We start from the raw sequence: 144,179 nt of genomic DNA, 5'->3' as shown, positions 1-144,179 counted from the left end.
AAAGTCAATCAAAATATCTTTATAAATGATAATTTATGTAAATAATATTGCAGTGTAGAATGAACAATGAAAGGTAACCACACCACTAAAGGGATATTCTGGGGATATTTAATCTGATTTTATCAATCAATAAATTCCACTAGAAACAAACCTTGTTGTGTTATTTTAATTTAATACTGTGAAGCTGCTTTGATACAATCTGTATTGTGAAAAGCGCTATACAAATATACTTGACTTGACTTGACTTAAAGTCCAGTGACCCCCAATGTTTACAGGGCACATCCACTGGACATTTCATCTGAGGAATGGTTTTGATAAAGATTGTTATTGATAATTTATATGGCAAGATAATAACTGTGACAAATAAATTACCTTTCTGATTCCCTTGAATTTTACAGAAAACAATGAGCTCGCAACAACAGCACAGAGCCGGCGAACAGGTTTCTGTGAAAAACAATAACATTTTATAATGCAAAATTGGTAACACTTTACAATAAGTTTCATTAGTTAACATTAATTAATAATGAACTGCACTTATACAGCATTTGTTAATCTTTGTTAATGTTAATTTCAACATTTACTAATACTTTATTAAAATCTTGTTAGCATTAGTTAATGCACTGTGAACTAACATAAATAAACAATGAACAGCTGTATTTGTATTAACTAACATTTACAAAAGATTAACAAAACCAGTAACAAATGTATAGTTTATGTTAGTTAATACATTAGATATTTTGCACATGAGTTAAAGTATGAAAAATATCTATAAAGTATGCAATATAACAAAGTATGAAAAATATCTAAAGCTAAATAAATATAATTCCCACTTGCCTGTTGTTTTTTAATGAGAAGGTGCACGTATGCATCAATAACCTGCATTGGAAAAATACATCAGACCAATATTTAGATTTTCTCTTTTGATACATTTTTAACACTGTAGTTTGGTATCTTACGTCATCAGCCAACCACTCAGTCCCATGCAGTGTACGGAGGGATATATCATATAGCTTATACGGTCCAACAACTGCTTCCACCTGGCCACAGTCTTTTGCAGCCCACAGCCTTCTAACTATAAACACAACGTCAATGTTAAATTACTTACATATTTGACTGATATAGACATTACCGTTATATGGCCAGAAGTACATGAACACCTAAAAGGCATACTTATGTGCCTGTTTAACATTTTAAACCCATGGCTATCTATATGGAGTTGATCCAATAAAATTGGATGCACACAATTCTCTAGAATGTCAATTATGTAGCATCAAGATCTCCCATTAATGCAATATCCATCAATTACAAATGGTATCCACATACTTTTGTCAAAATAGTGTATTTGAGAACCAGTGACCAACGGGTCAGAAGAGCCAAAAGGCCAACATGAACAGTTTGAACAGCTGTTTCAAGCAAACAACAAACTTGGTAGACCAAACAAATGACCAACCGGTCAAACTTGCTAATGTAGAAGTCAGAAACTATAACCTCTTTCTTCTGCAGAATGTTCCTTTATATCCAGCGATGAACCTTGTGGACGCTTCAGGATTCAAGATTGTTATTTGTTACAGTTATACAACATAGTAGTTTAAACATAGTAGTTTCAATGTAAACTTGGCCTAGTCTCTAATGATTGTGTAATTAAAAATGTGGCAGAATAAAGACTACATGAATAAACTGGACAAAAGAAGAATGTATGGAGGTAGAGATTTTGATTTTGCTTTTACCTCGCATGTTTTGTCAGGGCTCTGAAGGTTTTGTTTTGTGGCAAAATGAAGAACTGAAGGCCTCTGTGGAATGGAAATGTCTTCAGTCATCCCTTCCAAATCCTCTTCACTGGTCAAAGAAGGTGGGCTACAGGAAAACGTACAGTCCATGTTCTCTTTTGGGACCTTGTGTGATTCCTGCCTGGGGACTGGACCATCATCAGTTTGGCTCCTTCTGTATCGCTTGATGTGGTTCACAGTGTACTTGCTCTTTAAAGTAACACCTTCAGAATTAGACAATGTAAGAAGCTTGCCACATATAGACTGAATGGCATATGGACCGGTAAAATCAGGCTCAATTCTTCCTCCTTTCCTTCCCTGCTTCCTCATGTTGAATAAAAGCACCTCATCTCCAACACCATACACCATATTTTTGTACTTCTTTTGTACTCTTTTTGCATAGGCCTGCTTCTATTTTTCCTGAGACTTGGATATGGTTTCCACTGTTGTTTTTTTAGCAGTCTCCATTGACTTTTTTTTCCCATCCAAAAATGAACTGATAGTTTTCTCCTCAGGAAGAATTATCTTGGAAAGTTGAAATGAAAAGCAATTTTCTTTTCAAAATGTAAACCCACACAAGTTCTGAGTTATTAGAGCTGACGATTTAAAGTGTTCATTTATTTTGTTATGAAAAAATAACAACTTAAATGATTAATTGAATTTAACAGATGAATTTTATGAATTTATTTATTTTATGGAACATGAAATATTTTTAAGAACGTTAATAGCCAAACTGTTTTGGTCTGTAAATATGTCTAAATACCAATTCATATGCAGCCTCTGGGGAAAAAAACATGGCAGTTGTAGCCTAAAAGTTTGTGTAATAAATTCTGTTGAATCAAATAAAATATTTCTTTCTGAAGCTACTTTTCTAATTTAACTATAAATTATAATTTCCAAATTTGATGTGCGATTGATTAATCGCTTGACAACCATATGTACTGTATATATATATATATATATATATATATATATATATATATATATATATATATTTGTAAACTAACTTTGCTAAATACTGTGCTACAGCTCTGACTGCTTAAGAAAATGCAATTATAATTATTTGTAAGAATTTGCAGGAAACTCACCGGCATATCGACAGGAGCCTCAGACGGGAAAACTGCCTCGCTCCCGTACATCAGAAGAAAAGGGGAGTGTTTAGTGATGGTGTGGAACTGAGACCTCAATGAAAATAACGTAGCATCTAAAAATACATCCCAGTTGTTCTGCTTCTCATTGGCCAATTTTGTGAGAGCTCTAAGATGTAATTAAGAAATGCAAAATAGACTAAATTAAGCCTCTCCCAGGAATAATTACAAATTTCTTTCTCCAACCATGCACTGCATAATTACTGATATTGATTATATAAAACATAAGATATAAAGTGAATAAATAGTAATACATTGTATTTGTGAATAATATCAATTATCCATAACAAAACAATCCTGTGTCATTAACGTACTAAACATTAAAAACGTACCTCTTTATGTTGTCATTTGTTTTCTCGTCCAGGCCATTGGTTTGGGGGTGATAGGCAGCTGTGACACTTCTTTCAGTCGACAACAACTTACAGAGGCTGCTGTTGAGCTGAAACATAAAACACTTACAGTAAAATTTAATAAAAAAAATATTAAAAAAACAAATAACAAATAACAATACAACAACAGTATTTGAAATATGCACACACTTCGTTCACAAATTCTCTTCCCTGGTCAGAGAGAACTCTTTTGGGACACCCATGTCTATATATAAAAGAGCAAATATTGCGTCCCACTTCTGCTGCTGACTTGCTCTTTAATGGGAAAGCCTCAACCCAGTTTGAGAAGTAGTCTGTGTCTGTCAGTATATACTGGAAGACATCCACAGTCTTTGGGAGAGCTCCTGTCAAGTCTATTCCAATGAGCTCCCAGACAGCAGACACCTTAAAAGGTCAAATCAATATATTTACTTTTACATTTGAAATTTTGTTTATTAATAGCTGTTGTATAATCTCAAGATACCACTGCAAAACTGTACCTTTATACACTGTAATGGCTGTGGAGCAACTAAAGGTTTTCCAACCCTCTGACATTCACTGCAGTCCAAGACCTTAAATAAACTATAGCTGTTAATATTTATACAGCTACATTACCATTTAAAACACACAAATAACTCAAACACATTCCCAGTTGTCAATGTCAATGGACATGCCAAGCCAGTAAAATCTGGAGCTTATTGCAGTTCTTGTTTTCAGGATGCCTGAATGCCCTCCAATTGGAGAGGAGTGAAACTCTCTGAAGAGCGTTCTTGCATCTTCTTTTGACTTTATTACTCTTCTACATCCAAATAAGAGTTCTCCTTCTGCATTGAATATTGATTAAAGAACTACAATCATTAAAAGGTTGTCTTACTAAGACACATTTGCCTGTACTGTATTTCAGATACTCACCCCTTACTGTGAATTTTGAAGCATACCTCCTTAGATTTAGTTTCTGAGACTTATTATACCCAGATGGGTATTTTCCTAGAGTGACGAAATCAAACACGACTTCCCACCTTGTCTCCATAGCTGTAGAGAAAAGGGTTAACTTTATAATTGTATATAATCAACCTGTAGCATATATCCTATGAAGGATATATAAATAATAAATATGAATATATGAATATATATATATAGTTTGATTATATACAATAATAATTTGTAAAAAAAAAATTACACAAAGAGCAAAACGGTTATTGACGACAGGACGTGCGCGGATTTACAGTCTATAGACGGGTTTCTGTGCAACGTCATCAGAGACGTGCGTGCAACTAAGGGATTATGCTATATCTAGCATTTAACTATATCTAATTTTTGATATCTGAAAATGTATTTCTGATATCAATATTATTTCAGATATCTAAAATGGCTTTCTTACTAGTAACAATCACATTCATGATATCAGAAATTAACATTGTCACTAGTGAAAATGGAATTATTGATATCAAGAATTAGGCTATAGTTTTTACTAGCTGAAATTAAATTGTTGATATCAAGAAGTAGCATTGTTACTAGTTGAAATGTAATTTCTGATATCCAAAATAGCCATTGTTACTAGTAGAAATCTAATTCCTGATATCAATAACTATCGTTTTAACTAGTGAAAATGTAAATGTTGATAGCAAGGATTCATGTCCCGGAAAAGAATATAAGTTAAAACGACTTGCCATACACACATACACACACACACACACGTATGTATATTGACATTCAGTCATCATTTGTAATATTGTAACCTGTCTGTGTAGGTTGTTTAGTGTCTGAGCAAATAAGCTCACTTTGTTTGGCCTTCTTTGTTATTGCATTGTTATCTTTAACTCGTTAACTTACCCATACTCTACTGTTTGTCCTAGATATGAAAGAAAGAGAAGGCGGGATGATGCTAAAGCTGCTGTTACCAGCCCCACAGGCGCAACTGAGGCAGATCCTCTTGAATCCTGGAATTGGCTGGTGTTGGAGCAACATTAAGGTTTCACTAAGGGGAAGTCTCAGTTGCCTTGTGCATGTGTTGACACCAGGGTGGGAATTATACCGCGGCCACGCGGCCATGGCCGCCGTTGCCCTACACTTTGGCCTTCATGCCCCGTGAAAAAAAAAGCATCGTACGGCCACAGTGGCCTGTGTGCCCTGGCCCTGTCCAAGTTCCACCCAAGTAGTCTCTGAACTTCAATTAGTTTGTGGATTCGCGCAGGTGCAGTGTCATAATCACATCGATGATCTCACGCATCAAAACAGCAGTGCAAGAAGCATGTAACGTCAGCACCAACAGAAGAACGACACTCTGTTGTCGAAACTGGGGCATAGATATATACACTAGATTTCGCCTTGGCAACGGCATTCGTTCATGAACTGCCGTAGCCAAGGTGAAATCTATGTCTATCTATGCACCAGTCTGCGCACACGTCACACAGCAGGAAGCGCGGGCGCCCTCAGATCACTTGGACGTCGCTGTGTTACAAGAGGTAAAAACGATATAAATACTGTTCGTTTTCTCACACAAACCGCTCGTTTCGTGTCTTAGGCCATCAATGTGTACTTACGATGGGGAATTTTGAGACCGTGACCATAGACCTGCATTATATGACTGACAGACAAGAACGGTTTGACCTAAAATATCAAAATCTATTTGCTAGTAGATAAGTGCCCTTTTCAGAAAAGGGCCCTATGCAAGGTTCCAGAGGTAACGGCGTCGGCGTACTGAAGCGTTTTTTTTTTTTTTATAGTTCAAAGTTACTATAAGATTTAATGTTATTACTTTGACAAACTATAACTTACATCATTAAAAAGATATAAGACTCACGTTTCAGTATTTGAACACTATTGTATTCTGAGAAATTTATATTGACAGTTATGTCTTAATTTGTGTCAGGAGTTATGAAATGCAAAAATGAGTCGATACCTTTAATATGAATTATGCGCGTCAGACGCTCCCATTCATAAAAAACTCCTGTGCTGTCGTCATGAAAGCGATTCACAAAACAACGTCCCTCACGGCTTTTAGCTCAAAAGTGTGCAGATTTGGAGAAATATTGATATATTCTCAGTTTACATCAGATTTCTATTGACAGGAATAATATTTTATTGAATTTATAGCCAAATGCGTCGATGTAATCATTATGAGTGCTGTATACTGATGTGCTGTGTTTTCGATTCATACCAGCAGCCTGAGGGCGCTCTACTGAACATTATAGTCCATATTTGAAACACATGAAGAAGAGCGTTCGACAATGCAGGAAATTATTAATTTATTGGCATTTGTGTTGTTTCTGAATGCTTTTATTGGCATTTGTGTTGTTTCTGAATGCTTTTATTGGCATTTGTGTTGTTTCTGAATGCTTTTATTAGCATTTATGTTGTTTGTATTGTTGTGTGAGGGTGTATACCTTCTGGATGTAATGGCGCTCTCTCTCTCTCTCATTAAAAAATGTTTTGTTTTTAATTTAAAAAGTCATAATCCATGTCTTATTCCAAATTAGGATGTTATGGTATCAATCTGAATGGGAAAACCATCGAATTGTACGATGGCCTTTGTGCCCTGTCATATGGCCTTGGTGCCCTTAAAAAAAAAAAAAAGGTGGAGGCCAAATGGCCTTGCCCCTAAAATTACATAATTCCCACCCTGGTTGACACCTCACGGCAGTTGTCAAGAGTCCGCATACATGTGGATTGAGTTATAGGTCAGCTTAAAAACTTTCAGATACTGTGCTGTGCTGGTCTCAACAACCTAAGGAGGACTGTGCAAATGTGAATAATTAATACCAAGACTTATAATAATACTATATAATACTACACATATTCTAGTGCATCATTTATTAGGCTACTTGGCTCTTTTTGCATCCACATTTCCATTTTCTGGAGTATCTGGTAATGTTAATACATACATAGTGAAAGTGTTGACAGCAGTCTGTGAACTTGATCATTTTGCCATAGTTAGTTCTTTTGCACTACAGACATTTGATCTCTTCAGCCAGGTGGGGATCTTTGAAGTGACAGATGAGTTCTGGCTAGGTAGGACACCTGCCCTCAAAATGCAAAACTTTAAAACATAAAAGCCTTGTCGTAAACATTTAGCGTAGAAAGAGACCCGGGGGCCTGTACCATGAAGCCGGTTTGGGTGGCTAGCCATTTGTGTTTCAGTTTGGTTTGCGCCAACCCTGGGTTTTAGGCACCATGAAAGTGGTTTGGCTGTTAGCCGTGCTCCACGGCTAACCTGGTCCGGGTCAGGTGATGTTCCAGGTAAGAGGTTGCAAACCGAACTTGGACCAATCAGCTGTGAGCAAAGTGTCACATGTCTGATGTGATAAAGTCACTCCTCCTGTTTCTACTCCAAATTAAAGGTCACTACATAGCAAATGATTTTTAAAGACAAAATTGTCTGGCTTTTAGTAATGCTTATTTAGAATAATAGATTTGTATGATTTAGATATTATTTATGTAATTACCCTTAATCGATCACGTTCATCAGTTATTATTACGCAGAGTTTAAATTAATTAATATATAAAGGTAATATAAATACATGAAGCTATAAAATGACTACATTTGAGCTTAAATGTTCAATTCTCTCTATACTTTTATCAACTGTATAAACTAACTTCACAACTTTTACTTGAACTGATATACAGTAGCGAGACCTTTTCTTTTAATTGTCCTCTTTCATAGACAGCTATTTTCTTCTTGCTGTGTAAATTTGTTTAAATTCTTAATATTTTAATACTTTTATTTAATAAGTGAATTGCTCTGCTTGATTCATCAGAAATGAATCGCAGTTTCACTCTTTCTCAGCATGTGATTGGCAGTTCGCTATTGATGTCACACCTAAACTCAGAATCAAAGCCTGAGCTGACAGAGAGAGTTGATGATCAGCATCATGGTACCAACAAAGCCTGGTTGGATTGGTTTTGTCTATTCGAAACTAACCCTGCAACCCTGGGTTTGTTCAACTACCATCATGGTACAGGCCCCTGATTACTAACTTAACGTTTTAACTTAGCCTACTAGTCAACTTTTGTTAGCTATATACATAATGGTATATTAATATGCAAATGAAACAAACAAACAAACAGATCCAACTCTCAATAAACTCAAGTTTATTATTGAGTCAACAAGAATTGACAAACAATGCAAAATCTACGTTAATTACAATGTTCTTTAACAGAACTCTGCATAACAGATAGTGGTTTTGCTCCCCTGAACGCGTGCATCCAGATGTATTACAAGAAACCCGTCTATGGCGCATGTGCATTTTTTTTCTCAGTTTATGGCCAGCAATATTGTTATGTTTAAGGACATTATGAAATTAAGATAATGCCTGTACTATGTTATGATTGTACTGTACAATTAAATACAATTGTTGCTAAGTCTGCATTCTGAATTCACTTTACCTCAGAGCGTCCGTTAACTGAATGAATTGAGAAGATCACCTGAAAATCCGATAACAGAAGCAATTTTCATTCAAGCAGCTGATTTCTGTTAATGAATGTAAAACTAAATGTATATTGCAGCACAGGGTGAAGTCAGTATATACATTAACGACGATTAATACATACCGGTTAAAAATCAAGAATTTTCCAAACTTTCAGAACTCTGAAATAAGTAGAACACACGATGAACGTAGGCCATTCATAGCTAATTACAATATTATGCTGAAAAGAAGGTGTGCATGCTAATATTTACACGTTCACATGTACAATTTTGTAATAAAAAAGGATTAAAGATATCGCAATGCTCACCGTCCGTCAACCGAAGTCTTGACACATCAAGGATGCCTAGATTTATGGGCGTGGTAACGCATAACACAATTGTGAGTCTGCACATGCGCAGAACCAGTAAGTAGCACATCTCGATGGGTAGCATGAATCAGTAGAACACCGGCAAATGACTAAATGGCCATCAAAATGATAGTCAAATGAATACACGTGGCAGGCCTGTTGTGTAGCTTGAGATCGTTGAGACTTAAAACGCAATGGTCACTTCACGCCTTGGCGCAACAAACAAAATAAAACTCACGCAACAGAACTGATGAGTCGCCGTGTTGTCCTTAAACGCTCCGGAACACGATGCTTCCAACGCTCAACAGCCTGGAAGAATCCCTCCGAACATTCACAGTCTCTTCCTCGAAGATTAGGCTTTTCAGGCGATGCACTCAACACAGCAACCGAGCAGGCTACTCGCTGGCAAAGTCCGTTTAGCTCGCGCGTAGTAATTAGCCGTCCACACTTTCTCCTCGTGGTGCTAACCATAACCGCAAATCCACGACATGAACTATCACACTGCAACTTATTTAAGTGTCTGTAACTCACTCTTCGCGCAGTATACAATGTCACTTATCATAACAAACATTAAACTTGGTGTTTTACCAACTTTTAACTAGGGATGGCTGACGCGAAACTAACGTTCCGAAGCTTTGCGAGATCCCGAAACGCAGATGTTTCGAATCACTGATCCGAAGCGTGATTCAAAACACCCATGTCACGTGACTACGGCTAAACGAAGCTTCGGAGAGTTTCACAAGTGTTTCGACTATGGCGGGTAGATAATGCCTTTTCTAAGTCTACCCTGAAGAAGGCGAAGGAGCAGTCTACCCTTCCGTCGCCGTCAGTCCGTGTCTATTTTTGAATGGGATTGATAGAGACGTCAGACGACAGACCGGCGGCGACGTCACGGCGGCGTCACAGTAGTAACGTATACCTTACGGCGACGTGGCGACGGCGTACGTGAGAAATGTATAAAAAAATCATAACGTCTGAACCAGACATGTCGCCTAATAAGACGCCTGATACACACGTCGTCAGTACGTCGCCTAATAAGACGCCTGATACACACGTCGTCCCAATATAATGTTATTTTTCCCATGTTGATAACGAAAAGTGAATAGCATGAGTAAGATTGGATTTGCAATAGGCTATATCGGGAGACATGATTTTTGTTTTGTTTTGTAGGAAGCTTTTCTTTAAAGTGAATTTTTGTTTAATATTAAAGCCTATCTTAATTTTAAATTTGTCATCACCCAATTGCATGGATTTAATAAAAAAGAAGCGAATATTCCATAAACAGGCTCTAACTTGTTGGTCTTTCTACAGCAGTGTTTCAATAAATGGTCTATCTTTTCTAGACAGAAAAGTTAACAACAAAGTAATAAAAAATCTTTTATTTGCTAAATCTATCCCTGCCTCCAGATACAAATGGTCCCCCTTGTATGAAAATATGAATTGGAATAGAGCATGGAGTAACCCACATACATTTTTAATTACAAACAAAGTAAAAGAAATATCATTTAAAATTATTTACCATTATTACCCCTGTAACAAGATTATCTCTAAATTTATACCGTAGACGAAAAATGCAGCTTTTGCTTTATGGAAACGGAAACGTTAGACCATTTATTCTATAATTGCTCACATAGCTCTTCTCTGTGGAATGATATAGCCTACCATGTTTCATTAATGGACAACTTGGCTCAAACATAGCCTACATTTATCTAATTTTGATATCTTCTTTTAATTTTCTGACTCAAATTTCTCTGTACAATATATAGTCAACTTAATAATTTTGCTTGGAAAATTCTTTATTCATAAATCGAAGTTTATGAAAAACTACGGTGACGCATTGCTGCCACATACATATAATTTTTTCCACTCAATTATGTCGTAATAACGAGATCTTATGTCGTTTTAACGACATATTTTTCTCGTAATAACGAGATCTTATTTCATTAAAACGACATATTTTCTTGGCCTTATAAGGACGTGTGTAGTCATGTAGGCTACAAAATATGCCTTTATCCACATAAAATTGATAGCCAATCATGTCTTTATCATACGTTCAAAAAGCTGAAGAAATAACAGCCCCCAACGGACATGCATGTTAAATGACCAAATTCTGTACACACCTTATTAATAGCAGATGAGCCCAGAATATGAACATTGTGTTTAATTGCATATTAGGCTAAGCATTTTCCTCCCATAGAAAACCCTTATAATAAAGAAAAAGCTTAATGTGGCAATAGGCTACTTCAGTGATAAAGATCAAATGCTGTACACACCTTATTAATAAACCATACTATCCTACAGAAAAGCAGATGAGCCCAGAATATGAACGCAATGCATTTAATTATACGTTAAGCGTTTTCCGATAGAAACCCTTTATTATAAAGAAAATAAAGGTGGCTCTTAACATGGCTTTCTATGGGAGGATGGCATTGCGGTGCACAGCAAATCATTTAAATGGTATTCAATGCAAAACAAAAATGAAAAATAAAAGTAGCCAATAAAATAAACAAATTATTGTGGCATTATTTAGCCCACAAACAATATTTATTTTAAAGACTAAACGAATTTGTTTAAAGAAAAACACCAGCATTGGGCGTTTATCTGTAGCCTATAGGCTAAGTGTTTCAGTCGTCCTTTTCAAACTGGCGCAATAAAATGCAACAGAATTTGATTTGTTAAACATGAAGAGGACTTATCAGTCTGGCATGGCCGCTCGCTCTAACGTTAGATAAATGTTCGCTATTATTAAGCGCATCCGAGTGTTTGTGCGGAATGTGGAGCGCGCACTGCATGACGGCGCCGGTGCCATCACTCGCATTTTCCTATTAACAGTGGAAACAACTTAAATACTCCATCATTTCTGGTCATACAGAAAAGAATAATACATCAGTCGCAACTACTTTTATTTGCGTAAACTCTCAACAACAAGAAAACGTTGTGCTTTTGTAAAATAAAATAAAACGAACAGGGCGCGCTTTCATGATCTCTGTGAATTGGAGCGCGTCTCAAAAATGAACCGAAAAACAGTGCATAGACAAGCCTCACAGACATGAGAAATATAACTATCTATATAAAGTTTATAAATAAATAAAAAAAATTTATCCACCAACGAAAAAAAATCCAATCGAAAGCAAATACGGTATACCATCTGATTATGTGATCCTGTCCGTATGAAAGGCGCATCTCTAGAGGCTAAATTACAGCGGAGATGTAGATATGTTTGCAGGCAGCCTACACTGATTTAGAAAAGACTAGTTCATTAATAAACAATTAAAATGCTTCATTATTTTTTTCAGACACATTTATTATATCATTAGCCTACTTTTGCCGGTGCTTTGCGGCAAGTTTTATGCGCTTGAGCGCGGAATACACCCAGGATTGAATATAAACGTGCGATTAGTCCTAATTGCTTAAATAAATTACTACTAGTCTAGAAAAATCCTTTAGTCTATGGCAACTCTAATCAATAGCCTACATTTAATATTTGACATTATTTAATTAGTAATTAGTATCCAGCTCTTTACATTAAATTAGTTGAGTTAGCATAATTAGTTAATGAACAAATAAAATAATAAAATAAAGTTTAAATTATACTACCGGTAACCATATATTTCTATAGCATTGCTGCCTTATTCCACCACACAAAGGACTGTTTATAAGGTGACAATCCGTTATACATGTGAAGATTGTAGCCTATATGGCTGTATCTTGAAGATTTTTGTATTGTATTTGTTAGAAATGTATTTTCTTTATCTCAGCTTTGTCCATGCAATAGCTTTATCCATAAAATAGTTTTGTCCAGAGCATAAGTTGTGTCCACAGAAAAGGCCCTGTGCTTTACAGTGAAAAGGCCTTGTTTGCAAATTCTTTTGTATGTATGTAATCTCACATCTGTTTCACATTAAGAAGGACCCTCAGAGTTTGAGGGAGAGATGGTCTCGTTTTCTTCCATGTATGATACAGAAAAGCCTTCGGACCACAAGGCTCACAAGGAAAACTTTACCGGATATTTACCATTTATAGGATTGTTATATAAGTATATCTGATATGATATGATGTCATTTATAATCTTATTGGTTGAGATTGTGATACTCCCTATACATTTTCAGTATATATTCTTTGTTCAGAATATTGGGAGCTGAGCTATTTTTCCTAGCTTCCCAGGCTGGTCTTTCTTCTGTTTTATTCATTCACTACCCAAATAAAGGACGGTGTAGCGACAATGGGTAGAAAGCAACCACCAACTAATCTTCTTTTTGAATATTAATTCAAATTCTCTACTTCTCGATGACTGAGGGGGGAAGATTTGTTCAGAACGTCTCATGATCATCACCGGTCTGACTAATTGAAGGAGCCCCCAGCACTAACACATAACTGGTCAATGGCTAGCTTTGTGGCCAACTACGGACTGGTTAAGATAAAGACAGTGTCCGCACATTCCAGAGTCAAATCACCAAGACCAGAGCCATAAGTCACCCATCCCGGTGCCAGAGAGTCTGCAAAAGACCCTTCTAATGACCAAACTAACGGAAAAGCTTGTCAATGTGTGGGGTTGTTAAAAGACAGATTGGTTCAGAAATTGCACCACAACATTCCTGAACCCCTCCTCCTTAAGACCTCCGAACAAACCAATTCTCTTCTTTTCAAACCAGAGAACTGAGATTTTACCTAACTATACATAAAATCATTCAAGAACAATTTTCAACGGACTTATAAATCAAACATCATGCAACTACAATGATTCGATTTTGTGTCTACAATAAATGTGTGTCTAATGTGCTTAGATCCCATATAATTCATGTAATTGTTATAACTGTTAGATGTTGAATGAAAGTGTGTTGTGTTTCATGTCAATATGATCGTATGCTCATGATTCAAAAGATGACGTGATTGAAATCTGTGTAAAATGTTCATATTCTTATAATAGTAATAATGTCTAAACTGTAGCCTCTGTTCTCTCTGCTAGTAAGGAGATCCCAGATAACGCATGATTTATGACATTGCAAACAAAGGCAGTGTCTAATTGGTCCGATCTCTTCAGGAGGGGGGACAAACTTTTAGCTTAAAAACCTTAGACTCAAAACTCTTCTCTCTCTCTCGCTGCTCTCGAAGCTCTCTCTCGGTGCTCTCTCTCGGTTCTCGCTCTGAAGAAGAACTCTCAACAAATGCAGAAAAAGATGAAGATCTAAAGCAAGACTTGTAACCATGTAACTGAAGAGCAGACCAACCCAAATTAACATCAGATGGGTTAGATTCATTTCCAGTCATCTAACTACTCTCCATATCTCATTTAATTTCTTTCTTTGTATTATTTTCCCTTTCCGATTGAAAGTCTCGGTTATAAGTTAAGTTTTGCGGCAAAGCTTCGGACAACGATTCACGGCTGCAAACGAACACTTTCAACTTCAGAGACTTTTCATTCAGCAGCTCCAGCACACCACGTGACTGGAACGCCACAGACATTTATCCAAGCACGAGGAGGCCAGCCGACGGACGAACCAAGGGAAACCCCCTTCTTACGCTACAAAGGGAATTCCAAAAGGAACGCAGAAGACAAGCAAGTACCTCCATGCAGGCTAAAATCTTAACTGGTGTATTTATATAACTTTAATAACCTGCCTAAAACGATAGAAGGGTTAAATTAATGATTGATGGTTCGTTCAGGTCATGTCTAAGTGTATATGGAATCGTGAGATTTCATCCTTTCACTCTTAAACCCACTCTTTCCTCACTCTATTCCTTTCTGCAACGCGTATGAATGTGTATGTGTGTGTGTGCGTGTGTTTGTGTTAGATATTAGCTTATGTGTTAGTAGCCTATGTAATCAATAAAGTATTGTGTGTATTTAAAAGAGATTACTCGTGTGTGCTTATCAGATTTATTGTCTTGAACTTCGATTTAAGTTACCTATGCTTTTACCCTTAATTTACTTCGTAATTTATTGTTAGCTGGGGATTAATTCTTTCTTGGCCAGGAAGATATTAGAGTTAAAGGGGTGGTTCAGGATTTTCAACATCGGACCTCATTTTCAAGTGAGCCTGTTTGTCATTCATCAGTGGAGACAGTTTTCAAAAAAATTCATCCAGTCCTTACTTTTGGATAGTTCGCTGGTGCTAGGCTAGCGCGAGTCAACGGTAGATGCGTTAGCCTGCCATTAAAAACAGTTTTACCCACTCCACAGTACACCAAAAGCAAATAAATTATATAACGCCAGACTATCGATGTAAATGTCTGTTGAGAGAATAATGTTAGAATTCAAACTACACTTGCATCTCAATGATCGCATTACATTTACAGGAACTAGTTTCTCAGCAGTGGCGGAATTTTACTTTGCTCCGGTTAGTACTGCGCCGAAAAGTAAACACAGAAAAGAAGCGCACTACAGTCGGGACGTCTAGCTAGCTAGTAGGAGTCTCGGTTGCCTAGGTAACTTAATATCACTCCGCCGCTGCTGTAGACTGTGCTAATAAACACAGGGAACAAAGTATAACTATTGCAATGCGATGAAAGGGTAGTTTGATTTCTAACATTATTCTCTCAACAGACATTTATATCGGTAGTCTGGCGTTATAATTGATTTGCTTTTGATGTACTGTGGAGTGGGTAAAACTCTTTTTAATGGCAGGCTAACGCATCTACCGTTGACTCGCGCTAGCCTAGCACCAGCGAACTATCCAAAAGTAAGGACTGGATGAATTTTTTTGAAAACGGTCTCCACTGATGAATGACAAACAGGCTCACTTGAAAATGAGGTCCAATGTTGAAAATCCTGAACCACCCCTTTAATACTTGTTTATGCTTTCTGTTCATTGGATGAACTGATAAAATGATCATACTATTGATTCTGCTACAGTAAATTCTGAAAATAATTAAAATATTAATTATTGGTCATATTCCGTTATGAACAATAATTAATAATATTTATACGTGGGCGTATAAACGCTACAACGGAAAGAAAAGAACTTGTATGGAATAACTTTATTTCTTACAAATGGGAGCTCGTCCGATCTACTCCAGATGGTAAAGCAGATTTCTTTTATTAATAAGAACAGTTTCTTACTATCTGCTGAGATAGATGAATTTTGAAACGTGCCGTGAGTTGTACATAATTGGTTATCCTTGCAATAGCAGGAGGGACGACAGAAAAGATCTGATCAGTCTTTCTATCGTCATGGTTTACCTCGTGTTTAATTAAAGCGTGTTTTTAATTAAGACGGGAAGAACGACAAAAGAAAGTGATCTTTTATTGTTACTTTTTGGGTGTTCCTTGTGTTTTAATTAATGCAAGAAGAGCGTGAGAAAAAATTGATCACTTTTTCTACGTTTTTGGTGTTACCTTACTTTTGTAAGAAGGAAATATTGTCGCGAGATATTTCAAAGTGCTCCGTTCCTTTTTTGTGGTTGTGAGTGAATGATACAGCACATTACTTTATTTTGATTTCTTCCTCTTCTATCCTTTTTATCTCTTTGTTTCTTTGGCCAAACGTACTAACAATTGTAACTGCAGGATTGTTCTTTTGTTCTCTATTTGACTGTTTTGAAATTTATTTACTCTGAATTGAGAAGAAATTTTTGTGTGGCTTAAAATGGGCAATAAAATATCTCCTCCGTTAATTGATGAATCTCCAAAAGATTTTATGAATCGAAACGACCAAGCTTTTTATACTGAGCCTTATCTGTCGAACCTGGCCGGCTGGAGTACGGGAAAAACACAATTAGACCCATTTCCTCGCGAGGGCTCATTTAAAGATGCGGACATGCAAAGTGCTAAAAATATGATTTTTAACGGCTGGGGCGACCCGAAATGGGATTTTCCGTATATGGAGAAATCCTTTAAAACTTGGCAAAACATGAAAAAATACTGGGATCAAGGTCCAGTAAGAGTTAAGAATACTGAAAATAATAGTTTTCCATACCCTGACTTGGCTGTGAGGAACAGTGCAGTTTCTGCTGTCTCTGTCTCTCAGCCAGACACGGAAAAAACTTTTCTAGAGGAGGAAAAAAAGTCCGTGCAGCAGGGAGAGACTCCGCAACCCCTCCCTCCCAAATATGAGAGCATTCAAGCTCACGCTGAAGCACCTACTAGAAATAGATTATATCCAGATTTAAAACAAGCACTTGCTTTTCCTTTTGTTGAAACTTCAGATGGATTTAAAGTTCATCCGCTAAATATCTCTGAAGTAATGGCTATCTGTAAAGAACTGCCAGATCCGTCAAAAACCCCGCATCATTATGTTTCTGTTTTGAAGCGTTTGACCGCCTACAGCCAGCTGACTGGTCGTGATTATCGCTTTATACTGACTAAAACTCTTCCTGCTGACATTACGGAGGAAGAATTGATTGAAGCAGTTGATCTTTTGAATCCTGTTAATGACGTACCACCGGCACGCCGTCTTGTGAAAACAGACCCTGAACCGATTGATCTCTCTAAATCCTTTCGTGGTTTGAGATTTAGAGAAGATGATGAGGAAAATGAATCTGAAGAAGGTTGGCTATGGGCCAACCCTGACAAACTTAAACTTTTTTTCAAACAATTGACTGCATTTTTGCTGAAGTTGTCATCTGCTAAACAAGATATCTCGCATGCCGCAAATACGAAGCAAAGATCTGGCGAGACACCAACGGCATTTTTTAATAGATTTAAGAGTGCGTGGATCGAGGAATCAGCACTTCCGATCGATGATGACAATTGTCTGTTGTTTGTGAACACGTTTCTGAACGAGACTGCATAACGAGACTGCACAATTAATTCGACTTACGACAAATAATCTTTTCACGATGTCAGTTGATGACCTTGGCAAGCGTTTACGTGAACTTTCATGTGCCGGTGCTTTCGACTCTAAAGGAAAAATTCCATTAATGTTGCAAGTTAATTCTGAGCAGGTTAAGGCTCCGACTCGTCCGTTTAACAACTCTAAAAAGCCTATCACTTGCTTCTGCTGTGGCCGTCCTGGGCATATTGCCAAGTTTTGCAGAAGGAGAGCTGAACAGTAGCAGACTAATGGAAACCAGATGTTTAGGCGCTCTGATGGCTGCGGGCCCAGAGCCCCCTCCTCGCGCTCTTCCGAACAAGGGAGACCGTATTCAACTGAATGGAGAAAACAATGACTGAGCCTGCACACACACCAATCTAACATTTCAATGATTACGTTGAATTATGGTAACAAGTCAAATGTTTTGCCATTCATTGAATTAAATGTTGATCATAAACCATATGTATTTCTCGTTGATTCAGGTGCCAGTGTATCATCATTGTCATCAAACTTTTATGAGGGCCTGATCACTGGAAAGAAAATCAGTTCTATCGGAATTGACAACGTTCCAGTAAAATGTGAAATGTCGCCACCTTTACCGGTTACTTCTAAGGATGTACCATCATTGTTTAAAATTCATGACTTTGCAATCATACCGAATTCACCATTCTGCCTGTTGGGTAGAGATTTAATGCATAAACTTGGTATGAAATTGGATTTTGATGCTGACTCTCTGACACTTATGTTTCCTGCAGCTTTTTCCATCACAACCGACACAGGAAGTGCTCTTGTCGAAGATTTGCCTGCAACTGTGCTGACACAGGAAATTTCGGGCGTCAACCCTCAATTGTGGGCGGAACACAAGGATGACGTAGGGCTAATTGATGTCCGGCCCTATAGGGCAAATTTGATAACCAATAGGCCGGTGTTTCAGAAACAATACCCGCTTTCAAAGGAAAAAGAGGAGGGAATTGCACCCCTCATAGAACAGCTATTGGCTCAAGGCATCCTGGTTCGCACTCATTCACCTTATAACACACCAATTAATCCTATCAAAAAAGCAAATGGTTCTTGGCGTTTAACACAAGACCTGAGAAAAATTAATGATTTGATAAAACCTCTTGCACCAATTGTGCCAGATGTACAGACTATAATTAATTCTATTCCTTCAGAACATGCATTTTTTTCTGTTATTGATTTAAGCTCTGCCTTTTTCAGCATTCCTGTGGATCCTGAAACTCAGCCACTGTTTGCGTTTTGTTATCGAAATTGTCAATTCCAATGGACAAGGTTACCCCAGGGCCTCCGAGATTCTCCAGCCGTTTTCTCCGCCGTAGTGCACGCTACACTGAAGGATGCCAAACTCCCCCCAGAGACTTGTCTGCTCCAGTATGCGGATGACATCCTAGTTACTGGCGCCTCTGCAGAGATGTGTGCTGCTGCCTCCACAATTGTCTGCAATATTCTAGCTGAGGCTGGATTCAAGGCATCCAAAGATAAACTCCAATGGGTGCAGAGAAAAGTCACCTACTTGGGCCATGAACTGTCACAAGGCCAAGTCCGTCTGTCGGATGACAGGGTCACAGCCATCGCTGCATTCAAGCCTCCATCAACACGGAAGCAAATGCAAAGCTTTCTGGGATTGGTCAATTACTGCAGGCTATGGGTCCCTAACTGCTCCATGTATGACAAAATTCTGCGAGAAGCTACGCTGGGTGATAAAGAGGACATTACATGGACTGCTGAAATGGATCAAGCATTCAAACATTTGAAATCCTCTCTCCTAAGGCCTCCCGCCCTCGGCCTCCCTTGTTACTCTCGCGAATTTCATCTGTATATTCACGAAAGTGGAGGAACTGCTGTGGGAATCCTGGCCCAAGATCATGGCGGTACTTTTCGTCCAATCGCTTATTTGTCTAAAACCCTTGATTCAGTGGCTAGGGGTCTCCCTGCCTGTTTGCGTGCAGTGGCTGCTACAGCGATCATGGTACAGGATGCTGAAAGGGTTGTTTTATCTCATCCATTAACGGTACACACTTCTCATCAGGTCGGAGCTATTATGCATAATATTTCTACACAGCATATGACTGCTCAACGCCGTTCAGGCTATGAGGCTATATTGTTAGCTACTGCTAATTTAACTTTGAAAGTAACCTCTGTTGTTCACGGTCCCACTGTACATTTGCACAGGTTACTGACACAGGGTGAATTTCAGAGTGACGACCACGACTGCCTGACCAGGATCCAGACGTCGACTGCCTGTAGGCCAGATGTGTCTGCATCTGTCCTAGAGGAGGGACGGAATTGGTATATCGATGGATCCTGTTTCAAGCCGAATGACAGTACATACTTGTGTGGTTACGCTATTGTTGAATTGCCCGATAAGGTAATTGAAGCGTATTCGCTGCCATATAAATCAGCACAAGTTGCAGAACTAATTGCTTTAACAAGAGCTTGTCAATTGGCAAAAGGTCAGTGCGTTAACATATACACTGACTCCAAATATGCGTATGGCGTAGTCCATGATTTTGCTAAATTGTGGGAAGAAAGAAATTTTAAAACCTCCGATGGAAAACCAATTTCGCATCATAACATTGTGGCCGAGCTGATTAATGCAGCACAGCAACCATTAAAGCTTGCTGTCATTAAAGTAGCTGGTCATAAGACAGGTGAATCTGATGAAGCAAAAGGAAACAGATTTGCAGATGAAGTAGCGAAATGGGCAGCAAAAGAAGCGATACGTAGTCCACATGTAAATGACCAAAGCACTGAAGTGCCAATGATGAATTCGTCATTGATTAATGATTTGGACATAAAAATACTACAAGCGAATCCTACTCAAGATGATTTGAATCATTGGGCAGCCAATGAAGTAAAACCAGACCAATCTGGCATTCTGAGAGATAAACAAGGTAGAATCGCGCTACCTGCATCCACCATTGTAATGTTGTGCAGGCATTATCATGGTGTATCGCATGTATCAAAAGAGAAAGTGATACAAAATTTGAATCAATCATATTGCATAGCAAACGTTCGAAGGAATACTTTGTTGATATTGGATGCTTGCTTGGTGTGTGCGCGAACAAATCGGCACAAGGCAATCGCCCATGAGGCTTTACCTCATCCTGAACTTCCCTTTCAATATTTACAAATCGACTTCACACACATGCCTCCATGTGGAAATAATAAATATTTGCTAGTGATTATTGATCGATTTTCTAAGTGGCCAGAAGCTTTTCCGTGTGGCAAAGAAAATGCAAAGACGGTAGTAAAGGTTCTTGCAAAAGAAATTGTACCGCGCTTCGGCATTCCAACCGTTATAGCAAGTGACAATGGAACTCAGTTTGCTTCTAAAGTGACACAATTATTAGCCAAAGAGCTTAATATTAATTGGCATTTTCACATTCCTTATCATCCGCAGAGCTCAGCGAACGTGGAACGTTTGAACAAAGCGATAAAAGAACGTCTTAATAAAGCGTGTCTAGATACGGGCAGAAATTGGGTTGATTTGTTGCCCGCCATATTGACAGAAATGAGAATGTCTCCATCAGCCACCACAAAAATGTCTCCATTCGAAATTCTCATGGGTAGACCTTTCCCGACCCCTTGGGTCAGAGGTCGCGCTGGCAATCTTTCCACAGGTGACACGGAGGTGATCATCGCGGATTATGTGGATTCCCTTGTTAGAACTTTGAATGGCATAAATGGTGATGTTTCTCTGTCTCTCCCTCTTCCCTCAGAAAAGCCAACTCATCCTTTCGTTCCAGGACAACAGGTGCTGATAAAGTGTCTGAAGCCCACGAAACTTGGGGAACCAAACTATTTGGGGCCTGCCACGGTGATCGCTGTGACGAGGACCGGTGTTCTGACTGACCTCCAGCCGCAGTGGATCCACGCCAGCAGAGTGAAGGCAGCTCCATCCCAGGGGAACGCATAAGCCTATGCGGAAGTGGACCTCCAGCACTGATCGAAGGAAGAGCGAGGAAGAGAAGTAGACGAAGAACGAGATTGCTGATTGAGATTAGCAATAATTCTCATTGAATCCACTAAGCCATGTCTGCTAAGTTGCTATTACACCTGTTCGTGCTGATAACCATGCTCATTTATACACAAGCCCTTGTTAGCAGTGGTAATGAAACTTGGCTAGCTCACGAAGACGAACCACATGCGTTTGCCTCCAATATGTGGTGGAGGTTAGCCAACTTCACTGCTAAGTCTACAGGAAAAAAGGGTGACTGTTATGTTTGCACGAAAATGCCACAAAGTGCTGCCGGACCTCATGTAAGTGTTAAATCACCAACGACTGAAGAAGACTTGTTCTGTCCTTTATTCATTAGTAATGTTGGAGTGCTAGCACCTCAAAATTCATCGATAAATTGGACTTGTCCTAATGACAGGAAAGTGACAGTTGCAGTATAAGTACATGTTAAAGTGGCAACTGTAGGCCCCATTCCAGACTCATTGTTCTGTATCGAAAGAAAAGTAGGAGCTGCAACATTGGGTACAATTCCTGAGAGTAAATGTAGTCAAATATATTGTCGCTGTGAAGTACGAAACATGCCCTGTTGTCTTAGCTGTTTGTCAGGAAAAGGAAAATTTGACTTAGAACTATGTACTAAAACATCTCAACTCCTGTAGCAACAGTAGCAACTCCTGAGATTCAAGAGTTGTGTGATGAGTATTGTGGACTTTACTCGGGAAAAAATTGTAATAGGTATGTTCCATCTGTAAGAGGAACAAGAGCTTTAAGAGATTGGTTCTGGTTATGCGGGCACATGGTTTACACCTCGTTACCTTTTAATTGGAGTGGACGATGTGCCCTGGTAACTTTAGAGGAATATTCCATGATTATTAGACCACACAAAAATGATGTGATGAACCAAAGAAGCACACGCTCCCTCTCTGACCGCAGTTCAGTTAGTAGTTTGGGAAGAGATAATCCAGTACCAAAAGAACATCGACTATGGACTGGTATGGAAAAATTCTTCGAAAGTATCTTTCCATCAATAGGAATTGGCAATCTTCAACTTGAAGTAGAAGTTACAAGATATGAGTTGATTTCTTTTATTAAAACTACAAGGGACACTTTGGCTGGTGTCCAAGAAGAACTTCGAGCCGTACGCTTGACAGCCCTTCAAAACCGCTTAGTTCTCGACCAAATTACTGCGGCCAGGGGTGGTGTGTGTGTTATTGTTGGTGTTTCTTGTTGCACTTTTATCCCGGCGAATGACGAAGATGGTCATGTTATAGCTGATGGAATAAACAATATGACAAAAATTGCTGACGAATTACAGAGAAGAGAAGTGAGTGACAGAAGCGGCTTCGGTAATTGGCTAACGAGTTGGAGGCAAATGCTTGTCTCGGCATTAATTCCAATAGGAACTATACTGTTAATCCTTGCATTTATTGTTTGCTGTATTATTCCATTTATTAGGATGTTGATTTATCGTGCTATGAATACTTTTGTATCTTCTCAATATGCTTTGATGAACAGGACTGTAAATCCGTAATGTTTGAATGTTCCAATGTATTATCTTACACATAATGGACATGCTGAGAATGATGTGATATGATAATTCTGTTATATGATAATTATCTTATCAAAGGGGCCATTGTTAGAAATGTATTTTCTTTATCTCAGCTTTGTCCATGCAATAGCTTTATCCATAAAATAGTTTTGTCCAGAGCATAAGTTGTGTCCACAGAAAAGGCCCTGTGCTTTACAGTGAAAAGGCCTTGTTTGCAAATTCTTTTGTATGTATGTAATCTCACATCTGTTTCACATTAAGAAGGACCCTCAGAGTTAGAGGGAGAGAGGGTCTCGTTTTCTTCCATGTATTATACAGAAAAGCCTTCGGACCACAAGGCTCAGAAGGAAAACTTTACCGGATATTTACCATTTATAGGATTGTTATATAAGTATATCTGATATGATATGATGTCATTTATAATCTTATTGGTTGAGATTGTGATACTCCCTATACATTTTCAGTATATATTCTTTGTTCAGAATATTGGGAGCTGAGCTATTTTTCCTAGCTTCCCAGGCTGGTCTTTCTTCTGTTTTATTCATTCACTACCCAAATAAAGGATGGAAAGAAAAGAACTTGTATGGAATAACTTTATTTCTTACAGTATTATAAAGATGAAGATTGACATTTCGTTAATTAAACAAAATAAGAACACAATGTTGTAAAAAATAAACAACTTAGGCTATGTTCTGTTAGATGTGTTTTGACTACTTTTTGTTTAATTATATCTCTAGGTAATGAAGATATAGCCTATTAACAAAAATAAATCTTAGGCTATATATAATACATTATATAAAAAAAACTTATAGGCCTATATAAAATATATTTTAAAAAAGGGCCTCATTGATTAAAGGCGCGATAGGCTGTCAATTTTATGTGGATAAAGGCATATTTTGTACATGACTACACATGTCCTTATAAAGGCAAAAAAAATGTCGTTTTTAACGACATCTCATTATTACGAGAAAAATATGTCGTTTTAACGACATAAGATCACGTTATTTCGAGAAAAGTTAATACAACATAATTGAGGGGGGGAAATAATATGTATGTGGCAGCAGCTATGCGTCACCGTAGTACTGCTCTTGATGTAAAGTGTAACAATTATCGTCAGCCCTCTTGCGCCCTCTGTTGGCATTTGTACATAATATACGTGTTCATTGTTTATATATTTCTTCATGTATTTTAATAGTGTTGTTAAATAAAATAAAATAATTAATTACTTTTAATACCCTACTTTATTTGAACCAATTATATTGCCTCATTTGTAATATGTATTTAAGTCATACTAAAGGCTATTGTTCACTTCAGATCTATCTTTATGACCAAAAAATATATAAATAAAAAAGTCGATACTGACAGCCCTAGTTTTGAACATTTGAACATGAACCTACATTGTTTTGCATTTTGTGACTAAAAGACTATTTCCCTGTCTTATATTTTTTCATTGTTGATTTCTTGAAAATAATAGGCTATTAAAATACTTTCTTGTCACCTTCTCCTGTAAACAATATCGTGAATAGTTTCATATTGTGTATTCGCCCATTATGGTCAGCTGTGTAAATTAAAATTATTACCACCTTCAAAAGTAAAAACTCAGAATGACACATTCCAGAATATTATGTTTATAGATTACAATTAATGAATTTATCTGTTCAACTTTAAAGTTGTTGTTAATAATTGTGCAAAAAGTTGTGACTTTGATGGTGTATAATTTGCATAGTCCTCATATCCAGTAGAAAGTGAGTGAATTATAAAAAAAAAAAAAAACTATGTTCGTAAACCATTCAGAGATGACATTAATGACATACACAACTTTGTATACAATACAAAATTTGTATCAATGATATTTTCAATGTCATCAGAATACAAGAAAAGACTGATTGATTAGAAAGATAACAAAGGAAAGATAAGAAAAGCTAGGGGGAAAAATAGATATTATTTTATTGTGATGCGATGTTGGTGTCATGCGTCTGTGGTGCGACGTGCTGTGGTGCGACGTTGGAGTCACACGTTGGTGTCACGTGTCTGTGGTGCGGCGTGCCCCTTCTGTCACGTAAAAGTACACGACTGTCGACTTCGGTAAGTTATCCGTGGCACTATCCACTCGTCATATTTCGACAGGTGGCATGGTCCGCCAAATCAGCGTTTGATCATTGACACGGTCGGGAACAGACCACACAATCGCACATCTATAAAAGTTAAGTCAACGCATCTTGACCTCTTGGGTTTTTGTGAGAGGAGTTTGATTTTGAGATAGCGGATTTTTGGTGATATAGTGACATTTATAGTGCGATTTGTTATATTTAAGCTTACATTTAAATTTACACATTGACTGATAGGCTAGAGACAGACAGAGTATACATATAGTGACATTAATAGATGCATAGACGGAAATAATACAGATAGATTAATAGATAGAAACATATATAGATACATAGATAGATTAATAGATAGATAGATAGATAGATAGATAGATAGATAGATAGATAGATAGATAGATAGATAGATAGATAGATAGATAAAAATGGAAACTCCCCAGAAGAGATGCCGTACATCTGTGGTGTGGGAGCATTTCCGTTTAGAAACCCCAAATAAAGTGAGATGTGTGTATTGTGATCGGCAGCTAGCCTACTGCAACAATACATCATCCATGATGTGCCATTTGAGGAGCACTCATCCTGCCATTTTGCAGGGTGCAGAGGATGGCATTCCCCCTGTACCTAGGCCTGCTACTGACACTGCTGGGCCATCTAAGCAAGGTATGCATTGTTTGAAATATAATTATAATTGAAATATAATAACACATGGCTCTCAAGTTTTGAAGACAGACAAGAGTGACATCTTGCACTTAAGGGGGTTGTACAGGTCGCAGGAATGGGGGTGTTTCATTAATCTTATTATTAGTGTTTTTGTTGTTGTTATTAATAATTGCTCATATACCAAATCCGAAGTATTTATTCAATTTCCGTGTGTGTGTGTTTGTGTGTGAGAGAGAGAGAAAGATAAAGACTATTAGAAAAATGCAATAATAAAAAAACAACACATTTTTTAATGGCTCGTTGTCAAGGTTGTTTCAGATCAACACCTGCAAGTGACCACTAGGTGTCACCGTTGAGACGGGTGTCGGATTGTTTCGAAGCCTCGACACAATATGGCACATTTGCTTCAACTGTATATATATATATATATATATATATATATACACAATGACATTAATAAAGCACTATTGAACCCACAGTTGAGTGATTATTCTGTACATCTCCACAAGAGGGCGCTATCAGCACGTGAATGATAATTGCATGTTAATAATCATCTCTAAATATCACTTATATCCACAATAACATGATGTATGAGATATACACAAGCATCTCACATCAAAATAATGTAGAAACACTCTAGAAAAAGACTACATGGACTCACACATGTATTATACAAGCTATATGTGCTAATTGGCTACTCTTCATAACATAAGAATAAGCAGACGCTCTGTCAACACAGGAAATACAGCAATAATCACTTACTTTACACGCACACACAGTAACCCAATAATAACTTCTTGATTATCTACAGTCTTCTGCAATGCCCTCCAAATCTCGTGAAGCCTGACAGTGCACTTGGAGAACCAAATAAGAGACACAGAGACCAGATTGCTGCTCAGTTGTTTCTCAGTTTAATACAGTTGGACAGAGGATATGTGTGTCAGTACATGCGTTAGCCTGTTTTCTGCTTGTGTCAAAGTTGCAGGCAGGAAAACCACAGAGAGGAAGAGAAAGCGTAGACAGATCACAGAATGCAAACTCATACAGGGTGACAGAAAGCCAAAACATATTTTACACTGGCACAAATATCACATCACGGTAGGTCTTTCATTAATCTTCAGTATTATAATAATATCGAGCTCTAGGGATTCTGCTTTTAGTTTACATTAATTTACAGGCTCTTTACAATCTGAAATATACAGAGGTGGAAAGTAAACATGTAAATGTTCAACACTTCCGCTCTTCTGTCGGCCAGGCGTTGATCCACAGACGATCAGCTTTAGTGAAGATCGATTATGACAAACAGATGTGTTTTTGATGGCTACAGAAAATCTATACTCTCCAATTAAAGTGTCTGGATTGTGATATTTAAAGGAAGAAGCCTGAGTAAATAATATGATTAATTATTTAATGTTTTTATTTCACCTATGTGAAACTACTCAATAATAATAATAATAATTAATTAATTAATAAATAAATAAATAAATAATAAACTAGATTAAAAAGTTTGAGGAGACAAACTTCAAGTTGGCTTGAGAAAGTTTGGACCAGAAATTTTGAAGAACTTTAAAGTAGTTTGAAGTTTAAAAGTAGTTTAAAGTATAGTTTAAAGTAGATAGATAGATAGATAGATAGATAGATAGATAGATAGATAGATAGATAGATAGATAGATAGATAGATAGATAGATAGATAGATAGATAGATGTGTTCTGTGTGGTTGCTATGGTATTACTAGGCGGTTGCTATGGTGTTCTGGGTGGTTGCTAAGGTATTTTGGGTGGTTGCTAGGTTGTTGCTATTGCTTGGGTGTCCCTATTTTCCTGAACTGCTTTACATGCCCTTCACTCAAAGCATTCCTGATTTTGGATCCTCCTCCTTCCTAATGTTATATTCAGCCCACGCATCACACAGTGTTTGTGCCGCACTGGCATTGAGTGTTCAGAAAGATGATGTTGCTTTGCGCCGAATCTGATGTTTTTAATGAGTATTATTATTTTTATTTTTTTAATTAAAGTGACAGAGTAAAAAAACAACAACAGGAAAATCATTAGGAAATGCGGGGCTGCGCCGGTGCTAAGCGAATAAATTTATGCATTGAGATCTCCGAGACGACTTCATGACCGAATCTTTTGAGCCGATTCTTTTACTCCACTCGTCCTCCTTTATGTGGAACGCCAGAGGAAGACTTTCTCTGAAAATATCACTTTCCAAAACATCGTTATTTTTCATTTCCGCTGCTCTTGGTAGGTTGTGTTGGTCATTATGGAAATGTATCTGTGTTCCTTCATTTGCACATTATCATAGACACGGAAAACTAGTGCCTCCGATAAAGATGATTCCTATCAGCTGTAAATCTCCTCATCTTAAACACGTTGTGTCTTTTAGGAGACATGTACACATGATTCTCAAAAAGAGCGATGAAGAATTAAATTTGTTGTTGAAGTTTAAGTTTGATGACTTTGACTACACTGTGCATGTAACATCAGAGATGATGAAATGCTTTAGGTGTGGGACTGTAGGGCATGTTATTTACTCATGCCCAGAGAGAGCAGGTGAGATGTGGGCTGTTAATGCAGCGGACCCACCGCCCATTCGGGCCGAAAGCGGAGCCTCTTTACCTGGCGAACCGCAGAGAACTGGTTAAACCGCGACTAGAGTAGCTGAGTCAGTGTTGTTTAATGAGGAAGAGGTTTTATTGGATGCTGACATTTCCAAATTTAAAAAAATACAGAAAATAAATCAAACACTGAACAAGTTACAAAAGTGTCAAAGACGAGTCCCATGAGCTGTTCTTCTCAGTCAGATGATGGGTTGATGAACACGAAGAGTCTGAAAGTGATGTTAGTGGAGACACACAGATGGATGTGGAGAGTGCTTACTCTTTCACCAAAATTCAGTCCTTTTAACAAAGAACCAAAGGCTTGATATCAGCTAAAGTTGATGAGTTTTTCCCAGATTTTAAGTTGTTCCTTGATTCAGTTAAACTATTCATGAAAATACAGAACACCCCGGCCAACTGACCTTTACAGACCAAGACATTTTTACTCTAAATAATTTATGATAAAAGTTAAATAGCTAATGATGGTTAAGTGTCTTTTTTTTTTTTTTTTTTGTGTTAACCTCTCTGTTTTGTTAAAATGCAAATTAACATTTGCTATTTGTGACATAAAGCGGGGTTCTTTAAACATCAATGGTGCCAGAGAGGATGCAAAGAGAGTTTCCCTTATCAGTTTGTTTAAAGTTAAGAAATTAAATGTCATTTGTTAAAGGCGCAGTCCTTTTATGAGGGTTTCCGAGGAGGATAATGCAGAGTTGGATGCACCGATCTCTGCTGATGAACTACATTCTGCATTGCAGAGTCTAGAAAGCGGTAAAGCTCCAGCCATTGATGGCCTTCCTGTGGACTTTTATAAAGTTTTCTGGCCTGTGATTGGCTAAGATTTGTCGCTTGTTCTCAGAGACAGTTTAAGTAAAGGACATTTACCATTGAGCTGCAGGAGAGCAATCCTCACTCTTCTCCCCCAAAAAAGGGATTTACAAGTGATCAAGAACTGGCGGTTGACTACAAGCTTTTGTCAAAGGTGTTGGCAAAGAGACTGAAAAAAGTTATGGAGCATATTATTCATGTTGACCAGACTGATTGTATATCCAATAGGTTGATATCTGACAATATCATTTTAATTCTCGATGTTTTGGACCTCTCCAATTCATTGGGTTTTGAATTTTGCCTAATTTCATTTGATCAAGAAAAGGCCTTTGACAGAGTCGAACACCTGTATTTGTGGCAAACGTTAGATGTGTTTGGGTTCAGCTCTGGCCTTATAAACATGATTCGAGTCTTGTATAGTGACATTGAGAGTATTTTAAAGTTCAATGGTGGTTTAAGTGCTCCTTTTAAAGTTCATAGGGGGGTCAGACAAGGATGTTCATTATCTGGTATGCTGTACTCCTTGGCCATAGAGCCTCTTCTGCACAAATTAAGACAATCTCTATTCGGTGTAAACCTTCCTGGATGTGAAACAGTTTTTAAATGATCTGCTTATGCCGATGATGTTGTTGTCATTGTCAAAAAACAAGAAGACATTGACACCCTTGTAGAAAATATGAATGTTTTTGGTGTATTGTCCTCTGCTAAAATTAACTGGGGGAAAAGTGAAGCTGTAACAATCAGTGATGAGTTAAGTATAAAACTTGTTTTACCTGCCGGGTTGATTTGGAACAAGGGTGGGTTTAAATATCTTGGTGTTTGTCTTGGAGATGATACTTGTGTGTATTGGGAAAATGTTTTAGAAAAATTGGGACAATGTTTTAGAAAAAGTTGAAGGATGTCTCAAAAAATGGAAATGGATCTTACCACAAACCATTGATGTCACGAACTGCTCAGAGACATGAAGGAGCTTTTATTTAACCCTCTGGGGTCTAAGGTGTTTTTGGGGCCCTTGGGATGTTCTGACATGCCCTGACATTTGTGCTTTTTTCAGTTATTTATAAACATGATAATGGCAAAGGTGTAAATTCACTCTATATAGCACAAACAGGGCAACCATAATATGCGAGCAACATGTATGTAGATGTTTGTATTTTTAAGAGAATAATGTTTATGCGTGGTTATTGGAAAAAATAAAAATGAAAGTTGCTGAAATAAGACCACAAAACTCATACTAAATATGTGTCAAAAAGACTTTTGACTAATGGATGTTGTCGCTTCGAGTTCTGGCTTCAAAATTATGTGAAAATAGTCTTGCTTTATCGTTCACATAAAACAATGCATTGATTTAAATTGTGTAAAACAGGTTTTGCTTGGAAAGCCAATATGCGAGGGGGGCGTGAAGGAGGAGTGGTTTACACCTGAGAATACAATGTCCCACCCACTCTGCATAATGACTCTGTATAATGAGCCATTCATTCAGGTGTGACACGGACTGAGCCAAGAATGAATGCAAGGACAAAAGATATATTTAGAAGAAGACTTATATTGACCATTTAAGATTTTGCTTACATCTATCTTGTAAATATGTTTTGCTATTTTATTAAAAAGGTTACAATTACAACAATAATTACAGTTTCAACAATATTTCAAGTGTACTCTTTCTTTGTAAAAAAATGATTATAGGCCTACATTTTATCATATGTATTCATTAGTTTGAATATAGCCAACATTGGACCATCTAACATCTTAGTTTATGACTTTATTTTTGACAAAAATAGTATTATATATATATATATAGAACATATGAGCAGAAATTGCTAAACAAAAGCTTATTTGATGTGGCAGTATATTCTACAGTAAAAACTGTACCCAAATCTAGTCAACAAAATGTTGTCTTTCATATTTCGCCTGACTGTAACGTAGTTTTTATGAAATATTAGGGCATATAAATGTTAATTTGTAGTTTAATACGTTGCTTATACAAAGACATTTTATTTCAACATATTTCAGTCGATTTTTACTCATCTCAGTACAGCAAAGCATTTATTCCATAACGTTATTCCACATTAACACTTGAGAAAAGATAACTTAGCCTACCTCACTCCTCAGCGGGATCTATTGCTCCTCATATCAGCACTGTTCTGAGGAAACTTTTCTCCAGGATTATTAGGTAGGCTATATTATGCCTCACTCGCGGCGCGCTGTGTTTACAGCTGATGTGGGCGTTTCACAGGTGTGAAATGGTTCTCAGAATTTGCGTTTGAATAGCACACGCTCTCCGGGGCGTGGTCACATTACATTTGAATTAGCTCTAATGAGCTCGACTGGAATCGCTCTCTTTTAATACAGATTTCACAAGATGAGAATATTTGTTTTTTATATAAATTACCTCATTTTAAAGAAGAGAATTCAAGCTTCATGCCTGTGTCTCTGTATGTCTGTTTGACTGAGTATTCGCTGAGTTACAGTTCATTTTCGGACTTGTTTCAGAATGGACTTAACTGACAGAGAGAAGGCAGAACTCTCATCATGTTTATTTTTCTTTATTTGGCAAAAAGCACAACAGTTTGTTTTTATTGTGAGTATACACAAAAATAATACACATTTAACAGAATCGATTGATATTATAAACAAGTTTCATACATCAAAGTCAACAGAGCAAAATAAATTTTTTTTGAACTGATAAGAAAAAAAGCGAGCTGGTATCGCCGGCGATACCGCCGACCCCAGGGGGTTAAGGGGCAATCCAAAGAACAGGCAATAGGTCAAACACAGGCAGGCAGTCCGTAAAAACAAACAATCAAAACAAACAAACAAAACAGGCAGGGGTCAGAGGCAAAAGAGTAATCCAGGGAACAGGGCAAGAAATCCAAAAAACCAAGAAACATGAAACCAGGGAGAATGCTCAGAAATGCAGTGTGACAAACAAAACTTTGCAGTGAGTGAACATGGAATAAATAGGCACAGGTGAATGCAATCAGTGATGAGTCCGGGCAGTGAGTTCTGGGAAATGTAGTTTGTGAGAGTGACAATAGTCTAGTGTGGAGTGCCCTCTGGTGGCTCTCAAGGGCACTCCAGCTGGTGACCGTTACAATTGATGTATCCGTATTTCTTTATACTTAAGTCCAAGTTCAAAATAAAACTCTATGAACCGCTCCATTGTTAACGTACAGAGCTGTCTGAAACACGGATTAAACAGGAAGCAAAAGAAACAGCAAAAGTTTTGAAAAATAAGGTGAGACTCAAGATTTTTAGAAGTAATAATATAGAGTTAAGTGGCTCCTCACTTTTGTTGTGCAAAGTGTCAGGGGAAAATAAAGAGAATTCCCCAGTTGACAAATGCCACCTTAGCATGAAATCTGCCGCTGGTTACAGCAATGCCACCCTGACTGAAGATGCCAATGAGAACAATGACATCTGTCAAGCTGACACTGCTGTAACAGTGGATATCAATCATGAGGATCATCTTTCAGGAAGATCTCCAAGGGCTTTGAAATCAGGCCACAGAACAAAAAAAAAAAAAAAAAAAAACGGAAAAAGCTTAGAAAGAGAAGTTAGAATACAGTTGTGTAACGTGAGTAAGTGTGAGAGCAGTGTCAATAGCGTGAGTCTCGCACTGAATGTCTGAGAGTTGGCAGCGCTGGCACTAGTCTAGACTTGTAAAAGCTTTTTTCCCTGAATCACAGAAGCAAACACCATGAGATGCCATGAGATCTCTTATTTATTATTATATGTCAAGACATAGCAGAGAAAAACAATTTACTGGAGAGATGGTCTTCATTCGTCAATACACAAAGGTTGGGAATTTATATGCTGACCAAAGGAACTTACATTATCTTTACAAGGTAGATAATCATGTTCATGTTTAAAATTGAATGTATATCTCATGCTACACAATCCTCATTCCTTAAAGAGAATACTTCAGTCAACATATGCATCAGTGGAAGCTATGCTAGATTGCATTCACATTCCTCTGTGGTTAAAACTAACTCCTCTCACTCCTCTCCATGTCCTTGGCATGTGATCCTCACACACACTTGCTGTGCGGATATATGAATGTTCATAAAAATGTTATAGCCATGAATAAAGGCTTTTATTTTTCTCCAAATTCTCGAGCGCTGTGGCCTTATATGATTTTTGCAAGTTGAACTATCCCGCATCAAAGAGCACAGAGATACTGACTTTATACTCCAGTTTGGATCTTGTTCAATCAAATATTTGTCTTCACTAGTGATGGCCGCTTTCATATGTGAATTCGGTAAAAAATGGCTTTGTTACGTCACAACTGTTTCCAAATGTTTCGAAGTTTCAATGGTTTGCTGTTGGGGGCCGATCCCAGTAAACAAGTGTTTATGGTTTTTACCTGATCTCAGATCAGTTTTGTAGACATTTTAAGGAGATGTTTGTGTAATTTGGTGATGGACAGCCCTGCCATTCAACAATCTAAACTATGTTTCCTGTACAACAACATTACTCACTGCTTAACTACCGTAGTATGATGATCATTGAAGAAATCAACTAATTCTAGTATCAAAATGATAAACCTGTCAGATAACTCGTTTAGAGTAACAGTACTAGAGCATAGACTGCCTTAATGTTGAGACAACAAATGGCAGAAGTGTAAAAGGGAAAAGTTAAAAACAGAGAATATGAGGTGGTAAAGAAATAGATTTTCACAATGACTTTTGGAAATTACAGGGTGAAACTTGTGCTAAATGCTCAATTTTGAACCATTGACAAAATCAAATGCTTACAGATGTGTCTATAATGTGGCTGATTATTCCTGGCACAACAAACTGCTGTTCACGAGCAGTGTATGTCACTACTGAAATTATTCTCATTAACATTATAGTTCACGACATTTGACTGTATATAACAGTACTGATTATAGATATCAGTTTGTCTTAATGTGAAATCTGGAGGGAATAAGTGAATTCTTCCTGGTGCCTTGAAGGGAAGAATGTAGTGAGCAAGTCTAAGCCAGATGTGTGAATTTTCCAGATGTGACAAAACTCTTCTAACAATGAGAAATCAAAACACTCGTTGTTCTAATGACACACACTTTGTTTGTGGTAACAAAGCTTATCTATTCCTTTGTAAGGGATTTTAAGGATGTTACTTGGCTTCTATTACTGGCAATGTGAGTAATGTCAGAGGAGAGGATTATGTCAAACATCTTTTAATCATGACACAGATCGAGAATTGAATCTCTGAAACTGAAAATATGATCAATGTACAGAATGAAGTACAGGCACTACATGAGGCCACCTTTGGTGTTTGAGGACACAGCAAAACTCACTTAGTTCTGTTGCTGACATTGCAGAAGAAGTGCATGTAATGAGGAAGCTTGTTTTACTAAATCGAATGGCTCTTGATATTCTGTTAGCCTCCCAGGGAGGAACATGCAACTGTTACATGTTCATATATCCCAGACAACACTGAAGAGCAGTGCACAGTTTAGCTAAACTCAATACGGATCATGTCTTTTCTCCTCTGAGTGGGACGCATGGTTCGGATCAATATTGGGGCCACTGTGAATCATTTGAAAGCAGCTTTATTAGTTACAGTTTCAGGAGTGTTTCTCATCAGACTCTTGTACATTGGTTTGTTCTGTGAGACACTCGACTGTCGTAAGGCTTTCATACAACGTCAGACACACACTCTCAACTGACGCTGTATGAAGAGCTGTTCTGTTGAAGAGCATGTAGAAGGAAGAGTACGGCCTGATCACACAAGCTTTTCAGAGTATGTTTTGATCATGATCATGAAAGTTTGCTTACATTTAATCAGTCTATATAAGGCATAAGGACATAATGCATTTTTACACTGTCAGTTTAGGTCGAAACGGGTTACGGTTTGCATTGAAAGTTGCACTCTAAAAACGGCAGGGTTAAAAAATAACCCAACCTTAACCACACCGCTGGGTCACTATTGGACAGAACACGCGCTGGGTTTTACCATTTAACCCATATTTCTGGGTCATTCATTTGACCCAACCAGTGGGTGAAATTAACCATCTTGCTGGGTTAAGTCTTACTCATGTACTGGGTTATTTCCTGTCTAACTTCCATATTAAAATTAGTAACAAATATTTGTTATATTACGAATGTAATACAATAAACCAGAGAGGCCACTGTATATGTGATTTCAATCTCATTTAATTGTTTTTTTTTTTAAATACATTTTTAATACATTTCTTTAAGACTTCTTTTTTGTACACTTATTACAATTATACAATGTATACTCATTCTAAGGTAATAAAAACATAAAGGTTCATTAAGTAAGGTCTTTATACACCACTGAAAACATAGTTATGTATATGATATTGCATTTCTGTCAACAACAGATCCTCCTAAATATTACACAATGCATTTTTAAAAGTCATTAAGCAGCTCATTTGAACTCTTATACGATTATGATTTCATTTATTAAGATGTGATGATTTATTAAGAACAGCAACAAACATTTCAAATGCGACTAAATATCACGTGGGCCTGAAACAACTGTTGTCCTCAAATTTTACAGAAAACTCTTTTCCATCAATGTGATACACGGCATGCTGGAGAAACTCCCAGGCGGGGAAACACTGCGTTGTGTATTTATCATGAAAAACAAAATAAATCTTTGAAACAAAGATGAACAGCTTCTAGCAAAGACTCGGTCTCGATGGTGTGGCCTGGAACAATGGCAAAGGTCTGACATGTCCCCCTCGTCCAGTCATCTCTTTTTGTAAATATTCAACCATGTTTTAGCTATAATAATATGTTTTAATAAATAAATGAATTCATTTTTGTTCAATATATTCATTAAAACGTTCATTTAAAAAAATTACTGAATCATTTTAAAAAGTAAAGATTCTGAAAGCATTGAATGAGATCCCACGATAATTTAAAATAGCTTTACAGTAGTAACAATAAATATGATATTTTAATTATATGATATGATTAATATAATATTTTTAATATTGCTTTTAACGGATACAAAAAATAACGAGTTAATCAAGTTTAAAAACTTTGGAGTTTTTAATATTTTTATATTGCAATAATTTCACAGTTACTCTCCAAATTAATGTAGAAACAACTTTAAGACAGTGTATTTTAAATATTTGTTTAATGGCATCTTTTTATAAATCAAGGCCAGTATCACTGATACTAATGCAGCTACTGATGTCTCTATGATAAATGATTTTTTAAACATTAATTATAGACATTCATCTCTAAAAGCTATCGATTTCAACATTTGTTAGGCTTCAAATAAAATATCAACTTGTAATGTAAGTGAACTTAAAGGAGAACTTGGTAACTTTTTTAACTTAATAAAACTGTCTAGAAATCATTTGGATGGTTAAACAACCTGTTCTGGTGATATTGGTGACTTTCCCCGCTCCCCCCAGCGTTCCCAGGCGGAAAACCAACCTTGCAACTTGGGGACTACCGTCCCGGCAAGATAGAAATTGGAAGTCTCGTGAGAAGCGAGAACGAGAACGAGAACGAGCGCGAAACACGAATTGCTTTACGACAATTCGACATAAACACACACGCATGTATGATGTATTATAATAAATGTCACATTTACCTGTGGCCTTCCTACCTGTCTAACAGGAAGGAAATATACAGAAATTGAAATTAACCCTTATTAAAGCTATTATTTTCTCTGCTACAACAATCTCCGTTACCTTTGTTCTTTGATTAACATCAATGATGTAATGTCTTATGGTAACTCCTAGCTAGCTGTTTAGGCTTAACACTTAGGAAAACACAATTATAATAAAGAGAAGACACACCACGAGTTGTTCACTGTCAATGTCATTCTTGTTCTCTTTACTTGTGATAACAAAGATATATGTACAGGTCTCCACCTAGTGGCAAGTAACAGCATACATCACATCTTCCTTTTTTTTTTTTTTTTTTTTAACACAACTATAAACTTGAACTCTTATTTCTAATTAGAAAGCCAGTATTGCAAACTTGAGATCTTTGAACAGATCTCAACCTCTACTTTACTTTAGGTAACTACTTGCTTACTTTAGCAAGAATAACGCTTCGGAGGTCTAACCACTCTACCAGAACGAGTCACCTTCACAGTTTCTTCAGCAACACCTTCAGACACCGAAGACATCTTTGCAGGAGATGGCACAGGCAGCAATGCCTGCTTTGATTCAACGACATCAGGAACACAGTCATTTATAACTGGATCGAATGAGTCCTGAAAGTGTGAATTCTGGAAACTCAGCTCTTTGGTCTTTAGCAGGTGTTTTCGATTTCTTCTGTAGATTTCTCCACCCTGTGTTTGAACCAAGAATGACCTCGGTTTGTCAAGACTTTTCACCACTACAGCTGGCTGCCAACGATTCTCAGCTCTCAGCCTCACCATTTCTCCTTCACTCAGAGTAGGCAGGTTTCTAGCCCCACGATCATAGTAGAACTTTTGCTTCAGCTGCCTGTCTTTTAGGCTTTGCTGAACACCTTTGTGCAGCTGCGGCTGTAACAGTTTACTCGCTGTTGGTATTCTGGTTTTCAATCTACGGCCCATAAGAAGCTGTGCGGGAGATAACTTCACTCCACCTAGCGGCGTATTCCTGTACTCAAGAAGAGCAATGTACGGATCTCCTTGACTTTCTTGCACCTTCTTGAGTAGGTTTTTGATGGTTTGTACAGCTCTTTCACTTTGACAATTAGACTGAGGATACCAGTCCTTTGGTATTGTTCCTTTTGAAAGTGTTGCACACAGCACACTTTGACACCACACCTTCAATTTATTTTCCCATGCTGTGCCAAAACAATACATCTCTTGTTCTCTCTTTACACTTTACAACTCCCAAATGACCTTCATGAATCCTCTCCAGCATTTCTGCTTGAAGACTTTGTGGAACCACAAGCCTCGTGTTTTTGAACAGCAGTCGTTCTGAAATGGTCAGCTCTTCTCTGAATGTCCAGTACTTTTTCACTGCATTTGGCACATGTCTGATTTGTTTAGGCCATCCTGTCTTGACTACTGCCATTACCATCTGCAGTTCTCCATCTGCTTCTGTAGCTTTCTTGACTGCTTCACGTTTTTCTTCTGAAATTGGTAGACACTCTGACAACTGATGAACTTCCAAGTCACTGTCTAGTAACTGTTCTGCTTCTTCTTCCAGGTAGACTCTGCTAAGTGTATCTGCAATTTTCAACTCCTTTCCTGGTTTGTAGGTTACCTGCAGATCATACGGTTGAAGTTTCATCAACATCCTTTGCAGTCGTGTTGGCGCTTTTTCTAGAGGCTTTTTGAACAGTGTCTCCAGTGGCTTGTGATCTGACTGCACTCTTACTGGTTTACCATAGAGGTATTGGCTGAAAAGTGTACAACCGTACACAATGGCTAAAAGCTCTTTTTCAATCTGAGCATACCTTTTCTGGCAGTCAGTCAGTGATCTTGAACCATATGCTACAGGATGTCCATCCTGCAAAATGACAGCACCTAAACCCTCTGAACTTGCATCCACAGAAAGAGTCACGTCCTTGTTGACATCAAAGAATTTGAGAACTGGGGCGTTGCTCAGTTGTGTCTTCAGCATCTCAAAACTCTTTTGCTGTGAAGTTTCCCAGTGCCACACTACACCATTTTCCAGGAGTTTCCTCAGCGGCGCACTGATCTCTGACAGGTTTGGAACAAATTTTGCAAGATATTGAACCATGCCAAGAAACCTCATCAAGGCAGCTTTGTCTTGTGGCTTAGGCATCTCCACAATTGCTTTGACTTTGTCTTGGTCTGGCTTCAAACCTTCTCCACTCAGTACATGGCCTATGTACTTTATTTCAGACATTCTGATTTTGCATTTCTCCCGATTTAGTTTCAGATTTATACTCCTGATTCTCTCTAAAAGCCGCCTGAGCCTTTCATCATGCTGTTCCGCATTTTCTCCCCACACGAGTATGTCATCCATGATATTCACGACTCCCTCCAGGTCTTCGAGCCTTTGTGCTATGCACTTCTGGAAGACTTCTGGGGCTGATGATACACCGAAAGGTAGCCTCTTAAAACAGTACCTACCAAAAGGTGTATTAAATGTACAAAGCTTGGAACTTTCTTCATCCAGTTGAATTTGCCAAAAGCCATGGTTAGCATCCAACACAGAAAAAACTTTTGCATTTGGCATTTCACTCACTACTTCTTCAACTGTCTTGAGTGGAAAGTGTTCTCTTTTGATAGCTTTGTTCAAATCTTTGGGATCAATGCAGATTCGAAGTTTGTTCGGCTTCACAACCGTCACCATACTATTGACCCAATCTGTTGGTTCTGTCTGTTTGACGATCACTCCAAGACTTTCCATTCTGCTTAATTCAGTTTTTATTTTGTCTTTTAGTGCGATCGGCACTTTTCTGGGTGGATGTATCACTGGAGACACTGTCGAATCAATCTTGATATGATGCACCCCAGGTGTGCACCCCAACCCATTGAAGACATCATCAAATTCTTTCAGAATGTCAGTGTTTTCTTCACAGTCCACCTTGTAGACTCTCTTGACTAGTCCTAACTCTGTGCATGCTGACCTTCCCAGGATAGCAGGTGAGTCTTTCTCTAAAATCTGGAACTCAATTTCAGCTTCATTCTCTTTGAACTGGCAGACGAGCTTTACTTTACCCCTTGGCTCCATCTTGTGGCCTGAGTATGCTACTAACACACAGTTAGACTTGCACATTGACATGGACTTTCCTGCAACTGCTCTGAAGTCTTTATATGAAATCACGTTGCACTCCGCTCCAGTATCCAGTTTAAAAGAAAGTGCTCTTTTGTTTACTTTAAGTGCTTCTGTCCACTTGTCTTGTCTTCCAGTTGCTTCGCTAACTTGTGTCTCCGTTTTCTTTCCAGTCTGCTTCTCTTCAAGGGCACCCACAAACAGTTCTGTGTGATCCTCTTGTTCAATTTCATGAACTTTTCTCACTGTGAACCTTGTTTTGTCGTTTTTAGTCGAACCCTGCATTTGCGGTTTGCACATCCTTCCGAAGTGATTTTTTCGACGACACACTTTGCATATTTGTCCATATGCAGGACACTTCCTCGGTTCATGCCTATAACCGCATCTGGTACATTCCTCTTCTTTCTTTGACCATGCGTTCGGAGCAGAACTATTCCCAGGTGACTTCTTAGTTAGCTTTAGTTTGCTAATTTTGTTCACAGTCACTTCATTTTCCTCGTGGAGTGCTTTGATTTGACTTTTTGTGACTTCACTCGCCCTGCAGATATCCACAGCTTTGTTCAGATCCAGATCCGGTTCCCTTAAGAGTTTGATCATTGTTAACGCCACACACTATGCGGTCTCTGATCAGTGAATCAGTCAGCTGTGCAAATTCACATTCTTTGGCTTTGTTTTTTAACTCAGTCACATAAGCATCAATCAATTCAGTTGGTCCCTGAGCTCGAGTGAAAAACATGTGTCTCAGATATGTTAAGTTTTTCCTTGGTTCACAGTAGCGCCTGAATTGCTCTTTCAGTGCTTCATAATCATTCGCTTCCTCCTCGTCAAAATCCATGGTATTAAATACCTTAATCGCCTCATCTCCGGCAACATGAAGAAAAGTAACACATTTTATCTTGCCTGATTTCTCAGATGTTCCACTTGCAACGAGATACAACTCAAACTTCTGTATCCAGGTTCGCCAGTTTTCTGCGGCATTTCCTTCAAAACTCAGTTCGTTTGGAGGTTTTAGCTGATCCATTGTGAACTTCTGACACCGTGTAATGTCTTATGGTAACTTCTAGCTAGCTGTTTAGGCTTAACACTTAGGAAAACACAATTATAATAAAGAGAAGACACACCACGAGTTGTTCACTGTCAATGTCATTCTTGTTCTCTTTACTTGTGATAACAAAGATATATGTACAGGTCTCCACCTAGTGGCAAGTAACAGCATACATCACAAATGACATAGCATCAACGGGTTTATTAGGCTGCTGTCACTTCAAGAGCTGCTGTCACATATGATGCGGATCTGACGCGCATCTCATTTACTCATAACTCTTTAAGGTCATTTAAGACGTTATTTAACGCATTTAAGACCGCTCTTATGAAAATACTTGACAAAACAGGCATTTTGGCATAGTTCTGTGTGTTATTGTTTGTTCAATCATGAAATAGAAGTTATGGCAAGCCTAAGTATTCATATACGCCTGGTCGGGCGTCTTATTGCACACTGACCCATCAAAAGAGTGCAATTTGACAGCAAAATGTTTGACATGGTTTGCTACAAAATTTTTTGGACGTGCGCTTTGAAGTCCCTGAAAATGCATTTTTGACGTGTATTTATCATAAGAAAAAACGGTGTTGAATGAACACAATGAATGGTGCAAACGTGTGTTTAAAGTGTGCAAACAGGCGAAAAGAATGTGCTCTTTTCTTAGTGTTCTCAAAATTGCTTATCGAAAGTGTATGCTCACTTTTTTAGGGCTCGAGTCTGTCATGTTTTTGTCCTCTATCTGGGGTTTAGGACTCGTGTATTATCATTAAACCCAACCAAAACAACATGGAAATATCGAGGACAAATTTGACAGAGAATTATAATTGCATATAATCCAGTTATATAATCCAGTCAAATTTGTTCACAGAGGATGTAGCAAGAGATGTGTAAAATCAGGGCTCAGCACTAAGGATTTTTTCTACTGACCCATCGGGTGGTTTAAATTTGTACTTGCCCTGCCAAAATGTACACTGGCCCCACCAAGTAATAAATATAAAAAATAAAATAGGTCTAGTTGTTTAAGTTGTTTTTGATCCATGTTACCTTAATAGATAAGGTTATGATGCCAAAAACTACTAGCCTACTAACTCATATAAATTCTAAATATTGTTAAAGACAGTCAGTAATAAAATAACAAATAATACAATCACGAGCAATAGCACAAACAAATACAACAGAGCAAACATATACAAATTAAATAAACAGTTCTTTTCAGGTTTTTCATGTAGATCTAAACTAGATTTTCAAGCACAGACAGTAATCAAATATAAAATATCACTGCATAGTCTTTGAAGAAAATCTCTGGTGTTGAATTTAGGGCAAGTGAATGCAACAATAACGCATTAACAGTTAAACAGATTAACGGGCTTGTCTTGGTTGTCTACTGAGTCTCATTTTAAAAATTCACTTTCCACTTCCTCGTCTAGTTTTACTACTGTCAGCATAGATAATACTTTGAAATGAATCATGTCTATGAGCTCTTTCACATGCTCTTTGACCCTTTGCCTAATGAGGTTCTAAACATGTACTTCACATGCTTATGTCCTGCTATAACCGTAATTATTAACAATTCCTTAGCTACTGGGCACGTCCCTTTGGCTCTTAAGACAGCCACTATTACACCAGTTCTTAAAAAGCCTGGCTCTGATCCTGAAGATTTATCTATAGGCCTATTGCCAATCTAACTTTTCTGGCTAAGGTCCTCGAACGGGCCGTTGTTGGCCAGCTACAGCAATATCTGTACACAAATTTATGTCTTTATGTTGTTTCTACATTATTTTGGAGATTTAATGTGAAAGTATTACAATATCAAAATATATTAAAAACTTTACTGTTTATCACAATTGCCAAAAAATCTTTAAAAATGTTTTTGTTTATTTTTAAATCGATTGACAGCACTTATACTCTGCACTTTTTTTATATTTTTGGAAAGTGTCTGGTAACAGCCGATTCATTATAGACACGTGTGTTCTTGTCCAACAGCTGTAAGTCAGTAAAGGACAATGGCTTCTGTTGAACAGCATGATAACACACTAGATGAGCTGGAAAACAAAAAACTAAAAGAAGGTAATAGTGATAAAAGAAAAAATAATATCAGAAATGTTAAAGTTGTGATTTAAGCGATGTAATTAATCTCTCTATCTCTATTCCAGGACAGATGAGCAGCAGTGTTGATGTGAAAGCTGAAACAGGAGCAACTGTAAATGCTCCTGTACTCACTGGAAACACCATCACAGGCCCAGTGACCATCAACTACAGCTTAAACACTGCAGGAAATGGTAATATACAGTAGTTTATATATAATAATGACTATAATACAATTCATATAATAAAAATATAATATAATAAACTGTAATGTTTAAAAAGACACAATAACTGTGCTTTCTGAGACAGACTGCTTATGAACAATCATATATGAAATAATGCTCAGTAGTTGTGAATCCTATTCTTAAGGAAGTTTAGTGTGTAGCCATACTGTTCAGAAATGCTTTAGGTACTTGTCACTTTATTCTTCTGTGTAATTGTATCTATTGTCTCTTTCCTTTGTATAAATTTACTAATTTTCTCTTTCCTCACAGAGCCACAAAAAACCTCAGCGACGGAGACACTAGAGAAACAACAAGGTGCAACCATCATTTCTTCATTATAGAGGTCTTCAGACTTTATGAAAAACATGATAATTTAGTCTTTGCTGTCTTTTTCCCTATTTCTTAAAGGCTCAACTGCAGACGATAGAGAAGTTACTTTTCATGATTACACAGAGATCAGCCGCAGACTGAAGAACAAATTAAAACAGGACTACGAGAAGATATTGATTGGTAATTCAGAGACGGGTCATCAAGAATACCTGAGCGATGTCTACACTGATTTATATGTGGTGGAGAATGAGACTGGAGGAAGAGTGAACGACCATGAGGTGATACAGATCGAATCAAATCACAACCGACTGACTGCCAAGGAGAAGCCAATCGAGTGTAATGACATGTTTAAAGTCCAGTGTGACACAGGTCGACGAAACAGAAAAGTGCTGACAACGGGGATTGCAGGAGTGGGAAAAACTGTCTCTGTCAATAAATTAATCTTTGACTGGGCTAAAGGAACAGAAAATCAGGATATTGTCTTCATATTTCCACTTCCATTCCGTAGACTGAATTTGATTAAAGGAGAGTGCAGTCTCATGGGACTGCTCAACAAATACTTCTTTAGTAGTCCTGAAGAACTGCCTTCTCTTCCTCAAGGTGATGGTAAAGTTATGTTCATCTTTGACGGGCTGGATGAATGTCGTTTTACTTTGAACTTTAAAAAAGATGACATATTTACAAATGTAAATGAAAAAACAACAGTAAGTAAGATTATAATAAACCTTATCAAGAGACACCTGGTTCCCTCTGCTATCATCTGGATCACATCCAGACCAGCAGCAGCCAGTCTGATACCCCGAAACTACATTGATCAAGTGACAGAGGTGCGAGGATTTAACGATGAGCAGAAAGAGAAATACTTCATCAAAAACAGTCCTGAGGTTGCTGGAAACCTCATCAGTCACATCAAGAAATCCAGGAGTCTGTACATCATGTGCCATATCCCCGTCTTCTGCTGGATTTCTCTTATTGTTCTTCAGCCTCTACTTGCTCGAGAGAGTAATGACAAAACTCCCACAACTCTCACAGGGATGTACACAAGCTTCTTAATTTCTCAGAAGAAACAGATGGAAGAAAAATACTGTGATGAGCCCGAACCTAATTCCGAGTCTTTTGACCAGATTATTCTGAAGCTTGGGAAACTGGCCTTTCAACAGCTGGAGAAAGGAAACCTGATTTTCTACAAAGAAGATCTTGCAAAATGTGGACTAGATGTCAGAAAAGGGTCGTTGTACTCTGGGTTATGCACTCGAATGTTTCAGGAGGAAAAGGTAGCAGCAAGAAACGTTTACAGCTTCGTACATCTCAGTGTACAGGAATTCCTTGCTGCTCTTTATGTGTTTATGATGGGCAAAGATGAGAAAGCTGATCTATTTCTTCAATCCTGGAGAAAACTGACATGGAAACTGTCCAAAAAGCCACTGTTTCAGCTTCATAATGCTGCAGTCGAGAAAGCTTTACAGAGTGAGAACGGACACCTGGACCTTTTCCTCCGGTTCCTCCTGGGTCTGGAGTCCAATCAGAGTGACCTGAAGGGACTACTGCCAGGACTGGAACAGAAAACAGGGGACATGAAAAACACTGTTGACTATATCAAAAAGAAAATAGAGAAGGAGGGATCAGTAGAGAGGACCATCAATCTCTTTCACTGTCTCAGTGAACTGAAAGATAACTTTGTGGAGGACATCCAGAGGAATCTGAGCTCAGGAAATCTTTCAACACAGAATCTCTCCTCTGCTCAATGGTCTGGTCTGGTGTTTGTGCTCCTGATGTCAGAAGAGACTCAAGAGATGTTTGAACTGCAGAAATACAGAAGATCTGATGAAGCACTGATGAGATTTCTGCCGGTGATCAGAAATACCAGAAGAGCACTGTAAGAGTCTCCTTTACATTCATTTATGAACACTGTCTTTTGTAATTGCCTTCATTTTAAATGAGTGACTTGCTGGCCTAGACAGTTCAGAAAAAGTAATAAAAGTAATGTGTGTGTGAAAATAAATGCTGGTTTGATGTTTTATGAAGAGATAATTGTTTTATCTTTGCTTAATTCACTACAGTTAAAGGTTTTTTCAAGCTCCAGATTATAAACACTAATAAGCATTTCTACTGCTCTTTGTTTTGTTCTCTACACAGGCTACACAGCTGTAATCTCACAGCTCAGTCCTGTGAGAGTTTATCATCAGCTCTACAATCCTCAAACTCCTTTCTGAGAGAGCTGGACCTGAGTATCAATGACCTGCAGGATTCTGGAGTGAAGCTTCTTTCTGATGGACTGAAGAGTCCAAACTGTCAGCTGGAGATACTGAGGTGAATGGTTTTAAAATAATTAACTATGCTGTAATCAGAGGCTTACTTAACCAATAAGCAAGGTAAGCAGCCGCTTAGCACCCGCAAGAGACAAAAAATTTGCAGGAATGTGATATTTTTCAATATTTATACAGACGTATGACCCACATGGACTGCATAAGTCTAAGAAAAATATTGTTTGGGGTGAGGGGAAGGGAATGGACTGTATGAAGATTGAATTTTGCAACAGTTACTAAAAGTGTTAAATGCTTCTATTTCATGCATGATTCGCTTCTGATAGCACTGAACAAGCTAGCAGCGCCATCTAGTGGCTGTGCACAGGACACAGTTAGCATCTCAGACATCTTCAAAATTAACACCACACACCAAATGGCAATTAACTGAAAAAGTGTTACTTATCAGTTGGCTGTGATTTTTTTTATTATTAATACTAACAATGCATTGTTAAGAGAACAGGATATGGCTTAGTATGAATGTCAAATTGTGAAGGTTGTGATGTATTCATATACATATACATTCTGACTGTAAGGACCAAGGTTAGAACTAGGCTGTGAGGGCTGAATGTAGAAGGCTAATGATAAAGTTACTCCAAAACTGTAACTCCAGTTGTTCCAAGGGGTCTATACAAAAAGCCAAGAGGGTAAGTGTTTCCCAAAAGGGTCTAATAAAAACATCTAAAAATGTCAAAGAGAAAATATGAGGACAACAAAATCAAATGTCAGAAAATCACATAGAGCAAATAAATCCATATAAATTCACAGGAGGCATTACCAAAGACTGGAGAGGTTGGTCTCAACATATTAAAAACTAAGCAAAAAACAGAGGAACAGAGCTACTTATGCCATGTCCACACTAATACGTTTTCGTTTGAAAACGTATATTTTTCTCTTCATTTTGTCCTTCCGTCCACACTGAGACGGCGTTTTTATTAATGAAAACGAAGCTTTTTGAAAACGCACTCCAAAGTGGATACATTTGAAAACGCCGTTTTCGCGTTGTAGTGTGGACTGTGAAACCGGTGGTATTTAAAAATGATGCTGTAAATTTAGTCATGTGACACATATTGTACCAATAGATATTCATGTTTATCCCAGTATTGTGCCTCTTATGTGATATTTACTTTCACACTGCTGCTAAAAATATTCTACATTGCACACTCTTCATATCACAGTCCTGCAAAGATGAATTTACTCTCATTTGCTGTCCTGTGGCAATACATGAGAGCATTTTAGACCAAACATATGGTGACTGCGTGCGACCTGGACTGGATCAGTGAATTGTGAGATATTTTACAAAATAAAATTATCCTGTCAGAAGAATTGCGCGATAACTTCATTATTTATTTTCCATCTGAATCATATTAGTAATCTTTTGTGGGGTTTTACGCATGTGCTGTAGGGTGAATTTAGCGTTTTCAGGCGTTTTCCAAAGTTTCTCATCCACACTGAAACGTCCGGATACTAGTGTGGACGGAGAGCATTTATAAACGAAAACGACGTTTTTAAATGTATCCGGATTCTTCTTCTTCTTCTTCTTCTTCTTTGTGCTTATTTGGCGGTTCGCATTCTTAAAAAGAGCATTACCGCCATCTACTGTGGGTAATAGATCAGAGACAATATACACTACTAGATCACCACTACCAGAACAGTCAGGACTCGAGCTTTCAATGTTGCTGCGTGTTCAGCTCCTCCATCTAAGGCCAAAGTCCATCTCATTCCAGAGAGGGATTGTATCCGGATTAATGTAGACGTAGCCTTAAATACACTCACAGGAAACGAGGCACAGGTGAGAACAATAACACATGATACGATGGTGGGAAACTGAAATGAAACCCAATGAGGGCCTCTAGTGGCCAAAACTAGTCAATAAACCTAACACTGACATGCTCTGTGTTTCAGGGTGAAGCATGGCACTGTATTCATTTACACACGAGCAACTCATGATCCTGTGTTTTCAGTGTGTCAGAGCGTCTCCGTTCACAGTATATCAGTGGTCTCAAACTGAGCTCCTGGAGGGTCACTGTCCTGCAGAGTTTAAATCCAACCAGCTCCAAAACTGGATCAGGATGATCAAACTGGATGATTAGCTGGATCAGATGTGTTTAATTCGGGTGGAGCTAAACTCTGCAGGGCGGTGGCCCTTGAGGAGCTGAGTTTGAGTGCACTTCAGTAAATGCTACTCCACATGAACTCCTGCAAGTATGGCAAGCCGTTTTAACTTTTATTCATTTCCAGGATATGAATCCTTGATATCAACAATTCAATTTCAACTAGTAAAAATGTTCATTCTTGATATCAACAATTGAATTTTAACTAGTAAAAACTATAATTCTTGATATTAGCAATTGAATTTCAACTAGTAAAAACGTACTCGGTTACTAACGTAACCTCGGTTCTCTCTAGTAGAGGGAACGAGTACTGCGTCTTAGCTAAGACGCTGCGGGAAAAGTCTCTTTTCACGAATATTGAAGCAAAAAATTATCCTTAATTTTATAATATTTGTAAAACGCATTTGCAGCAGTATACAGCCACAGGCAAGACGGCTCGCTTGCTCATTGGCTGCTCTACGGCAAATGCATAAGCCTATTGAGCGCAGGCTGATGCAACATCAGACCAATGAGGCCACTTCCCGCCGACACGGGCGTGGCCTAGCCCTATAAAGGTAGCTCGAAAAGGCTGACTCACTTGATTTATTTCATCGAAGAAGCAAACCAGAGTGAATCGTACGCACGGCAAGGAACGCAGTACTAGTTCCCTCTACTAGAGAGAACCGAGGTTACGTTAGTAACCGAGTACGTTCTCTTGCGAGAGTTCTCTCGTACTGCATCTTAGCTAAGACGCTGCGGGAACCCAATGTAAGACGCAGGGTTCCCGCGGGGTCTTAAAAAGCCTTAAAAGCATTGAATTTATTAATGTGGAAATAATACCTTAAAAGTCTTTAAAAATCTTGAATTTTGATGTCTGGGTCTTAAAAATTGTGCTGTATGTAACTTCTCCGTATTGTATTTTTCCTCAAAAGTTTCATTTGTCAACCACGATTATTTTGATTAAATAACGTAGTATATATAAAGAGTGGCGGAACCAATAATTGAGAATGCAACGCAGCCCCGGGTCACAGTCGGTCACAGTGCACAGTACTGTGAACACGTGATGCCTTCAACACAACACAAGTTAGCCTACAAAGCGGAGCTCGCTCGCGTGCTACCAGTAGCCCGGGGCTTGATATGAGGTCGCTCGCCAACAGGCAGTTCACATACCGCGTCTTTTTGCGTGCTCAAGTTTATTAAAATGTGGGCACGTGGCAAGCGCTATTGAAGCAGCGCGCAATTTTTTTCCACCCGCAGCCAGATGGACAACATCTTCCTTGTTGCTGTGGAGAGTGCGTTGTATGGTTGCTTAGCAACGACAGACGCCACAGGAAAATCAGACCAAATGTTATTAATAATATTAGATAAGTGGATGTGCATTGTAAATGTCAGTAATTAATCTTTTTTGACTCATTCTTTTTATAAAAAAAATATTTAAAGGCTGAAATGTGTGAGGTTTATCTTTTTATAAAACCATTTTTGTAAAAACTTTATTTGAACTTGTACATATTAGTAGATAACATGTTGCAAGACACTCCTTTAAAATCTGGCCATCATTTTTAATAGTATTTTGATGTTTATGTAAACAAAACTTGCATATTGATAATTTTATTTGTTATTTGCGGGGTTTCGACAAACTCGGTAAATTGATTTCATAATAATCGTGAAAATAAATGTTCATGCCATTTCATCTCTAGTTATGATCAACTAAAATCAGCTATAATTATGTGTTTTTAGAGTATATTATGCAAACTACAATTTTCTAAAATAATCTCTGAGCCTGTTCAATCTCTATTAGGCTATTAATATGCTGCTTCGTAATGTAAATAAATATGAGATGAAATATATTCTATTAGAGGGCAAGTTTGTTTTAGCCTATTTTCATTTTAGGCCTAAGGTTTTGGGCATTTGGCATGTTGTTGGGTGTGGAAGGTTACTAATGTGATTGCTTTGTCTGTAAATTAAATTAATGCTTTTTCAATTACTGAATTCACTGAAATAAAAATATTTTTTTCAGAATTCTTTTAATTTTTTTTTTTTGGTTATGCGCCGTGTAGGTCTTAAATTTCAATCTTTTTGGTCTTAAAATGTCTTAAAAAGGCCTTAAATTTGACTTACTGAAACCTGCAGGAACCCTGAAGACGCCGTGCGTGCAGGGATTAACAACCATAAACCTGGAGGCAAAGCCCAGGATTTACAGTGCACAATCACCAGAGGGACTCACAGAGAGTCCTAGAACAGGAGGAGGAACTCTCCGTCCCGATATATAGCAGCGTCCGCAGACGCAATATTATGACATCACTTAGACAAGGCAAACCTTGACTAATGTGGGAATATGGGTCTTACGTAATACTGCCCGTAAGATAGTTAGCAACGCACTGCGCTTGCATTCTCAGTGTTCAAGTCAGACTACTGATTCAGTTACACCGACAACAGCTTAGCCTGTAAGGCGGGAACCTCAAGGTTATAAAACCTGATAAATGTAGACGGCGAGGCCCAACCTGCCGCCATACATATATCCTGTAAGGATATCCCACTAGAGCAGGCCCACGACGAGGCAACGCCTCTCGTGGAGTGCGCTCTGACACCCAGTGGGCACTGAAGACCCCTGGAAGTGTAAGCTAACGCTATGGCGTCAACTATCCATCTGAATAGGCTTTGTTTCGAAACAGCCATTCCCTTGGAACGTCCACTGAACGAGACAAACAGTTGCTCAGTCTGTCTGAAGACAGCAGAGCGAGACACATAGGCTCTTAAAGCCCTGACAGGGCAAAGAGAGCTCAAATCTCCTTCCTCTTCTAACACCGGCAGGGCAGACAGGGATATAACCTGAGCCCGAAACGGTGTGTTGAGGGATTTTGGCACATAACCGTGCCTAGGTTTGAGTATGACTCTCGAGTCACTAGGCCCAAACTCCAAACACGACGGGCTCACAGAGAGCGCGTGCAGGTCACCTATGTGCTTCACTGAAGCAAGAGCCAGCAAGAACACTGTCTTAAATGACAGATGTCTGAGGCTAATCGTCTGGATGGGCTCGAAAGGGGAACCTTTCATGGCCTCCAGAACCGTAGAGAGGTCCCATACAGGGACCGATGGGGGTCTGGGAGGGTTCAGTCTCCTAGCTCCCCTGAGGAAGCGGATGACCAAATCATTCCTTCCTATCGACTGACCGAGCGTTGTTTCAGCGAACGCTGCGATAGCCGCCACATATACTTTGAGCGTGGAGGGGGCTCTGCCCTTATCCAACAGCTCTTGAAGGAAGGAGAGAACCTCCGTCACCTCATAGTCGAGGGGTGAACATCCCCGAGCTATACACCAGCTGGAGAATACCGACCACTTTGAGGCATAGAGCCGTCGAGTCGACGGTGCTCTAGCCTGAGTGATAGTATTTAGCACTCCTACTGAAAAATCAGCGGGTAACCGTTGAGAGCCCACACGTGTAGGGACCACAACTCCGGTTGAGGGTGCCAAATCGAGTAGGACAATTATGTAGGACACCACAGACATGTTGTTCGAACGGACTAAGACGTGATGGTCCTTGATATGGGGACGAAAACGCATCAGCGTGTTTTCCACTGCCAGCATTTCCAGACAGTTGATATGTCGGAGCTTTTCTCGTTCTGACCACAGGCCACATAACGGTCTGCCCTCGAGCAGCGCTCCCCATCCCGAGGTGGAGGCGTCCGTCGACACCACTCTCACTCTCGAGGAAGTCCCCAGGCTTGCACCTGATTGGTACCAGCCGTTCGCTGTCCAAGGTTCTAGAGCTGTAACACAGCTCTGGTTGACCTTGAGGCGCAGCCGACCGGAAGTCCACGCTCTGCACGGTACACGTGCTTTCAGCCAGAACTGCAAGGGGCGCATGCGGAGCAGGCCCAGCTGAAGAACTGGTGATGCTGAGGCCATGAGACCTAGCATCTTCTGAAACGCCTTGAGCGGGAAGGACGCGCCGTAGCAGAGAGATCTCGCTGCGCGCTGAATGCCGAGCGCGCGCCGTGACGACAGCCGCGCCGTCATAGACTGTGAGTCCAGAACTATACCCAAAAACGAAATCGTTTGACTGGGGTTCAGTGAACTCTTCGTCCAGTTGACTCTGAGACCAAGTTTCTCGAGGTGATCGAGTAACATGGTCCTGTGTTCCACGAGCTCTGATCGTGAGTGAGCCAGAATCAGCCAGTCGTCCAAATAGTTCAGCACTCGCATGCCTCTGAGTCTGAGAGGAGCGAGCGCTGCGTCCATGCACTTCGTAAATGTGCGAGGTGCCAGGGACAGGCCGAATGGCAGGACTGTATACTGGTATGTCTGGCCCTCGAAGGCGAATCTCAAGTATTGCCTGTGACGTGACGCTATCTGTATTTGAAAATACGCGTCCTTCAGATCTATTGACATGAACCAGTCTCCTCTGCGAATATGCGCGAGGATTTTCCTGGTCGTAAGCATTCTGAAACTGCGTTTCACTAATGCTTTGTTCAGCTGTCTCAGATCCAGTATGGGTCTGAAGCCCCCATCTTTCTTGGGCACCAGAAAGTATCTGCTGTACAGCCCCCGTTCGCTTTGAGCTTGAGATACAGGCTCTAGAGGCCCTTTGCTCATCAGTTTTAAAATTTCGGCTCGAAGTAGGTGTGCTACTTCCGAATTCACCGTAGTTTCGACACGCGCCGTAAAGCGGGGAGGGCGTCGATAAAACTGTAGCGAGTAGCCTCTCTTTATAATACCTAGCACCCCATCCCGAAACCCCTGGAAGCGCTGCCCATGCATCTGCATGAATGGCTAAGGGTTGGATACGAAGCACACTCTGTTGACTGGGCAACGAGAGCGCTTCGGTGTGCTGTAACATAGGCGTTATGTCTGTGACATTCGAGGCGGGGGGGGGGCGCTGATCACAGCGGGCAGAACGCTCGTCCTCGACCCCGCTACGGCGCTTAGCCGAGTGAGGGAGGGCTGAGCGAGTCCCGTGGGACTCGTATCGTCTGTGAGTAAGTGTGGGCTGGAAGTGCGCACATTTACTGCTTTTGGCGCGTTGTCTGTCTGAGCAGAACGAACGTGCACGGGTTTCGTTTTTACAGAAACCGCATGACGTGTGTGACATAGTGTATGTGGGCACTGAGGAGTGGGCACATTTACTATGTAGTGCGCGCGATCGACCTGAGTCGATTTTATGGGCGCGAGCCCTGTGTGAAGGGCTGTGCTTGTGTGTACGGATGGGCACTGAATAGTGGGCATCAGCACTACATTTATAGCACCATCGGCCGTGGCCGGGACACCAGAAAATACACTCTTTTCGGGATATATCTGGGTAGCCGTAAAAACGGCTTTTGTGTGCAGGCAAGCGGGCAACTGTACAGGCTTGCGCGTTGCATAGGACGCTGAGACAGTCGCAATTCCTGGGACTGAAACAGCGGCGCGCTTGGGTGGGAGCCCGGCCGCAGCGGGACTCGCACACCGTCGCTTTCCTAGGCGTGCTAGGATGTGTTCGGAGCTTCCGGTTTCACCACAATCCTCTGCCGTAGTCCACGCGGCGCGGGGCGACGGCTGGTAGAGCGAAAGCGGGGTCTCGAGCTGCGTTGCTGTCGTGATGACGCAGCAGGAGGAGTGGGCTGTGGCTGAGAGCTCCGCTGGGTCGGTTTAGCACGACTCGCTGCAGAACTGGAGCGCTTTGGCAGGAAGTGCTTAAAGGCTTGCAACGCTTTCTGGTCCTCGGCGAATCTCTCTATAAACTCGTTGACAGAGGATCCAAAGAGGCCAGCGGGATTCAGTGGGGCGTTCAGACTCGGCCATGTCTGAAAACGTCAGCCAGAGATGTCTCTCAGCCACAGTGGCGGAAGCCATAACTCGTCCCATAGCCTGAGCGGCAGACTTAGTAGCGCGAAGGGAGAGATCCGAAGCGCTCCTTAAATCCGCGAGGCAGATTGCATCAGGTCCCATCTCGTCCAGTTTACGGAGGAGATCACCCTGGAAAATCTGCAGCGTGGCCATGGTTTGTAGTGCAGACGCAGCCTGCCCAGCAGCGGAAAAGATTCGCGCGAGCAGCGATGACGTCATGCGGCAGGCTTTGGATGGCAACACTGGTTTCGTCCGCCGTCCAGCAGAGGGCGGGCAAAGGTGCGTCGCTATCGCCTTTTCCACCGGCGGAAGTGACTGGTAGCCTCTGTTTTTAGCATCATCCAGAGCGGAGAATGCTGGTGAAACAGACGAACGTGTTCGTGCTGAGAAGGGAGCGTTCCAAGCCTTTGCCACCTCTTCATGAAGCTCAGGAAGAAAGGGGGCGGGCTTAGACTCAGGAGAAGTACGCTCACCCGGAAGAAAGCTACCATCCAGCCGGGTCCGAGAGGGAGGTACTGGTGCAGACCAGCGTGAGCACTCGCATCAGCTCCTTCTCGATGTTAGCTCGTCTGTTAGGCTTACGAGCAGTAAGTGCGAGATCCTCGGAGCTTGTCCAATCACCGCTGCCCGAAGCTAACAGAGAGCACGTGTCCTCATCCCCCGACGCGGCTCTGAAATCGACTTCCTCTGATGAAGTGGCGGCAGACGGCGGGCGCTGAGCATCAGGAAGTGATTCAGGCGAGGCCGGTGAAGCAGGCGGGCGCACCGGCGAGCTCGGTCGGGTTGTAGAGGGTTCCGGGATCCGCTGAGAGCGGCGCTTTTTACGGCGCGGCAACGCGGCGGGGAGTGCAGGCTCGGAGAATACCGCCAGGCGAGTCCTCAGAGTCACCATAGGCATCAGCTCGCAGTGAGGGCAGCCGCCGTCAGCGAGCGCGAGCGCTGCATGGTCTTCACCCAGACAGGAGACACAGATCACATGACGGTCTCCCTCGCTGAGTGGGGCTCGGCACGAGCCGCAGGAGGGCATCTTTAAAAAGACGCAAGCTCTTTTACGAGTGTGTGTCGCAGGCGAACACACACACACACACACACACACACAAGAACAGTTGGAAAAGGATATGAGCGCCGGAAAGCGCAGCAGGTACGGCAGTGGAAGGCGGCGAAGGCCAGCAGCTTCAGATGGCTCGTCCCACTGAGGTGCTTACACTCAAACGACGCTTGCTTCTTATCGAGATCCAACGATGCGTGAGCTTCGCTGAAGAGATGAAAAATCAAGTGAGTCAGCCTTTTCGAGCTACCTTTATAGGGCTAGGCCACGCCGTGTCGGCGGGAAGTGGCCTCATTGGTCTGATGTTGCATCAGCCTGCGCTCGATAGGCTTATGCATTTGCCGTAGAGCAGCCAATGAGCAAGCGAGCTGTCTTGCCTGTGGCTGTATACTGCTGCAAATGCGTTTTACAAATATTATAAAATTAAGGATAATTTTTTGCTTCAATATTCGTGAAAAGAGACTTTTCCCGCAGCGTCTTAGCTAAGACGCAGTACGAGAGAACTCTCGTAAGAGAACTATAATTCTTGATATTAACAATTTATATCCTTGGAATGGCAATAGGCATATCGCAAGCCGTTTTGACTTTTAATCATTCGCAGGATATGCATTCTTGATATCAACAACTACATTTTCACTAGTTAAAATTATAGTTATTGATATCAGGAATTAGATTTCTACTAGTAACAATGGCAATTTTTGATTCTTACTAGTAAAAACCTTTATTTTTGATATCAAGAATTCAATTGTCACTAGTTGAAATGTCTATTCTTGATATCAACATTTGAATTGCTACTAGTAACAATGTTCATTTTTGATATAAATAATTCCATTTTCACTAGTGACAATGTTAATTTCTGATATTATGAATGTGATTGTTACTAGTAAGAAAGCCATTTTAGATATCTGAAATTATATTGATATCAGAAATACATTTTCAGATTTACTAGTAGCAATTCAATTGTTGATATCAAGAATAGTCATTTCAACTAGTGACAATTGAATTATTGATATCAACAACTGATTTTGAATGGCAGCCTATTTTTTTTCTTTCTTTTCACTTAATCTCAGAATCTCAGATATGTCAAGACAGAAGAAACTCACACTATTCATGTTTTCGTCATTTATCTTTTTGTTGTTGTTGTAACCAATGTCCACTAACTTACTCAGTGCTCAGTCAGGGGGTTCATGTGTTCATTCTACCAGTTGGAATGTCAAAGGTTTAAACAATGTAATCAAACACAGCAAGATGATGTCACATTTAGAACATTTAAATACTCATATTGTTTTGTTTTTTTGCAAGAGACCCACTTAAAGATCATGCCAGATTTTGTAAGAAATGGATTGGACAAGTTTATCATTCTAAATTTGTGCCAATTATTATCAATAAGTGTATTCTGTTTTCTCCTTCACAAACCTTAGTTGATTCCGGTGGTAGATATGTTATTGTTTCAGGCCTTCTTTATGGTTTAAACGTGACACTGGCTAATATATACGCACCAAACTTTTATTCAGAAAATATTATCTCTACTCTCTGGTCTAAACTCACACTATCTTATTATGGGAGGTGATTTTAATTGTTCTCTGAACCCTTCTCTAGACCGTTCATCCACTAAACCTGCCCAACCCTCTAAAACTGCAATTACACTTCATTTGTTTTAAACTACTTGTGGTCAAGCTGATGTATGGCGCTTTTCATATCCCACAGCACGACAATACTCATTTTTCTCTCATGTCCACCTTAATTACTCTCGCAATGATTACTTTTTCTTAGACAAGAAATTGTTGGGTCTGTTCATATGGCAGCATTCTTATATATGACCATGCTCCACTTTCACTTTCTCTTCAGTTTCAGGATAAGATGTTTGGTTCTCAAAGTTGGAGATTTAATTCTTTACTGCTCTCTGAGAAAGAATTTTGTGATTCATTAAAAACCCAATTAGATATCTCTTTGGAGATAAATACCACCCCTGAGACCTCATCTTCCACAATTTGGGAATCTTTGAAAGCATATGCTCGGGGTCAAGTCATTTCATATTCAGACTGTGTAAATAGACAACGAAGGATGAAGCTAGAAGAATTATCTCTTGAAATTCTTCGGCTCGATTCGGCTTATGCAGCTTCTCAAGATCCTGAAATTTACAAAAAGAGACTCAAATTTCAATCTGATTTTATCAACTCAATGTTATCAAAAAGTTATTGCTGAAGACTAAACATGCATTTTTTTGAGAATGGTGACAAGCCAAGTAAACTTCTTGCGCTTCAGCAAACTTTTATATTCCTCCCCAATATGTTCAGTATGTAATATTAGCGTTGACGCCATCCTTCTTATGATTTAACAAGCACATCACGATTTTTATGGGAAATGTTTCAGGTTTCGGCTGACCTAATCTATGCAGCCTAACATTGAATTATAGAAGTCTATAATTTGTTATGTGTATTCTAGGCCAAAGATATCTGTTTTTAGTCTAGATTAGACTGGCTGCCTGCCTCCAACCCTTCGTCAGTCTTGTATTTCTTTGATTTTGACAAATGCTTTTTGCATTGGTTATTGGGAACCCTTGGCAATTGCCATTCGTAGTGAGCAGGCCATACAGGGAATTAGGAGACAAGACATGACACGAGACAAGCAGGAAACAATCCATTCATAAACTGTGCCAGTACACCCCCCCTCCTCCCCTCCTCCCCTCCTAGGAACGCCTCCTTGCGTCCCCCCAGACTCCCTTACCTGTCGATTGTAATCATTGATAAGAGAGTGATCCAGGATGTCTCTAGCAGGCACCCAACTTCTCTCCTCCGGACCGTAACCTTCCCAGTCCACCAAGTACTGAAATCCACGTCCCCTCCATCTTGAGTCCAGAATACGATTAACCGAATATGTGGGTTCCCCATCTAAGAGTCGCGGCAGGGGGGGGGACCGGGGCAGGCGGATTAATATGAGAATGAAACACGGGCTTAATCTTTGATACATGGAAGGCGGGATGAATTCTCCTGTACGCAGGAGGAAGGATGAGGTCAGCAGCGTCAAGACAAGCGTGACCTTGGCTCGTTCACTGTAGAAGGTCCTAGGTTGGAGAGAAAAATGCATGGAGCATCGTGTTAGAAAAGCTCTGCAAAAACTGGGTTCACCGGAATATGACTCTGGAACTGGTAGGCGGGGTTCCGACTGGGAGGGGCTCTCTGGTGGTGTGGGGAGAACGGCCGGCGTGGGCGGCGCAGCGGGAACTCGCAGGAGTTGGAATTGCTGGGTCAGCTCGGACACCTGCGCCACCAAAGCCTGTACAGCGCGACCCGTGTCATTGAGGTTCTTCCCTGAGAATCCATTCGACGGACGCTGCGGTTGAGAAATTCCTCCAATCATGTAGATGGGTTACTCGCTGCTTCCATCGATGGGTCAGATCATTCTGTCATGATGAAAGAGAGGAAGCAAATGCAAGTAAACTCTTTATTGAGATTGTTAACAGTGAATATGAAGCTCCGGCTGATGGCAGGTGGTGCAGGGACTTCGATGGTCAGTACAGGACAGAAGAGACGGTGAGTAGAGTGCGCTGGTGAGTGACGGAGAGAAATCCACATGATGAAGTAATACACAGGGAAACACTGAACAGGAACAATGAAGCACGAGACTGGAGAACACCGAACAGGAACGGAAACAGACATGCAGCACGGAGGACCTCATACAACGATCTGACAAAGGAGATGAGAAATAGGTGAGTATTTAAAGATGAGAGGATTAACTGCAACTGGCGCCGTGAGTGAGATCAGCTGTGCTCTGATAGATGATGATTGCCGGTCACGCCCACTCACACACACCCACACACATGTAACAACATAAACACGAGACAAGCAGGAAACAATGCATTCATAAACCGTGACAATCTGATCTTTTTTTTTATCAAAGGACCAGCCAGAATACGTAGAGAAATATTTCAGAAACCAAAGCTTGAGGGTGGGCTTACCCTTCCTTATTTCTTATTTTACTACTGGGCAGCAACTATACACTCTACATTGTTCTGGTTTCAGAGTCATTTCGGGCTCAGTGACTGGGTCCGGCTTGGGTCAGTATTGAAGAGGGTTCCAGCTCCCCAGTCTCGCCTGTCCCACTATTGTGTGGTCCTCTTACTGCCATCTCGCACTGTCCTTAAGCCAATTCTATTGTCTAACAATCGTTATGGATTTGGTCTCAATTCCGAACCCATTTTTACCTTTAGCGCTTCCCAGTGTCTTCACCTATAAACCGTAACCCTTTATTCCCCCCTGACTTAACCCTCTGGGGTCTGAAGTCCTTGAGATGTTCTGACATGCCCTGACATTTGTGCTTTTTCAGTTGCTTATAAATATATTAATGGCAAAAGTGTAATTACACTCTATTTAGCACAAACAGGGCTACCATAATATGTGAGCAACATGTTTGTATTTTTGAGAGAATAATGTTTATGCATGGTTATTGAAAAAAAAACTAAAGTTTCTGAAATAAGGCCAGAAGACTTTGGCCACGTCCACACGAAGCCGGTGCGTTCCCTATCCGATCATTTTTTTTCCTCGTTCTAAAAAAAAATTCCGTAAACACGGCGTCGTCTCAAGAAATATCTGCGTACACACGAAACCACTGAAACTGACTGAAAACGGTGTAGTATATATGCCAGACCAGTATGGGGCGCTGTAATTCTGCCACAGATAATCACTATACACGGAGAAGAAGACTTTGAGCATGCGCATAACCTTGCGCGCTGTATACGAACCAAGAAGAAGAAGACGAAGATGGCGAACGCAACAACTTCAAGAGCAAGAGCAAGAGTGGAGTCTTTCGTATGGACTGACGACGAAGTCGAACTACTACTTAGAGTCACACTCGACTACAAGTCCACTAAGCTCCAAAAAAAATTTGACTGGGAGTCGTGTCACTCTAAATATTGTGATATAACGGACGCGTTTCAGGCACAGTATCCGAGGGAGCTAACCGAGAAGGATTTCCCTCACGATGCTAGCATGGTCTCAAAAGCCCAAGTCACCGCAAAGTTGAAAAATATACGCAGCAAATACAGGCATGTGGTTGACACAGGGCGTCGAAGTGGTCAAGGACGGGTAGTACTCATATTTTATGAGCTTTGTGAGGAGATCTGTGGTGGGTCGCCTGCTACATGCTCCATCGACACCGGCATCGAGACAGGTGACCTGGAAGAGTCGTCTACATCGACATCGACAGTGGAGCTGCCTTCCGATTCTCCAAACTCCACTGAATCCCTCGACTGTCTTCCATCTGCGGTTGTAAAGCAGCGCCGGGATTTGCTCCAGGTAAAATTTGCTCCAGGTTTATGATTTCAAGCTTAGCGAGTTGAACTTAAAGGAATAGTTCACCTCAAAGTTGAAAATTGTGTCATCATTTACTCACCCTCATGTTGTTTCAAACCTGTATGAATTTCTTTCTTCTGCTGAACACAAAGAAAGTTATTTTGAAGAATGTCGGTAACCAGACAGTTATGGAAGTCATTGGGTACCAACATCAACAACTGTCTGGTTACCGACATTCTTCAAAATAACTTTCTTTGTGTTCAGCAGAAAAAAGAAATTCATACAGGTTTGAAACAACATGAGGGTGAGTAAATGATGACACAATTTTCAACTTTGAGGTGAACTATTCCTTTAATTTTAGTTCAATTTAATGCATTTGTTTAAATGTAGCTAAAATCAATTGTGTGGAACCACTTACCATAACATTTAGTAAATTCAATGAATTATTTATTTTTTCAGTGTAGTTAGGATAGATGCATGTTCTTTGTGTAGGTGCCCACTAAGCAAAATAATGTCTGAAAGACGTCTTTTCAATGTCTTCGTTACAAAAAAAGTAAAAAGTAAAAGTAAAAAGAAAGGGGACCAAGAGCCCAACTAAAGCAAACACTGATCACCACAATGGTTACACTTCAAATTAAACAAATATCAACATCTAAACCTCTGTTAATTCTCACTGAGATCATCTGACAGCAATAGTCAAAGTAATTATGTCTAAATGAGACCATAAATGATGTTGAAATGTGTCCACAGTGGCCACATTTGAACTAGTTTTTAACCTTGTACGAAGGTTCGATGAACTTCTATATCGGACGTGCAGAACACGTCAAAAAAAGACGTCATAAAAACTTTCATTCTGGCTCCTCAGTGGACGTCATTTCAACGTCCGAATTTTGTAATAAAGACATTGAAAAGACGTCTTTCGGACATCATTTTGCTTAGTGGGTGTGTTGGTTTAGTGCATTAATCACATAGCTTTTCTGAATTTTCTTATTTTGCGTAGTAATAATGCAAAATTTCTCTGCTATATTTAAGGCAAAGTTGAACAGCCATAGAGGAGACAGGCTGAAGAGGAAGATTCCCACCGATCCAGCAGATGAGGACCTTAAAATAAAGAGGATGATGTTGGAGTTGATGGAAGACTCTTCTAGACGCAACTCCGACAACATGCTGCAGATAAATACAAACATTGCTAACATTACCAGCACCATTCAGGAGGGTTTTTCCTTTATGAGGGAATTGTTATTCCAACGGCAATTTACACCCCCCCACAGCAGCAGTGGTCAATTCCAAGGGCACCCACCATCATTCATGAACACAAAACCACACCCTACTACACCAGCCTTCCTGCACACACCTCGGCCCGATGAACCAGCAAACCAACCTCGACAGTACCGTCCTGAATGTTACACACCTACACCACGTCACCCCACATCAGCAAACATCATTTTCGTACAGACGTGCACTGCTGCAAGATGACACAGAGTGACTGCCCTGTTGCACTATATAATTCTTGATTTTATATTGTTTGCACTGCACTTCAGTTCTGTGCACGGTTGCACTTTATACAGTTTGACCTGTTTTGTGTAATTAACACAAAACAGTTGTAGTTGACATGTTGTATATAGTTATTGTGTTTTGTGCACTGTTGCACTTTATACCTGTTCAATATTACCTGTATTTTCAAATGGTTCTTTGACCTAAATATTTATTTTCCAATAAAAAAAAGTTCTGGAATTGTTGCAGTCATTTATTTTCACTAGACATATTCAACACAACACTTTCAAAATAATCATTAGTACATTTTCAAAAAGGTAAATGCTTAAAAAAAAAAACTGAACAAAATAGAAAAAAAAACTTGATGGCCAGCATTTTTAAGGGTCAAGGTACTTTGTGAGTACTCTCCTCACTCTCTTTCCCTCTCCTTCATTACAGTCTGTGAGGTAGTTGTTGCATTGTGTAGGAGGCTGTAAGTCTTTATTACCTTGCATCGTTCCCAACACAGTGTGTTCAGCCACAGTCTCCTTACAGTTTTCACAAAAATTGTGGAGAACAAAGCAGGCGTAAATGACAAAGGGCAGGTCCTGCAAGTTGATGTCCATAGGCCTTTTCAGTGCAGCAAATCTGGCTTTGAGACGACCAAAAGCACACTCAATGACCATCCGTGCCCTACACAAACTTAGCCCAAAGTACTGTTCTTGAGGTGTAGAGCCACCGTTTGCATATTCCTTCATCAAGTAAGGCAGCAGAGGGTAGGCTGGGTCACCAAGAAGATAAATTGGTATGTCCTCCTCGTTGTCCACAATCTGTTTTTTCAGAGGAGGGATCTGGCCAGTCTTAAAGTACAGGTTGAGCTTTGAATTAGCAAAAACCTGTGCATCGTGTACACTCCTGGGCCACTTTATCACAACATCCATAAATCTGTACTTATAATCACAGACCGCCTGTACATTGAGAGAATGTTTGCCTTTCCTGCTGATGTAGTCCATCGAGTTGGCAGACGGCTGCTTGATTTCTATGTGTGTGCCGTCGACCGCTCCCAAACACTGTGGCATGCCATGAGCACGATGGAAACGCAAAACCAGATCCTCGGCCTCGGACTCCGTAAAAGGCGACTTGATGTACTTTGGACCCAGGTAGACAGCGATCGCTTTGCACGTTTGCCTGACAACAACAGACACAGCCTGTCGCGACACGCCGAAGGCGTTAGCAGTCTTCCTTAGCCGTCCCTCGTCGCTCAAATAATACAGAGTTAACGCAACCCTTTTGAGTGTAGTAATTGGTGCCCTCATGTTTGTTGTTTGCCCTTCAATATACGGACTGAGTTCCTCGCTCAGGGCGACGAGAGATGCTTTGGACATGCGGAAATTCTCCTTCCATTCATCTTCCACAACAACGCCATTGACAAAGTTGTCCCACCAACTGCTAGTTCTACCTGGTCTTATCCAAAATTTTCTCCTGGTTGCTCTCCTGGTTGTCTTCCGCGGTGGATCTAAGAGCATGTGACGTATGGTGTTGTCCATTATCGCTTGTTGCTCACCACAATTGGATAGAAGCAATAGATTTTGCTGTAATTAAGCTAGTAGGCTTAGTAGCTTCTGCAGCACGAGCACAATCATGTAGTCCGCCATTATTGTTGTTGCTGTTACGTGTGACGCAGCCGACACGTGATGTGATGACATCATTGTTTCACAAAATATACAGATTGGCTGTACACACGAAACCGCAAGGGTGTCGTTTTCAGATTTATCCACTTTAGGACCCGGTTTAAAAAAATAGCGGTTTCAGTCTACCAAAACGCCGGATCCGTGTGGACGAAACGCCAATACGATAAAAAATGTATACGTATACAGCGAAACGCGTCTGTGGACGGGCCCTTATACTAAATGTGTCCACAAGACTTTTGAATAATGGGTGTTGTCGCTTAGGTTTTTTCTTCAAAATGATCTGAAAATCATCCTGCCTAATCATTCACATAAAACAATACATTGATTTAAACTTTGTAAGACACGTTTTGTTTGGAAAGGCAATATGCGTGTGGGCGTGATTCACACCTGAGAAGACAGTGACCCACATAATGAGCTGCATAATGAGCCGCATAATGAGCCTTTCATTCAGGTGTATCACTGAGAGTACCACAAGTAAAGAATGTGAGGACTTATTTTGTATGCATGCAAATTGCATAATATCCATGGTAAACATTTCTAGTAACTATGCAGTTAATTCTCATACTGGATTTTCAGAATGTTTTGGAATATATCCTCTCCCCAAATGTGACACTAATAAAAAAACTATAATAAATAATTTAATGAGAAGGTTTTTATTGACCTATTAAGATGTTGCTTACATCTACCTTGCAAATATATGTTTTGCTAGTTTATTAAACAGTTTTCACATATAAATCAACAACAATTACAATTTTAACAATATTTCAAGTGTAATCTTTCTTTTTAAAAAGTGTACATCGATTTTATCATATGTATTTCAAAGTTAAGGATTCATTAGTTTGAATATTGGAACAAACACTATAATAACAATTTAGTTGATAATTCAATATACCTACTTTATTTTTAACAAAACATCACATAAGGAGCAGTTTAATCACGCACATCCCAGTCAAGTACGGGTGCTGGATCTCATATATAATGCAAGTAACAAAGTGAAGATCCGCACACCGAAGAGCTCCCATTTACATCATTTATTATAAATGTAAATGATGAATAAATTATGTAAATGGGAGCTCTTCTGTGTGCGGATCTTTACTTTGTAACAAAACATCACATACTATATATCTAACTAGGGCTGAACGATTTTGGAAAATAATCGAATTGTGATTTAGTTCTACCAATATTGCGATTGCGATTTAATATGCGATTACTTTTTAAGCTCTTTATCTTTTCTATTATTCAACAAAAACCAGCAATAAATCATTGTAAAATAGGGAAGGGAATCTTTAGGCACCTCATGAGCCGATCTATTTTTTTTCTTTAATTGATCTTATTAATAAAACTTAAAATATTTAATTACATAATTATAAGTAGGCCTACTTATAATAATTACACATTAAAAAAACTAAATTAATACAATTACATGGTAATAATTTGAACAAATATAGCTTCAAAACAAATAACAAAGAGGGGAAAAAAATATTACAAGCAATAAACAAAGGGTGCTCTCAGTATTTAAGAGTAGGCTGTCTGAACGTTTTCATCTCTTTTGAAATTATAAGATGTGGTTTGTCCTGTCTGTTTAATAACTTAAAGGTCCCATGACATGCTACTTTTTGTAGGCTTTAATATAGTCCTTAGTGGTCCTTAGTACTGTATCTGAAATCTCTTTCCAAAAATTCAGCCTCGGTGCAGAATTATAGCCACTACAAGCCAGTCCCAGAATGAGCTTCCTTCAGACAGGCCGTTTCGGTGTCTGTAGCTTTAAATACTAATGAGTAGAAGAAAGGCGGCGCAAGGTGGAGGGTGGGTGTGGCCTTGACCATCTTGCGCAACGGTACCATGCATGTTTGTTTACGTTGGATATATTGCAATGGCACGAAGACACGCAGTCGTTCAAGCATTTCAGTTTGACCCAGAATCTGATCCAGATGGAGAAGTTGCAACTCAGCGGCTCCAGCAGGACGTTTCCGAATGGTTAGTTTAAAATATTATGTCTGGATACGGTACTTTATTCGGATGGTTTACAGTTATTATCATGTAGCTAACGCGAACCTACTGTTGCCTTTTCATGAGAGATCTGTAACGTCTGTAATTTATCTTATTACAATTACATCAAGCTCTGCGATCTTGAAATGCGGATATCGCGCGCGCCATATAACCAACAGGAAAACGGTTATCCAAATAACAAAGAAATGTACAACACTCGCGTTACAGTGTGTGTAACTTGATGCTGTCTACCTTTACATTAGCGCGAGTAACTGCATATCTGCATAGCTAATGTGACAGCCACATTCTACGTGTAACAAGCTAGGTAACCATAAACAGTAAAGCAACACACAATATATAATTTGTTGACTTACTTGTCCGACGTTCAGCAAGCCCAGCTCTGTATTGACCATTCGATGTTCATTTGTACATCCAATTATTGAGCAATTATTATGCTTCGCTCGCTCAAAAGCCATGATATCTCTCGTGGACAAACTAAAATCGCGTGCGCGCGTTCTACTTCCTAGCTCATTTTCTCATGGGCGAGAAATATTCTCTGGGCGGGCAAAGCAGAGGAAGGGGAGGTAACATTTCTCCTTATAACGTCATAAGGAGGAGATTCAAGATCAGCCCGGTTGAGCTTCCATTTTCTCAAAGGCAGAGAAAAATAGCAAAAGCTCGATTTACACAGATTAAAATTTCTAGAAACTTTGGGACCATATACAGGCTAGGGGAACTCATATTAATGTTACAAAACCTCAGAAAGTGGAAATTTCATGTCATGGGACCTTTAAGATATACAGTAACTGACTGTGTTTTGCATCATAAAAGCATTTTGAGATGCAAGTACATTTAACCACGTAGACGGAGTCGCTCACAGCCACATGCTCAAGCACTCTTCGCAAAGCGCGCGTGAGTATTTGAAAGCAGCTTCTGTCGGTAATTTTCATATTTTTAATATATAAGCCAACTGCATTCCAAGACATATGATGCCTTCGTAGAACATTTGTAAGTAAAATACCGGCGGGCGAGACCGTCGTAACATCGTAACAAAAATAACATCAAGCAAACCGCACGTATCTCATATCTTGTGCAATGAAGTCCGCGAATGTCCTTGTAATTCGCTTAAACTTTTCCGAACTTTATTAAAGATTATTTCTCGTAAAGTTCGAGTGGTGTCGTGTGTGTGACAGAGGAATTAGAAGCAAGCAGAATACGGTTGTTTATAAAGCACACGTGTCATCACATATCTGTGTTTAAAACTAAGCTCAGACATAAATCTGAAATTATCTCAATCGATACAGAATCGTTGGAGAGAATCTATAACACAATATCACATAAATTAAACATAAACTGTTATTTCCTGTAGCGTGCTGTAATGGTCATCATCTGGAGTGCCCTTGAGAGCCACCTGAGGGCACTCTACATCAGACTATCATTATTCACTCACAACTACATTTCCCATAATTCACTGCCTGGACTCATCATCCCTGATTATCACATTCACCTGTGTCTCATTATATTGTTTAGTTCACCCCATATAAGCCTGGTTCACCTCATCATTCCCTGCAAAGTCTTGTATGTTATCCCACTGCATTTCCTTTGTTATCAAGGTTCTTGATCTCTGCCCGTGTCCTGGTTTTCCTGTTTCTGCCTCACCCTCTGGATTTGTCTGTTTGTTGGATTGCCTGCCTGTGTATGACCTTTGCCTGGATTTTGACTACAATTCTGTATAACCCTTTAAAAAAAACTGCATTTGGATCCTCAACCTTCGTGTCTCGGAGCAGTTTATAACACGTGCCAAGTTGATGCTTTATCTGCAGTACAGACTGGTTTACTCTCGCGTGTCACGTGACCAGACTGTAATCGCAGCTTTGCGGTTAAAAAATCGCATTTCATCATATTGCGATATTATCGCAAATGCAATTAATCGTTCAGCCCTATATTTAACATATGAGCAGAAATATTTGCATATAAATGTTAATTTGCAGTTTAATACATTGCTTATACAAAGACATTTTATTTCAACATATTTCAGTCGATTTTTACTCATCTCAGTATAGCAATATAGTTTGGTAAAAGCAAAACTAGTAGATGTGTTCATGTAAAAATAACATGTTTACCAGAGGTGGGTAGAGTATCCAAAAACTGTACTCAAGTAAAAGTACAAGTACTTATAGAAATATTTACTCAAAGTAAAAGTAATAATCTTAATAGTTACTTGAGTAAGATTAAAAAAGTATCCAATGAAAAAACTACTCAAGTAGCTAGTTACTAGTTACTTTGGATCATATGTATATATGTGTATGTATATATATATATATATATATATATATATATATATGAAGACTTCATGATGCAAAAGCCTCTGAGTGCCATCTGAAATTTTCTTCTAAAACAAGCATTTTTATCAAGCTTGTTTATTTAAGTTCAGTAATTTCACTTTAACCCTCTGGGGTCTGAGGTGTTTTTGGGGTCCTTGAGATGTTCTGACATGCCCTGACATTTGTGCTTTTTTCAGTTTCTTATAAACATATGAATGGCAAAGGTGTATTTACACTCTATTTAGCACAAACAGGGCTACCATAATATGTGATCAACATGTATGTACATGTTTGTATTTTTGAGAGAATAATGTTTATGCATGGTTATTGAAAAAACTAAAAATGAAAGTTTCTGAAATAAGGCCACAAAACACATACTAAACATACTCTCTAATGTGTCTTAGAGTTTTTTCTTCAAAATGATGTGAAAATCATCCTGCCTGATCATTCACATAAAACAATACATTGATTTAAATTTTGCAAGACACTTTCTGTTTGGAAAGGCAATATGCGAGTGGGCGTCAACGATCCAACACCATCATGAATATTGAGTGGTTCGCACCTGAGGAGACAATGGGGCCCGCATACTTAATGAGCCATTCACAAATTGTGCTTGCAAATTTTATCCAAGGTAAACATTTCTAGAAATTGTGCAGTTAATTCTCATACTGTATTTTCAGAAAGTTTTGGAATATATTCTCTACCCAAATGTGTCACTAATAAAACACAATAAAAATTATTTAAAGAGAAGGTTTATATTGATCTTTTAAGATTTTGTTTACATCTATCCTTGTATATATTTTTGCTATGTTATTAAAAAGGTTATACAATTACAACAATTAAAATTGTAACAATATTTCCAGTGTAATCTTTCTTTGTAAAAACTAAAGTATACATTTTATTATACGTATTTCAAAGTTAAGGATTCATTAGTTTGAATATAGCCTATATTGGAACAAACTAAAATAACATCTTAGTTGATTATTTTTGACAAAACATATATATATATATATATACTGTATATATATATATATATATATATATATATATATATATATATATATATATATGTATGTATGTATGTATGTATGTATATATATATATATATATATATATATACATACATACATACACACATATATATATATATATATATATATATATATATATATATATATATATATATATATATATAAGATTATAAGCTTATTTGCAACATTATAAGATTATAATATATATAAGCAACATTATAAGCTAATTTGATGTGGCAGTATTTTACAGTAAAAACTTTATAATCTATCCAATTTTTGTAGTCGATTTTTACTCATCTCATTATAGCAATAGAGTTTGGTGAAAGCTGTTCATTCATTCACACACAGAAACGCGATTCATATTAAAACAGTATTTGTGCCAGCTGTAGTAGCTTCACAACAGTGCGCATCTGTGCGTTCATTCATTCATGATACACTGAAACGTGATTCATATTTAAACAGTATTTGTGCCAGCTGTTGTAGCTACACAACAGCGCGCATCTGTGCGTTCATTCATTCATGATACACTGCAACGCGATTCATATTTAAACAGTATTTGTGCCAGCTGTAGTAGCTACACAACAGCGCGCATCTGTGCGTTCATTCATTCATACACTGAAACGCGATTCATATTTAAACAGTCTTTTTGCCTGTACAGACACTTGCGATTAGAACAAAGCAAATATATAACTGACCTATTCCTCAGCCGGATCTGTTGCTCCTCGAAACGAAACTTCCAGCACTTCTGAGGTAAATTTTCCAGGATTATTATCAAGATAGTAGCCTATTATTCCTCACAGCATCGTAAAGTCCATGTGTCTGAAAGTGAACTCGCGGTGTGTGTGTTATCCAGCTGATGTGGGCGTTTCACGGGTTTGCGAGGATCGCCTCAGATAATTTGCGTTTGAATAGCGCGCGCTCTCCGTGGGCTATTCAATCTCATATCAAAACATAATGAGCTGAGATGAGAACGACTGACATCTCTCTCTTTTCATACAGATTACATAAACTTAGAATATTTTCTTAGAATATAGTTTTTTTAGAATAATTACTTAATTTAAAAGAAGAGAATTCAAGCTTCATGCCTGTGTGCCTGTATTCCTGTTTGACTGAGTATTCACTGAGTTATGGTTCATTTTCGGACGCGTTTCAGAATTGACTTCACTGACAGAGAGAAAGCAGAACTCGCATCATGTTTATTTTTCTTTATTTGGCGAAAAGCACAACACTTTGTTTTTATTGTGAGTATACACAAAAATAATACAGACTTAACAGGATCGATTGATGTATGACACAAGTATGTAAAATCAAAATCAACAGATCATTTTTAATCTCTTTTGCACTGATATGAACAAAAACGAACCTATCGCGCCGGCGCGATTGCCGACCTCAGGGGGTTAATGACAATTAATAGGAACTTTTCATTGCCATTTAAGTGAAATAACTGAACATAAACATACAAGCTTGATAAAAATGCTCTTTTAAAAGAAAATTTCAGATGGTACTTAGAGGCTTTTGCATCTGAAGTCGTCATATATATAAAATTATATTATTTAGATTTTTTAATTTATTTGAATAACTATTATTATCATAAGTAGATTGGCTATCTTTGCAACAAAAACAGAAGAGACAAGCATTATTTCTGCCATCTGTAGCCCGAAAATCATTGTCTGTCCTTTGGTTTGTATAATAGTAACTTATACAACTACATTTGGATTATTAGACAATGTCGAAATAAAGTGAATCTGCAGAATGTTGCATTCAAAGGTATGCAATTGACACAGAGAAGAAAGAGTTAAAACTCTTCACATGTGCTCGCGCTCATGACTGCTACTGAACATCTGAACATAAAAAAAAAAAAAAAAAAGTACATCGACGGATCTTCTTCTGTCTGTTCTCCAAAATATAATCAACTGTATATTTCTGCAAGCATGTTTAAACTGGTTAACTGTGTCTACGGCAGGCAAAGGCAGTCAAGTTCGCACGCCACTGCGCAACAATACACACAAAATTACCGCGGGAAGGCGGGTGTTCATAAACTGTGAACAATGGTAGCTTATGTAATGTATAAATGAATGTATATGTCCAAAAAACGGGTAATGTCATACTTCCTAGTAGTGCTATCGTGCCGTAATAATCTGTTTGGTTGTAAAATGTATTACCTGAGTGAAATGAAATCGAATGTATCGTCCTGTGGAATCATTCATTCACAGACTGCTTACGAAGATGATCAGCTAATAAAGATCTTCATCACTGGCAAAAATATAATGCATTTGAAGATTTGTTCTCACTTGACTGTACTGTAGGTCCACGGCCACTTCATCTAACGCTCTTGATGTTCTTAAATCTTCCTGTTACGACTCCGAGTCGAGTGTGAATTGAAATCGCTTCAGACGATTCAGTCCGTGCAGGAACTGAACAGATCAAACTGATTCGCGAACCGATTTAGACAAATCTGCCAACTTGTTTGATGAAGTCTTTGAACAGACTCGACTCAAAAGAGTTATTCATTTGTGAATTGAGCATCGCTCAAACCCAGAAAAAAGATAAATCGCGCTTGGAATAAACTACGCATTTAACAACACATATTGCATTAAAATAAAGTAACGAGAGGAACGTCGCCCAACGTAACAAAGTAAAAGTACAGTTTTTTCATTAGAAATGTACTCGAGTTAAAGTAAAAGTACCCACATTCAAATCTACTCTTAAAAGTAAAATTTTTCCAAAAAAATACTGAAGTAAATGTAACAAAGTAAATGTACTTCGTTACTACCCACCTCTGATGTTTACTAATGTAAGTGCATATCGCGATTAGAACAAAGCACTTAAGAATGAAAAACGTACTATTCACAGTCCCCTGAATAGCTGGATCCGTTGTTCCTCGATGTTAAACTAAATTATTCCTAAGGATTATTCCACCCAGCGAAGCAAGACGACATAAAGTGCAGTCTTATTTAAACTCGCAGTGTGTTTTATCCAGCTGATGTGGGCGTTCACAGGTTTGTATGGATTGCCTCAAATCATTTGTGTTTGAATAGCGCGCGCTCTCCGTGGGCGGGGTCACATTAAAACTTAATTAGCTGAGATGAGAACGGCTGACATCTCTCACTTTTCATACAGATTACATAAACTGAGAAAATTTGTTTTTTTATATAAATTACTTCATTTAAAAGAAGATAATTCAAGCTTCATGCCTGTGTGTCTGTATGCCTGTTTGACCGAGTATTCGCTGAGTTATAGTTCATTTTCGGACGCGTTTCAGAATGGACTACACTGACAGAGAGAAGGCAGAACTCGCATCATGCTTATTTTTCTTTATTTGGCAAAAAGCACAATACTTTGTTTTTATTGTGAGTATACACAAAAATAAAAGACATTTAACAGGATCGGAAGTGTTACACTTGTATGTAAGGTCAAAATCAACAGAGTATTTTGAGTCTCTTTTGCACTGATAAGAAAAAAAGCGAGGAGATCACGCCAGGGTGATTGCCGACCCCAGGGGGTTAATGACAAAGCATTTAATATTTTGCAGAGAGCAGGAATTTCGGCTGTCAATGATATTTACATTGATAATGTTTTTTCCAGCTTTTTACAATTGGAACAAAAATTATCTCTCACTTGTGCAGAATTTTTTTTTATATTTTCAGCTCAGAACTTTTGTTAAATTCATTTCCTGACTTTCTGCATCTTTCACCAAAATCTTCACTAGATCAGATTCTTGAAGTAGCCTTAGATAAAAGGAGTACATTGTCTACGATATACAGGCTGATTTCCTCCATCTCCACTTCCTCTATCTCTTTTATTAGACAATCGTGGGAGTCGGATCTATGCCTCCTATGCTATGCCTTCAAAACAATGTAATAAAAAAAAAAGTAATTTATTCTTCGATTCTTTTGGGAAATGCAGACAAGAACAGTGTGTGATAGTAACGTCTGATTGCCAAACTAACTGTTGCTGTATGCCTTTGTAGATTGTCTGGCTGTATGGTGACAGAGAAAGGCTGTGGTTATGTGTCTTCAGCTCTGAGTTCAAACCCCTCACACCTGAGAGAGCTGGATCTGAGCTACAATCACCCAGGAGATTCAGGAGTCAAGCTGCTCACTGATAAACTGGAGGATCCAAACTACAGACTGGATAAACTCAAGTATGTAGAGCATGAAGAGTTGATTAAACAACTCCAAAAACAGCATTTCAATCTTCACTTATTACTCGCATTACTACATTTACAAACATTCTTATTGAGAATTTACAGAGGTTTAGCTCTAGTTATGCTACGGGCTGTTGAATGCTTCATTCTGATTGGCTGACGAACATTATAAGGTGTGCAATTTACAAAAAAAACATTTACAAAAAATATAACAAAAAAACATTTCCATGATTTTCCTACAAAAATAAATTATTCACTTTATTATTCACGTATAAAATACGATGGTAAAGCAATCAGGGCCAGGAGATTTGCCATTCTGAAGTGAATGAATTGCCTCTTGTACTTCTGTGATAGACACAGACCTGTCCAAATCATTTGTGGAGCCATCATTAACGCAGGGGAATATTAGTTGATCAAAATGTTTGGGCCATTCCAACATTTTTAGTTACATTCTGAGGAATAATGATTAGAATAGTATTTTGAAATGAATTTCCTCCGGGTCGGAACTTTCACCGTTATAAGATTTAATTTTAGGGACCAGTCTAGATGCACAGACAGTTCGAGATTGAAAAAGCAAGTGATTTGCCAGCTTAAAATATAACAAACAACAGGATATTAATCACAAACCATTTCCATGAGTTTCCTACAAAATTAATTTTTATTCACTTAATCCCGCTCTCCCATAAAAACGCACACACAGAGTACAGACACACACACTCATACAAGTGCAGCGAAAAGAGGAGGCGTGTTCTGGCGCAAACGTTCCCTGGTGCTATTTTGCAGGTTTAGAAAACAATTCCACCACTGACCAGGAAAAACCTAGTCTAAAGTCAGTGACGCGTTGCTGATGTTATTCATTTGCTTTTTTAAGGGCGCATGCTTGGCCATAATCAATGTAGCCTGTGCACAACGCGGATGCACTTTGCTTTTCTCATCTACACACAGACGCAGCAGTTCTCATTTTTAGAAAACCAAACATTATTACAAGGAACATTATTATTTAACACACGAGGGAAATCATTGTTGTGTCCATGAAAATGTGAACAAATAGGCATAAATCTACACATTTACCCAATTTTTTTTACGCCTGTTTAACCAAAGCTAATTTGGATAGGTTTCTCCCATCCCCATACAATGTCACTTCTCTGTGTTTTACGGCCCTGACGAGAACGTCGGTCTCCTCGGCTGTGAACCGCTGCTGGCGCGTGACGGGCAAATTCGCCGTTATAATAGCCATCCGCCATGGAACAAGCGTGCCTCCTCTTAAAGGGAATGTGAGATGTCGCTCTGATTGGTTTATTTCACATTACACCCAAACCACACCTATGAATAATGAAGCTACTTCAGACCAACCCATTTTAGATTTGCGTCGGGCGCAAGAGTCATTTATCCCGCCGGTATAATAGCAACAGCGCCCAAGACCCACCCACAAAGTTACTTGCGTTTCGCGCTTGATACTTGCGTTTCAGATAGTTAAAATAGGGCCCTATAAGTGTAATAGTTAAACAATACAATAAGTGCAATATAAACAAAAGGATAAAAAAAAGATATAGGTTATACTCGTCTGCGTTTTCAAGTGCGAGATCAATGGTATAAATATAATTTAACAAAGGTTTCCATGTTTTATTAAAGTTTTTTTTTTCAGCTTTAAACAAAGATAATTTATTTTATCCATCTATAATATGAAGGAGGGCATGCATGTTAACACTTAAAGAGAATGAGCCTCCAGGCCAATAGTGTTGTGAAATAGTGTAGTCTGGCATTGGTGTAGTGTATTCTATGAAGAATCTTGCTTTGCATCAAACTGTGCTGGGCGCGTATAGAGGAAGAATGTACTAAATCTATTTTATAATCCCACTCTATTTCAAGTATAGTGAACCCCAGCTCTTGTTCCCAAGTATTTTTGAGTCAAACAGAGGGGTCAAGATTTAATCAATCTATTAATTCATTAATTACAGAGATTAGCCCTTTTCTGTCTAACTAAGATAAAGAAGGGTGTCCATGTTATAATCAGAAGGAAAATTAGAAAACCGGGGACATTGATTTTGTACTAAAACGTCTGATCTAAAAGAAGCTAAAAAGATACGTTTTAGGAAGATCAAACTTTTCTGACAATTCTGAAAAGGCTAAAAATAATCCTTTATCATAAAGGTCCTTGATGATACTGAGACCCCTAGAATTAACGAAAAAGGAAGAGAGGACTAGTTCTCTATACTGCCTTATAAACATCAATTAAAGAATCAAAAAAAAAAAAATTCTAAAGATATCTGTGTGATTTTATTGATGAATACGCCTAGATATCTGAATCCTTCCTGAGCCCACTTAAAGGGGAAATTATGTTGGGAAAGTGTCTCAGTTGCTAAATTGATAGGGAACAATTAGCTCTTTTGAAGATACAATTTGTAACCAGATGTGGCGGGGTAGTGGAAGGACAAAAGTTACACTTATGGACAAAAGAGCAAAATAAAGAGCAGACTACGCCAAATTTCATAAGACAGACAGGTTCGCTACCACAGAGGACAAGAGACGTGGATCTGAATACAAAATACTTTTATTTTCACAACAATTATTATTTTAAATATATAAAAACTGTTGACTCAGGGGACAAGAGTTTACACCACTTCGGTATGCAGCAGACCAAAAATAAAGAAAACAAACAAACAAACAAAAAAAGACTTTCAGGCTGAGGCTTTACCAGTAATGCAGCGAGCTGGGCAGTGAGTATCCTAAGACCACACCACTCACCAAATTCTACTCCACACAAACACTCTCACTCTCACACTCGCTAAGTGAAGGAAACGCCACCACCAAAAGGGCAAGGACAGCTAGCTTCCCTACACCGGGGCCTTCAGCTCCTGAAAGAAACAAAAAAAAATATATATTTCTCAATTAGCCGCAGACACATGCATCAAGTTATAGTAGAACAAGTTCAAACTATAAAAGAGGTCAACACTTGACAAATTACTGGCCACAGAAGCTAAACAGGCTGGTGTGACCCAAGGAGTTTACATCAAATTGCCATTGAAGCCTAGACTCAACCATTGGAGCAGCCAACTGCTATAAACAAAAACAGAACAAAACACAACAAAATAAAGTCAAACAATACAAAATGAAAACAATTAATTGGACAAACAGATTAAATCACAGAAAACAAATCCAAAAGAATTGAATGAAAACAGAAACTTATTGCTGGGCTTCCACTAAATACTCAAATCAAAACGTTTAGACAAAAGAGATTTGCTATTCTCAGGTACAGAATGTAACTCACTTTTCCACAGTCCCTAGGAAAAGCAGTGACCAAAGAGAGCTAAAATAAACGAACAAACTGCTGGTGGCGTTATAACAAAAGGTGGGGCTAAATTACACCATTAATGGTACATCTCACATTGAATGCCGGCTCTGAGATTAGCCACTCATCACTTAGGCCACCAGCATTAGCATAAAGCAATCAAGATTCAAGATTCAAATAGCTTTATTGGCATGGTGAAAGAAATCTTTACATTGCCAAAGCATTCATAACACTATACAATAAAAATAAATAAATAAATAAATAATAATAAAAAGAAAATAGAAATTACATGAAAATAAACATAGCAGTAAAAATGTCTAATCTTCTAATATTTATACAATTGGTAGCTCTGTCCTGCTGGAGGCTCTTTTGTCGTGACAGGACCTCACGTACCGGGCAGCCAGGGTTGAGCTCGCTGGGCTTACTCCAAGCAGGAGTGGGAGTTTGTCCATATTTGATTTCTGATGGAAGTCTTTCTGGTGGGTTGTGAAAAGGGGATAGAAATCTACAAATACTAAATAAACAAAAGAAAAACAAATCAGAGGGGACGTGTCAAAACAATACTGAAACGGTCACATCGTAGTATAAATGGCAGCAGAACAAACAGTGCAGTCTAACAACATTGTCTAGGGAGCATTTGCCCCGCAGTCCACAGAGACGAACCGCTCACGCGTGGATTGACCCACTAAAAATAGACAAAATATTAATGAATGAATTTAAAGACACACATTTCATAATGCTAAAGTGGTTAGATATACATACCCAATAGTAGATCGCTAGACCCACAGAATATTCAGTTACTCACAGCCTCATTCATAATAGGCAAACCGCAAATGTACAGGTGTTCCATCTGATCAAACACATGAGCTGCACTATGATGGAAGCATAGGTTACCGGGGATCACACCAGAACAAACATTAGTCCGTTGGAATAAACATACCTGTGATAAAGACAGCCTGCACCCAAAAGCAAAGTCGCACCAGGTTTTGATCCAGCAAGATGGCGCCTTTGTTCGGCATGGCTGCTGCTGCGTCACATCTGTGTCGTTTTTATGTGTTTGTTTTCGTCTCTCTTATGGTCACATCAACCCTGCCTTTAAACTACTGTGTCACTGCTACTCGGACATACGATCGTTTCACCCTGATGAACATTGGAGTGTATATGGAAGGACTTTGTAACATCTGGGAAAGTTATAGTCAAACTTTTCCACCCCCGTTGGTGTGTGTACCTAGCCTGGTTCTACCAGACTCTCGTACATTTCATTTGTACAGAGAGTCTGGCCTCTCTCCATTGACAAGCATTAACTTCCTTGTAGGTAGGTTCTCTGTTGAAGTTTAAAACTATTGGATCTGCTCAGAGTCACTCTGAATCTGCCATAACCAATCGCTAACCTTTGGTCATGACGTAACCCTACAACTCAAAGCGCACAACCTCAACGTCATCGTTCTCAGCCACTCCCTCTGTTCGCTGATTGGACCGCCAAAAAAATGGTCGGAGAAAACCAAAGAATACACCACAATCCCAGACATAGTACTGAAGGGAAATAAAATTGAGCGGAAGTACGCAGGAGGGCGGAGCCAGGCTAGTGTATACCCAGCCTATATGAATACCGATTTTTGTTTCGGGGCCGTGGTAACCCCAAGAGGAGACGAAAGAGAAGGAGTTGCAGAGCTGGCGTTCAGGTCGGGATGAGGCTGTCTTCGCGGTGGCTGCTGCCGGTTGTTCCCCGGGATATAGGTGGCGCTCCTTCGCGGGGTCGCCTTCCGCTCGTTCTGCCCGTTGGACGAGATCCCCTTCGGTCATCGTGGGGTGGTGGTGGAGACGCAGTCAGGAAATTGCAGTTTGTGGCCGACATGCCTGACCAGCGATTGACCGCACAGCACCGCTGGAAATCACGTGATTGTACCAGGTGTTTGCGCCCACTACAACTTGACATTAAGGAGGCCGGCCTGCCATCATCGCTCCGTTTAGCGCTGCTAAATGCTCGTTCCATCACTAATAAGGCGCATGTCATCAACGATCTGTTCACCAAGGATAAGATGGATTTGAAGTTTCTCACAGAAACGTGGCAAAAGGATAAGGAAGCTGTACATTTAAATGAGCTCTGCCCTGAAGGCTGCTCTGTGATTGGGACACCTCGAACGGCACGCCGAGGCGGCGGCCTTGCTGTTGTGTATCGTGACAGATTCTTATGCAGATTTATTCACTCTGAAACCTTCTCCTCTTTTGAGTCACAGATGATTAAGGTCGGTTCTGTGAACATGTTTTATTGTGTGTTAATTTACCGCCTTCCTGGTCCTGCAGGCATCTTCCTTACTGACTTTACTGACTTTTTATCCTCTATAATTCAGCTGGAGAAAGTTTTAATTATTGGAGATTTTAATCTTCATATTGATGATATCTCATGTATTGCAGCTACAGATCTCCTATCCATTACTGACTCTTTTAATTTTACGCAACATGTCTCAGGACCTACACATTTAAAGGGGCACACCCTGGACCTTGTTTTCTCATTAGGTCTAGAGTTAGTAAATGTGTGTGTGGAGGATGTACATATGAGTGACCATAGTTGTGTTTTCTTTAACCCTCTGGGGTCTGAGGTGTTTTTGGGGTCCTTGAGATGTTCTGACATGCCCTGACATTTGTGCTTTTTTCAGTTGCTTATAAACATATTAATGGCAAAAAAAAATTACACACTATTTAGCACAAACAGGGCTACCATAATATGTGAGCAACAAGAATGTACATGTCTGCATTTTTGAGAGAATAATGTTTATGCGTGGTTATTGAAAAAACTAAAAACTAAAGTTTCTGAAATAAGGCCATAAAACACATACTAAATATGTGCCAATAAGACTTTTGTCTAATAGATGTCATTGCCTAGTGTTTTTTCTTCAAAATGATGTGAAAATCACCCTGCCTAATCATTCACATAACACAATACATTGATTTGAATTTTGCAAAGCACTTTCTGTTTGGAAAGGCCATATGCGGAGTGGGCGTCACAGATAATGCATATGCAGTGGTTCACACCTCAGGAGACAATGGGGCCCGCATACTTAATTAGCCATTCATTCAGGTGAGTCACTGAGCCACAAGAATGCAAGAGCAACAGTTGGAAGCATCTCAATTCTTTTTTATTTTTCCACATATTGTGCTTGCAATTTGGCCTATAATAGCCAAGGAAAACATGTCTAGTAATTGTGCAGTTAATTCTCATACTGTATTTTCAGTTTTGGAATATTTATCCTCTCCCCAAATTTGTCACTAATAAAACACAATAAAAATTATTTAAAGAAAAGGCTTATATTTACCTTTTAATAGTTTGTTTACATCTACCTTGTAAATATATTTTTTTATTAAAAAGGTTACAATTACAACAACAATTCAAGTGTAATCTTTCTTTGTAAAAACTAAAGTATACATTTTATCATACATATTTCAAAGTTAAAAAGGTTACAACAACAATAATTACAATTTCAACAATATTTCAAGTGTACTCTTTCTTTGTAAAAAAAAAAAGATTATAGGCCTACATTTTATCTATGTATTCATTACTTTGAATATAGCCAACATTGGAACAGCTAACATCTTAGTTGATGACTTTATTTTTGACAAAAATAGTAGGCTATTTTATATATAGAAATTGCTAAACAAAAGCTTATTTGATGTGGCAGTATATTCTACAGTAAAAACTTTACCCAAATCTAAACAAAATGTTGTCTTTCATATTTCGCCTGACTGTAACGTTGTTTTCATGAAATATTAGTGCATATTGTTAATTTGCTGTTTAATATGTTGCTTATACAAATAGCCTACATTTTATTTAAACATATTTCAGTTGATTTTTACTCATCTCAGTATAGCAATACAGTTTGCTAAAACAACATAATTCATTCACACACGCGATTTAAATTTAACTTCTGGCAAAGATGAAGTTGATGATTGACTCGCGATCTTCGCAGTAGGCTAGTGAACGCACCGGAGAAATGCACATTTATTAGGCTACATAGTTTTTTTTTTTTTGTGTGTGTTGTTGTGATTGCTAGCCTATATTTACTTTAAATCCAGTAAATTTGTTAATGAAAAAATTATTAAAATTAAGATACAATTGATACAAAACGAAATTCGTTTTAAAGAAAGGATTTGTACTTTCTGTTTTGAGGTCTCTGTGAATGTTTGAAAGTCTTTTAGTGCTTAGAGCGCTCGCGTCCATAATGGAGAACTGTCACGTAATATTGTTTTTTTCCTCATAAATGCGAACACGAAAAATAAAAGACAAAAGACTTTAAAGTAAAACTTACTCCGAAATTGTGTCCTCGGCGGAATTCGCTCTTCAATATGCTGCCGTTCGTCGTCTGTTACAATCTTCCTCTGAGGAAACAACCCGGCGCTGTCCAGAATCATCTGAAGGGCGTCTTTATTACCGGAGAAGCGTGCCATACTCAAAACGCGATGAACTATCAGTGAGTCTGATGAAGAAACGGTGTTTTTATGGCATTGATCGGGGGGCGTATGCGATGCATACTAGATCACCTAAACTATTTACATGTGAATCGCGCCGGGGGCGGGGCGGCCGCAGCTCATTTAGAGATAATGAAGGGAGAAGGAAAAACGGTACCTCTCCTTGCTTTCAAGCGGATTACATGAGTTGAAAACATTTGTGTTTTATATAAATTACTTCATTTAAAAGAAGAGATTTCAAGCTTCATAAAGACATAACTCACATGCCTGTGTGAGAAGTATTCGCTGAGTTATGATTCATTTTCGGACGCGTTTCAGAATGGACTACACGGACAGAGAGAAGGCAGAACCTAGCTTCGTGTTTATTTTTCTTTATTTGGCAAAAAGCACCACACTTTGTTTTTATTGTGAGTATACACAAAAATAATACACATTTAACAGAATCGATTGATGTATGAAACTCCTATGGAAAATCAAAGTCAACAGAGTATTTCTGAGTTTCTTTTACACTGATAAAAAAAAGCGAGCTGGTATCGCCGGCGATACCGCCGACCTCAGGGGGTTAACCTGAATCTACCTCGGGACCCCCCACCCCTGAGAATTAAGGCTCAAAGGAGAGTTATTAACCAGGATGTTGCTGAGAAGTTTTCTATTTTGTTTGATCCATGCCGGCTCCAATTGCAGTGCTCTCTCCATCAGATAGTACTGTATTCCTTAACTTCTTTGTTGAGAAGATTAGGGATATAAGAGTTAGTATCTTACCTCCACCTGCTTGTATCAAGGCATGTACTTTGGCTCTTTCCCATCTGTGTTTCTCCTTTAAACTAGTGACATTACATGAGGTCACCACTCTACTAGATAAGAAGAAACCTTCTTCTTGTCACAGTGATGTTCTCCCGACTATGCTGTTTAAGCAGGTTTTTGATAGTATTGGCCCCTGTGTTGTAGAAATGATCAATACTTCTCTTTTAACTGGTGTGGTTCCTAACTTTTTTAAACATGCTATTGTTGAACCTGTTCTTAAAAAGCCCATTTTAGACCCATCGCAACCCATGAATTATAGGCCTATATCTAAACTGGGGTAGCAGAGCAGCTTACTACTTTCTTAGAGATAAATTATATTTTTGACAAATATCTGTCAGGTCTCCGTGAAAAACATTCTACGGAAACTGCACTAATTAAAGTTTCGAGTGATATTTTGATGTCAGCTGATTCTGGGAAGCATACAGTGTTAGTGTTATTGGACCTTACATCTGCCTTTGACACTATTGATCATAATATTTTGATTAATAAACTTCATGATCTAGTAGGGATATCTGGATCAGCTTTAAAATGGATTTCTTCTTACCTTTCCGGTAGAAGTTTTAGTGTTTTTATTAATCAGATCATGTCAGATACTGCAGGTTTGTCGAGTGGTGTACCACAGTGTTCTGTCCTGGGACCAATTCTTTTCCTTCTGTACATGCTACCTCTAGGACAGATAATCAGCCAGTTTACTGATGTTTCTTATCATTTGTATGCAGACGACATTCAGTTGTACTGCTCTATCAAGCCTACTGAGTTATATAAACTGTCTTCTTTAATCAACTGTCTGAGTAGTATTAACCCTCTGGGGTCTGAGGTGTTTTCTGGGCCCTGGAGGTGTTCTGACATGCTCTGACATTTGTGCTTATTTCTGTTACTTGTGACATTTTCATGGCTAAAGTCTGATTACACTGTATTTAGTACAAACTCTGCTACAATAATATGTCAGCAGCATGTATGTAAAAGTTTGTAGTTTTGAGATAATGACATTTATGCGTGGTTTGTGAAAACACACAAAAAAATTCTCACTGAAATAAGGTCATAAAACCCATACTGATTATTTCTTCACAAGACTTTTGAAAATTGTACGACGTAGCTAGAATATTTGCTCCAAAACTATGTGAAAATCATCCTGACTGCTCATTCAGATAAGACAATATATTGATTTAAAATTTGCAAGACATGTTTTGTGTGAGAAAGCTTTATGCGAAGAGGCGTGAACATCATGAATATTTAATTTCTTTCACACCTGAGAAAGACAAAGACCCTCCCTAATGGTCCTATTAGGAGCTATCAGGCCCTATCATTCTGAGCAACCTTGCACAAAGAATGAAGAGATTTAAAAAAGAATGGCTTTTTGATTGTTTGGATTTATTTACAACACAACATAATCCAAATATTTACATTTACATTTAGTCATTTAGCAGACGCTTTTATCCAAAGCGACTTACAAGTTAGGACTAAGTAAAGCGAATCATCATGAAGAGGCAAAAACAACGCAAGAAGTGCTCAAAATACGAAGTTCGGGCATTATTCAGAGTAGCATAAGCCCGATAAGTGAGGGTTTAAAGGGAAAGGGAAGTTTTTTTTTATTTTTATTTTTTTATGCGGTTAAGTGCTCACGGAAGAGATGGGTTTTCAGCTGTTTTTTGAATGTTGTCAGGGATTCTGCATTCCGGATGAGGGTGGGGAGAGCGTTCCACCAGCATGGAACTGTGAATGAGAATGTTCTGGAAAGTGATTTTGTGGCTTTCTGTGATGGAACCACGAGACGTCGCTCTTTGACCGATCGTAGGCTTCTGGTAGGGATGTAGACTCGTAGGAGTGAGTGAAAGTAGGAGGGAGCTGAGCCTGTGAAAGATCTGTAAGCAAGCGTCAATGCCTTGAATTTGATACGAGCAGCGAGAGGTAGCCAGTGCAGAGAGATGAACAGAGGAGTGACGTGGGCCCTCTTGGGCTCGTTGAAGACAAGACGAGCTGCAGCGTTCTGGATCATCTGTAGAGGTTTGGTTGCACATGATGGAAGTCCAGCCAGAAGAGCATTGCAGTAGTCAAGCCTAGAAATGACCAGGGCCTGGACGAGGAGTTGTGTTGCATGCTCAGTAAGGAAGGGCCTGATCTTCCTGATGTTGTGCAGTGCAAACCTGCATGATCGAGCTGGCTATCAAACGTAACTCCAAGATTTCTGACCGACCTTGATGGGGTGATTGATGATGATTTTAGCTGGATAGTGAAGTCGTGTTGTAGAGATGGATTGGCAGGGAGGACGAGAAGCTCAGTCTTTGCCAGGTTGAGCTGCAGGTGATGTTCCTTCATCCATGTTGAGATATCCGCCAGACAGCTTGAGACCCGTGCAGCTACTGTGGGATCATCTGGTTGAAATGAGAGGAAGAGCTGTGTGTCATCAGCATAGCAGTGGTAGGAGAAATCGTGTGCCTGTATGATGTGTCCCAGTGACGTGGTGTAGATGGAGAAGAGGAGGGGACCAAGAACTGAACCCTGAGGAACCCCTGTGGTCAGTTGATGTGCTCTGGATACCTCGCCTCTCCATGCAACCCTCAAGGACCTACCTGTGAGATAGGACTCAAACCAGTGGAGTGAAGTTCCTGTGATGCCCAGTGATGAGAGGCTGGACAAAAGGATCTGATGATTCACAGTGTCGAAGGCAGCAGACAGATCCAGGAGAATGAGGACTGAAGATTTGGAAGCAGCTTTTGCGATCCGTAGGGCTTCTGTGACCGACAGTAATGCAGTCTCAGTTGAATGCCCTTTCTTGAAGCCAGATTGGTTGACATCCAGCTGGTTGTTTAGAGACAAGAAGGATGTTACTTGGTTGAAAACAGCTCTTTCAAGTGTTTTCGCAATGAATGGTAGGAGAGAGATAGGTCTGTAATTCTCTACAAACGATGTGTTTAGTGTTGGTTTTTTAAGCAGTGGAGTAACCCGAGCCTGCTTGAATGCTGTAGGGAAAGTGCCAGTATGGAGGGATGATGTGTGTGAGTGCTGGTAGAAGTGTGGGAGAGATGCTTGTAGAAGGTGTGAGGGGATGGGGTCTAGAGGGCAGGTGGTAGGGTGACTGGAGAGGAGAAGTGTAGATACCTCTTCCTCGGTTAGCGGAGAGAAGGAGGACAGAGGGATATTGGCTGTGGAAGGGGTCGGTCTGGGTTCCTGTGTGTGTGGTGCTGAGAACTGACTGCTGATAGCTGTTGTTTTGTAGGTGAAGAAGTTCGCAAAATCGTCAGCAGTTAAAGAGGAGGTGGGTGGTGGTGGAGGTGGACAGAGGAGAGAGTTGAATGTCTTGAAGAGTGATCGTGTGTTGGAGGAGCTGTTGATCTTGTTGTGGAAGTAGGAAGATTTTGCAGCATGAATATCAACAGAAAAGAAAGAGAGGAGAGATTTATACATACTCAGGTCAGATGTGTCTTTTGATTTGCGCCATTCCTCTACACTGCCCTGAGTTCGGTCCGGTGTTCACGAAGAACCTCAGACAACCAGGGGTTAGAGGGAGTAGCGCGTGCTGGCCTGGAGGAGAGAGGGCAGATATTGTCTAGAGAGGAGGTTAGGGTGGAGCATAAGGTATCCGTTGCGGTATTCACATCCAGAGATGAGAATTGTGAGGGTGGGGGAAGAGAAGATGACACGGCAGAGGAAAGATGGGAGGGAGAAAGTGAGCGCAGGTTTCGCCTGAAAGTGACTGGTGGTGGGGTTGGTGGTGCAGGGGTAGAGAGTTGTAGATTGAAAGTAATGAGGAAATGATCTGAAACATGGAGAGGTCTCACTAAAATGTTGTCTGTGATGCAGTTGTGTGTGTAAACCAGGTCCAGTTGGTTGCCTGATTTGTGAGTACCTGTGGTGATGAGTCGTTTGAGATCAAAAGAGGCTAGGAGAGAGATGAAGTCTGTTGCATGCGGCTTATCGAGATGAATGTTGAAGTCACCGAAGACTAGAATTGGGGTGCCGTCCTCAGGGAAAGAGGACAGCAGCACATCCAGCTCCTCTACGAAGTTACCCAGCTGACCTGGGGGGGCGATAAATTACTACAATATGGATCTTATTGGGAGTTGTAAATGTAATAGCATGATATTCAAATGAGTTGTTGTTGCATAGAGAAGAGAGCGTTGAGTATTTCCAGTTGTTAGAAATGAGAAGCCCTGTACCCCCACCCCTCCCAGACTGGCGAAGGGAGTGAGAGAAAGAGAAATTGCTGGAGAGAGCAGCAGGGGTTGCTGAGTCTTCTGGACGAATCCAGGTCTCAGTCAAGCCCAAGATACTAAGAGTAGAATGAGATGCAAAGGCTGGAATAAAGTCAGCTTTATTGACTGCTGACTGACAATTCCATAGACCCACGGAAAGAGAGAGAGGTGTGTGTGAGGATGAGAGAATGGGACGCAGATTAGCAGTATTGCACTGCCTTTTGCGTGTGATGAAAGGGCGTTGCCGAGAGATAACAGGAATGTATTGAAAGCACATGTTGAGTAAGGTGAAAAATAAGATAAGAAGTGGGAAGGGAAAAGGAGATAGTTAAGTGCCTTTCTGGTGTCCTTGCTCGGTGGAGTCGCGCAGGTAGAGTCGCTGGTCTTTACCCGAGTCGGTCTTCACACGAGAGCTGAACGCTTCCGCTGACGCTTCCGCGACAGCGTGCAAATTACAAAGATATATATATAATGCTTTCACCGCTTGAGTGAGGACAGCTGTTTCGTCCGGCAATCAAATCAATAAAGCGAAAATGGTCGAAATCGAAACTGCTAGGAGCCAATACTTAAGTGCAATTAAATAAATGCAATAATAATTTTCACACGCGGCTGTTTATTAATGTAGCAACGCGTCTAAATAACATACAGAATTATGTGAAGTTAAAAATTAAAACTAAGCAGAGAATCGAAGATAGGCTTACCCTGAGTCAAATACAACACTGAAATAACAGGAGAACTGAGTATTCTGAAAAACCACTTGCGCGCTCTTGCCGTGCGTCCTCTATGCTGACCGCTGGTCCTCATATACACAACAAATGACAAAAAAGCACATTATTTAACACACTGAACTAAAGACAGAGACTTAACCAGTCATACACCTTTGTGCCATTCCTGAAACATAGTACATATATACCTTTCATTTCCAAGGTGTTTGATTTTTCACTTTACCATGTTCATGTACAGAGACTTATGTGAATGGTGAAGTCAGCAGGACTCCTCAGTGGAGCATCTGGTCCCTGAAAAAAAAGAAAAGAAAGATTTTTCAGGTTAAAAATCCCTCAGCAAAGCATCCCTCAGATAAAACAACATATCGGTGCCTTAGGCTCGTCTGTCCAGCCGAGTTTCAGGAGCTTAGGTGTTATTTTTGATTCTGCCATGTCCTTGGAGAAACACTAGAATCAAATTATTAAAAACTGTTTTTTTCAATTAAGGAACATTTCTAAAATAAGAGCCTTGGTGTCAAAGGCCGAATTGGAGATGATCATTCATGCTTTTATTTCATCTCGCTTAGACTATTGTAACAGTCTTTTTATTTGTCTTAATAAGAAAGATTTTTGTCGCCTCCAGACTGTCCAGAATTCAGCTGCTTTTAACCCACACCAGTAAAAGGGCACACATCACACCTGTCTTAGCTTCACTTCATTGGTTACCAGTGCAATTTAGAATGCGCTTTAAAATTTTGGTTCTTACTTTTAGAGCCCTCCAAGGATAGGTGCCCCCTTACATCTCTTTTAGTTGCCCCCCACACACATTTTAAAACTAGAGGGGACCGTTCGTTTCAAGCTGTGGCACCTAGGCTGTGGAACGCATTGCCTCCTTCCATACACTGCTTGGATTCAGTGGAAAATTTTAAAACACAGTTAAAATTAGGCTGTAGGCTGAAAATGAGCTTCCCCTCTTTGAAAGACCAGCAGCCACCACTGATACACACACACACACATCTGCTGCATCACTGCTGCTTCTGCTCTGCTACGCGCTGCCGCGCCGCCTCTGCGTGCGTTGTGAATGCTCTAATCTGTAAACAGGGGCACCGGAAAAAATAAGCGATGCTTACGCTCTGCTAACGCGTGCAGTGTGAAACCGGCGTAACACTCAACAATTGCTTTTCAACTTAGAATTAGAGTTAGAAGTAAGCTATAAATTGTGGGTGAAGGGGTCAGAGAATATTGGGGGTGCAGTTTGGAAAGTTAAATATTAACTTTTCTGCCATCCTGCCATTCTCAGATCTCAGAATATTGTAATTTATTTCAAATTATAAAACGGTTAGTTCCAATCCTTGGTTCTGAATGGTCAATAGCTGTGCTTTATTCACGATAAAACACGGCTATGACCGCTTCACCCAACGGTTCTCTGTATCACTACAACACCTCTAGCAACCACTCTTAGCAACTTAACACATGTGTGATCTCATTGATATTGTTCATTAAAACTATACGCTGATTTCATGCAGCCGCCATTTTGAAATCGAAAGTGAGGCTCCGGTGGGAAGAATCCCGGAAGTAAAGATAAACAACAATGCCTTGGACTACCAACCTGAAGCTGCTGCCACAATTTACACTATTGGATGTTAATATCCAATATAGGATATGTATATAGTTCATTCCTGCTTCTTTTTTAACTTTATGAATTATATAAAAAAAAATTATTCATAAATGAATTTCACTGTATATAGTCTAAAGTATGAAAGAAATGTATGTACAGTTTTAGAATTGACACAACATCATTAAACACAACAATACGCCATCGCATTCACGACTCTCCTGTGATTAAAGGCGACACTTCCGGTTTTCTTCCCACTGGAGCCTCACTTTCGATTTCAAAATAACGGCTGCGTGAAATCAGCGTATAGTGGAGAATTGTGAGAGATCGAGAAAGCGTGTGTAAAGTTACCTGCATTCACAGTAGAAATTGCATTTTCCTTCAGGTCAGTCCTATATTCATAATAAAATAATCCGTTTGAATGTCCGCTGCGATATCTTGTCCTTTTAACAGTTAAGTTAACCGTTAAGGGGTTTTCCCGTGCATATAACGTTAGTCATCTGTCAGTTGCGTCTTCCTTCTCTGTGAAAACAAGTTTGAGTCTTTTCAATATAAAAGTCTTCTCTACCGACCTGACTCATTCGTAAGACAGCCTTTGCCGCCATCTATTGGCGAAATAATGTATGTAACTTCTGTTGCTGTTTATGGTCAGGGACTATTTTTTCCAGCGGAAGGAATGCTTTTAGTGATTTTACTTCATGAAAGTTGCATAGATAAATATTTTTCGACTTTAATATTTGTATTGTGTGGCAACCGTTTTATAAAAGCAATAAGGTACTCGAGGCGAGTGCTGTATCGTGAATAAGTAACGGCTGAAGGGCGTTGTTAGGCTACAGCACAGCCTCTCATACCTTATTGCTTACATATATATTTAAATGAGATGTGAGGAAATATTTGAAGTTGTTATCAGAAAGTAAATGTGAACTAAATCTCCATCCCCAATAAGTTCTGGCTTGTGTAAACCTTAAATCCAAAGAGGTGGGGGCATGATCGAGATGATGGTGTGTTCAAGTCCTCCTGGGAAGTTCGTACTTACGAGGTGGGAAGTTCGTGTTTACGACAGCACTGCGTTCAAGTCACTTTCCTCGGAGTAAGATCGCAGTGTACTTTCTCTTAATTAATTACACAAAAATACAGCAAGGTTCTTAAACTCTATTTCTAGAAAATTAAGAACAAAGAAATGTGCATCAGGTGTACTTAGTTTTTTTATGTTTTTAATTAATTTATTAAGACACTACAAACTTTATCGTTACATATCACACTGTTATATTATAATGCCATCATATTCTGAGCAGGCAATTAGCTTACTTCGCTGTAAATAGAAAAGCCTGACAATATCACTGCTAAATACCTTTAAGTATTGTGGTATTCCGCCATGTTTCTCACTGACACGCCCACAACTCGTAAATGTCAGGGCTTAAAGAAATATCCCGAGTTTCCCACTCGTATTTGAACGCACCATGACTATACTATGATAGTCGCAGGAATTGACAGTGTGTGTATCATTCTATCATCCAAAAGAAAAAAATAATCAATCCCCGAGTATGAACAGTGAACATGCGAAAAGAAAGAGAAGACTTTACTAGTTGGAAGCCTTGACCTTCAGGGATTTGACAGGCCAATCTGTTTAGTTTAGGTCTCTAGAAGTCTGGCAGTTTGACAACGTGGTGTGTTTTAAAGAAGACCTGTCCAATATTGTATTTTGAACCAAATTAAAATCTCCCCCTATAACTATGTGATGACTATCAAGATTCTAGAGTATAGAAAAAAATGGTAAAAAAATGATATACATTTTTTTTCCCCAATTGGGGCCACATATGCATGCTAAAACAACTGGGACTGTTTGTAAAATTCCAGCCACAATAACATAATGACCATTTGGATCTGAGATCACTGATTCAGGTTCAAAAGCAATGTTCTTATGTAGAAGAATCGCTGTCCCTCTTGCCTTCACAGCAGTTTGTAGTGAAAACTGTGACCATGTACACTTAATGTGAGAAACATCCGAGGATGAGAAGATGAGTTTCTTAATCCAAGTCTCCTCTTGAGGGACTGTAAATGTGAAGGAACTTTTTGGTTTTAACAATATTATTCAAACCCTTTACATTCCAAGAGATAAAATTAATAATTATATTTAAATCTTGTTGTGCTACCAGCCATTTGTATCATGTATAACTATTGCAGTACTCTGATCCATGAAATGTCCTGAACAAAAAAAAAGATAAATAAAGAAGAGGAAAAAACAGAGCTGAGAAAAGAAGATCCATAATAAGACCAACACCAGTTAGCTGGCCCTTATACCCACCCCTGCTCTCCCTTTAAACTAGCCACCAAGAACTTGCATATTTCTCTGGATACCTTGTCTTCCTATTGAACTCTTATTTACAGTTTTTTACGATTGCTATGACAGATTTTTCAATACTTTTAACAATTTTCCAAAACTCTTAACACAGTTAGCACTACATCCGTCTGTGTAAGCTATACTATTAACACATTTCTTGTTGCTTTAACACAAAATGCATACAATTAACACAAATTTAAAATGCTTGAACTTCTTTTATACACAAGCTCAAACAAGACCAAAACAATGGATTTTTACTGCCAAATTTACCAATGCTTTCACACTGTATGTCAGAACAGATAACACCATGTTCTAAACCTAACCTTACAGGCTAAAGTCAAGGTGAACAGCTGTTTATATTGTGAATTGAAACACAAATATATCCCCTGTATTTGATTCCATTGCTACTGAGAAACAGCTGATTGAAGTTATGCAAATATGGGACAATGTGGCATTCCACCATTCCCGTGCAGTCACAGCCTGGTTTGACGCCCATCAGAGGATGATGTCCATTTTCCTTGCCCCTTACTTCCCTTTCCTCAACCCCATTGAGGAGTTCTCTCAGCCTGGAGATGAAAGGTTTTTGACCATAGTCCACAGGACCAAATGTCCCTCCTGTATGCAAAAGATGCTGCATACCAAGACATCACAGCTGAACACTGCCAGGATAAAGCAAGCCAAAAGATTCTTCCCAAGATGCCTTGCCAGGGAAGATATCAGGTGTGATGTGGATGAGAACGTGGACAAATGCAGAAGACTGCGCAGATTAGAAGATGGCTTTTTCTGTTTGTATATTTTGTATTTTCACATACAGTAATACTGTAAATGGCAGCTATATTGCATATTTTTGTTATTTTGCAGAAATGTCCTGTTGCAAATAAAGCCGTTACTGCAGCAATTCTGTCTCTGTCTTCTTTTTTTCATAAACCATACATTCTATAAAGCTACTCTAAGAAGGGTAATTTATTTTGTTGTATTGAATTTCTGCTGCAAAAAAAAGCATGCATTTACATTACAAACAAAACAAAAATGTAGAGAGACTTAAAGGGATAGTTCACTTTGAAATTAATTTTTGATATGTTTTAGCTTACCTCAAGGGCATCCAAGATGTAGGTGTCTTTGTTTCCGCAGTAGTTTCAATTTTGATATTTTTAGGTCAAACCGTTCTTGTCTGTCAGTCATATAATGCAGGTCGATGGTCACTGTCTCAAAACACAAGCACAGAGTCCAAATTAAAACAATTCCCCATCATCCAAATTAAACAATTCCCCATCGTAAGTACACATTGATGGCCTAAGACACGAAACGAGCGGTTTGTGTGAGAAAACGAACCGTATTTATAGCGTTTTTACCTCTTATACACAGCCACGTCCAAGTGATCTGATCTGACGTGTACGCAGACTGGTGCATAGATATAAACACTAGATGTCGCCTTGTCTACAGCAGTTCATTGGAACGAATATCAAAAATTAATTTCAAAGTGAACTATCCCTTTAAAAAAACAAAAAAAACTGCAGTGCAAAACACAATCTATGATCAATACAATATACTGTCTGTTGTATAAGGGCAGACCTGACACATAAAATAATGCAGTTTCTGTAATTTCAGCTGATGATAGTGTTTTTTTTTGTCATTGTGTTATGATTGACTAAATGTTCCTGTTGGAAGAGAACATGTGTTAGTGTTTTGAATAATTATTTGATTTTGAAACATGTTTGCAGTGTTTTGTTAGACATAGTGTATTGTGTTAGTGTATTATTGTATTTAGAAAATTAGTGTTGGAGTTTAGTTTACAATGTGTGATTTTGAGCATGAAATTAACCGGTTTGCCAATTGTGTGTTTTAGGTGTGTTGGTGCGTTAAGAGTTTAGGAAACTTGTTAAATGTATTGAAAAAACTGTCATAGCAATTGTAGAAAACTGTAAACCACAAACCTTATTTTCCCCATCAACACATTATAACTCCCAACCAAGAGAATATCCGAATTAGAATTAGTACTGCATATATACATTTTTTAATTCCTTCAATGACAAAATGTATTTTGGTAACACTTTATTATAACATTCAGTTGTAAGTCATTTATAAGTGATTAGTAAATGATTAACTAATCATTTACAAAACATGACTATGTGTTCATAAATTGTTACTTTTTTTGTATCTATGTAGCAATTAGAGGGTGCAGAACGTGTTGTAAATGCCTTGAATACACGTACAGTTTACACTTTAGATTAGGGGATGCAGAAAGTGTTGTAAATTATTTATTCATGCGTTTACACATCATCTATAACAGGTGTTGAACACTGTAGTGTGTAGTGTAGTGTAGTGTAGTGTATTGTGTAGTTTGTACTGCAGTGTAAGTGCTGACTGGTGAGGGTATAGACAGCTGTCTCCTGTAGTGTGTAGTGTAGTGTGTTGTGTAGTGTGTAGTGTGTACTGCAGTGTAAGTGCTGACTGCTGAGGGTATAGACAGCTGTCTTCTGTAGTGTGTTGTGTAGTGTAGTGTAGTGTGTTGTGTAGTGTGTACTGCAGTGTAAGTGCTGACTGCTGAGGGTATAGACAGCTGTCTTCTGAAGTGTGTAGTGTGTTGTGAAGTGTAGTGTGTAGTGTATTGTAGTGTAGGGTGTAGTGTAGTGTAGTGTGTCGTGTAGGGTGTAGTGTAGTGTAGTGTGTCGTGTAGGGTGTAGTGTAGTGTAGTGTGTCGTGTAGGGTGTAGTGTAGTGTGGTGTGTAGTGTAGTGAAGTTTTGTTGTGTAGTGTGTAGTGTAGTGTTGTGTAGTGTGTAGTGTAGTGTAGTGTAGTGTAGTAGTGTGTAGTGCAGGGGCGTAGCCAGAATTTTATTTTTGGGGGGACCCATCTTAAAATGAGGGGGCAACTAATATATATATATATATATATATATATATATATATATAGCCTAGCCTAGGCTATAGCAGTCTACGACATAGATCGGTGATTATTATCTTTTACATGAGTCTACATGGGCGATTATAAAAAGTGTCAATATGTCATCTTACTAACGCGATAAACGTTATATATATATATTTATATATACATATATATAGCCTATATATTTAGTTCCCGCAAAAACAGTATTGTAGGCTATCTGGTCGGTGTTGAAAAGTCCATTTTTAATTTTACGTAAAATGCGATATCCGCCGTGTTATTCTGTCATATTTTCTCCCTTTCCTTTTCCCTTTCTCTGCAGAATGCGATACGCTCAAGCTCAACTAATCACAGCGCAGTGAGCGCACCATTCCACGCTTTGTAAACCGTAACGGCGGCGCTTTGAATAAACCCGGCATCCTAGTTTTCCTTCTACTTTGTGATCCAAAAAAATTATATATAATAATAATAATTTTGACGGCATTGGTGACCCTGTGGTGGTTTCTGCGGTGGGGAAGAAACGTAAGCCATCGAAATCTAATCATGTAGGCTACTTGAGGAGATTAAGAAGATGAGGCTCGCGGGAGGAGGAAAAATGCCGACTGTTGCTTGTTCTCACACGACAGCATCAAACTTCTGTCACGCTGACACTTTGACCCCAGGGGATCTTTTGAAAAACTTTCAATTGTTTTACTCAAAGTCAAAGAAAACCGAGCAGGACCAAGCCATTTTACAGCTGATCGCCATAAAAAAAGTTCAGGAGGTATTTCTTAGCGATGGTTATTTAATGTCGGTTATTTTTAGTCCAGTGCCTGTAAGTTATATAAGATTAGTATTGACCAAGTTCAGAGGCTGTCATATGTGGATCAACTTACTTTGTTGTGTATTTTCAACAGTTAAAATATGAAAAATAACTTTTATATTGATTCAATGGATTAATTGCATTTTGGAAAAAAAAGTGTCATGAATTTATTGCATTTTGGGGGGAAACTAATCCTTTTTTATAATAAATATGAAATTGTTATGTTATTATAACCTAAATATGCTATGTGAAAGTTTGAAACAAAAAATAGTAGTTTTCATCTTTCCACTCTCTTGGTAAAGAAAACACATTATTACTCAAATTAATCATAATGGATTTATCGCATTTTGAAACCAAACTCTTCATACACAAAAGATATAGGCTATACAGGAAATGTGGTCATCACTGGTTGTGAAGGCGGTTCATCAATTGCAAACAAGTCATTGCGCATTGTGCCGATCTGAGTCGAAGTCTCACCACTATTCCTGTGATGAAATATGTGCGTTTCTGTCTCCTAGCCGCTTCACTCGCTGTCGTCTTGTAGTAAGCTGAAGCAAACTCAGATGTAAATGGCTTATTTTCTCCTTCTCGCTCATCTGTTCGTGCCTAATATTGTACTTTGCACAACGCTGCCATTGTCACCGCATGAACTCTCACGCGAAGATGACAGCGTATAGATTACACACAACACGTCAAATCAAGTTTGAAAACAGCCGCATTTTACCACGCAGTATTTTGATTGGTCAATCTATCAATTAGCGCATCACAACACATCAACAATTTCTTATTATTATTATTTAAAGGGATAGTTCACTTTGAAATTAATTTTTGATATGTTTTAGCTTACCTCAAGGGCATCCAAGATGTAGGTGTCTTTGTTTCCGCAGTAGTTTCAATTTTGATATTTTTAGGTCAAACCGTTCTTGTCTGTCAGTCATATAATGCAGGTCTATGGTCACTGGCTCAAAACACAAGTACAGAGTCCAAATTAAAACAATTCCCCATCATCCAAATTAAACAATTCCCCATCGTAAGTACACATTGATGGCCTAAGACACGAAACGAGCGGTTTGTGTGAGAAAACGAACAGTATTTATATCGTTGTTATCTCTTGAACACAGCACACGTCCAAATGATCTGACGGCGCGGGCGGGTATAGATATATACATAGATGTCGCCTTGTGCTGTTTTCAAGAGATAACAACGATATAAATACTGTTCGTTTTCTCACACAAACCGCTCGTTTCGTGTCTTAGGCCATCAATGTGTACTTACGATGGGGAATTGTTTCATTTGGACGATGGGGAATTGTTTTAATTTGGACTCTGTGCTTGTGTTTTGAGCCAGTGACCATCGACCTGCATTATATGACTGACAGACAAGAACGGTTTGACCTAAAAATATCAAAATTGAAACTACTGCGGAAACAAAGACACCTACATCTTGGATGCCCTTGAGGTAAGCTAAAACATATCAAAAATTAATTTCAAAGTGAACTATCCCTTTAATTTTAAGCAATCAGAAATCTGAGGGGGCCGGACATGTAAATGAGGGGGCCTAGGCCCACCCAGGCCCCTTCATAGCTACGCCACTGGTGTAGTGTGTTGTGTAGTGTGTACTGCAGTTTAAGTGCTGACTGCTGAGGGTATAGACAGCTGTCTTCTGTAGTGTGTAGTGTAGTGTGTACTGCAGTGTAAGTGCTGACTGGTGAAGGTATAGACAGCTGTGTAGTGTAGTGTGTAGTGTAGTGTGGTGTAGTGTGTACTGCAGTGTAAGTGCTGACTGCTGAGGGTATAGACAGCTGTCTTCTGTAGTGTGTAGTGTAGTGTTGTGTGTAGTGTAGAGTGTAGTGTAGTGTGTAGTGTAGTGTAGTATCTACTGCAGTGTAAGTGCTGACTGCTGAGGGTATAGACAGCTGTGTAGTGTAGTGTGTAGTGTAGTGTAGTGTGTACTGCAGTGTAAGTGCTGACTGCTGAGGGTATAGACAGCTGTGTAGTGTAGTGTGTAGTGTAGTGTAGTGTGTACTGCAGTGTAAGTGCTGACTGCTGAGGGTATAGACAGCTGTCTTCTGTAGTGTGTAGTGTAGTGGGTACTGCAGTGTAAGTGCTGACTGCTGAGGGTATAGACAGCTGTCTTCTGTAGTGTGTAGTGTAGTGTGTACTGCAGTGTAAGTGCTGACTGCTGAGGGTATAGACAGCTGTCTTCTGTAGTGTGTAGTGTAGTGTGTACTGCAGTGTAAGTGCTGACTGCTGAGGATATAGACAGCTGTCTTCTGTAGTGTGTAGTGTGTAGTGTGTACTGCAGTGTAAGTGCTGACTGCTGAGGGTATAGACAGCTGTCTTCTGTAGTGTGTAGTGTAGTGTAGTATGTACTGCAGTGTAAGTGCTGACTGCTGAGGGTATAGACAGCTGTCTTCTGTAGTGTGTAGTGTAGTGTAGTGTGTACTGCAGTGTAAGTGCTGACTGCTGAGGGTATAGACAGCTGTCTTCTGTAGTGTGTAGTGTAGTGTAGTGTGCACTGCAGTGTAAGTGCTGACTGCTGAGCAGTGGTGGAGGAAGTACTGAATCTCAGTACTTAAGTAAAAGTACAAATAACCAGAGACATATTTACTTTAGTAAAAGTAAAAGTACCACAGTGAAAACCCTACTTAAGTAAAAAGTAAAAAGTACCTGATTTTAAATGTACTTTAAGTATTAAAAGTAAAAGTACTTTCATAACAATTTATTATCTTAATGTCTATATTCTAATAATTAGGGCTGTAACAATATGCAATATGAAACCGAAATCGCGACACTCGGATCCACGAACCTGTGTCGCGGTGTGAGTGCGAGAAGGCAGAATCGCGACACACCCCTTATTTGAAGTTAACATTATACAATACGTAGACCTGGATAAATTTAAAATTGGGCAATCCCAGCGTTATGGTCATGACAATTGCAGTAAAAACTTGAAATGTAAATTCTCAAATACCAATTGAAACTGTTTATATATCCATACTCCCTTAATAAAGAAGTCCAGACATTAGAAAAATACTAGTCTACTACAGACACATGCGTTTTATATTTTAATATGAGGGAAATATAAATCCGTAACGGACGTGACACAAAAAAAATCTTTAACTTTTAGGTGGCAAAATATTTTTTTGTAATTCTGTGAATTTCACTGTGCAAACCAAAAGTAATACCCACCGGATGAAGAACATATCACAGACCATATCATATTCATTTTATTTTTGCGTTCACATTTATGAGGAAAAAACAATGTTATGGACGTGTCAGTTCTCCGTTACGCATGTGAGCGCTCTGAAAGCGGCACTAAAATACTGCTTTAAAACGTTCACAGAGACCTCAAAAGCCCTTCTTTAAAGTGAATTTCGTTTCGTATTAATTGTATCTTAATTTTAATCAATATTTCATTCATGTTTCATGGATTTAATAAATAAGTAAATATAGCAGAAAATAGATCAGGACACGGAGGCGCGGGCGCGTGAACTGGTGAAACTCATGAACCGAAACTCAGGTCTGTACTTGCCTCACAGACCTGAGATGTATATATATATATATATATATATAGAAAACTTGAAATGTGTACTTTTAAACAGAACAATTCAAAACGAAAGAAAACAGACTGTTTTCTGCATGTAATCTGTATGAAATGTGCATTTCTCTCTGGCGCGTTCACTGCAAAGATCGCGCGTCAGCATCAATTAAAATGTCTCCTTGTTATATTTTACATATTCATAATCATTACTTTTGCCGGTTCTTTGTGACAGCTTTATTGGCAGCGCCACAGTTGCATGTTACATGAACGCGTCAGCACCGAAAACATGGAGATTTTTTTTCAATCCCTGTTTTGGCAAGGGGAAAAACTGATCAGAAAATGTAACGAAAATGTAACGAAACGTTGTAGAAATGTAGTGGAGTAGAAAGTATAATAATTGCTGCAAAAAGTAACGAAGTAAAAGTCAAAAGTATGCACTACTGATTCTACTTAAGTAAAGTACAGATACGTGAAAAATGTACTTAAGTAAAGTAACGAAGTATTTTTACTTCGTTACATTCCACCACTGCTGCTGAGGGTATAGACAGCTGTCTTCTCTGAAACACATGGAGTCTTTATCTTGCACCCAGCGCAAACTGACTTTGTACACTGACGCATCATTCCTATTGTCTATTATTTTATTATTTTGCACCCGATGATAAAAATTCCGCCGGACTCTATGTTTAATGAATTCAGCCTTTCTTCAAAGCAAATCATTTAGTTTAGACTAATATTAGACTAGTATTAGAAAGAGTTCTTTAAGACATTTTCAACAGATCTTAATCATTTTTTCTTCAACTTGATCTCTTTGGCAAATTTGTTTCTTTCATACTTTGTTTAAATTTGATGAAAAAGAGAAATCTCCAATAAAGCCTTTTGTGGCCATCCATACCATCATGTGATTATCCACACTATCAAGGGTTATGTTCAAAAAGAAATCTGTTAAAACCCCAGAATCCTGTAGAAGAGATATATTAAATTGCCATCATGTGAGCAGTAAATAAACGTGGTCAGCAGTGGGTTGTGGTCAGATATTACAGCAGGAAGGATTGTGACGCTCTCAAAACACATCCTGAATTCACGAGAACACAGAATATAGTCTATTCTGGAATGTGTCTGATGCCTCGAAGAGAAGAAAGTGTAATCTCCAACCAATGGATTCTGAACACGCCAAACATCTATGAGATTAAGGCTTTGCATAAAGGATTTAACATTTACTGATGTTATCTCTTGTGATTTGGAAAATATAGTAGTGGATTTATCATCAAATCTGCAAGTGCATTCATGTCTCCTCCAATAATAAGTGCAGACTCATTTAAGAGCAGCAACTGATTAGTTAACCACTGAAAAGAAACTGCATCAGAAACTGCTGGGGCAGAGACAGAAACAAAAGCTATTCTCTTGCCCTGATCTTCCTCATCTGGATGCTTGTACAGAAACAGCTCAACCTGCCAGATTTATCATTGCTACATTTCTCAATAATAAGAGGAAGGTTTTGTTTAATGAGTGTAAGAGACCCTTTGGTTTTTGTTTCATCACTGGACACAACAATGACTCTATATTTTTTTTATGTAGTGTCTAACCAATGATCTGTAGTGTTTATAATATTGACTCAATATTAGTCACAATCTTACACATAGATCTTACACATTAATAATTAGTCATTATTATAATAATTAGTCATTAGATCTTACACATAGAGTACATAAAAAATACTTTATTTTTGAACTAATGAGCTGAAGAGGAGGATGAGGAAGAGGATGAGGAAGAGCAGGTGTGTAAGAGGAGGATGAGGAAGAGCAGGTGTGTAAGAGGAGGATGAGGAAGAGCAGGTGTGTAAGAGGAGGAAGAGGAGGATGAGGAAGAGCAGGTGTGTCAGAGGAGGAAGAGGAGGATGAGGAAGAGCAGGTGTGTCAGAGGAGGATGAGGAAGAGCAGGTGTGTAAGAGGAGGAAGAGGAGGATGAGGAAGAGCAGGTGTGTAAGAGGAGGAAGAGGATGAGGATGAGGAAGAGCAGGTGTGTCAGAGGAGGATGAGGAAGAGCAGGTGTGTCAGAGGAGGAAGAGGAGGATGAGGAAGATCAGGTGTGTAAGAGGAGGATGAGGAAGATCAGGTGTGTGTGAGACGGTTTTACAAGCAAAACAAGCAAACATACCAGTTTTGAAAATGTTGTTCTGAATTTATTGCATCAGTGTGTAAGACTATGTTGTAGTGTGTGTGTGTGAGGGCAAAGTTTAGTTTTTTTCAGCAAGAATGTGTGTGTGTGTGTGTGTGTGTGTGTGTGTGTGTGTGTGTGTGTGTGTGTGTGTGTGTGTGTGTGTGTGAGAGAGAGAGAGAGAGACAGAGAGAGAGAGAGTGTGTGTGATTGTGTGTGTGTGTGTGTGTGTGTGTGTGTGTGTGTGTGTGTGTGAGAAAGAGTGTGTTTACTGATTAACTGTGTGTGTTTTGTAGTGTGGATCATGGAGGAGAGATCAGGATTACAGCAGGACTACACAAATGTACGACTACACACACACACACACACACACACACACACACACACACACACACTTTCTCTCTCACAAACACACACACTCTGACACAGACTCACGTATGCACATGTATCACTCACATACACACAAACTCTTTCGCTCTCTCTCTCTCTCTCACACACACACACACACACACTCTCTCTCTCTGTCACACACACATGCACACATTCTCTGTCTATCTCACACACACACACACACACACGTAAAACTTGCTTGTGAAAATTGTGGCAAAGCAATTAAAAAACTGTAAAGATCAGACAGTTTCATAATTCCTGATTACAGAAATATTTGAACATAAGAATCCTATGTTTTCTGTTTGGTAACCATGGCGATTTCAGTCAGAACCTCATTCAGGACAAAAGCTGTTACAGAATGATATTTCTTTAGTGCTTTATTATCATTGGTTGCTTACAATCCTAAATGAACGAGTCAGATCTGAAATGAAGACTCAAGATAGAAAGTTTCTGTAATTCACTGATGTGTGTTTTCTCTCCATCAGTTTCTCATCAGTTCACTCTGGATCCGAACACAGTGAATACACACCTCCGTCTGTCTGAGGAGAACAGAGTGATTACTAACACTCACCCAGAGCTTCAGCCGTATCCTGATCATCCAGACAGATTTGATGAATATAATCCTCAGGTGTTGTGTAGAGAGAGTGTGTGTGGACGCTGTTACTGGGAGATTGAGTGGAGTGGTGGTGTGTGGATATCAGTGTCATATAAGAGCATCAGCAGGAAGGGATGGGGTAATGAGTGTGGGTTTGGATCTAATGATCAGTCCTGGAGTTTGTTCTGCTCTTCCTCCAGTTACTCATTCTGGCACAATAACATAGTGACTAAACTCACTGTAGAGCCCATCAGCAGGAGAACAGGAGTGTGGAGAGTAGGAGTGTGTGTGGATCACAGTGCAGGAACTCTGTCCTTCTACAGCGTCTCTGACACACTGAGCCTCATACACACAGTCCAGACCACATTCACACACACACTCTATCCTGGGTTTGGGGTTTATTATGGATCATCAGTGAAACTGTGTTGATGAATGAGAATAGCCTGATGAGAGACTCTACCCATAATGCTTTGAGCTCATGATAAATCAGTGACAGTGAGATGTTCTAGAGTCTCTTATTGTCTCTTCATTACATTAATAACACAGCTGAACTTCTGTCAGTGAAATAAAGAGAAACAGACAATGATACACAGAGAAGAGAGAGGAAATATGAGACACAATGAGACTCACTGAAACATGTCTGGATGATACGAGCAAAACTAGACTTTCAACTCTAAACTCAGTTTAACACATTCAGAGATGTTTATCTCAACTTCTCGGATCTGTTCAGAACATGATTCACACACACACACACACACACACACACACACACACACACACACACACACACACACACACACACACACACACATCGGATCTGTATAGAACATGATTCCTCTGCTTTGGGTTATGTGTGTATTATTAAAGACGCTTCTGCTGTAATATATTGTATACTGTACTAAACCTGTTAGTGGGGGTTCTGGATTGATCTTTATCTTTTTATTATTATCTTTGTTTTCTCTCTCTTTTATTTTGTCTCTCTATTGCTGTGAAAATAAGACATATTCAAGAGAATGAATCAATATCACAGTTTGTTGATCAATGAGTGTGTGAATGAAGGATCTCATGATTCTCTATAGAAACCTGTGTGTGTGTGTGTGTGTGTGTGTGTGTGTGTGTGTGTGTGTGTGTGTGTGTGTGTGTGTGTGTGTGTGTGTGTGTTATTAAACATGATTCCTCTGCTTTGGGTTGTGTGTGTGTGTGTTATTAAACATGATTCCTCTGCTGTGGGTTATGTGTGTGTGTGTGTGTGTGTGTGGGTTATGTGTGTGTTATTAAACATGATTCCTCTGCTGTGGGTTGTGTGTGTGTGTGTGTGTGTGTGTGTGTGTGTGTGTGTGTGTGTGTGTGTGTTATTAAACATGATTCCTCTGCTTTGGGTTGTGTGTGTGTGTGTGTGTGTGTGTGTGTGTGTGTGTGTGTGTGTGTGTTATTAAACATGATTCCTCTGCTTTGGGTGTGTGTGTGTGTGTGTGTGTGTGTGTGTGTGTGTGTGTGTGTGTGTGTGTGTGTGTGTGTGTGTTATTAAACATGATTCCTCTGCTGTGGGTTATGTGTGTGTGTGTGTGTGTGTGTGTGTGTGTGTGTGTGTGTGTGTGTGTGTGTGTGTGTGTGTGTGTGTGTGTGTGTGTGTGTGTGTGTGTGTTATTAAACATGATTCCTCTGCTTTGGGTGTGTGTGTGTGTGTGTGTGTGTGTGTGTGTGTGTGTGTGTGTGTGTGTGTGTGTGTGTGTGTGTGTGTGTTATTAAACATGATTCCTCTGCTTTGGGTTATGTGTGTGTGTGTGTGTGTGTGTGTGTGTTATTAAACATGATTCCTCTGCTGTGGGTTATGTGTGTGTGTGTGTGTGTGTGTGTGGGTTATGTGTGTGTTATTAAACATGATTCCTCTGCTGTGGGTTGTGTGTGTGTGTGTGTGTGTGTGTGTGTGTGTGTGTGTGTGTGTGTGTGTGTGTGTGTGTGTGTGTTATTAAACATGATTCCTCTGCTTTGGGTTGTGTGTGTGTGTGTGTGTGTTATTAAACATGATTCCTCTGCTGTGGGTTATGTGTGTGTGTGTGTGTGTGTGTGTGTGTGTGTGTGTGTGTGTGTGTGTGTGTGTGTGTTATTAAACATGATTCCTCTGCTTTGGGTGTGTGTGTGTGTGTGTGTGTGTGTGTGTGTGTTATTAAACATGATTCCTCTGCTGTGGGTTGTGTGTGTGTGTGTGTGTGTGTGTGTGTGTGTGTGTGTGTGTGTGTGTGTGTGTGTGTGTGTGTGTGTGTGTGTGTGTGTGTTATTAAACATGATTCCTCTGCTTTGGGTTGTGTGTGTGTGTGTGTGTGTGTTATTAAACATGATTCCTCTGCTTTGGGTTGTGTGTGTGTGTGTGTGTGTGTGTGTGTTATTAAACATGATTCCTCTGCTGTGGGTTATGTGTGTGTGTGTGGGTGTGTGTGTGTGTGGGTTATGTGTGTGTTATTAAACATGATTCCTCTGCTGTGGGTTGTGTGTGTGTGTGTGTGTGTGTGTGTGTGTGTGTGTGTGTGTGTGTGTGTGTGTGTGTGTGTGTGTTATTAAACATGATTCCTCTGCTTTGGGTTGTGTGTGTGTGTGTGTGTGTGTGTGTGTGTGTGTGTGTGTGTGTGTGTGTGTGTGTGTGTGTGTGTGTGTGTGTATTAAACATGATTCCTCTGCTTTGGGTTGTGTGTGTGTGTGTTATTAAACATGATTCCTCTGCTGTGGGTTATGTGTGTGTGTGTGTGTGTGTGTGTGTGTGGGTTATGTGTGTGTTATTAAACATGATTCCTCTGCTGTGGGTTGTGTGTGTGTGTGTGTGTGTGTGTGTGTGTGTGTGTGTGTGTGTGTGTGTGTGTGTGTGTGTGTTATTAAACATGATTCCTCTGCTTTGGGTTGTGTGTGTGTGTGTTATTAAACATGATTCCTCTGCTGTGGGTTATGTGTGTGTGTGTGTGTGTGTGTGTGTGTGTGTGTGTGTTATTAAACATGATTCCTCTGCTTTGGGTTGTGTGTGTGTGTGTGTGTGTGTGTGTGTGTGTGTGTGTGTGTGTGTGTGTGTGTGTGTGTGTGTGTGTGTGTGTGTGTGTGTGTGTGTTATTAAACATGATTCCTCTGCTGTGGGTTATGTGTGTGTGTGTGTGTGTGTGTGTGTGTGTGTGGGTTATGTGTGTGTTATTAAACATGATTCCTCTGCTTTGGGTTGTGTGTGTGTGTGTTATTAAACATGATTCCTCTGCTGTGGGTTGTGTGTGTGTGTGTTATTAAACATGATTCCTCTGCTGTGGGTTATGTGTGTGTGTGTGTGTGTTATTAAACATGATTCCTCTGCTTTGGGTTGTGTGTGTGTGTTATTAAACATGATTCCTCTGCTGTGGGTTATGTGTGTGTTATTAAACATGATTCCTCTGCTGTGGGTTATGTGTGTGTTATTAAACATGATTCCTCTGCTGTGGGTTATGTGTGTGTGTGTTATTAAACATGATTCCTCTGCTGTGGGTTATGTGTGTGTGTTATTAAACATGATTCCTCTGCTGTGGGTTGTGTGTGTGTGTGTTATTAAACATGATTCCTCTGCTGTGGGTTATGTGTGTGTGTGTGTGTGTGTGTGTGTGTGTGTGTGTGTGTGTGTGTGTGTGTGTGTGTGTGTGTGTTATTAAACATGATTCCTCTGCTGTGGGTTGTGTGTGTGTGTGTTATTAAACATGATTCCTCTGCTGTGGGTTATGTGTGTGTGTTATTAAACATGATTCCTCTGCTTTGGGTTGTGTGTGTGTGTGTGTGTGTGTGTGTGTGTGTGTGTGTGTGTGTGTGTGTGTGTGTGTTATTAAACATGATTCCTCTGCTTTGGGTTATGCGTGTGTGTGTGTTATTAAACATGATTCCTCTGCTGTGGGTTATGTGTGTGTGTGTGTGTGTTATTAAACATGATTCCTCTGCTGTGGGTTATGTGTGTGTGTGTGTGTGTGTGTTATTACTCATGATTCCTCTGCTGTGGGTTATGTGTGTGTATTATTAAACATGATTCCTCTGCTGTGGGTTATGTGTGTGTTATTAAACATGATTCCTCTGCTGTGGGTTATGTGTGTGTTATTAAACATGATTCCTCTGCTTTGGGTTGTGTGTGTGTGTGTGTGTGTGTGTGTGTGTGTGTGTGTGTGTGTGTGTGTGTGTGTGTGTGTGTGTGTGTTATTAAACATGATTCCTCTGCTTTGGGTTGTGTGTGTGTGTGTGTGTGTGTGTGTGTGTGTGTGTGTGTGTGTGTGTTATTAAACATGATTCCTCTGCTTTGGGTTATGTGTGTGTGTGTGTGTGTTATTAAACATGATTCCTCTGCTGTGGGTTATGTGTGTGTGTGTGTGTGTTATTAAACATGATTCCTCTGCTGTGGGTTATGTGTGTGTGTGTGTGTGTGTGTGTGTGTGTGTGTGTGTGTGTGTGTGTGTGTGTTATTAAACATGATTCCTCTGCTTTGGGTTGTGTGTGTGTGTGTTATTAAACATGATTCCTCTGCTGTGGGTTATGTGTGTGTGTGTGTGTGTGTGTGGGTTATGTGTGTGTTATTAAACATGATTCCTCTGCTGTGGGTTGTGTGTGTGTGTGTGTGTGTGTGTGTGTGTGTGTGTGTGTGTGTGTTATTAAACATGATTCCTCTGCTTTGGGTTGTGTGTGTGTGTGTGTGTGTGTGTGTGTGTGTGTGTGTGTGTGTGTGTGTGTGTGTGTGTGTGTGTTATTAAACATGATTCCTCTGCTTTGGGTGTGTGTGTGTGTGTGTGTGTGTGTGTGTGTGTGTGTGTGTGTGTGTGTGTGTGTGTGTGTGTGTGTGTGTGTGTGTGTGTGTGTTATTAAACATGATTCCTCTGCTGTGGGTTATGTGTGTGTGTGTGTGTGTGTGTGTGTGTGTGTGTGTGTGTGTGTGTGTGTGTGTGTGTGTGTGTGTGTTATTAAACATGATTCCTCTGCTTTGGTGTGTGTGTGTGTGTGTGTGTGTGTGTGTGTGTGTGTGTGTGTGTGTGTGTGTGTGTGTGTGTGTGTGTGTGTGTGTTATTAAACATGATTCCTCTGCTTTGGGTTATGTGTGTGTGTGTGTGTGTGTGTGTGTGTGTTATTAAACATGATTCCTCTGCTGTGGGTTATGTGTGTGTGTGTGTGTGTGTGTGTGTGGGTTATGTGTGTGTTATTAAACATGATTCCTCTGCTGTGGGTTGTGTGTGTGTGTGTGTGTGTGTGTGTGTGTGTGTGTGTGTGTGTGTGTGTGTGTGTGTTATTAAACATGATTCCTCTGCTTTGGGTTGTGTGTGTGTGTGTGTGTGTTATTAAACATGATTCCTCTGCTGTGGGTTATGTGTGTGTGTGTGTGTGTGTGTGTGTGTGTGTGTGTGTGTGTGTGTGTGTGTGTGTGTGTGTGTGTGTGTGTGTGTGTGTGTGTGTGTTATTAAACATGATTCCTCTGCTTTGGGTGTGTGTGTGTGTGTGTGTGTGTGTTATTAAACATGATTCCTCTGCTGTGGGTTGTGTGTGTGTGTGTGTGTGTGTGTGTGTGTGTGTGTGTGTGTGTGTGTGTGTGTGTGTGTGTGTGTGTGTGTGTGTGTGTGTGTGTTATTAAACATGATTCCTCTGCTTTGGGTTGTGTGTGTGTGTGTGTGTGTGTGTGTGTTATTAAACATGATTCCTCTGCTTTGGGTTGTGTGTGTGTGTGTGTGTGTGTGTGTTATTAAACATGATTCCTCTGCTGTGGGTTATGTGTGTGTGTGTGGGTGTGGGTGTGTGTGTGTGTGGGTTATGTGTGTGTTATTAAACATGATTCCTCTGCTGTGGGTTGTGTGTGTGTGTGTGTGTGTGTGTGTGTGTGTGTGTGTGTGTGTGTGTGTGTGTGTGTGTGTGTGTTATTAAACATGATTCCTCTGCTTTGGGTTGTGTGTGTGTGTGTGTGTGTGTGTGTGTGTGTGTGTGTGTGTGTGTGTGTGTGTGTGTGTGTGTGTGTGTGTGTGTGTTATTAAACATGATTCCTCTGCTGTGGGTTGTGTGTGTGTGTGTGTGTGTGTGTGTGTGTGTGTGTGTGTGTGTGTTATTAAACATGATTCCTCTGCTTTGGGTTGTGTGTGTGTGTGTGTTATTAAACATGATTCCTCTGCTGTGGGTTATGTGTGTGTGTGTGTGTGTGTGTGTGTGTGTGGGTTATGTGTGTGTTATTAAACATGATTCCTCTGCTGTGGGTTGTGTGTGTGTGTGTGTGTGTGTGTGTGTGTGTGTGTGTGTGTGTGTGTGTGTGTGTGTGTGTGTGTGTGTGTGTGTGTGTGTGTTATTAAACATGATTCCTCTGCTTTGGGTTGTGTGTGTGTGTGTGTGTTATTAAACATGATTCCTCTGCTGTGGGTTATGTGTGTGTGTGTGTGTGTGTGTGTGTGTGTGTGGGTTATGTGTGTGTTATTAAACATGATTCCTCTGCTGTGGGTTGTGTGTGTGTGTGTGTGTGTGTGTGTGTGTGTGTGTGTGTGTGTGTGTGTGTGTGTGTTATTAAACATGATTCCTCTGCTTTGGGTTGTGTGTGTGTGTGTTATTAAACATGATTCCTCTGCTGTGGGTTATGTGTGTGTGTGTGTGTGTGTGTGTGTGTGTGTGTGTGTGTGTGTGTGTGTGTGTGTGTGTTATTAAACATGATTCCTCTGCTTTGGGTTGTGTGTGTGTGTGTGTGTGTGTGTGTGTGTGTGTGTGTGTGTGTGTGTGTGTGTGTGTGTGTGTGTGTGTGTTATTAAACATGATTCCTCTGCTGTGGGTTATGTGTGTGTGTGTGTGTGTGTGTGTGTGTGGGTTATGTGTGTGTTATTAAACATGATTCCTCTGCTTTGGGTTGTGTGTGTGTGTTATTAAACATGATTCCTCTGCTGTGGGTTGTGTGTGTGTGTGTTATTAAACATGATTCCTCTGCTGTGGGTTATGTGTGTGTGTGTGTGTGTGTGTGTGTGTGTGTGTGTGTGTGTGTGTGTTATTAAACATGATTCCTCTGCTGCGGGTTATGTGTGTGTGTGTGTGTGTGTGTGTGTGTGTGTGTTATTAAACATGATTCCTCTGCTGTGGGTTATGTGTGTGTGTGTTATTAAACATGATTCCTCTGCTGTGGGTTATGTGTGTGTGTGTGTGTGTTATTAAACATGATTCCTCTGCTGTGGGTTATGTGTGTGTGTGTGTGTGTGTTATTAAACATGATTCCTCTGCTTTGGGTTGTGTGTGTGTGTTATTAAACATGATTCCTCTGCTGTGGGTTATGTGTGTGTGTTATTAAACATGATTCCTCTGCTTTGGGTTATGTGTGTGTATTATTAAACATGATTCATCTGCTGTGGGTTGTGTGTGTGTGTGTGTGTTATTAAACATGATTCCTCTGCTGTGGGTTATGTGTGTGTGTTATTAAACATGATTCCTCTGCTGTGGGTTATGTGTGTGTGTTATTAAACATGATTCCTCTGCTGTGGGTTATGTGTGTGTGTGTGTGTGTGTGTGTGTGTGTGTGTGTGTGTGTGTGTGTGTGTGTGTGTGTGTGTGTGTGTGTGTGTGTGTGTGTGTGTGTGTGTGTGTTATTAAACATGATTCCTCTGCTTTGGGTTATGTGTGTGTGTTATTAAACATGATTCCTCTGCTGTGGGTTATGTGTGTGTATTATTAAACATGATTCCTCTGCTGTGGGTTATGTGTGTGTGTGTGTGTGTGTGTGTGTGTGTGTGTGTGTGTGTGTGTGTGTGTGTGTGTGTGTGTGTGTGTGTGTTATTAAACATGATTCCTCTGCTGTGGATTATGTGTGTGTATTATTAAACATGATTCCTCTGCTGTGGGTTATGTGTGTGTGTGTGTTATTAAACATGATTCCTCTGCTGTGGGTTATGTGTGTGTGTATGTGTGTGTGTGTGTTATTAAACATGATTCCTCTGCTGTGGGTTATGTGTGTGTGTGTGTGTTATTAAACATGATTCCTCTGCTTTGGGTTGTGTGTGTGTGTTATTAAACATGATTCCTCTGCTGTGGGTTATGTGTGTGTGTGTGTGTGTGTGTGTTATTAAACATGATTCCTCTGCTTTGGGTTATGTGTGTGTGTGTGTGTGTGTGTGTGTGTGTGTGTGTGTGTGTTATTAAACATGATTCCTCTGCTGTGGGTTATGTGTGTGTGTGTGTGTGTGTGTGTGTGTGTGTGTGTGTGTGTGTTATTAAACATGATTCCTCTGCTTTGGGTTATGTGTGTGTTATTAAACATGATTCCTCTGCTGTGGGTTATGTGTGTGTGTGTGTGTGTGTGTGTGTGTGTGTGTGTGTGTGTTATTAAACATGATTCCTCTGCTGTGGGTTATGTGTGTGTGTTATTAAAAATGATTCCTCTGCTGTGGGTTATGTGTGTGTGTGTGTGTGTGTGTGTGTGTGTTATTAAACATGATTCCTCTGCTGTGGGTTATGTGTGTGTGTGTTATTAAACATGATTCCTCTGCTGTGGGTTATGTGTGTACTGTACTAAACCTGTTAGTGGGGGTTTCTGGATTGATCAGATCTTTTTATTATTATCTTTGGTTTATTTTAGACGTGTGATTGTTTCTTTATTTTACTTTTCTTATTGTTTGTCTCTGTTGCTGTGAAAATTCAATAAATAAATCATAAAACAGAGACATTTAAAGATGATGTCAGCAGACAAAGATGTTAATGTTAGAAGCAACAATGAAAGAAATACAGAAACGAGGGAATTAAGACACATATTCAAGAGAATGAATCAATATCACAGTTTGTTGATCAATGATTGTGTGTGTGTGTGTGTGCGTGTGTGTGTCATTTGATGTACAGCATTTATCATGTTATTATTATAGTTGTTGTCAGGGTTGTGTTTAGTTTGGCTGTTTTTGTTCATATTTGAGTTTCCTCTTGATCTTTATTTCTCTGTTTCTGAACACACACACACACACACACACACACACACACAGAGAGAGTCAGGACTCTAGATTATAATATGGACTCATGTGTTTTCTGTAAAAGCTGCTTTGAAATGATGTGTATTGTGAAAAACGCTGTACAAATAAATGTGAATTGAATTAAACAAGTTTTATCTTATAAATCTGTTACTTCTTCCACACACAGTTTCACACTGTCACACTCTCACACCACATGGACTCTTGGGCTGCGTCCCAAACCGCATACTCAATGAGGAGGGACTTCATTTCAATAAGTACTTACTGAACGAGCGCTAAAAGAGTCGGTACTATATAGCCAGATCTCGTTCAGTATGAATGCGATCCGGACATCATCCGCCATGTTGACGTTATCATGTGACCTATGACGATATCTTCTTCTTCTTCTTCTTGTTCTTCTTCTTGTTATGGAGGCGGAATTGTCTCAGATATAATTCACGCAAAAATTCATCATTCACACGTGTGGACAATTTCACATGCATGAAACCTAATTCACGTACAAAAAAATAAATATTCACAAAAAGCAATTCACATGCGCAAAATAAAATAATATATTCGTAAAATACATTTCACAAATGCAGAACACAATTCGTAGATGTACAACTGTGCACAAAATCTATGAAGGTATTTTCGGTGCAAATCCACTGAACGCCTGTGACAGTGAAATCTGTAGTTCAGATGAGATCACTTTGGCAAGTTTACTTGAGTTTATTGAACACAATTTATCTTTGGCGCTATGGTTCCTTATGGGGGTTCTTGCTCCATAATTAATGGCATGCGTAGCTTTAGCATCAACCCCCCTATGGAACTATCAGCTTGAGCAATAACAGATGATTAAGACAGTTTAGTAATGTCTTTAAGCCGTGGTTTAACGTGTAGACGTAGCAGTGAAGTCCGGGGGCGTCTATGCTGTAGCTTGCTATGAGGAAGGGTGTGTCTCTCACTATGATGTCCGTGACTCTAGGACATGGAAGCCTTGATAATCTGAAACAAAGAAGACAACAGCCAGAAGGTGCACAGAAATATGCTTGATACTTATAGTGGTGAGTGTGGGGGGGGGATGCGAGCAGTTTAAGCATATTTCCCAGGCGGAAGTGCTGTGTATATATATCCTTCCGGTCTAATACGAGAACGGTAGTGGTTGGAGCTATTTGACAGCTGACCGCATCAGCTGATCGCAGCCTATGCCTACGTGGCCTGTCTGAACTGTAGGGCTGCAACAACTAATCGATAAAATCGATAATAATCGATTATGAAAATCGTTGTCAACGAATGTCATTGTCGATTAGTTGGTCTGCTCACGTCACGGGGAGCGTTACTGATGACGTCACTTTCATGACAACGCAGTCACGCGAAATGGCAGAGAGTAATCGGAGAGAAACATCAGCACGGCAAGCAAAAACTGTATATTCTCATTATATGAAGATGTGAAAATGGTATAGTCTAGTTTAATTCAATGCTACTGTGTAAACAGCTTTGTTTACTAACTTCGGGACAGTCACACTAGATCTATTTTGTATCGAGCATCAGGTTGCGCAATCAGTTCACTCGCAACATAAGTGATGGATTAAAATAGTGCTACCGCAGAAATAGGTTAAATTAAATGGTGTTTACAAAGTGAAGCACTAAATATAAAGGCAGTTAATAACAGCAGCAGTAAAATATTGTTTTTTAGTCACTGTAGTCAGTGGTTTTCAGCGAATGCTTGTGCAGTAATACATCATTTTTCCTGTACTTTTAATCAAGCCTGTTGTCAGCTGCGTACCTCCATTCCGCTCTCTTTTTATAGCATTTGTCTACTATGTAAGGGATAATCCCGCTTATTACATGGCTACCCACCAAATAAATCAATAATTTTACACAAAATATTGATTTAAAAAGGAGTTTCTTGATTTAAAAATGATTGTATTGCTTCCGCTTAGAAAATAGTCCGTTCCGTCTCTACGGTTAGAATCCTGCGTCCATAGCAACGCTCTGTTTTTCTGGTGTGTTATAGCCTACTTCGCAGCGGTCTGTTATCAAGAAATAACAGATCGCATTCTACATTGGAATTCAAAATCTGCTGCTTAATATCTTATTACAAACATGTTTGTGTCCTAATTTCATAATGTGAAGTTTATATGAGCAGCGCAACTCAATATTTTGTTTTGTTTATTTATATTTTGGATATTTAAAGAAGTTTTACTGTTTAAAAACTGGACAAACTTTTGTGTTTGGGGTTTAAAATGTAAAAATTTAAGATTATATTAGTAAAACTCAATGTGTGGCTTTTGCACTTTTTAAAGTACACTTTTACACATAAATACCCTGATTTAGGGTTTTATTTAGTTATAAACAAAAATCAAATTGAATTTTAAAAAAACCTATCCGATTAATCGATTAATCGAAAAAATAATCGTCCGATTAATCGATTATCAAAATAATCGTTAGTTGCAGCCCTACTGAACTGACACTGTGCTCGATTTGTAGAGAATAGCCACACATGTGTATCAGTGAATTTGAAGTAAAGAGAGAAATATGAGCGTATGAGTTTCTTAATTAGTGATTTGTAGAATAGGATTTGTCCGCCTGCAATGAAGAATGTGAGAAGGTGTATGTGTAAAAGGCTCTGACATTTCTGGGTGCCTGCCGCTTTAAGACTCTTCTTCTGTGGTTACGGTAGAGGAAGTGTGTAGCTAGTGTGTTGCTGCCGCTTTAAGTCTCTTCTTCTGTGGTTACGGTAGAGGAAGTGTGTAGCTAGTGTGTTGCTGCCGCTTTAAGACTCTTCTTCTGTGGTTACTGCAGAGGAAGTGTGTAGCTAGTGTGTTGCTGCCGCTTTAAGACTCTTCTTCTGTGGTTACGGTAGAGGAAGTGTGTAGCTAGTGTGTTGCTGCCGCTTTAAGTCTCTTCTTCTGTGGTTACGGTAGAGGAAGTGTGTAGCTAGTGTGTTGCTGCCGCTTTAAGACTCTTCTTCTGTGGTTACGGTAGAGGAAGTGTGTGGCTAGTGTGTTGCTGCCGCTTTAAGTCTCTTCTTCTGTGGTTACGGTAGAGGAAGTGTGTGGCTAGTGTGTTGCTGCCGCTTTAAGACTCTTCTTCTGTGGTTACGGTAGAGGAAGTGTGTAGCTAGTGTGTAGCTGCCGCTTTAAGACTCTTCTTCTGTGGTTACGGTAGAGGAAGTGTGTAGCTAGTGTGTTGCTGCCGCTTTAAGACTCTTCTTCTGTGGTTACTGCAGAGGAAGTGTGTAGCTAGTGTGTGGCTGCCGCTTTAAGACTCTTCTTCTGTGGTTACGGTAGAGGAAGTGTGTAGCTAGTGTGTAGCTGCCGCTTTAAGACTCTTCTTCTGTGGTTACGGTAGAGGAAGTGTGTAGCTAGTGTGTTGCTGCCGCTTTAAGACTCTTCTTCTGTGGTTACTGCAGAGGAAGTGTGTAGCTAGTGTGTTGCTGCCGCTTTAAGACTCTTCTTCTGTGGTTACGGTAGAGGAAGTGTGTAGCTAGTGTGTTGCTGCCGCTTTAAGACTCTTCTTCTGTGGTTACTGCAGAGGAAGTGTGTAGCTAGTGTGTTGCTGCCGCTTTAAGACTCTTCTTCTGTGGTTACGGTAGAGGAAGTGTGTAGCTAGTGTGTTGGTTATAGTGGGTACGGAAACGTGTTCAAGTTCAACAGCATAGTTTAGCCTACATACCTGTGTTGTGCAGCTTCTTTAGTTCCTTCTGAATGATCCAGCTTCCAATATTCATGTGTTGAGTTAATGACGAAAAGTAAGTGACCGTTACTTTGTTGTGTTTGTGTTTCTATATTGTAGAATTACCATGCATTAATATGTGCCCAGCGTGATGAGTGAGATTTATAATGATAGAACAATGTTTATGCTGTAAAAAACTGCAGGAAACTAGATGTACCGCATGGCGGTACAAAATATGACCGCCGCTCAGGCCTGCACTGGCTTTCCACAAAAATAAATGACGTGGAGCAATTTGGCTGTATTGCGTGTTTATGTATATACCTAAAAAAAGTAGTAGTATGTGCATGTCTGTCTGTGTGTGTGTGTATGTGTGTTTGTGTATGTGTGTGTCTGTGTGTCTGTGCGTGTATGTATGCGTGCGTACATGTGTGTGCGCGTGTGTGTTTGTGTGTGTGTGTCTGTGCATGTGGATTTGTATGTGTGTGTATGGGTGTGTGTCTGTGCGTGTGGATGTCAGTGTGTGTGCATGCTTGCATTTGTTTGTATTCCTGCATGTGTGTGTGTGACAGTATCATCCTAAACCAGCAACCCTTCGCTCAACAGCACCATCTACAGGCCGATGAGTGTACAGTCACTAAATGTGCACATAAATGAATTTATTTTATACCCCCCCATGGATGAAATTCTACGAAACTTAGCAGAGGATACCCCCAGAGGATGTCAAGTTAATCATACACATGAAATATGGTGCAGTTCTGAACATCTCAACTGAAGATAGGGGCGATTAAAGCAGAATAATATTGCATTTTCATTTTTTATGGGAGGGGCGCAAATCACAAATGAGTGATTATGGGCTAGGTTGATGTGGGCCCTTAAGACCAACATACCATAAAAATGTCTTCATCCTCGGTGCCACGGTTCAGGTAGTTATTTAGGAAAAACTGCATTTTTGTGGTTTCGGGGGGCCCAGCGCGGGGGGGGGGAGTGGCCCCCGGGGACCAAACGAAATTTTTCCGTAAAAGTCTAGTGGGGCTACATGCCCACCAAATTTCATGTTCCCCGGTGTTTCGGTGTCCCTGGTATCGTTGACGAAAAATTCACAGGGGGCCCAGCGCGGGGGGGGGAGTGGCCCCCGGGGACCAAACAAAATTTTTTCGTAAAAGTCTAGTGGGGCCACATGCCCACCAAATTTCATGTTCCCTGGTGTTTGGGTGTCCCTGGTATCGTTGACGAAAAATTCACAGGGGGCCCAGCGCGGGGGGGGAGTGGCCCCCGGGGACCAAACGAAATTTTTCCGTAAAAGTCTAGTGGGGCTACATGCCCACCAAATTTCATGTTCCCTGGTGTTTCGGTGTCCCTGGTATCAATGACGAAAAATTCACGGGGAGCCCAGCGCGGGGGGGGAGTGGCCCCCGGGGACCAAACGAAATTTTTCCGTAAAAGTCTAGTGGGGCTACATGCCCACCAAATTTCATGTTCCCCGGTGTTTCGGTGTCCCTGGTATCGTTGACGAAAAATTCACGGGGGGGCCCAGCGCGGGGGGGGAGTGGCCCCCTGGGACCAAACGAAATTTTTCCGTAAAAGTCTAGTGGGGCTACATGCCCACCAAATTTCATGTTCCCCGGTGTTTCGGTGACCCTGGTATCGTTGACGAAAAATTCAGTAGATGACAAAAAAAAAAAAAAAAAAACCTTTGACAATCCCTATGTGACCACTTTCGCTAGCTACGCTAGCGGCGGTCATAATAATAAGTTAACTGGTGTGAGCCTTCTGATGTCTAAGTTACGTAGTAACGTTTATAACACTGAGTTAAGAAGAGTTTAAGGCAGGGTAGGTAGGATTTTTCCAAAAAAAAAAAACATTCCAAATTTGTTTAACCTGTCTTTTTATACCAATACATAATTAAAATGTATTGGTATAAAAACAAAACAAAAAGCGAAAAAAACGTGCAGGTAAAGTTCCCGGTGAACATGGTAACAGAGTTTAGATAGAGCGTAAAGCTACACAGCGCCGAGGAGCTATTTTTAGCTGTTACACATGCATTTTGTTATCTAAAGTTAAATTTGGCGAAATTCAACAAGACAACTCTTAACTTGAGCTAGGCCTATTGATTATTTATCGTCTCTACTCTGGCTCGCTAAGTGTATAACAGTGGACACCAAAGTTACTCTGTTATAGCTACGACAGTGTAACGTTAGTTATGCTAAGTAATGTTATGTTAACGTTAGCTATATTAGGCAGCTACGTGTGCTAGTGATACATGCTTCATGAAAATATTAACATATACAAAAAACAACATTTCCATCAAAATGAATAAAGCAAGATTACCTGTCCAGCAGAAATAAACAGAAATAAACACAAGGCGTCACTTTTCATCCCCTTTAGGTCCCTCAGTTCTCGCCATCGCTGGAAAGCCACGCCGATATTTACTCTCGTTTGATTTCTTTGTTTATCCAAATGCTTTTTGTTCAATGCCTTTTCTAGTACTGTCTTTCTTTTTTCGCTGACTGCATATGCAGGTGCTTTGAATTTTGAATGCTCTTTCTTTCCGCGCCTCTCTTGCACTCCTCAAATCAAACGGTGTCGGGTGCGCGCATATGGGCAGATCTTGTAGCAACGGGTGGTAGCCATGGTTGCGAGAGAGAGTGACAGTCGGCCAAACCAATCACTTGTTTCGTCCCGGATGGAAAGAATGAGCTGTGTTTATTGCAGATTAAAAGGTCTACAGTCACTCGATTTGTATACTCTCTTTTGCAGAGCACTTACATTTTAATTATGTATTGGTATATAAAGACAGGTTAAACAAATGTGTTTTTTTTTTTTTGTGAAAATCCTACCTACCCCACCTTTAATATCGTGCTCAGGAGACCATGTGCGGACGCTGTTTGTGTAGTAGCCTTGTCTGGCCTGAGGATGGCGCCATTGCTCCTTCTGTAAACCCCTTTTAATACAGTTTCATGTAAACTGGTCAGTGAGATGGGTGAAGCTCCTTATATTTCTCCAAAGAGTAATATCCTCGTTTATGTAATTGTAGATTATGTTTAAAGGGGCATAGCAATGTTTATTGAGATATTTATGTTTGATGATCCTGATTTGTATTATGTGTGTGGATTTATTATTTACGTTGCATAGTAATTTAAGTACTGTAACTGTTTAAATGACAGTACCTAATGATGATTTATTTGTTTTGACTATAATGACAATACTGGATATTGGACTGTTCTGATGAGTACTGCTGGAACTCAATACAGTTAAAAGAAGACATTACATCTCCTCGTCTTTATTCCTGTGTCCTGACCGATACACCATCCTGTTTACTGGCTGAAAACCTTGATGAACTAGCCCTACTAGAATACCTCACTAACAGTTATATAGATATAGATATATCATATGTTTTAGTGATGTTACGTTCGTGAACGAATCGTTCTTTTTGAACGAATCCTTTAGGTGAACGAATCGTTCTCGTTCACGTAATCCACTGACTCATATTTCTCGTTCACTGAAATCCCTCCCTCCACAGCAGCGCGGCGCTATTAGCAGCGCATGCGCAGCTTAGTGAACCGGTGTTTTCAACCTGTCAAAGAATGAACCTCGAGCCAATAGCCTTCGAGTATGAGATGTGAGGGAGCATGTGATTTGTTGGATGTAGTGAACGAATACGCCCTTCACTGACTGACCGAGTTGCTTTTGAGTCTGAACCATAGGTCTGAACGAGAGAGATATCTTATCGTTTGTGTACGAGTTGAACGAACTGGTATGTCGTTCATGAACGAAAATAACCAGTTGTTTGAACGATAATGATGGCGAACCGATAGAGCTAGGTTTGTGTAGTTAGCATGTTTGCATCAAATAAACAAATGTACACTTTACCATTGTAATGAAAACAGGTTAATAACGCAATATTTTGGTTAAATATAACAAAGACAAATTAACATCGTCATTTTTTACTTGGTTTGAGTTAAGGGGGGCGCACTTGACTGTTTACTTGATTTAAATTTACACTTCTCGTTACCTGCTTTTCTTATATTTTGGTTGTGTGTTTAAGTCTTAGTTTTGTGGTATTTTGCACTTTGAACAATTTACTTGACTAGGCCTACTTGTGTTCATTTTGTATTATCAAAATGAATTCATTACGTTTTATTCATGTCATATGCACTTCTCTAAAAACTAAAACAAACCAAAAAAATATGACAGTATTGGTTAGGTCTCATAACGTCAGCAAATAGCATTTCAGTTCGGGCTGTGAAGGGGCATGTATTTGGTTGGATCTACTGAACGAATTTGCCTATCACTGCTGAGATCGCTCTGTATTGAGTCTGAACGAGAGGGAGAGATCTCGTTCGTGAACGAATTGAACTATACTGGTACTTTCGTTCGTGAATGAGAGTACTGGGTAGATCGGTCATTTAGCATGTGATTTAATCTCATTCAAAGCGCAGTTATAGGTGTGCACTGTGCACATATAATTGTTTATATTCATATTCAACATACAGAACATCAACGTTTAATATAATCCCAGATTTATGAATGTGTATGTCTGACTAAATAATTAAAATGTTAATTATGCAAGAAAACCGTTTGGTCATCTGAACCACTTATTTAGACTTATGTTATTAATTTAGTAGATAAGGCACACATTTTAACAAAGCCAAATCACTTTTTTTTTGTAACAAGTAAATACGTTCATTAAAACATAACATAAAATACACTCTTTTTCGCCACCTGCTGCAGTATATATCTAATATGAAGAAATTATCACTGAACGAATCAGTGAACGAGTCTGAACGAATCATTTTGGTGAACGAACTGAAAATGAACGAGTCTCTGGAAAGAATCAAACTTTCCACCACTAATATGTTTTATTGTTGGTCAAATTAAACAAAGTAGTAGCCTTTAAGTACCTTTTTGAGAGTTTTAAGATTTCTACTCCACTATGTCAGAGGCAAACATAATTTTTTTACTATTTTTGTCTGACATCTTTACTGGTTACTTTTCAAATGGCAATTTCTTATGAAAGTCTCATTTAAAGTCTCATTAAAAGTCCGTTTTTTTAAATATTTTTTTTGATAAGTGGTTCTAGTAACAGGACAGCAACGCTGTATATTACCTACTCTTGTGTCTAATGGTAACAATATTTGAAGCAATAAAAAAGGTATACAGTAATAAAACACATCTTATGCATTAATGCAGAAGAATAACAGTAAAATACTGACAACAAACAGTTTTTGCAGAATTAATACTTTAACCCCTGGTTTCACAGACAAGGCTTAAACTGGTCCTGGACTAAAATGCATGTTTGAGCCGTTTTAACTGAAAGCAACTTGCACTGACATATAAAATATGTCACAGTTACACAAAGATACACACTAAAAATGTTTATAAAAGTTACTTAAATGTCCTAATTTAACTAATGCCTAATCCTGTCTAATCTAAGCCCTGTCTGTGAAGCCAGGCCTTAAATCACATTCTCAGGGACTTCAGGTTAGGAACACAATGAGACAGATTCAACTCAAAAGATTACAGAGTTTAATAAAACAGACTAAGGATACAGACTACTTAAATCACGCAGGAGTAAATATGCATATCAAACGAACAATACAAAATAATTGAAATACGAAATATTGGAGAGAGAGAGAGAGAGAGAGTGTGAGAGAGAGTGGGGGAGAGAAAGAGAGTGTGTGTGAGAGAGAGAAAGAGTGTGGGTGTGAGAGAGAAAGAGTGTGTGAGAGAGAGAAAGAGTGTGTGTGAGAGAGAGAAAGAGTGTGTGTGAGAGAGAGCGTGTGGGAGAGAGAAAGAGAAAGATCTTCTCAGGGCAAAACAGTTCAAACAGTTACTTCAAATGAGACCCAAAGGCTTTTAGGAAGTTCTAGACAACCTTAAAACAGCATTTCTTTTCAGATTGCGAAATTTGAATGTACTTGCTTTGATATGGCCCCTTTTGTGTAGCTGGTTCGAAAAAGATGCGGATGCCGCGTGTCCCGAAGTTTCTTCCGGTGGAGGTAGATGATGGATAACTCAGTTGCAGCCCACCTTTTACTTTGTCAGTGCGTTTTGTGGTGTTAGGAATTGTTTTTCTGCGCATTTCCGCACTAACTCAAATCGTGCGTACACCACCTCCTGAGCTGGCGTAGGATTTGAGCGTGCCGTACGCCAACGTCCATATTGATAAATCTCAAAGTCACCGTGGTTTTGGGTGTACGCTGGAAATTTGGTGTACGCACTTTTGATAAATGAGGGCCATTGTCTGTATAGCTAAAATAAAGTAAAATATGAACTATATGTCTCTATCTCACATGCTAATTAAAATGAACACTCACTTTAATATCCGTTTTTGTATTACACCTACTTAAATTACTATACTCTTCTAAGTATAATATTACTTTGACTGGAAAGGAATTATTATGTTACTTTAACACAAATAATTACGTCCACTCTAAACCAAATTATTATACGCTAAATTATATTATTTACTTAATATATCACTCGTATAAACATATAAAACCCAAATTATAAAGACAATCTAAACAGGAAATAGTTATGAACTATTTACTTAAAGAAAATATAAAATATTTACAAATAGACAATTAGATTCAAATCAACAAATTCAAATAATCACAATTCTCAATCACATTAAATTCCCCCAATTAAACCAATTGAAATTCTAAATCTAATGCCGGTGTTCTGTCGATTTGTGCTGCCTTGTCGAAAAATGCTACCCGTAGCGCGAATCGATCACAGAGAATGTCGATTCATTCTACCGTGTTTCCATATAATGGTGTAAATCTCACTATTTTGACAGCGTTGTTTTATTTAAAACAGGGTAAGTGTATGGGAAGCATATTTTTATATTTTAAATGAGCAATTATCACATTTGATATAACAAGTAAAAATTTTTTTTTTTTATTGTAAATACAATTATAATAAAATTCTAAGTTATGAGTACTACATACTGCACTGTACTGTTTTTATTTTTTTAAATGGCGTGAAAAGTAAAAATTATCATCAAATATTCATCTTTGACCTGTCAAAGCAAACCTTTCCTTGGAAACTGAACTTTACAGGAGTAGCATATTCTGATGCAACATGCCCTATCAAATAATGCTCCCAGTGCAGATTCACTTAATTTTACATCACTACTCACTCCATATGCACTGTATGAATATGGAGAGCATGTTGAGAGATACTTTGTCATAATGTCTTCAAGATGTCAGGAGTCGCATATTCTGTAATAGCACCTTTAAGATGTCAGGAGTAGCATATTCTGATAGACCAACATGCCCTATCAAATAACTACTCACTCCATATGCACTGTATGAATACTTTATTCAGTTTATTTTACAGAAGCAGAACACTATGCCAGCCCTAGAAACTAAAATTATGAAAGTACTCTGAATCTGGCAAAACAGTACATTTAAATTATTTATTCATTTATTTAAAGCCTCGTGCCATATCACACAACATTAAAGTTAGGACATTCTGATTACTTACGTGTCAAGTGCTACCTACTTTGTTCATATTTCACACTCTCTTTTACCTCTGACACTTTTTGCACGTATATGTAGCACAACTATCTTTTTCATATTTGGCACATTCAAAATGTGCCCACCTACTGCACAAATCACACTGCACCTACAAAAAAATAAAAAGCAGCATTAGATACATAAAACGTCACATGGAGGTACAATGTATACACATTTTTATGTTATACTGTACCATTTCAATCATGCTCTGATCTGCATCTTTCTCAAGCAAGGAGCAAACCACGCATAATCATCTGCATTCCCTCCAAACAGTGGCTTTAGTTTGTAACTGTGGCAGCTTCATTCTTTCTGAGTAAATGAATCATGGTACTCTACAAATGTTTAATTTGTGAGTTAGAAAGAAAATACATTTCACCAAGTATTTACACACATACAGATGGATGACAATTTAAACCAGGGGCTCCCAATTCCAGTCCTTGTGCCACAAGTCACAACTATCACGATTACAGGTTAAATAAGATAAAAAGGCATGTTACCAAATTACGGTTATTTTCATATGATCGATCGCTTTATATGATGAACAGATTGAAGTTTGGCTTTTATTCCCATATGAACATTGATCACCAAACATAAACAGAAGCTTAACCGAAACTGCTTGACGCACGAGAACAAACCTCATTGGTTCTCACTGAAGCTCAAATGTGCGGCATAACACGAGAATGAACGTCATTGGTTCTCAAACGCATGCTTGAGCTTCCGGTAGCCATAACTGACGTGTGCATTGATGAATGTTTATATGTAAATAAAATATTCCAAATATGAATAATTAAAGACCGAATTTCTTTTTTTTGGGTGAACTAACCCTTTCACCCTTACAGCTGGGGGATCTGGTGGCTCTGTTCTGCTGTAAGGGCATTAAGCTGGGATGGTTTGTGTAGGCAATTTGAGGGGGTATGGCATCACCTTTAGTAGTTTGCCACTGACCTTCATGCTGAAGCAATGCACAAGCTACTTCTAATCGTGCCATGTTCATGTCTTGTGCAGATGTCTGGACAGTATTGATGACTCCACTCTTAAGATAATCTTCAGCAAACTACAAAATGACATTTTAGCAGATAACAATAATTTTAGAGGTTTTTAGAGGTAAATGATATACAATTGGCAGTATTAGCATAATAACATTTGTACAAACACATTTACCCTTAACACTAAAATGCCACAGCTGCTGGAGTCCTGCTGCTTGTTGTGCTGCATTGTGTGCACCATCCATTTTACTCCCTGTTCTCCACAGCCTGTCAGCTTCAAGAAATTCCTAATTATTGTTTAAAAAAAAAAGAAAGAAAATAATACAACAGAGACAGCATCAGGCAGATTCTCTTAACATAAAATATGATCAATCTGTATGCTTTTAAAGCTAAAACATTCTCACAAGCACTGTTACCTCTAGTAATTTTCGCTCATAGACACGTTCGTTTGCCAGTGGATCTCTCAGCAGAAGGACCTTGTCAGACATGTTGACGATCTAAAGATATTTAGTAAATTAATGTTATTCTCTCATCACATTATGACATTTATATTTATTTAAGAGATTTTTGTTTTCAAAGTGACTGAGCTGTGCTGCATCAAAAGTCAATCAAAATATCTTTATAAATGATAATTTATGTAAATAATATTGCAGTGTAGAATGAACAATGAAAGGTAACCACACCACTAAAGGGATATTCTGGGGATATTTAATCTGATTTTATCAATCAATAAATTCCACTAGAAACAAACCTTGTTGTGTTATTTTAATTTAATACTGTGAAGCTGCTTTGATACAATCTGTATTGTGAAAAGCGCTATGCAAATATACTTGACTTGACTTGACTTGACTTGACTTAAAGTCCAGTGACCCCCAATGTTTACAGGGCACATCCACTGGACATTTCATCTGAGGAATGGTTTTGATAAAGATTGTTATTGATAATTTATATGGCAAGATAATAACTGTGACAAATAAATTACCTTTCTGATTCCCTTGAATTTTACAGAAAACAATGAGCTCGCAACAACAGCACAGAGCCGGCGAACAGGTTTCTGTGAAAAACAATAACATTTTATAATACAAAATTGGTAACACTTTACAATAAGGTTCATTAGTTAACATTAATTAATAATGAACTGCACTTATACAGCATTTGTTAATCTTTGTTAATGTTAATTTCAACATTTACTAATACTTTATTAAAATCTTGTTAACATTAGTTAATGCACTGTGAACTAACATAAATAAACAATGAACAGCTGTATTTGTATTAACTAACATTTACAAAAGATTAACAAAACCAGTAACAAATGTATAGTTTATGTTAGTTAATACATTAGATATTTTGCACATGAGTTAAAGTATGAAAAATATCTATAAAGTATGCAATATAACAAAGTATGAAAAATATCTAAAGCTAAATAAATATAATTCCCACTTGCCTGTTGTTTTTTAATGAGAAGGTGCACGTATGCATCAATAACCTGCATTGGAAAAATACATCAGACCAATATTTAGATTTTCTCTTTTGATACATTTTTAACACTGTAGTTTGGTATCTTACGTCATCAGCCAACCACTCAGTCCCATGCAGTGTATGGAGGGATATATCATATAGCTTATACGGTCCAACAACTGCTTCCACCTGGCCACAGTCTCCTGCAGCCCACAGCCTTCTAACTATAAACACAACGTCAATGTTAAATTACTTACATATTTGACTGATATAGACATTACCGTTATATGGCCAGAAGTACATGAACACCTAAAAGGCATACTTATGTGCCTGTTTAACATTTTAAACCCATGGCTATCTATATGGAGTTGATCCAATAAAATTGGATGCACACAATTCTCTAGAATGTCAATTATGTAGCATCAAGATCTCCCATTAATGCAATATCCATCAATTACAAATGGTATCCACATACTTTTGTCAAAATAGTGTATTTGAGAACCAGTGACCAACGGGTCAGAAGAGCCAAAAGGCCAACATGAACAGTTTGAACAGCTGTTTCAAGCAAACAACAAACTTGGTAGACCAAACAAATGACCAACCGGTCAAACTTGCTAATGTAGAAGTCAGAAACTATAACCTCTTTCTTCTGCAGAATGTTCCTTTATATCCAGCGATGAACCTTGTGGACGCTTCAGGATTCAAGATTGTTATTTGTTACAGTTATACAACATAGTAGTTTAAACATAGTAGTTTCAATGTAAACTTGGCCTAGTCTCTAATGATTGTGTAATTAAAAATGTGGCAGAATAAAGACTACATGAATAAACTGGACAAAAGAAGAATGTATGGAGGTAGAGATTTTGATTTTACCTCGCATGTTTTGTCAGGGCTCTGAAGGTTTTGTTTTGTGGCAAAATGAAGAACTGAAGGCCTCTGTGGAATGGAAATGTCTTCAGTCATCCTTTCCAAATCCTCTTCATTGGTCAAAGAAGGTGGGCTACAGGAAAACACACAGGCCATGTTCTCTTTTGGGACCTTGTGTGATTCCTGCCTGGGGACTGGACCATCATCAGTTTGGCTCCTTCTGTATCGCTTGATGTGGTTTACATTGTACTTGCTCTTTAAAGTAACACCTTCAGAATTAGACAATGTAAGAAGCTTGCCACATATAGACTGAATGGCATATGGACCGGTAAAATCAGGCTCAATTCTTCCTCCTTTCCTTCCCTGCTTCCTCATGTTGAATAAAAGCACCTCATCTCCAACACCATACACCATATTTTTGTACTTCTTTTGTACTCTTTTTGCATAGGCCTGCTTCTATTTTTCCTGAGACTTGGATATGTTTTCCACTGTTGTTTTTTTAGCAGTCTCCATTGACTTTTTTTTCCCATCCAAAAATGAACTGATAGTTTTCTCCTCAGGAAGAATTATCTTGGAAAGTTGAAATGAAAAGCAATTTTCTTTTCAAAATGTAAACCCACACAAGTTCTGAGTTATTAGAGCTGACGATTTAAAGTGTTCATTTATTTTGTTATGAAAAAATAACAACTTAAATGATTAATTGAATTTAACAGATGAATTTTATGAATTTATTTATTTTATGGAACATGAAATATTTTTAAGAACGTTAATAGCCAAACTGTTTTGGTCTGTAAATATGTCTAAATACCAATTCATATGCAGCCTCTGGGGAAAAAAACATGGCAGTTGTAGCCTAAAAGTTTGTGTAATAAATTCTGTTTTTGTAAACTAACTTTGCTAAATACTGTGCTACAGCTCTGACTGCTTAAGAAAATGCAATTATAATTATTTGTAAGAATTTGCAGGAAACTCACCGGCATATCAACAGGAGCCTCAGACGGGAAAACTGCCTCGCTCCCGTACATCAGAAGAAAAGGGGAGTGTTTAGTGATGGTGTGGAACTGAGACCTCAATGAAAATAACGTAGCATCTAAAAATACATCCCAGTTGTTCTGCTTCTCATTGGCCAATTTTGTGAGAGCTCTAAGATGTAATTAAGAAATGCAAAATAGACTAAATTAAGCCTCTCCCAGGAATAATTACAAATTTCTTTCTCCAACCATGCACTGCATAATTACTGATATTGATTATATAAAACATAAGATATAAAGTGAATAAATAGTAATACATTGTATTTGTGAATAATATCAATTATCCATAACAAAACAATCCTGTGTCATTAACGTACTAAACATTAAAAAACTTGCCTCTTTATGTTGTCATTTGTTTTCTCGTCCAGGCCATTGGTTTGGGGGTGATAGGCAGCTGTGACACTTCTTTCAGTCGACAACAACTTACAAACATAAAACACTTACAGTAAAATTTAATAAAAAAAATATTAAAAAAACAAATAACAAATAACAATACAACAACAGTATTTGAAATATGCACACACTTCGTTCACAAATTCTCTTCCCTGGTCAGAGAGAACTCTTTTGGGACACCCATGTCTATATATAAAAGAGCAAATATTGCGTCCCACTTCTGCTGCTGACTTGCTCTTTAATGGGAAAGCCTCAACCCAGTTTGAGAAGTAGTCTGTGTCTGTCAGTATATACTGGAAGACATCCACAGTCTTTGGGAGAGCTCCTGTCAAGTCTATTCCAATGAGCTCCCAGACAGCAGACACCTTAAAAGGTCAAATCAATATATTTACTTTTACATTTGAAATTTTGTTTATTAATAGCTGTTGTATAATATCAAGATACCACTGCAAAACTGTACCTTTATACACTGTAATGGCTGTGGAGCATTTAAAGGTTTTCCAACCCTCTGACATTCACTGCAGTCCAAGACCTTAAATAAACTATAGCTGTTAATATTTATACAGCTACATTACCATTTAAAACACACAAATAACTCAAACACATTCCCAGTTGCCAATGTCAATGGACATGCCAAGCCAGTAAAATCTGGAGCTTATTGCAGTTCTTGTTTTCAGGATGCCTGAATGCCCTCCAATTGGAGAGGAGTGAAACTCTCTGAAGAGCGTTCTTGCATCTTCTTTTGACTTTATTACTCTTCTACATCCAAATAAGAGTTATCCTTCTGCATTGAATATTGATTAAAGAACTACAATCATTAAAAGGTTGTCTTACTAAGACACATTTGCCTGTACTGTATTTCAGATACTCACCCCTTACTGTGAATTTTGAAGCATACCTCCTTAGATTTAGTTTCTGAGACTTATTATACCCAGATGGGTATTTTCCTAGAGTGACGAAATCAAACACGACTTCCCACCTTGTCTCCATAGCTGTAGAGAAAAGGGTTAACTTTATAATTGTATATAATCAACCTGTAGGATATATCCTATGAAGGATATATAAATAATAAATATGAATATATATATATATATATATATAGTTTGATTATATACAATAATAATTTGTAAAAAAAAAATTACACAAAGAGCAAAACGGTTATTGACGACAGGACGTGCGCGGATTTACAGTCTATAGACGGGTTTCTGTGCAACGTCATCAGAGACGTGCGTGCAACTAAGGGATTATGCTATATCTAGCATTTAACTATATCTAATTTTTGATATCTGAAAATGTATTTCTGATATCAATATTATTTCAGATATCTAAAATGGCTTTCTTACTAGTAACAATCACATTCATGATATCAGAAATTAACATTGTCACTAGTGAAAATGGAATTATTGATATCAAGAATTAGGCTATAGTTTTTACTAGCTGAAATTAAATTGTTGATATCAAGAAGTAGCATTGTTACTAGTTGAAATGTAATTTCTGATATCCAAAATAGCCATTGTTACTAGTAGAAATCTAATTCCTGATATCAATAACTATCGTTTTAACTAGTGAAAATGTAAATGTTGATAGCAAGGATTCATGTCCCGGAAAAGAATATAAGTTAAAACGACTTGCCATACACACATACACACACACACGTATGTATATTGACATTCAGTCATCATTTGTAATATTGTAACCTGTCTGTGCAGGTTGTTTAGTGTCTGAGCAAATAAGCCCACTTTGTTTGGCCTTCTTTGTTATTGCATTGTTATCTTTAACTTGTTAACTTACCCATACTCTACTGTTTGTCCTAGATATGAAAGAAAGAGAAGGCGGGATGATGCTAAAGCTGCTGTTACCAGCCCCACAGGCGCAACTGAGGCAGATCCTCTTGAATCCTGGAATTGGCTGGTGTTGGAGCAACATTAAGGTTTCACTAAGGGGAAGTCTCAGTTGCCTTGTGCATGTGTTGACACCTCACGGCAGTTGTCAAGAGTCCGCATACATGTGGATTGAGTTATAGGTCAGCTTAAAAACTTTCAGATACTGTGCTGTGCTGGTCTCAACAACCCAAGGAGGACTGTGCAAATGTGAATAATTAATACCAAGACTTATAATAATACTATATAATACTACACATATTCTAGTGCATCATTTATTAGGCTACTTGGCTCTTTTTGCATCCACATTTCCATTTTCTGGAGTATCTGGTAATGTTAACACATACATAGTGAAAGTGTTGACAGCAGTCTGTGAACTTGATCATTTTGCCAAAGTTAGTTCTTTTGCACTACAGACATTTGATCTCTTCAGCCAGGTGGGGATCTTTGAAGTGACAGATGAGTTCTGACTAGGTAGGACACCTGCCCTCAAAATGCAAAACTTTAAAACATAAAAGCCTTGTCGTAAACATTTAGCGTAGAAAGAGACCCGGGGGCCTGTACCATGAAGCCGGTTTGGGTGGCTAGCCATTTGTGTTTCAGTTTGGTTTGCGCCAACCCTGGGTTTTAGGCACCATGAAAGTGGTTTGGCTGTTAGCCGTGTTCATCACCATAGTAACTCGCGCTCCACGGCTAACCTGGTCCGGGTCAGGTGATGTTCCAGGTAAGAGGTTGCAAACCGAACTTGGACCAATCAGCTGTGAGCAAAGTGTCACATGTCTGATGTGATAAAGTCACTCCTCCTGTTTCTACTCCACATTAAAGGTCACTACATAGCAAATGATTTTTAAAGACAAAATTGTCTGGCTTTTCAGAATCAGAATCAGAATCAGAATCAGAATCAGAAAGAGCTTTATTGCCAAGTGTGCTTGCACCCACAAGGAATTTTTCTTGGTACTGAAGCTTCCAGTGCACATATACAAATACAAATACAACAAGAACATAGTAATACAAATTCTAAGAATGAAAATATATAAAAAATAAATAAAAATAGTATAAAAGTAAAAAAGTAGGGTCACAGTTGGGTTTAGTCTGAATAAACATTTACAGATTATGAACATATTTACAGTATTTTGAGTAGTATGAATAATATAAATATCACCTGAATTAGAGAATATTACACTAGACAGTGGGAGTCTAGCGCATGTTACAGATTATAAACATATTTACAGTATTTTGAGTAGTATGAATAATATAGATATAAATATCACCTGAGTTTATTGCACTAGACAGTGGGAGTATTGCACTTACAGGCATATGCTTTGGGGGGCATGTTAAGTGTTCAGAAGGGAAATGGCCTGTGGAAAGAAACTGTTCCTGTGCCTGGAAGTTCTTGTAATAATAAACTTTAATAAATTTTAAAGTTCTTTAAAATAAATAATAAAGTTCTTAAAAATCAAGTTTATTATTTAGCATTTTAGTAATGCTTATTTAGAATAATAGATTTGTATGATTTAGATATTATTTATGTAATTACCCTTAATCGATCACGTTCATCAGTTATTATTACGCAGAGTTTAAATTAATTAATATATAAAGGTAATATAAATACATGAAGCTATAAAATGACTACATTTGAGCTTAAATGTTCAATTCTCTCTAAACTTTTATCAACTGTATAAACTAACTTCACAACTTTTACTTGAACTGATATACAGTAGCGAGACTTTTCTTTTAATTGTCCTCTTTCATAGACAGCTATTTTCTTCTTGCTGTGTAAATTTGTTTAAATTCTTAATATTTTAATACTTTTATTTAATAAGTGAATTGCTCTGCTTGATTCATCAGAAATGAATCGCAGTTTCACTCTTTCTCAGCCTGTGATTGGCAGTTCGCTATTGATGTCACACCTAAACTCAGGATCAAAGCCTGAGCTGACAGAGAGAGTTGATGATCAGCATCATGGTACCAACAAAGCCTGGTTGGGTTTTGTCTATTCGAAACTAACCCTGCAACCCTGAGTTTGTTCAACTACCATCATGGTACAGGCCCCTGATTACTAACTTAACGTTTTAACTTAGCCTACTAGTCAACTTTTGTTAGCTATATACATAATGGTATATTAATATGCAAATGAAACAAACAAACAAACAAACAGATCCAACTCTCAATAAACTCAAGTTTATTATTGAGTCAACAAGAATTGACAAACAATGCAAAATCTACGTTAATTACAATGTTCTTTAACAGACCTCTGCATAACAGATAGTGGTTTTGCTCCCCTGAACGCGTGCATCCAGATGTATTACAAGAAACCCGTCTATGGCGCGTATGCTTTTTTTTTTTTTTTTACTTTCTCAGTTTATGGCCAGCAATATTGTTATGTTTAAGGACATTATGAAATTAAGATAATGCCTGTACTATGTTATGATTGTACTGTACAATTAAATACAATCGTTGCTAAGTCTGCATTCTGAATTCACTTTACCTCAGAGCGTCCGTTAACTGAATGAATTGAGAAGATCACCTGAAAATCCGATAACAGAAGCAATTTTCATTCAAGCAGCTGATTTCTGTTAATGAATGTAAAACTAAATGTATATTGCAGCACAGGGTGAAGTCAGTATACATTAACGACGATTAATACATACCGGTTAAAAATCAAGAATTTTCCAAACTTTCAGAACTCTGAAATAAGTAGAACACACGATGAACGTAGGCCATTCATAGCTAATTACAATATTATGCTGAAAAGAAGGTGTGCATGCTAATATTTACACGTTCACATGTACAATTTTGTAATAAAAAAGGATTAAAGATATCGCAATGCTCACCGTCCGTCAACCGAAGTCTTGACACATCAAGGATGCCTAGATTTATGGGCGTGGTAACGCATAACACAATTGTGAGTCTGCACATGCGCAGAACCAGTAAGTAGCACATCTCGATGGGTAGCATGAATCGTCAGAACACCGGCAAATGACTAAATGGCCATCAAAATGATAGTCAAATGAATACACGTGGCAGGCCTGTTGTGTAGCTTGAGATCGTTGAGACTTAAAACGCAATGGTCACTTCACGCCTTGGCGCAACAAACAAAATAAAACTCACGCAACAGAACTGATGAGTCGCCGTGTCGTCCTTCAACGCTCCGGAACACGATGCTTCCAACGCTCAACAGCCTGGAAGAATCCCTCCGAACATTCACAGTCTCTTCCTCGAAGATTAGGCTTTTCAGGCGATGCACTCAACACAGCAACCGAGCAGGCTACTCGCTGGCAAAGTCCGTTTAGCTCGCGCGTGGTAATTAGCCACTTTCTCCTCGTGGTGCTAACTATAACCGCAAATCCACGACATGAACTATCACACTGCAACTTATTTAAGTGTCTGTAACTCACTCTTCGCGCAGTATACAATGTCACTTATCATAACAAACATTAAAGGAGCATTTCACCCATGGGAACATTGATCTTTATTGAAAGTGGGTCATATATGTAGTCGAAATGTAAAATTAATTTTGAATTTGGCCGAGGAAAGAAAGAAAATAACTTCAGGACGCATTTGTATGAAAGACACCAACTCCCACAATGCACCACATTGCACAGCTCCGCAAGCCACTCCCACTAATCCAGAAAGCGCATATCTGCCTGAAATAACTCTTCCGTCTACAAGGCTAGCTACCACCAGAGCTTGAAATTCATTTCACACAAAATGTCTAGTTAGTTGGCGAACTCATTAGTGAATTACTCTTCATTTGTATTTCTTTCGAAGTGGTGAATTATTGCATTGTAACGTTACCTGGATGTTCAGTCAGATGCGGTGCGAAACTAGGATAGTTCACAACACAAACGTCCATGTCCTCGTCTGATTCACAACACAAACGTCCGTGTCCTCGTCTGATTCAGAGATTTCATCCAGGAGAAGTTGTCATTGTTGAAATTCTTTGCCACAGTCGGACTCTATCTCTGTGTTCGTAGCGGTTCGTAGTTGCATAGTGAGATCACCGGCGCCACCAGTCCGCCCTAACCCGAGCCAGTCCGGGCTCCTCGTCCGCGGCAGGCAGGTCTTCTGCCTCGGCTGCTCTTCGCTATAATGCGGCTTGTAAAGGTAGCCACAAACACCTGATTCAAGCATCAGACTTCCGAAATCATCTTCCTCTATATCATATTGAGTACTCTCCTCCGCTATTGTCATAACTTTACATCTGTCTCCACAGCGCCTGTTAGCTTAGCTTCCAAACAAGATGGAGGATATTGCTTTTAGTTTCAGAAAGTCAAGTCCCACCCACTGATCTGTAATAGGCCTGTAGCGTGAGCGGTTCCCGCCCCCTGGGAAAGATGAGGAACGAGTGTCTGTAGTCTCTACACTTTTCAATGAAATGTGACTTCCTGCTTATTATGACGCAAAATGATGATTTTTACGTCATAATAAGCAGGAAGTAAAACACTTAAATCCTTATTTCTCCCATCTCAGGGAAAAATGGATGAAAAATCCACATTTATTATAATATATGACTGGGTTTCTAACAATACAAAGCTTAATGCAAATGGGTGAAGTCTCCCTTTAAACTTGGTGTTTTACCAACTTTTAACTAGGGATGGCTGACGCGAAACTAACGTTCCGAAGCTTTGCGAGATCCCGAAATGCAGATGTTTCGAATCACAGATCCGAAGCGTGATTCAAAACACCCATGTCACGTGACTACGGCTAAATGAAGCTTCGGAGTGTTTCACAAGTGTTTTGACAGGTGGCATGGTCCACCAAATCAGCGTTTGATCATTGACACGGTCTGGAACAGACCACACAATCGCACATCTATAAAAGTGAAGTCAACGCATCTTGACTTTTTGGGTTTTTGTGAGAGGAGTTTGATTTTGAGATAGCAGATTTTTGGTGATATAGTGACATTAATAGTGCAATTTTTTTATATTTAAGCTTACATTTAAATTTACACATTGACTGATAGGCTAGAGACAGACAGAGTATACATATAGTGACATTAATAGATGCATAGATAGAAATAATACAGATAGATTAATAGATAGAAACATATATAGATACATAGATAGATTAATAGATAGATACATATATAGATAGATAGATAGATAGATAGATAGATAGATAGATAGATAGATAGATAGATAAAAATGGAGGCTCCCCAGAAGAGACGCCGTACATCTGTGGTGTGGGAGCATTTCCGTTTAGAAACCCCAAATAAAGTGAGATGTGTGTATTGTGATCGGCAGCTAGCCTACTGCAACAATACATCATACATGATGCGCCATTTGAGGAGCACTCATCCTGCCATTTTGCTTTGTATTAGTAAAAAAACCTGTAGTATTTTCGCATTACCGTGCTTTCCACCCTCATATCCCCCTGAGACGAGAGATTTATGTATTTTTTGTCTGGAAAAAATCCTCAGATGACGCAAAAATCGTCATTTTGCGTCATCGGAGGATTTTCTGGACAGAGGCTAAAGACTACAGCCAGTAGATGGCGTTGTTCCGCATGTTTTCAGCCCGCCCATACAGGGTGGGATCTCACTCAGTCAGAATGTACACAGTGTCAGCCGTCTTTCTTTGGAAGCTAAGCTAGCAGGCTCTTGTTCTGTGGAGAAAGCTGAATAGTAGGAGAAAGCTGAGTAAGTAACCATCCTCCTTTTCCCGGACTTGTCCGGCGGGCGAGATCGTTCAAAATGTCCGGGATTCAGCTTTTGCTTTCTGCGGTCGCCATTCATTGTTTACATGCACACCTTTCAATCTAACTGAATTCATTCTGATTGGTGAATTTGAATGTAGTGTTTACATGAACGCTAAACAAGTGATCGGTTGATGTGCGTTTTACCATTGCTAAGAAAAATTCTTGCTCGCCACAGTAAACATGATGAATGGCGACTGTAGAACGCAAAAGCCGAATCCCGGACATTTTGGACGATCTCTAAATCCCTCGCAAACTCATCACGTAGGCTAGCTTTGTTGTTTTCATCTGCGCACTCTTACCGGTAGGCGTGGCCTCCTAAGGCAGCGAAGCAAGTGCATTCTGGGAGTTGTTGTCTTTCATCCACATAAGCCAAAAATACTTTTTCTGGCTTTTCTCAGTCTAGAAAGCTCCAAATTCAAAAATTTCTTCACATTTCTTCTACTTAAATGACCTATTTTAAATACACATTCATCTTCCCAGAGGTGAAGTACCCCTTTAATCTTATTATTAGTGTTTTTGTTGTTGTTATTAATAATTGCTCATATACCAAATCCGAAGTATTTATTCAATTTCCGTGTGTGTGTGTTTGTGTGTGAGAGAGAGAGAGAGAAAGATAAAGACTATTAGAAAAATGCAATAATAAAAAAAAAAAAACATTTTTTAATGGCTCGTTGTCAAGGTTGTTTCAGGTCAACACCTGCAAGTGACCACTAGGTGTCACCGTTGAGACGGGTGTCGGATTGTTTCGAAGCCTCGACACAATATGGCACATTTGCTTCAACTGTATATATATACACAATGACATTAATAAAGCACTATTGAACCCACATTTGAGTGATTAATCTGTACATCTCCACAAGAGGGCGCTATCAGCACGTGAAAGATAATTGCATGTTAATAATCATCTCTAAATATCACTTATATCCATGATAACGTGATGTATGAGATATACACAAGCATCTCACATCAACATAATGTAGAAACACTCTAGACTACATGGACTCACACAGGTATTATACAAGCTATATGTGCTAATTGGCTACTCTTCATAACATAAGAATAAGCAGACGCTCTGTCAACACTAGGCAGGAAATACAGCAATAATCACTTACTTTACACGCACACACAGTAATAACTTATAATAACTTCTTGATTATCTACAGTCTTCTGCAATGCCCTCCAAATCTCGTGAAGCCTGACAGTGCACTCGGAGAACCAAATAAGAGACACAGAGACCAGATTGCTGCTCAGTTGTTTCTCAGTAGGGTTGGGTATTGGTTGGGTTTTATCCGATACCAGTACCTACTCGGTATTTTTCAAACGGTTCCGGTGCTTAAACGGTTCTTGAAACGGTACTTAAGAAAACTTAACTGCACACGCTTTATCAAAAAAATAATACCTCTGTGTGTGTGCGTGTGTGATTTTCTGAAAAAGATTTTCTGATTAAATGAAAAATTGTGCCCTTTAAAAGGCTACTGATGTAGCACAAAACACTTGAGTTAAGATCAAAATTTTGTCTTCTCATATTATGACTTTTACAGAACAGAGAAATATCTGACAAATTTAACACACACAGTATAGCCTCATATAAATATATTGATATTGATATACTTCATACTTGATATGCAAGATTTGCAGTTGGCATTAAAATACTAGACTTACCCGAAGAGGAACACTGGCAGCTGAACTTGAACTTTAGTCAAGCGTGTCAGAGGTTTTGGGTTCTAATTTGTAGTTTTTTTTTTTTTTTTTTTTTTTTTACCGATTATTCTCATCAGTGGTTGTATATCAAGCAGGGACACTTTGTGTCCATTATATTTTGAGATTTCACCAGAACGAATAGATATGAAGCGCCGTCTAGGGCTTAAATCAAACTTCATTCACGCTGCACCAGGCACGGCGCCAGGATTCCAGTTTTGGATGGGCCAGACCAATTGTGGGTGGGCCTTAAATTAAAAACGTTAAATAAAAAAAAAAAAAAAACGTTATCCAATCACTGCTTGGATATATATACTGCAAAAATATTGACTAATATAGCCTACTGTTATATTATCTGTGCGTATACATAATATAGATTTTAATAGCTTGATGCTCTTTAAATATTTTGTTGCATTGTTAAAAGTTTCGGTGCATAGGACAGACCTATCCGCGATTGCTCTCCATGGTTCTGACCAAAGAAGAGCGCTTTGGAATCTCCATTACGCATCATACGCATCATACTGGGCTGCATTTTCCGATAACATTGTCTCATAGCGCGCTACGAAGACTATTAAGGTATAACTTAACTAAAGGTATACTACCACTAAAGGTATATCATTGCTAGGCGTCTTCAGGGCTATCATCCACTCGCGAGGCAGAGGCGCTGGCGCCCTCCTACAGCGCTGTTTTTGGTAAAAAATGATTTTGACGACTTCATTAAGTTTTGTTTTATAGAAAACTCTTTTTAAAAGATTTTCGTTTTGTATAAATTGTATCTTAATTTTGATAAATGTTTTATCAATCAATTTTCCGTATTTAATAAATAAGAAGCATATACAAGCATATACAGCAGACAATGTAATAAGGCGCCGGCACGATCACTTGCATTGCACGTGAACTGCATGGAGGGTGCCGAAACTCAGCCTGTGCCTCACAGATTTGAGAAATATGGGTTATCTATTACAGAAAGCTTGAAATGTCTACTTTTAAACGAAAATATTCAAACCAAAATAAATAGGCTACTCTCTGATTATGTAGCCTAATCCATATGAAATGTGCATTTCTCTCTGGCGTTCATGGAGAGTCCACATTGTCAACTTCGTCTTTGCAGCGACACAGAAAACACCAGTTTATTACTAAACAATTAAATGTCTCCTTGCTAATTTAGACACATTCATAATTACTTTAACCGGTTCTTTGTGGCAAGCTTTATGCGTGCGGTCATAACGCTTATTATCCTGTAGGATAGCCTAAGTAATTAAATTAATATAAAGGGGCGATTTGTCCACGAATGGCTTAAATTAACAACTACTAGTCGACTAGAAAAAAAAAAAAATTAGTCGGAGGCAGCCCTTATTCCACATATTTTCGAACCAGCAGGCCATTCTGGGTTGAGCGAGCGACGCTACGGAATGAGTGAGCGGAGCAGAATATTCAGAAATGCGCTCTCCGCTCACGAGCTCTGATCGGAACAAACCCGAACCTCACTGTCTGCTGAACTTGCGCAGAAACATCAAAATAGACATAGCCAGCTTTTTTAAATTGTTTTTAAAACTAAACATTTAGACTATTTTAGTACAAATTATGAGCTTATTGACGATTTTTTATAATTCTTGACAAAATTTGAATATATTACGTTTTTTTTTTTTGGGTGGGCCTGTTGAAAAGTGGGTGGGCCCAGGCCCGTCAGGCCCACCCATGACGCCGTGCCTGCGCTGCACGCACATATGAAACCCTTGCATACACGTATACTAGGTAGTCACACATACGTATACTGCTGAATGCTCAAACTAATACATATGAAATGCACAACTTCTAAAGTCGCTCACGCACACACACGCAAACTCTAGACGCGCGGAACTCTCCGCGCACATACTCATCTGAGACGCGAGCACACACACACACACACACAAACTCTCCGCGCACATACTCATCTGAGACGCGAGCACACACACACACAAACTCTCCGCGCACATAATCATATAGACGGCGCCTCATAAATAGATCGATCTCCGCAACGTATTGAAGCGCGCGTCAGAGTGAAGACCGGTGTGCGCGAGCCACGAGAAAACACTGTATCCGCGCCACTGATCGCAGCGGCAACAATCACTTGATTTAAAAAAACACATTTCAGCGCTAGATCTCTTATTTAACAAACGAACTAAATGAATGCTCTGCTGGTTAACTGTCCAGATGTTTTATTATTGGATCATTCGTGCCGCGAGATGTTTTATAGGGGGCGGTAAAAAAACGTCAGGCATCGAAATCAGGCACCGAAAGTTTCGTTCTTATTCGGTCTGGTTACTACCGTTTACGTCGGAACCGGTTCCCTATTGGAACCGGGTTTCGGTACCCAACCCTATTTCTCAGTTTAATACAGTTGGACAGAGGATACATGTGTCAATACATGAGTTAGCCTGTTTTCTGCTTGTGTCAGGAAAGTTGCAGGCATAAAAGCCACAGAGAGGAACAGAAAGCGCACAGAATGCAAACTCAAACAGGGTGACAGAGAGCCAACACATATTTTACACTGGCACAAATATCACATCACGGTAAGTCTTCAGGAATTAATCTTCAGGATTATAATGATATCGAGCTATAGGGATTCTGATTTTAGTTTAGATTAATTTACAGACTCTTCACAATCTGAAATATACAGAGGTGGAAAGTAAACATGTAAATGTTCAACACTTCCGCTCTTCTGTAGGCCAGGCGTTGATTCACAGACGATCAGCTTTAGTGAGAAGATCGATTATGACAAACAGATGTATTTTTGATGGCTACAGAAAATCTATACTCTCCAATTAAAGTGTCTGGATTGTGATATTTAAAGGAAGAAGCCTGAGTAAATAATATGATCAATTATTTAATGTTTTTATTTCACCTATGTGAAAATGCTCAATAATAATAATAATAATAATAATAATAAACTAGATTAAAAAGTTTGTTGAGACAAACTTTAAGTTGGCTTGAGAAAGTTTGGACCAGAAGTTTTGAAGAACTTTAAAGTAGTTTGAAGTTTAAAAGTAGTTTAAAGTATAGTTTAAAGTAGATAGATAGATAGATAGATAGATAGATAGATAGATGTGTTCTGTGTGGTTGCTATGGTGTTACTAGGCGGTTGCTATGGTGTTCTGGGTGGTTGCTAAGGTATTTTGGGTGGTTGCTAGGGTGTTGCTATTGCTTGGGTGTCCCTATTTTCCTGAACTGCTTTTACATGCCCTTCACTCAAAGCATTCCTGATTTTGGATCCTCCTCCTTCCTAATGTTATATTCAGCCCACGCATCACAGTGTTTGTGCCGCACTGGCATTGAGTGTTCGGAAAGATGATGTTGCTTTGCGCCGATTCTGATGTTTTTAATGAGTATTATTATTATTTTTTAAATTAAAGTGACAGAGTAAAAAAACAACAACAGGAAAATCATTAGGAAATGCTAAGGCGGGGCTGCGCCGGTGCTAAGCGAATAAATATATAAATTGAGATCTCCGAGACGACTTCATGACCGAATCTTTTGAGACGATTCTTTTACTCCACTCGTCTTCCTTTATGTGGAACGCCAGAGGAAGACTTTATCTGAAAATATCACTTTCCAAAACATCGTTATTTTTCATTCCCGCTGCTCTTGGTAAGTTGTGTTGGTCATTATGGAAATGTGTCTGTGTTTCTTCATTTACACATTATCATAGACACGGAAAACTAGTGTCTCCGATAAAGATGATTCCTATCAGCTGTAAATCTCCTCATCTTAAACACGTTGTGTCTTTTAGGAGACATATACACATGATTCACAAAAAAAGCGATGAAGAATTGAATTTGGTGTTTAAGTTTAAGTTTGATGACTTTGACTACACTGTGCACATAACATCAGAGATGATGAAATGCTTTGGGTTTGACTGTAGGGCATGTGATTCGCCCGTGTCCAGAGAGAGTAGGTGAGACGTTGGCTGTTAAAGCAGCGGACCCGCCGCCCGTTCGGGCCGAAAGCGGAGCCTCTTTACCTGGCGAACCACAGAGAACTGGTCAAACCGTGACTAGAGTTGCTGAGTCAGTGTTGTTTAATGAGGAAGAGGTTTTATTGGACGCTGACATTTCCAAATTTAAAAAAATACAGAAAATAAATCAAACACTGAACAAGTTACAAAAGTGTCAAAGACGAGTCCCATGAGCTGTTCTTCTCAGTCAGATGATGGGTTGATGAACACAAAGAGTCTGAAAGTGATGTTAGTGGAGACACACAGATGGATGTGGAGAGTGCTTACTCTTTCACCAAAATTCAGTCCTTTTTACAAAGAACCAAAGGCTTGAGATCAGTTAAAGTTGATGAGTTTTTCCCAGATCTAAAGTTGTTCCTTGATTCAGTTAAACTATTCATGAAAATACAGAACACCCCGGCCAACTGACCTTTACAGACCAAGACATTTTTCATCTAAATAATTTATGATAAAAGTTAAATAGCTAATGATGGTTAAGTGTCTTTTGTTTTTCTTTTTCTTTGTTTGTGTTAACCTCTCTGTTTTGTTAAAATGCAAATGAACATTTGCTATTTGTGACATAAAGCTGGGTTCTTTAAACATCAATGGAGCCAGAGAGGATGCAAAGAGAGTTTCCCTTATCAGTTTGTTTAAAGTTAAGAAATGAAATGTCATTTGTTAAAGGCCCAGTCCTTTTATGAGGGTTTCCGAGGAGGATAACGCAGAGTTGGATGCACCGATCTCTGCTGATGAACTACATTCTGCATTGCAGAGTCTAGAAAGCGGTAAAGCTCCAGCCATTGATGGCCTTCCTGTGGACTTTTATAAAGTTTTCTGGCCTGTGATTGGCTAAGATTTGTTGCTTGTTCTCAGAGACAGTTTAAGTAAAGGACATTTACCATTGAGCTGCAGGAGAGCAATCCTCACTCTTCTCCCCAAAAAAAGGGGATTTACAAGTGATCAAGAACTGGCGGTTGACTACAAACTTTTGTCAAAGGTGTTGGCAATGAGACTGAAAAAAGCTATGGAGCATATTATTCATGTTGACCAGACTTATTGTATACCCAATAGGTTGATATCTGACAATATCATTTTAATTCATGATGTTTTGGACCTCTCCAATTCATTGGGTTTTGAATTTTGCCTAATTTCATTTGATCAAGAAAAGGCCTTTGACAGAGTCGAACACCAGTATTTGTGGCAAACGTTAGATGTGTTTGGGTTCAGCTCTGGCCTTATAAACATGATTCGAGTCTTGTATAGTGACATTGAGAATATTTTAAAGATCAACGGTGGTTTAAGTGCTCCTTTTAAAGTTCATAGGGGGTCAGACAAGGATGTTCATTATCTGGTATGCTGTACTCCTTGGCCATAGAGCCTCTTCTGCACAAATTAAGACAATCTCTATTCGGTGTAAACCTTCCTGGATGTGAAACAGTTTTTAAATGATCTGCTTATGCCGATGATGTTGTTGTCATTGTCATAAAACAAGAAGACATTGATACCCTTGTAGAAAATATTAATGTAAACAAATATCTTGGTGTTTATCTTGGAGATAATACTTGTGTGTATTGGGAAAATGTTTTAGAAAAATTGGGACAATGTTTTAGAAAAAGTTGAAGGATGTCTCAAAAAATGGAAATGGATCTTGCCACAAACCATTGATGTCACGAACTGCTCCGAGACATGAAGGAGCTTTTATTTAAGGGGCAATCCAAAGAACAGGCAATAGGTCAAACACAGGCAGGCAGGCCGTAAAAACAAACAACCAAAACAAACAAACAAAACAGGCAGGGGTCAGAGGCAAAAGAGTAATCCAGGGAACAGGGGCCTGTTTCAGAAAGGAGGTTAAGTGAAAACTCTGAGTATGTTAACCCTGAAATGAGGGAAACTCTGAGTTTTCTGTTTCAGAATGGGAGGTATGTCAAACCTGAGAAAGCAGAGTAAGTCAAGCCCGTTTCTGAAAGAGAGGTAACTCTTTCAGTTACCATGGTAACTTACTCTGTGAACCTAACCTGGTCGGGAGCAGGTTTTCTTCGGTAAACCTAGAGTTTCTATTGGTCTCCTACCCTTTTTTAAAGAGGAAGTAGTGTTTAAACACCTCATTCATTCTTTCAGTACATTTTTATTAATAAAATTTATCTTTTATTAATAAATTAAATATTGCTATTTTTACTGTTTTTTTTTTTTTGTAAATAAGATAAAGTCTATAACTCCTTACCTGGCAATTGAAAATACAGTAGTAGATTAGAGTTACATAATGTAGTTGTAAACAAATTCTACAGAATTCAACTGGCATTTACTGAGAATCACTGAACTGTGTTGATCTGTGCAGCAGAAGTTGATGGACCGTCCTCCTGCTGTTCTTCCACACTCTTGGGGCGCGGGGAGAGATAAGAATACCTGTTTATACTTAGATTTAAACTTTGATTCTATAGGCTACTCCACATAAATATGTGAAAAAATCTGAATGTGTAGATTGTTTGATGTGTAGACACTGTAGGCCTCTCTGTGGCAGCAGAAACTCTTTATCTCCATCGTCCTGTGAAGATGAGCATTTGGTCGAGTACACTTTATAACACTATTTGTCATAATGGTGTATTGAGTAGGTTACTTACAACTGCCTGGAGTTCTGTTGGGACAGGAGGCTCCAACAGACAGATATTACCATCAGAATCTGTTGGGACCAACAAAAAACCCAACCCAAAGTAAAATAAATGGAAATATCAAAAATAGCCTATATAAAAAATAACACACCTCTTACATTTTATGAGGCCCTTGGATCTTCGGGAGTGACTGACTCTGAAGTCCCTCCAGGAATTCCCTCAGCCAAAAATGCTGCTGCACTGCTAGACACTGGATGCTATTTAGTTATTTATGTCAAATGTAAAGTCAGGTAGCCTACACCCATGATATGCTCAAGCCTTACATGATTGAATTATGTTTTCATATTTAATTTTCAGCTGCTGCCATGTTCTTTTAATGCCTGCAGGATTGCACCTACATGAAAATTAAAATTAGGTTGAATAACATACTGTTCTTTCACCTCTGATATTATAACAGTTGGGTAAGTTACTTGTATTACTAACTACAAATGACATCTTCAACAGCGTAATTAGATTAATGTCTACTTATTACTAATTACTAAATCCCATTAGCCTGACGTCGTCATACTCAGATTCTAGTCAGAATGTGAGTCTGAGACTGCTCCATAGAGATTTGATTATGGGGCGTGTCTCAACCGAAACCAGGAAAAAAAAAACCTCTGCACTCAATTGGATAGACCTACAACCAATCAGAGCAACGGAGTAAATGACGCATGTTCTTCATTCATATTTTCAACCAACAAAATGTCGCGGCTCTCTGTTCCTCTTTTAAAATGAATGCGCTGTCGATATCTTCTATAACAGACGCGATGGCGGAATCTACACATGATGTTTCATAAACAAAGTTCGGGAGGAGCACGTACAAATAATCAATCCAATATCAACTTGTCATCAAACAATACCATGTCTAACGTTACCCTATCTATCAGCATGAGGAAGCATATTCACTCTGTCAACTTACCTAACACTCCTTGACAGTTTTTCAGCATCCCTCCACCACCCCGAATCCTCACTCTTGTTTTGTTCTCTCACAACCAGGAATACGGGGGAGTATGGCTACCGAGCCCACAGCCCTCTCCTCGGACAGCACGTCATATACGCATGCGCATTTATTCTCTCGACTTATTTGTGTGAAATCTTATATACGCATTTATTCTGACTTATTTGTAAATGTGAACTCGTGAAATCTCAATTCTCCAGCAGCAGTCGTCTTTGTTGTAAACTAATTCAAAGCGCTCTTTGGTGATGTGGATGATATACCGTTGCTCATCTGTCCATCATCGTATAAAGCCCGCCCTGACAATTTGATTGGTCCGAACAATTTTTGTTCGGGCATAATAGCTCCTCAACGGAGCGAGTCCAGACCGAACTTCCCGACCAAAAAATGTTGTGGGCGGGGTTCGGGCTGGCACCTAGGCTAAAATCCCATATCAACCTCAACCATTTCAACAATACAAGGAGAGACAAGAAAGTGCACTTTTAATGCTTTCAAATAAACAATATACAATTGCATGAATTATTCTTGAATTGACCAAAGTGTGTAGAGGGAGAAGGTTACATAAAAAATATACCTTTTAAAAATGTATGTTAAATATACAGAATTGTTCTATAGTCTAATGCAATTACATCAGATTTTACTTTAAATTACAGAAGAATTAAGAGTAATCCCTTTAATTAAATTGCAGTATTTAGATTACTTGGTAATTAATTACCCCCAACACTGTATAACTAATTAAAATGTAAAGGTGAGAAAATGCAGACCTCTTTTTGTCTGGCGCTGTTGCCATGGTGACTCATAATATCTGCGCTCCATTGATAATGGCTTTTTATAGTTGTGGTGCATGCACTTAACTCAGAGTAGGTCAACTCAGAGTTGATTGAACTAACTCATTTCAGCTGTTCTGAAACCGAAAACTCAGAGTTTCCCATCTCAGGGTAAGTCAACTCAGAGTTCAAGTTTTAACTCAGAGTTGGTTGAACCTCCTTTCTGAAACAGGCCCCAGGGCAAGAAATCCAAAAAACCAAGAAACATGAAACCAGGGAGAATGCTCAGAAATGCAGTGTGACACAAACAAAACTTTGCAGTGAGTGAATGAGTGAACATGGAATAAGTAGGCTGATACTAACAAGGTAATGAGACACAGGTGAATGCAATCAGTGATGAGTCCGGGCAGTGAGTTCTGGGAAATGTAGTTTGTGAGAGTGACAATAGTCTGGTGTGGAGTGCCCTCTGGTGGCTCTCAAGGGCACTCCAGCTGGTGACCGTTACAATTGATGTGTCCGTAATTCTTTATACTTAAGTCCAAGTTCAAAATAAAACTCTATGAACCGCTCCATTGTTAACGTACAGAGCTGTCTGAAACACGGATTAAACAGGAAGCAAAAGAAACAGCAAAAGTTTTGAAAAATAAGGTGAGACTCAAGATTTTTAGAAGTAATAATATAGAGTTAAGTGGCTCCTCACTTTTGTTGTGCAAAGTGTCAGGGGAAAATAAAGAGAATTCCCCAGTTGACAAATGCCACCTTAGCATGAAATCTGCCGCTGGTTACAGCAATGCCACCCTGACTGAAGATGCCAATGAGAACAATGACATCTGTCAA

At 39.1% G+C, this 144,179-nt stretch overlaps 2 protein-coding genes and 1 long non-coding RNA gene across 4 annotated transcripts in view; 2 read left to right on the top strand and 1 right to left on the bottom strand.

The window, feature by feature from the left end:
• Positions 1–2,931: 2,931 nt before the first annotated feature.
• Positions 2,932–3,928, bottom strand: LOC311289584. The gene is made up of 4 exons (XR_014627161.1): positions 3,783–3,928; positions 3,454–3,687; positions 3,247–3,353; positions 2,932–3,023 (listed from the first exon to the last, which is right to left on the bottom strand). It is a non-coding gene; the product is annotated as an uncharacterized lncRNA (long non-coding RNA).
• A 23,157-nt stretch (positions 3,929–27,085) lies between these two features.
• LOC311289543 (protein NLRC3-like) lies at positions 27,086–101,675 on the top strand. Of its 2 annotated transcripts, XM_084407628.1 has the most exons (9): positions 27,086–27,198; positions 43,229–43,312; positions 43,399–43,524; positions 43,825–43,869; positions 43,963–45,760; positions 46,021–46,194; positions 72,921–73,094; positions 100,182–100,228; positions 100,761–101,675. In XM_084407628.1, the coding sequence occupies exons 2-9, from the start codon at positions 43,249–43,251 to the stop codon at positions 101,297–101,299; spliced, it is 2,967 nt and encodes a 988-aa protein (XP_084263754.1). In that variant the 5' UTR covers positions 27,086–27,198; positions 43,229–43,248; the 3' UTR covers positions 101,300–101,675. The 2 variants fall into 2 exon arrangements, with proteins under 2 accessions (XP_084263754.1, XP_084263755.1); XM_084407629.1 differs by lacking the exon at positions 43,229–43,312 and having other exon boundaries at positions 27,104–27,198.
• A 35,723-nt stretch (positions 101,676–137,398) lies between these two features.
• The window catches only part of LOC311289544 (protein NLRC3-like), a 69,654-nt gene continuing 62,873 nt past the window's right edge, over positions 137,399–144,179 (top strand). Inside the window, exon 1 of the mRNA XM_084407631.1 lies at positions 137,399–137,551. The gene's annotated coding sequence lies outside the window, so the exon portion shown is untranslated. The remainder of the gene's footprint in view (positions 137,552–144,179) is intronic.

Source organism: Rutilus rutilus (genome assembly GCF_951802725.1).
Source record: "Rutilus rutilus genome assembly, chromosome: 4".
NCBI lineage: Eukaryota > Metazoa > Chordata > Actinopteri > Cypriniformes > Leuciscidae > Rutilus > Rutilus rutilus.
The sequence above is the reverse complement of the archived record's forward strand: the minus strand, read 5'-3'. Positions and strand labels throughout refer to the sequence as shown.

Excerpts from the sequence above, each read along its gene's own strand:
- LOC311289543 (XM_084407628.1), top strand. The coding sequence starts at position 43,249 with ATGGCTTCTGTTGAACAGCATGATAACACACTAGATGAGCTGGAAAAC. Across the intron at positions 43,870-43,962 it reads GACACTAGAGAAACAACAAG|GCTCAACTGCAGACGATAGA; the intron begins GTGCAACCATCA and ends TATTTCTTAAAG. Across the intron at positions 73,095-100,181 it reads TACAGACTGGATAAACTCAA|TGTGGATCATGGAGGAGAGA; the intron begins GTATGTAGAGCA and ends TGTGTTTTGTAG.